The 144,179-nt window shown below is 41.6% G+C and overlaps 1 protein-coding gene across 2 annotated transcripts; it reads left to right on the top strand.

The window, feature by feature from the left end:
* Window positions 1-71,117: 71,117 nt before the first annotated feature.
* LOC148026793 (nodulin MtN21 /EamA-like transporter family protein) lies at window positions 71,118-119,004 on the top strand. Of its 2 annotated transcripts, XR_015692903.1 has the most exons (8): window positions 71,118-71,969; window positions 72,058-72,105; window positions 102,329-102,451; window positions 105,235-105,450; window positions 115,658-115,829; window positions 116,173-116,233; window positions 118,157-118,365; window positions 118,421-119,004. XR_015692903.1 is itself a non-coding variant. In XM_087691321.1 (7 exons), the coding sequence occupies exons 1-7, from the start codon at window positions 71,160-71,162 to the stop codon at window positions 118,269-118,271; spliced, it is 1,545 nt and encodes a 514-aa protein (XP_087547447.1). In that variant the 5' UTR covers window positions 71,118-71,159; the 3' UTR covers window positions 118,272-119,004. The 2 variants fall into 2 exon arrangements, 1 of the variants encoding a protein (XP_087547447.1); XM_087691321.1 differs by having other exon boundaries at window positions 118,157-119,004.
* Window positions 119,005-144,179: the final 25,175 nt, after the last annotated feature.

The following is a 144,179-nucleotide window of genomic DNA, read 5'->3' as shown; positions in this document are numbered from 1 at the left end:
ACCTTGCTATTCCCCTCTCCTCCAGCCCGACAGTCGGCTGGGGGGAAAAGGGGAATAATAAAAAAATTTGCCATTTATTCCTAAATTTTATCCTTTTGGCCTCCTAAGAGGAGGTTCATATAAAGAATGCGTGTTTTAGAAATCGGGAATGTTACATCCACCATGTGCTTCTCTCAATACATCGTGCATCTCGTGCTCACATACACATCTACGTAACAAATTGTCTTGTCCTAGCCTATAGAGTTGACTAGCGATCAGATGGTATGGCTGGACCTTTAAGATAAGTCTCCTTCGCGTGGCTTTCTCAATAGGTCTCTCAAGTAGACCGTTTGCTAGCACTTGAACTATATCATTGGCCCAATATGGTGTCAAATCGGCTCTAAACAAGTCTCTTTCGCTAGCCTGGCCAAAGAGATGAGCGTCTGGTAGGTTGTCAAGTATGCCTTGTCCAATAACTTCTCCTGTGGGTATGCGGGACATGTGATCAGCCATGTAGTGCTGCTTTTCCTTACGTACAACCATAGAGAAATCGAATTCCAACAAGAGAAGTAACCATCTAGCTATGCGACCTGTAGCGCACGGCTTGTTCAAGAGATAAAGCAAGGCTTGATGGTCAATGAAAAAGATGAAGGGGGTGGCCAACAGATAATCCCTAAATTTCTTTACAGCAAACACCATGGCAAAACTCACGGGGCAATCTAGGTTATGCTCACCAGGCTGGCATAGAACAACTCCAATAGCAAACTTAAAGGCATCTATGTGTATATGAAACATTATGCTCCAGTCTGGGGCTTGTAAGATTGGTGCAGTGGTGAGAGCCTTCTTCAACTCTTCATATGCACGTTGGCATTCCTCATTCCACTTGAATACGATTAGCAGCTTGTACAATGGTCTAGCAATCAGTGCGTAATTGAGTACAAAGCGTCGATAGTATCCTATATGGCCTAAGAAACACTGAACGCCCTTGTAGTTACTAGGTGGTGGTAGGTCGACAATGACCTTGACTTTTGAGATGTCAGTGGCAATGTCGTTCCTTGATACTACTGCCATAGAATACATTTGTGCTTCACCCAGAACTGGCACTTTAAGGGGTTCAACGAGAGGTTGTATAACCAACACCGTTCAAAGACAGCTCTCAACTTTTCTAAGTGTTCGACCCAATTAGAGTGTACACATAAGTCATCTACGAACACCTCTAGCTCGCGTCTAAGCATATTCTTGAAGATGGTGCATATTAATCATTGAAAGGTCGCGCGCATTCATTAGCCCAAAGGGCATAACGATGTAGGCAAATACACCCCACTCCGTGGAGAAGACAGTCTTGTGCCTGACGTCAGGGTGCACTTGCACTTGATTATAGCCAGAGAAGCCATCCAAAAAGCTGTAGGCTTCTTTGCCTACTACCCTCTCCAGCATGTGCTCGGTATACCGTAAGGGGTAGTTGTCCCTCTTTGTAGCGGCATTAACTTTCTTGTAATTCACACACACTCAAATTTTACCATTCTTTTTCATAAACATCACTATCGGTGATACCCAATCCGTGTGCTCAATCTTATATATAAATCCCGCCTTCATGAGCTTATCGATTTCCTCCTTCACTATATAGGCGTGTTTAGGATTCATATAAGGTCGTTGCTTTGTTGGCACCGCATCTGGAACCATTGGGATATTATGGGTCACAACCCTAGGATCGACTCCTTTAAGTTCCTCCAAGGACCAAGCAAACATGTCGACATACTCTCGTAGGAGAGCAACAAGTTTAGCCTCCTCATCCCTGGTCAAGTCGTCAGCAATGAACATAGGTCAAGGCTTCTCACCTTCCCCTGCTAAGTTGACTTCCTTGACCTTGGCGGGTCCCTCAATTAGCTCACTGGTTTGCCTTTGTCTCTTTGCTCCTAGCAGAATCACCACTCTATCACCCTTCTTAAGCTTTGTGAAGCGTTTGGGGGGATCATGCGGCTTCTTTTGCCTCTCTGCTTTCGAGTCCTTAGTTCACTTCCTGGTCTCCTCCTTTAGCCGTTTGCACCTTAGGTGGACTGGCAAGTCCCCTTTGGTGTGTCTGACCTTAGAGGGTTGGGGTATTTCGGGATCACTCTCCGTACTAACTTTTGACTCCGAGTTAAACTCACATCCCTCGCTTGAGGAAGGAGTTTAGCCAGGGGGTCGTAATTCAGTAGGTGTATCCGTCTTAAGCACTGGAATTACCAATGGTTGCGCCACTCCTGCTTGCTCGTAATCCATGGCTCCTATGTGCTCCAACCAGGATCTATCGCACTCCATCTGCATGACTCCTCTTTCATTCCAGCCTGCCCTTTCCCTTCTAGGCATAGAGTCTACCTTGATCTGTTTGATCGTTCTCCCTTCAATGTCATATTCTATCATGTCCAACTTTTCTTCACTCTCGTCTCCAATAGAGCGGCAGTCCTCATACTCCTCATCATCAGAGTCTTGCCCCTCTGACTGCTCCGTCATCCCCCAGGCTTTCCTCTCCAATCTCCTTTTTGTCAGTGACTAAACCCCAGTTGTATGATAGGTTCAGATCGTGAATTTTGGTCCATTTCCACTCAGGCTTAGCCAAAAGATCACTTAGGGGTTTTAGATTGGCAGCCATGTTGCCCTTCAGTTTATCGGTCAGGTACTCTATAATTTCCTGAAGCTCGAGCTTGTTGGTGGGGATATAGAACAAGACCAGTTTCCCTGGGTTACATGAGCTTCCTGCCATCATGTAGAGTGGCACAATGGGCTCCCTTGCTGGCATGCTTGGGGATTTAGCAACTTGCCCATATAGCTCTTCCTCATCTGAGAATGGTAGGTCAATGGTTGCCAAGACTTGCATCCAATACTGTTGGGGGTAAAGGCGCCTCCGCCGTGCCGCCCCGTGTATTACTACACTGACAGTACCCGCCACTGCACACTGCAGGTGGCGGGCGCCCGTCACGTCACTTTATTCTTTATTCTTTTAGTGACAGTTTGAATAAAGGAAGGCCCGGTCACACATTGTGACTGTTGGAGTTCCCATTTCTTGTCTCTCTCTTTCTTGCTCTTGCTCTCCCGCCATAGCTCGCGTGCAAGCTTCGATCCTTCTCACCTTTCAACTGGTATCAGAGCTTGGCATTCTCTTGCTCGAGCTCGACTCGGTGCTTCCCGACCTTCGCATCGACTCGCTTCACGCATTGGGTCTCCATCCCGGCAGCCATAGCCGACCTCTTGAGCTCCCGACTCTCCCCGGCTTCCCGAGCTCCATCCTGGCCTTCTTGAGCTTCATCAGGGCCTTGCCCTTGAGGTATTGCTTCAGCATTTGCAGGCATTTGAGTGTATTCTCAGATTGAAACAGGGCAGGAACAAAGGGCAACCACTCTTCTTGAGCTCCATAGCTCATATCTTCCCTCCCCTTTGCATTGGGCCTTCATGGCTTGGTATGTGCCTACCTTGGGCCATCATTGAGCCCCCCATTACCCCCTTTTCAGCCCATGTGGAGCAACAGCAAGTTCAGCACCAACAGGGCAGATTGCATCATTTTTTCCAGGCTGTGAGCACTCATCTACTTCAGCTCCACACTTGGCCATTGCTTCTTGCTCTCTACCTTGATCAAGAGGGCTATAGACTTCATGTTTGATGTCGTTCAAGCTTTGGGTATTGGTCTTGATCTTTCGGGGCTGATTTCTTCAGATTTGGGACTGTCATAAACTGTCATAACAGACTGAAAACAGGGCAGCACCATTGGCATTAGCATTTGTTGCTTATACTCCATTCCGGTTGTGCTATTTGATGCCCGTATGCGGTCTACATGATGCCTAGTGCCTTGGGAATGTATGCACATGATTATGCCATGATTTTGGCTTGAAATATTGGCTGATTTGGGACTGTTATTTACTGTTATATAGTGCTGGAAACAGGGCAGCCACACTTGGCATTGGCATTTAATGCTTATACTCTACTCCGGTTACCTTGTTTGATGCCCGTATGCGGTCTACTTCCTACCCGGATGTATTGGGGATGTATGCATTTGGTTTGACCATGATTTTGGCTTGAATTTGGGGCTGAAATCTACTGTTTAGAACAGTAAATACATGCTGGAATAACAGTGGGCTGAAGGTACTTTACATGCTTTGGCACTTACCTACCGATACCGGATGTATGCTTTGAGCTTTGGCATGATATCTCTGACATTTGGGGACGACTTGGAGCATATGTATGAGATTATGGGATGCTTTTGAGCTTCGCATTAGCTCCGTCTTCACTGGCATTTGGACCGACTCGGCATGCTCGTGGACCGCCTATGCCTCATGTCTGTGCTTGACAGTTAGGCTTTTGCATTACATGCTTTGGTTCGTGACATATGCTATTTGGTTCGTGTATGCCATACCGACATTTGGAGCTTGGATTTGGATGTATTTGAGCATTCCCGGCTTACTTGATCACTGATCTTGGTTGCTATTTGGATGTCATTGAGTTGACCGAGAGCTTATTTGGGCTTATGTATTGCTTCATGGTTAATACGACCGGTGCTTCATGTATGTCATGCTCTCTCGGATGCACTTGATGCATTGACAGGGTCACTTATCACTGGTGCTTTCTCTTGGGTTGTTTGAGCTTCTAAGCTCGCTTTGTACGCCTTTTGTGCCAGTGGGAGCATTTTACATGCTTTCTTGACCTTTGACAGTTGCATGCTATTGGAGCACTTACATGTATTTGGAGCAGTTTATGTCTTGAGCAGCTACATACACATTGAGACTTTGGGATCATACTCCGATCTTTATGGATATGCATTGATGTACTCTTGGTTCACAGGATGCTTATGAGCTGAGTCTCATATTTGGATCTTTCTCTTTGAGCAGATACCTATTTGTGTCAGGTTTTGGCAATTACAGGAACACTTTGCCTAGAGTGTCTGGGGGTGTGCCTTTCACTGGCAGATGTTATTTTGACATGCTTGGTGTTGAGCTCATGTTCTTTTCACTGTCATTGGCCTTGCTTATGTCCGTTTCATGCCGGCTTTGGACCTAGCATTGTTTGCTTGACATTGGATCCTATTTTGGGACAGTTTGCTCTCTAGACTGCATACCTGCAATTTATTACAGCAAGCAGTTATTGGTGGACTGAGGTGTACTTTTCATGCTGAAATATCCTGATTTGGTGTACCGCACCTAGTACTAAGTGGGCAGCAACTTTTGGCACACTTTGCTCACCCTTTGGACCCCGTTTTGGTCATTTTTGGGCAATTTCCGCAGTAAAACAGCAAGCAGTTTTGGACTGTTTGGGCATTTCCAGCCTGCATAATGGCGTCATCTTCGCATGATAGTGCCATCTTTAACATTACAAAGTTGGATGGTACCAACTACTCTTACTGGAAGAGTCAAATATGGCAGGTTTTGGTGCAGAAATCTCAGATTAAGCCACTTCGGTTGAGTGGGGAGCAGCCTGAAACTATGGACATTGACGACTGGCTTGAACTTGATGAGCTATGCAAGTCCACGATTGTATTGTCTCTCACTGAACAGGTACATTATAATGTATTTGAGGAAGCACAGAGTGCATGGGATCTATGGAATAAGATCAAGAATCTTTATGATAAGAAAAGTCCGGCGAGTCAGATGTACTGGTTGAAGCAGCTTATGGATCTGCGCATGAAGGATAATGCGACTATGTCTGCTCACTTGAGCCAGTTCCATGCTATACTGAAGAACCTGACTTCGCAGGATATCACCTTTGGAGAGGAAGTAACTCCTCTTTTCTTGCTTGGAACTCTGAATGAGTCATGGGATGTATTCCGCACTGCTCTTTGTGCCTCTAGTGCTACTCTAAAATTGGCAGATGTTGAGAGTACTCTTCTTCAGGAAGAGGTGAATCGCAAAAACTTGGATGCCTCTCGTGGTAGTCATGCTTTGACAATTAGAGGCAGGAATGACAGGTATGACCGTGGTAATGGCCGAGGCCGTGACTCGCAGAAGGGTCGGTCTAAATCTCGTGGTGGCAAGTCGCGTAGTAAGTCGCGTGGACGCAATGCAAATGTCACTTGTCATCATTGTGGGAAAAAGGGCCATATTAGACCACAGTGTCATGAGTTGCGCAATGAGAAGCGCAAGGATAAGGGGAAAGATAAAGTGCAGGAGAAGTCCTCTGATCGCAGCATAGTACCTACGAAGTCCAACGTCAAGATTGAGGAAATTAATGTCACGCAGACTGAAGAGTCCGATGGTGGTGATGAGTTTATACTTGCAGCTAGTTCTTTTGATGCTTCACACTTGACTGAGACACCTAGTATGTATGCACAGTGCTGGTTATTGGATTCAGGTGCGTCCTTCCATGTGACGCCTTACCGTGAGTGGTTTCACTCTTACCGTACTGTATCTGGATCAGTCAGACTTGGAGATGACAGGTCTCTTGATATTGTGGGATGTGGAGATATTCAGTTGCAGTTTTCCACTGGCAGTTCCTTTTTGCTCAGGGATGTACATCATGTACCTGCGCTTACGCGTAGTCTTATGTCTGCAGGACAGTTGGATGATGCAGGATTTCATGTCTGTTTTGGGGATTCTACCTGGAAGATTACCAAAGGCAGACTTGTGCTTGCTAGAGGCGCCAAGGCTGGCAGCCTCTATCCTCTTGTTGTATCTGGGTCTTCTGTAGACCATGTTTTGGCAGTGGGCTCTATCCCACATGTATCACTTTGGCATGCCCGTTTGGGGCATATGTCTTTGAAAGGAATGAAAATGTTATCTGGTTTGCAGTATCTTCCGCCTTTGGATTATGCATGTTTTGACTCGTGTGATCATTGTCTTTATGGTAAGCAGAATAGGTCTACGCATAAGAAATCGGGTAGGCCACGCATGAGTGAGCCCTTGGCATTGGTGCTTTCCGATGTTTGTGGGCCTATGCCTTGCATGTCTATGGGTGGCGCGAAGTACTTTGTTACCTTCATTGATGATTTTTCTAGGAAAGTGTGGGCTTATCCCATAAAGCAGAAGTCCGATGTCTTGGCAGTTTTTCAGAGATGGCTTGCTCTTGTTGAGAACCAGACTGGGTATAGGCTGAAATGCCTTAGGACAGATAATGGGGGAGAATATGTCTCGCATGCTTTTGAGCAGTTTTGTGATGACAGGGGTATTAAGCGTCAGTTGACCGCCCCTTACACCCCACCCCAGAATGGTTTGGCTGAGCGCATGAACAGGACTATTCAGGAGCGTGTGCGCTCTATGCTTAGCCATGCAGGCCTACCCCCGAGTTTTGGGGCTGAGGCAGTCAGTGCATGTCATAAACCGATCGCCTTCCAGTGGATTGGATTTCCAGGTTGCAGAGGAAGTTTGGGCTGGTAAGCCACCCTCTTATGCGCATCTCCGTGTCTTTGGATGTGAGGCATTCTGCCATGTGCCCAAGGACAAGAGGAGTAAATTGGATCCAAAGAGCATTAAATGCATATTCCTTGGCTATGGTGAGTCAGGAGAGATGGGCTATCGCCTATGGGATCCGCAGGCGCGGAAAATAGTACACAGCCATGATGTCGTCTTCCATGAAGACAAGATGCACAGGCAGCCTGAGAAGGTGGTTGAGATCCGCAGAGTGATCTTTCAGGAGGAGCCTAAAGCTCCAGCACAGCCAGTAGTACAGCCTGCAGCAGTTCCTCCACAGGGCCAAGATGTTGGACAGGTAGTTAGACAGGCAGCAGAGCCTGCGGTGAGACGGTCTGCTAGAGATAGACGTCCACCTGACAGATTTCAGCCCTCTATGCATTATGTTTTGGTTACAGATGCAGGAGAGCCTTTCACTTATGATGAGGCTATGCGCAGGGGTGACAGTCACTCCTGGGAGAGGGCTATGCAGTCTGAGATAGACTCCCTGCATAAGAATGAGACTTGGGATTTGGTTGCCTTGCCTAAGGGCAAGAAGGCTTTGCCATGCAAGTGGGTGTACAAGCTGAAAAGTACCCCTGGACACCCCAAGCCGGCATACAAGGCTAGATTGGTAGCAAAGGGTTTTAAGCAGGAACATGGTGTGGACTTTGATGAGGTCTTCTCTCCTGTGGTTAAGATGACCACCCTGCGCTTAGTCTTGGCTTTGGTTGCACAGCTTGACTTAGATCTATATCAGATGGATGTCAAGACGGCTTTTCTACATGGAGACTTGCATGATGAGATCTATATGGATCAGCCTAAGGGCTTTGCAGAACCTGGCAGGGAGCACCTAGTGTGCAAGTTGAAGAAGAGCTTGTATGGCTTGAAGCAGGCACCTAGGGAATGGTATCATAAGTTTGATGCCTTTATGCAGTCACAGGGCTACAGCAGGAGTGCTATGGATCCGTGTCTTTACACGAAGAAAGGCCGTGATGGCAGTTTGCTTATCTTGGTACTCTATGTTGATGATATGCTGATAGTAGGGAAAGCTCATGATGAGCTAGATGCTCTTAAATCTCAGCTAAAGAAGAGCTTTGAGATGAAGGATTTGGGACAGGCCTCACATATACTTGGGATGCGCATTAAGCGCGATAGGCATCAAGGACTTTTGTATCTCTCACAGCGGGAGTACATTCATAAAGTCCTTGAGCGCTTCCGCATGCAGGACGCAAAGCCTATTGGCTGTCCATTACCTTCTTATGTGAAGGTATCACAGGCCGATTGTCCGCAGACAGATGAGCAGAGGGCCGAGATGGCCGAGATCCCTTATGCATCAGCCGTGGGCAGTTTGATGTATGCCATGATAGCCACTTGTCCAGATATTGCACATGCAGTTGGTGTTGTGGCACGCTATATGGCTACACCTGGCAGCAGACATTGGGATGCCGTGAAGGGTATCATGAGGTACCTGAAGGGCACAACAGATATGTGTATTTGCTATGGCAGCCAGGATACAGGGGTCGTGGGGTACACTGACTCCGATTATGCAGGACATGCAGATAGTAGGAAGTCCACTTCTGGCTATGTATTCACCTATGCTAGAGGGGCTATCTCTTGGATGTCCAGGGTTCAGAAGTGTACGGCTTTGTCTACCACTGAGGCCGAGTATGTTGCAGCCACTGAGGCTTGCAAGGAGGCCATATGGTTAGGCCGTCTAGTTGCTGACCTTGGGATTGATGCTACACCTACACTGCATTCGGATTCTATGAGTGCCATTCAGTTGGCTAAGAATCCGGTCTTCCATGCGAAGACGAAACACATTGAGGTGAGGTATCACTTCATACGTGGTGTCGTGGAGGACAGGTCTGTTGACCTTGTCAAGATCTCCACTGACGAGAATCCTGCAGATTTGCTCACGAAGAGCCTCACTACTGAGCGCTTTGCCTTCCTCAGGAGGTTGATGGGCGTTGGATGAGATGTCACCTTTCCTCATCCCTTGTACCTATGTACATTTGTACTGTCTTTTCTTTTTCTTTTCTCTCTCACTAGGGCAGATTCGCCTTTAAGTGGGAGGTTGTTGGGGGTAAAGGCGCCTCCGCCGTGCCGCCCCGTGTATTACTACACTGACAGTACCCGCCACTGCACACTGCAGGTGGCGGGCGCCCGTCACGTCACTTTATTCTTTATTCTTTTAGTGACAGTTTGAATAAAGGAAGGCCCGATCACACATTGTGACTGTTGGAGTTCCCATTTCTTGTCTCTCTCTTTCTTGCTCTTGCTCTCCCGCCATAGCTCGCGTGCAAGCTTCGATCCTTCTCACCTTTCAAATACCGCTCGTCCTCAGGGCAAGGGATGTACTTGGTCAACGACCCATAGGGTTTGTTGCCTGTGCATCACCTTTTAGCATGGTTGAGATAGCATCAAGGTCGACTGGGGTAGTCTTCCAGGTATCCATCTCAACCCTTACCACTTTTGTTCTATTCCCCAAGAAGATGAGATTGTTACCCCAATCTTCAATAACTCGAGTGTTCCTCATCCAGGGTCAGCCTAGTAGTATGTCATAGTCCACTCCCTTCATGACTATGAAGTTCACGGAAAACTGCACCCCTGCGACCTTCAGGGGCCAGTTCTTTCGGACCTCGAATGGTCTGACCTTCATTCCATTGGCCAATGTGACATTGAACCTAGCCATTTCCACGGGTGGGTTTTCCCAGGCCTGTAGAACTGCATGGCTCAAGACACTGACACCGGCGCCTGTGTCTACGATTCCTTTTCGTGTTACATCCCCCAAGGCTATGATAGGTCAGACTGCATGCATCTCAGTGCCTTCCCAGAAAGCATTGACATGTAGTGACCTTGGAACTAAGTGTAGTGTTAGGCTTGGAATCTGCGTGACTGTGTCTTGCTCTTGCAAGTCAGTGGCAATATGCTCCTCTTTTTCCTCCACCCAATTCTTTAATTCTTGCCATAAGGAATTGGTGCTGCTGAAGCAGATCGCCTAGGCTCAAGGTTACTTGCATGGTTACTAAAGTTGTGAGGTTGCTGGGTGGTTGCCTTCCTCCTCGGTCAGCACTCTTTGGCCATATGTCTCAGTTAGCTTACTGACATGCTTCTTCCTGGTCTTGCCTCTGTGGCATCTCATGTGGTGTGGGTGCATTCCCCGATTGAGGTCACGACGGTGAAACGGGTGTACTCACACTAGAGAGGTCTTTAATTTGGTCTTCCATATGGGCTCAACATCCTTAAGGTATTCCTCAGCATCCTTGACCCACTCCTTGACTTTGGCTATAGCTTCGCGTTGCCATTTGGGGTGGGGGTATTTCCCTACCTTGGCACTCCCTAGTTCTACTGTCTTAGGAGCTGAGGTCTCTCCCTCTACATCAGTGACCCTCTTTCCTGTTACTAGCGTTGTAGCTCCCTCAATCTTAAGGGTAATCTTTGTGTCTGTTCTCTTCCTCCTTCTCCTTCAGCTTTTCTTTCCCAACGAGGCTGCATCCAGGTTACTTGGCCGAGGCAATGAGATGCTTGCATGTTTTGTTTATGCTCACGTCATGACATGTAGTGGGATGGCCGTATCCTCACTGTCAAAGGTCACATCAAACAGCCCCAAGGGTACTGAGGGCATGTTGGCAGAACTAGTTGATGGCTTCCATCTAGGACAGTCAGGAAATAGGTGTGTGATTCCACACTCGGTGCATCGAAGGTCAGCTTTGTCCTTGTTTGCACGTTCCCTTTCCGGGCAGCGCGATGAAATATGGCTTGGATGACCGCAAGTCTAGCATGAAATTGGATCTTGGCTTGGTCCTCCAAAGCCTCTGCCTCTTCCTCTACCTAGTGCCATCACCGGTATTGGTCGGTAGTCCATCAGGACTGGATTGCCTTCCTCATCATAGGATATGTATGGGTTCACATAGGTCTCCTCTTCATTAGGTTCTTCCACATAGTGAACAGGAGCATCACTCGATGGATGGGTTACATAAGGCCCTGATGGTCTAGGTATACCTGTTGGGTTCATCTCTAGCCTAGGAATGGCCGGTCTTGCGTCATTTGGTGTTGGAAGCACCAACTGGGCTCCCCTACCAAAGAGGTTAGGTGGCCTGTTGCCTAAGTATGGAGGGTTGTATTGATGCGCATATGGAAATCTCCTTGGCAGTCTGCAATTTAATGCATCATGATCGAACCTACCGCAATTCGAGCACAGCCTAGATCTAGGATCTTGGCACTTGGCTAGGAGGTGATACTGCCACAGTATATACACTACACATGCGACCACACAGGTTTCCTCATTTGGTCTTGCAATCATGCAAGCTCCATTCTCACCTCAGCCAGCTCCTGGCCTTGGTCAACACTCTTTCCCTTATCCCGTATGCTAGAGTTCTCTCTCTCTCCTGAAACTATTGACCGCTCTGGAGCTCTCTGACTTGTACTGTCCCGACTAGTGTTCCTCATGCTTCGCTTCCTAAGCTGATCGTCCACCCTTATTGCCTCTTCAAAGACTCTAGCTAACACGTCTCGATGTAGAGTGGAGTTACTAGCCAAAGCCTCGTAGAGCTCCTCACTTCAAATTCCATTTATAAATACGATATACACAGCCTTCTCATTGGGTCGCTCATTTGCAGGGATCCTCTTGAAGAGGCTACGCACATGAGTGACATAGTCCCTTATGTCTTCCTTTTCCCTCTGACTGACATTCATCAATCAGACATTGAGATTGTCAGAGTACCCTGCCTCAGAGAATCTCTTGCTAAAGAGGTCCTTAAGACGAGCAAGGTTCGTGCGCTTAGCTGCATCTAGACTACTGTACCAAATTCTCCCCTTATCACCTAAGCACAGACTGAAAGCTTGAGAGCGTTGTGCAAGGTCCGTGAGACTGTTAAATTGCTCCACAAATCTATATGGGTCATTGCTAGGTTCATACTTGTCTAGCTACTTTGCTATGATAGGGATTCTAGATTGCCCCTTTGCCCCTTGTGTGACCCCTAATCCCGAGAGTAATGCAGTGGCTAAGGCTATTGCACTCTGCTCAGCGGATGTATTTTCCATGAGCCGCTTGGCTACGAGTTCACTCAACAATAAATTAGCCTCTACTGCTCGTTCTCTCTCTGCATTGAGCCCTGCTTTGGCTGCACCGGCCAAGGCTAGCACATGCCAGGCCTCGTACATGTCTACATCTTGTTGGAGTTTCCTAGCCTTTTGCTTTGGTTGCACCGGCCAAGGCTAGCACACACCGGGCCTCGTACATGTCTACATCTTGTTGGAGTTTCCTAGCCTTCTGCTCGTGGTTATAGGCGATTATGCTCTCTAGCACCTTTCTAATCGCCTTTCTTTCCTCTTCTAGACTTGCTACCACTTCCTCTACTGGACTGCCTTGAACTACCATCCTAGTCAACAAGTCGTATTCATTGGCTAACTCCTGCACTAAGACTGGGAATTCTCCCAAGTCCAGTCGGTCCTCTCCTCGTCGCCTCGTGATCCTGACATTGCTCCCACTTCCAACTTCACAAGGTCGTCGATCAGTTTGAGTAGCTCCGATAGTGTCCGATCCTCTATGTTGTCGCCTTCTGGATCTTCGTGTCCTCGTAAGGTCCTATTGATGGGGCTCTCAGGCACCCAACTATGTTTTGGGATCTTCTCCTAATAGTGGGTTCCTTGATGTTATTGTATCTCCTGATGAGTTCCTTGTAATTGGAAGCAGTTGTCAATCTTATTCACAAGTTGTGCTTCATGTTTTCTAGTGCTCAGTGCAAAAACAAGCTTTTTCTTTCCTTGTAGTGCACCTTTGGTGATAAAATCAAAAGTGAGGTGCGGTTGCAGGAACTGCTCAATGCAAACTCCACTCTTCCCCTCACGTTTGTAGCCTAATATGGCTCTAAGTGCAGGTTGGCTGATCTAAGGTCTTACTGAAAGTTCATACTGTGTTCTCTATTCTGCTTTAGGGTTGGTTGGTTGGATACTGAAAGTCAAGTCAAGTCCTAAATTCGGTCCGCTTAGTGTCTAGCTGTTTGGGTGAATCCTCGGTTATCTTGTCTGGTCTCTGGCTTCTAAGGGCTAAATTGGGTTTCCAGGGGGCCCAGAGATGTGAATAGGGTGGCCAGGACTGTCAGGCAAGTTCCAAAACCCTCTATTTTAAGTTCTGGTGAAATGGTCCGATTTTGAGACTCGGACAGGGTTCTACTTTGGTGCGATTTTCCTAGTCGGACAAGGGGTCCGACTCCTGCGATAGGACGAGTGGTCCAATTGTGGTGCTAGAACCAAATGGTCTGATTTTCACACTAGGAAAAGTGGTACGATCCTTGCAGTTGGCCCGATTCTAGCAGTCGGCCGGGGTGGTCCAATTCTAGTAGTCGGACTGTCTAACTCCAGAAATCGGGTGGTCTGATTCTAGGACTCAAACAGGCTGGTCCAACTGCGCAGACGACGGCCCGCGAGTTGCGTGCGATGATTCAAGCTCAACACCTACTCCGTGGAATCATCCAGTGCCTACTCCGTGGATTCCACTACAAGGGAATGCCAGACATACCTAGAATCACTGTGGTGCTCGAATCGATCGGCACTCCAAGGATCTCCCTGCAGCTCTCTCTCTCTCTCTCTCTCTCTCTCTCTCTCTCTCTCTCTCTCTCTCTCTCTCTCTCTCTCTCTCTCTCTCTCTCTCTCTCTCTCTCTCTCTCTCTCTCTCTCTCTCTCTCTCTCTCTCTCTCTCTCTCTCTCTCTCTCAAGCTCACTCTCTTCTCACAAAGCAGAATGTCAAATGTGGTCTTTCCTAGTTCCCTGGGCCTCTTATTGCCCCATCCCAGCCTGTTGTAACCTCAGAAGCTAATCCCTCACTCTTCCAACCAGAAATTTGAAGTTATGCCCCTATTTTCCTGTTTCCAGCAATATTAGAACCCTTTCTGTTTTCCTTCTTTTTCCTATCCTAAACTTAAGCTAATGCAACAAAAATAAAAAACAAAGATGGAGACGGATGGTCCTACTCTAATATTCAACAACAAATCAAAATACTTACTTGCTCCAAGGATTAAAACCTCCTAAATCTCTTAACAATCTCGAGCACTGGTTCAGGCTACAAACCCTACTTCTATGCTTGATTGGATGTGCGCGGCGCTCAAGGCTCGATTTCGTCGGTCCCGGCAAAACGGAACCAAAATGAAGGGGAGCTATGAAGCTCTACCCCGAGACCTACGGACCACTTATTGATCAAGTGTTTCAAGCCGAGTGGCCATGGCTACCTCTCACATAGCCGACGTGCAATGCCTACCTTACGAGTGTAGTGAGCTTACCTTGATGCTCGATCAAGTTCCCTCCTCTCTCTTGCACTTCGGTAGCTCCACAATCCTGGCGACAAGTTCAAGCAACCTCAAGCCCTCTCCGTCAAGCTCCATCCTCCATAGCCATGCGAGAAAAGAGAAGAAAAAAGAAGAAGAGAAGATGAAGAGAGAAGATGGTGGGGAGCTTCTTCTCCACGATCCCTCACTCTCACACACTCACTCCCTCACACTCCCTTAATCCCTCACTCAAGCACAAACAAGAAGGCAAGAAACGGGAGAAGAATAAGAAGAAGCTTTGGCCACACACAAGAATGAGCTTCTCATTCACTTTTCAACTTTATATACAAAACCCTAAATCCCTTTTGGGCGGTCATCCCCTTATCCCCTTTTTTACATGTCCGGTCGTGGCCTAGGCCCTTTTTCCCATTGTCCTTCTATCTTCCTAGCTTCCTTTCCACCACTCATCTACATTTACAAATTGCACGTGTGAGAGCCTGACGCTCTTTAAATTAAATCATGATGCGCTTGTGCTCTTTTACAAAAGTATTGACTTGCACTTTTTCTTACGCACCTTTTTCCTTTATTTAGGACTTGTCTGCACTTCTTGTGTTTCTAGATTTTTCTTGGTGTGCCTTCGTCCTCCATTTCACTTTGCCTTGGCCTTTGTCTTATGCTTTAGCTTTTCCAGATTTTCCACCTTGTTCATCTGACGGTTAACAGTTTTCTATGAGTTGCTATATTGGATCCATTTACAGATCAACCATCTATTGAATCCCATGAACATTTTCAAGAATGTTGGTAGCTTATTTTGGGACCATATCACATAAAATAGAGATACTCTACGAGCAAGGATGGACTTGAATGAGATAGGTGTGCTTCAAAAAGAACATCCATTGGGTATGGACTGTTCCTACAATCTCCACTTCATCCATAAGATGTACTAAGAGGTGAGTCTGTATCATAAGAATGCTTGTGGGTAAATACTTCTCAAAGAAATAAATTGTCTCCACTGCTCCTTGCCTTGTAGATTCCATCAAGGATGTCCTTATCACCTTTTGCAATATCCATTGCACTAATTTTAACAACTTATAAATCACCGGACATATCTTTAGAGTGAGACAATTCATGATCACGTTTGATAGTATGAATTGCCAAAAATTTAATGCATTACGTGCTATAGATTGATGCAAAATAAAAAATATAGGTTGCACTTAATCAAGTCAAAAACTATCACAATCAGAACAAACCTAGTATATCTTGTGCCAATCATGGAATTTTAATCATTGTGGTGGTGGTTGGTCATCTTTAGGAAATGCAAACTTGAGAGAATGCATCATACTTATTGGCATGTGGATAGACATGATGATTTGCTCCACTATGTGCTCCTCTTTAGTGGAAAGGACCCAAAGTGCACAAGATAGTCACATAAGATCATCAAAGCTTGTATGTCATGGCCAATATGTCTCCATCTCTGATCCTAAAAGGTTTTGTGTGACAATGGGCTAGTCTACAGGGAAACATGGCTGAAGATTTTCCAATGTTGGAGGCATTGATACATGTTTTAGAGTAGTAGCTAATAGGGGACTCAAATAATAGAATGCTTTGTGCCACTAAAGGATGACGACAAACTAATTGGAGATGTGGTAGTTTGGAAATGGGATAGAGAAGAGGATGGATGGAACCATGGAGGAGAAGGTGAATCATTTTTGTATGTTGAACCATGCATCCATGGAGAAGTGGCTGAGTAGATAAGAACTTAGTAGAAGGCAATGAGAGGCAACATGATTAGAAATTCGATGTAGTATACATTTGCAGCTTGTTCAATACCCCAAGGACATGGAGAAGTTGCCACGATTCATGACTATGAGGTGATTGCATGATGCCTTGACAATAACTTCACACCAAGAAGAGGAAGTTACTAGGGAGGAGTGGGAGTTCTTGAGGGGATGCAATTCCAAAGGTAAATACATACTTTCATTGTTGTTATATCTAGTAACTATATTCGACAAGTTGACTAGGTGTTTCAATGTACAATACAAAGTCTACAGCACAATATGTGTATTGACAAATTGCACTCAATGACGGATGTAATGTCATGGCAAAGTTTGAGCAAGAAAGTCGATGATGGGCCACAAATCCAAATATTATAGTGGATGAGATGGAGTATGTTGGCAACTTGCAAAGTGTTATTTTGCACATTATTGTAGCTTCTCCATGATCATATTTGATGACAATGGTTTAAAGTGATGTTAGAAGGAGCAGGGGGACAACCATTCGACAAGGGCCATTCAAATACTTAGAAATAGATTCCAAGAAAAGATGGAATGATTTGTGCGACACATTTTTCTTGCCTGCTCATTGTAAATAAGTGGATGGCCACAACCTCATTGGTAGTATGCTATACTTGAACCACCTGGAATAGCTCAAGTGTATGATGAAAGCAATGTTCCTAGCATGGACATGGAGAGTATGTAGGTATAGGAGTTGCTGTTGTGGGGGATGGAGAATGAGGAGGGCTTGCAACATGTGGAGGAGACAAGCATGAGCAATCCAAGGAGACTTGAGTACAAGAGTTCTTTGAGAGTGATGTATATACACTCTTCTTTTTGTGGGTGGAAACCTCTACATAGACCTTCTAATGTATGCCAAGCTACGCTAAGAGCTTGTTATGGAGCCATAGGATCACTTGTATCTTCACCCACTTGTTGTCAGATTCATTGACTATTCACTTATATTGATACTTTATTATATACTTTTTAACTTACTTATTTATAAATATATGCTATCATGCTTCACTTTCATCCTTATATTGAAAGTGCTAACATTGATATTTTGTTGTGTAGGTCACTATAGATAGTTCAGAGAACAAGATGGGTTGATAGTACACAAATGAGGAGTTGTAGGAGATATTTACGCATATCTTTGTAGATCAAACAGCATGCTTTAAGGACATAACAAATGCAGAGTTGTCTAAATTGACATCTGGTCATTCTATGCATTTTGCCTCAGCATGCTCCAATGCATCAATCTTTAGTAAGCAGAGTCGATGCTCTAGGTTGTCTACAGAGGGAGAGGCTTAAGGATGCCTTGCTTAGCTAATGGAGGTACAAACTATGATGGATGCCTTGGGGAAGCATAGACTTCCTCTTCTCCCCATTCTAGGAATGTTTATAGGGGGTGTTGCGAATATACAAATATTATGACCCCACAATGGGTTGTTACTCACTCCCATCCCAATTCTAGAGAGAGTGCCTCTAGTGGATACTGCAAAGGCACTAATGCAGTGTTCCCCTCCCATCAGTCGAGTAGACACTTATCACATCCCAGATTTGCTATATCTATAGGCACTTCCACTCCTAAGATGCCATGGTTTGCTCAACCATCTGCACAGCAGGTGGCACTCTTACGAGTGCTACTCCAATAGGTGCTACCCTTATAGGTACACTAGATATATAGGAGCCTCCTAGCTATATCTAAGAGCATAATTGTAGGTGGTGGAAGAGGGCGCACCTTAGATGCACCCTACTAAGGTAGGGGTACTTAATGGATGAGAAAAACTATGCTATACACATGAATGATGAGGGAAAGAGGATTATACACATGCGTGAGTTGTGCTAATAAGTTTTTAGGCACAACATATTGGATCACTAGAAGAATATACTACAAGCTAGTAAGGACTACTGATAGCATCCTTGCATGAGGAGTTTATAGAACCTATATCGAGAGACTAATGGGTCCTCCACTAAATGGATGATAGACCTTATGTGTACCTACATATCACACAAATGGTTGGATGTGTAGTAGGCCATGAAGATTGGTGTACCTACATATCACACAAATGGTCAAATGCACAGAAGGCCATGAAGATTGGTGCAACAAAGTCCAAGTGGCTAGATGAAGAGGACTAGAGGAGGCCATGGAATCTCTAAGGCGACAGTGGCAGCAAAGAGAGATAGTGTTAGAGACAAGAGTCGTGCACCATCTTAGGAGTGGTGACCACAAGACCTACTTGGAGGACTTTGTAAGTTCTCTATTAGTAATTTTCACTTTTTAATTTTATATATTACTTGTAGTAAAATATCATTATTCTGATAATGCTACTTTGTCTTTTTTACTACAATACTTGATTATAAATCACAAACCCACAGGTTTGGAGACTCGACATGTAGAAAGATATGGTCTTATTGTACTTATCAAAACAAGTTATATGCAGCGGAAGTCTTGTAAGTCATGCCTCTTTCATGTTTTAGTTATTGTGATGCATTGTGTACTCTAGATTGATCTTTGGTTATGTTGTAGACTCGTTTTGAAAATCCTTTTCATCGAGATGAGCTATAGGATGGTGATGAGTTGTAGCAGTCACTTGGATTCATGGAGCATCCCTCTCTTTTTTGGCTTTGTGCTCCATATATACTCTTTTCATTAATTGTATGTAAGTCACTACAAGATATAGGCCTTATACCAATGTTAAAAGCGACAAAAATGTTAATAAAGAAATTTACCCCCGTCGTCGCAAAAAGCATCGTTATTGGTAACACCATAGAACAGTCTGTATTAGCGTCGTTATCAATGTCTTTGCATCAATAAATGCAACCCTGATACCGACACAAATAACGACGCTGATAATGATGCTTTGCGACGCTAATAACAATGCCAATAATGACATGTACAGTAAATTTGCGACGCTAATAGCGATGGTAATAGGAAAAAAAATTTGTGGCAGGGCAGCAAATAGTTTCTGCACTGTGTATGCACTGTGTACAATGCTCGTGTACATAAAGGCAAAGTGTACTTAAATCATAACATTGATACATGAGATAAATACATGACCGCATAATGAAAGCGACAGGTACAATCGTGGCAAGATATCACTACTACATAAAAAATGTCTACACAGATCACGTGACCAAAAAAGAAGGGTGTGTGAGCTCCAAGGATCCAAGGGCGATCTATAGATCCTCGCCATCCAAAAGCTCGTCCCGTCGCAAAGGAGCATCGAGCGGACTCTGTAAAAAAAGAAACAACTACACATCAGTCCACTATACAATAATTCATTCTAATTAAACATGGTAACTACATACAAGAAAGATGAGTGACTTACAAGGCTACCGCATCCATACAATCAGTCGATCAATGCACTGAGACCATGCCTCTCTGCATATCGAGTCTGACTGGTCGGCGGATCACGATTTGTACTGGAGTGTTGCAAAGAAAACAAAATACTAACTGTTAGAAACATGATTGTCAGTACAAATGATATTGCAAAAAAATAAGTAAGCAAAACAAAAGAAAAACTTACAAAGTCCTCTAGATATATTCTATGGCTGCCACTCCCGAGATGATGGACCACTCCGGCCTCTAGTTGTGCCCTCGCCGCCTCGCGCTACTGTCTCCAATATCGTGGAGAATCTGGAGCCTCCTCCCTAAGTCGGCGCCACTCGTCCATGTCTAGCCACTCAGGCTTTGCAGCCCCACTCTTGAGTGCCTTGCATGCGTCCAATCGTCTGTGTGACATATATGCACGCATGCACTCCATCATCCATCCCGTAGAAAACCTATCTCCTGCGGCTGGTACCGGAAACTCCTCATGCAAAGATGCTACTATGTAGTCCTTGCTCCCCTCCGGTATGTTTTTCCAATGATCCAAGACGTTGTGCCAAAAAACTTTTTGGCACAACTCTCTCATGTGAGCCATCACCCTCCTCCCCTCATCATTCATGATGATGGCTCCTGACCTATCATCTACAAGGTAGCATACCCCTCTGGGGTATGTCTAAGATGGGTCCTCTCCCAGCTGCAACCACGCTCTTGGGCATATCCAGGAGACCCTTGTACATCTGGTGTACCAACTGGGGTAGTATCTATCGAAGTAGCACCCATAGGGGTGCCACCTGGGGACGGCTGAGCAAAAGCCAGAGTGACAGGAGTAGACATCTCCACAGGTGTGACAAATCCCGGAGGTGACGCAACTCCAGTAGACCTGAGCCAGGCTCTCTAGAACCGCCACAAGAGCAAGGAGTACACATGTATTCCGAGCCGACCACGGGCTCACTGCATTTGGATCTCTGCAGCATCCCCTTGAAGCACTCCCTCCGTCTGGGCCAAGTCTGGAGCGTCGACCTTGTCTACTCAAAATAAAAGCATCAGATCGCGCTGAAATAGATCTAATAGAGCAGCCTACCGATGTCCAAGACAGCTCTTGGTCTGCCATGTCTCTGAATCTTGCCATCTGATTTGAAGATATGCACGTGAAGATCTCCTACAACTCCTCATCGCTCATCCCTCAACTCATCCTGATGATCTAAGTATCCACAAAGGTTACCTGCAAAAATAAAAAATGATTTTAGCATAATAAATTTAAATCATACAAAGCACAATAATATAAATCTTTAAAAAATTATCCTACTTAAAATGCATATCTTATGTACCCTTATAAGTGATTCGTCAATGAATTGAGTAGGTGGATGCTCCAAGTATGAAGTATCATATGGTTCCATATCAATCTCCTGACACAACTCGGCATAAACTAGAAGGTCAATAGACATGTCACCACAAAAGGATGAGTCCACCTCGTTCTCAAAGAATTCTTGGACTCCTGTATTTCCATCATTGTTACCCGATGTTGGCTCCTCTACATGCTCCAAGCTTTCGGTGGCCTACACCCCTTGCAATATCGACCCCTCTATTTGCATATTGTCCTCATCTATGCTCGGAACATCGCTTTGATCATATACTCTCACACTTCGGGGAGCTGAAGGTATAATATACCACCATCGAGGTTGTCGGGGGTTTGGATAGAAGATTACCTGTTCACAAACACGTACAAGAAAGATTTAACTAATGTGACATGTACCATGTAATACGATGAACAAACAAATGAGTTCATGCACCTGTTCACAATGGGCTGGAAACACAAAGGTGTCGCGCAAATCCGTCCATTTTTTTTCAGAATCTATTTCGAGAAATCTAGATGGACCTCGTCAAACTATTGCTCCAGCTCCTTCAAGTACCACTTTGAACCACTGCACATCGAATAGCATCATGGAGAAGCTACGATAATCCACCGTAACAATAGTTTGCAAGTTTCCAAAATACTCAATCTCATCTATAACCGTGTTTGGATCCGTTGCTCAACGTCGGCTCTCTTGCTCCAACCTTGCCCTGATACCACAGTCTATTGTGGAGCGCATTTTGTCAATATGCTCCACGCAGAAATGCCATCCATGCGACCACGCTGCACTATATATTTTGTACTGTACATTGAAACACGCAATAAGTTGTCACATATAAAATATAGATACGACAAACCCTAAACACGTCATCACCTTTGGACTATGTCCCCTCGAGAATTCCCACTCCTCGGTTGAGACCTCCACCCCTTCGCAAGACACTGCAGTCAAAGCTCCATGCAACCATCATGTTGACACAAACGGCGGCATCTCCTCCATGCCCTCGAGATATCGAATTGGTCGATGGCGCGTACTACGTCAAAATTCAGATCGCGCTTCGTCTCGATCTTGCCTAGCTTGCTGGTACTTGGCGAGCCACGTCTCCATAGAGATATGGTGCAACATACAAAAGCGATTCACTTTCTCCTCCATTGCAACATCCATTCTTTTTTCTACCCAATTTTCAACCACCACATCTCCGGTCAGTCTATTATCGTCCTTCGGCGAGGACCATAGCACATTGTTGTCTGGATCCACCGTTGGTAGCCATTATGAAATACGCACTAGCACCTCAGACACCAACCAACCTTCAGCCATGCTACCTTCTAGCCGAAATCGTTGTCACACAAAGCCTTTCAGGGTTTTCATGAAGCGCTCCAAGAAGAACATCCATCGCGTATGGACAGGTCCAGCAATCTCCACTTCATCTACAAGATGCACAAGAAGGTGGATTTGTATCGTGAGCATGCTGATATGCAAGTATTTCTCAAAGAGACAAACTGTCTCCACTGCTCCCCACCTTGCGGATTCAATAGAGGATGTCTTAATCTCCTTCTGTGAGATCCATTGCACTAAAGTCGACAACCTGTAAATGGCCCCGCGTATTTCTAGAGTAAGGTATCCTGCGATTGCGATCGGTAGTACAAACTCCCACAAATGAGAAAGCATTATGAACAATGACTATACTCCAAATAGCAAAATGTGCATGCCACTTACAATCCATTCATTGTACAAACCTGACATATCTTATGCGAATCATGGGATTTTACCCCTGATAATTTGTCGTCTTTAGAAAACACAGACCTGAGAGAACGCATCATACACGTCGGAGTGTAGATAGACTTGACTATTTACTTCACAATGCGCTCTTCTTTAATGGACAAAACCCAAGAAGTACGAGGTAGCTGCACGTGATCATTAGCACTCAACTGTAGCCAAAGCGCCTCCATCTTACCTATGTCCTTCAAATCCATTCGTGTCCCTATAGTGTCTCTCTTTCCTGTGATGTGATCCCATAGCAAGCTACCCACGTTCTTGAAAATATGCATGGGATCCAACAAGTGGTTGATTTGTAAGTGGGTCCAATATGGCAACTCGTAGAAAACTTAGAACCATCACATTCCGTTTGGATGTGACTCCGCATGGACCATTTTCAGCTCGTACCAGCTTTGGGCATTCATACGTGTTGGAGGTCGTCCAAGAAAACCTTCCCTGAGTTCATGACCCTCTGGCAAGAAAGCGGCGTGTCCTTGATATACCATTTTCTTCATGGTTCATGACTTTTGGGAGTCTAACTGTGGCCCACACAATGGACATGCACGATAACCTGAGCTAACCAAACATGTCCCAACACCTCTACCTAGTGAATACAAACTTGAATAAGCTATGATGGATATTACCATGAGAACGAAAACCTATTTACATGAGCACTCTCCGAATCCCAAAAATTCGTGCATCATCCACATGAGAATGGCTCGAATATTGGCGGACCATCAACCATCGCGCTTACTTATATCTTGCATGGTGACCCTCTCCTCCCACAAAATCTTAAGCTTATCGACTAATGGAGGAAGATACACGTCCATATTTTGGACTTTGTAGCGGCTAGAGTAAGCTAAGGATGAGATGTCCTTTCTTCATAGAAAGCCATAGAGGAATATTGTAGTTGACAAGGACTATAGGCCACACACTGTAAGAAGTTTAGCGTAGACCGAATGGGTTCAAGCCATCCATTGCAAGACTGAGCCCAAGATTCCTTCGCTCTCGGGCAAAGCCTGGGAAGGTAAAGTCAATGTGGCCCCATGCGCGTGAATCCATTGATATTCATTGAACTCCATTTTTGGATCTATTTTGCGCATGCCACGTTGTCAAGCTCGCCATGCCGGACGTAGGAAACATGTGGTTTATGTGGGGGATAAGCAAAAAGTGTCTAAGAACTTTTTGAGGGATGGTTTGCCCTTGCAAGTCCTGTGGATACCTATGAGAACCACACTTTGGACATATCTCCATAGTCTCGTATTCTCCTCGAAACAGTATGCAATCGTTGATACATGCATGGATGTTGTTGTAGTCCATGCCAAGCTTTCGTAAAACATGTCATGCATCATCACGAGACTCAGGCATAGTAGTTGCATGTGGTAATATATGATACTTCAATAACTTGAAAAAAAATCATAAAATACCTTGAAAAAGCACAAATGTTTTTAATGATAGTGCCAAAAAGAAATCAATGAAGCGTACGTACAAGGTATCTGAAGAACAACTCGGTCGCACTCGCATCGCTCCACTCGTATTTTTATTGCACACTTAGAAGTGCAAGCAATATCTTTAGGCAAGATAATCAGCACCCATCATATAATGGTATGGATGCTTCCTCTCTAAGCAGATCAGAAGTCTCGACATCCATGGGAATCAATGCATCGATCATTGCCTCCATCTCAGGCTCCAAGATTGTAGGTAAGTCTCGAAGGCTTTCTGTCTCCTCTGGTATTGATGGTATAGATTGGGTAGTACCTTCCAAGTGGTGGATTGGCTTAGGCACTCCATCCATCGCACACCCACGAACTCTTCTAATTGGCCGCAAAGGGTGCACTCCTCCTTGGGACGAGAGGTCACCTCCCTGGATAAAAAAATTTCCAACCACGCCCAATCTTTTTGTATATGGTTGTAACATGTATGCTTGTCCGCTTGTGGGACATGTCTTAGCAGCCCATCGGGAAGAGAGTTTAGAAGGCTCCACCTGGCACTCACAAGGAATGACACAGGGTTTGCGATCTAGGTCTTCCTAAGTCTGCCCCAATCGGAAGTGTCCGGCCATTCCCACTTGGGATCGACCTGAGGTCAGGGTTCCTTTCCTATCAGCAAGGTCTCTAGGAAGAAGCTAGCTTCGACCTCCAGTTATACCTCCTTTCGTAGGAACAACAAAGTCGAAGGGGTTTCATGCTGCACTTGGTTCATGGAGAATGGGAAACGAGAGGGATGCGAAGTGCAACCACTCTGCCATACGACGTAGTCCCATTCCTTTCCCCTAAAACAGAATAAACCAAGAATTCTACATCTACTGACACTAGGTCTTCATTGACTTATTATCTCATCATTTGAGAAAAGTTCCCAGCTAACCGGGACCACCCTTCCGTAGGACGGACCTAAGTCACGTCCACCTCACTTTTCTCAATTTACTTTAGTTATCTAATTACCTACCACATTATGTTTTGACATGCAAAAGCAGCTTCCTTAATTAATCAAATTAATCACGGGTTCCTTCACGTAACTTAGGCACTGACACAAAAACAATGCCAAGCAAGTTCCTTTTCCTCCAATAACTGCTCTTTATTTATAAAAATCCTGAAGTACATCCAATATCACGCCCAGGCTATCCCAGCAATCTACATGATTGCTGCTCCACCGTTGACTACTACACGGGCCTCGAGATCCTATCTCAAGTCACGTCGACCTCTTGTGTGGGATCCGAAGACAAGGGATTTACAACTAGAGCCTCCTCTGGCACCCAAGTGTCCTCCCGCTCCAAGAAGCACCCAGGGAGAGGCCTCTCGTGGCAGGTTAGGTCATATACCCGGCGCAGCTAACAACCCCCTTGGATAGGGCTAAGCTGACAATCGAAGGTAACTGTTCATGCCTCTCTCTCCATGCTTTCAACCTGAAGTATTAAGTGTTTCCCTTGAATTAGTTCCTTGAGCAAAGAGATCAAATAATGTACCTAAGTATAAGCACGAACATTTCAGAGGTCGTTTGCACGACCGACTACTAAGGTGTGACTCCTTTTTTTCCGGATACTCCCTGCATCCTATTTTAGGTCTTTTCATGACTTGGCGAGATCCCAATAATTTCAAACAAGATTACGCAAGCAAATGGTCTTGGTAAGTTAACTTATTTTTTACTTGCCCTTTTCCCTTGGGTTTTACCTTAGGGTATCTTAATCCCTAAATCAAACATTAGCTAGTCAATCAAGGCAACTGACATGCCTTATTCGCAACCCAACCAAGGGTCTTTTAATCTCTAATTCCAACCAAGCTCAGTTAACACACATGGCAACACATGATTCTTCATTTAGATCTTCAAGATGTAGTCTAGATGCATGCGATCCTTCCAATTCTCTTAGTGTGGTTCTATGCAGGATTTCCCAATGAACCTTAACCATCATGCACATTGTGTGTTTAGTATAGTTGTACCTCCTAAACGACTTTTATCTTTCTTTATTCCTGGCAATGAGTACTTATTTCTAATGCACCGGATCACATGTGACTTGCATCTATGAAAGTCTAAGGTTTTGTCTAACGATGCAAGTGTATCTCATGAATAGAAATTAACATTTCATGTGTTTCTTTTAACCATGATTGCGAAACGTGAATTATAAATGACTATTCATGCACTGAACTGGTTAAAAAGCTATCATTTTATGTGAAGTAAGGTGATAACCTTATCATTTTATGTATGTAAAAGCTATCATTTCATGCATAAAATCTTGTGCGAATTCCAGACTCTACCATTTCGCATCATTTGAGAAAAGTTCCCAGCTAACCGGGACCACCCTTCCATAGGACGGACCTAAGCCATGTCCACCGCACTTTTCTCAATTTACTTTACTTATCTAATTACCTACCACATTATGTTTTGACATGCAAAAGCAGCTTCCTTAATTAATCAAATTAATCACGTGTTCCTTCACGTAACTTAGGCATCGACACAAAAACAATGCCAAGCAAGTTCCTTTTTCTCCAATAACCGCTCTTTATTTATAAAAATCCTGAAGTACACCCAATATCACGCCCAAAGGCTATCCCAACAATCTACAAGATTGCTGCTCCAAGGTCCACTGCCCGTTGACTAGTATATGGGCCTCGAGATCCCATCTTAAGTCATGTCGACCTCTTGTGCTAGATCCGGAGACAAGGGATTTACAGCCAGAGCCTCCCCTAGCACCCAAGCGTCCTCCCCCTCCAAGCACCACCCACGGAGAGACCTCTCGCGACGGGTTAGGTCCATATACCCGACGGGGCTAACAACCCCCTTGGATAGGGCCAGGTAAATAGTCTGAGGTAACTGTTCCTGCCTCTCCCTCCAGGCTTTCAACCTGAAGCATTAAGTGTTTCCCTTGAATTAGTTCCTTGAGCAAAGAGATCAAATAATGTACCTAAGTACAAGCACAAACATTTCGGAGGTCGTTTGCACGACCGACTGCTAAGGTGACTCCTTTTTTTTCGAATGCTCCCAGCATCCGATCTTGGGTCTTTTCGCTGGGTCTTTTCGCAACTTGGCAAGATCCCAATAATTTCAAATAAGATTACGCAAGCAAATGGTCTTGGTAAGTTAACTTATTTTTTACTTGCCCTTTTCCCTTAGGTTTTACCTTAGGGTATCTTAATCCCTAACTCAAGCATTAGCTGGTCAGTCAAGGCAACCGACAAGCCTTATTTGCAACCCAACCAAGGGTCTTTTAATCTCTAATTCCAACCAAGCTCAGTTGACACACATGGCACCACATGATTCTTCATTTAGACCTTCAAGATGCAGTCTAGATGCATGTGATCCTTCCAATTCTCTTAGTGCGGTTCTATGCAGGATTTCCCAATCAACCTTAACTATCATGCACATTGTGCGTTTAGTATAGTTGTAAACAACTTTTATCTTTCTTTATTCCTGGCAACGAGTACTTATTTCTAATGCACCGGATCACATGTGACTTGCATCTATGAAAGTCTAAGGTTTTGTCTAACGATGCAAGTGTATCTCATGAACAGAAATTAACATTTCATGTGTTTCTTTTAACCATGATTGTGAAACGTGAATTATAAATGATTATTCATGCACTGAACTGGTTAAAAAGCTATCATTTTATGTGAAGTAAGGTGATAATCTTATTATTTTATGTGTGTAAAAGCTATCATTTCATGCATAAAATCTTGTGTGAATTCCAGACTCTACCGTTTCGTGTATGCAACTTAGTACTTAGAGTAAACAGAACCCTAAGACTCATTCTTGTTCCATACACGTCCCCAATCCTTTCATCTCTAGTACTTAATTAATTTTAAAGCTTAGAACGTGGGTTTGATTCGTGTTTGTTGCGTTGGTCGCTCCACTCGTCTCTCCAACATTTCGGTGGCTTTGGCTCCTACACTTACCGCAACCTTCTTCTTGGGAGCCATTCGCCTCGTAGAGATTTGACAATCTAGACCTTAACGGTTTTTGGGTCAACAGGTTCGGGTAGGAAATACCGCTAGATGGGGTCCTTCGCCAAGAGGGTAGTTTGGGTGTGGCTCCTTGTAGCTACTCACCAACTTTCACTTCCTCTCCTTCTTTCTCTCTCTCTCTCTCTTCCTCTTCTTTTCTCTTATCCTCCTACTCTTCTCTCTCTCCTCCACTTCTTTTTCTTTTCTCTTATTCTCCTACTCTCTCTCTCTCTCTCTCTTCTTCTTCTTCTTCTTCTTCTCCTCCTCTCCTTCTTCTCTTCCTCTCCTCTTCCTCTTCTTCTTCTTTTCTCTCTCTCTCTCTCTCTCTCTCTCTCTCTCTCTCTCTCTCTCTCTCTCTCTCTCTCTCTCTCTCTCTCTCTCTCTCTCTCTCTCTCTCTCTCTCTCCTTCTTCTCCTTCTCTCTCTCTCTCTCTTCTTCTCTTTCTCCCTCTCTCACTTCTTTTCTCCTTCTTCTCCTTCCCTCTCTTTCTCTCCCTCTTCTCTTCTTTTCTCCTTCTACTCTTCTTCTTCTTCTTCTTCTACTACTTCTCTCCTTTTTCCTTCTACTTCTTCTTCTTCCTCCTCTACCTATCTCCTTCTCCTTCCTCTTCTCCTCTCGTCTCTTCTACCCCTTTCATTTTTCCTCCTTCTTCTACTCCTCTCCTCTCCCCTTCCCTTCCCTTCCCTCCTTCTCCTTCTCTCTCTCTTCTTCTCTTCTCTCTCCCACTCCTCCTTCTCTCCCTCTTCTTCCCTTCTCTTCCCCACCCCTTCTTCTCTCTCCTCGCTCCTTCTCTCCCACTTCTTCCCTTCGCTCTCCCACTCCTTCTTCTTCTCTCCTTCTCCTTCTCTCTGCCTCTTCCTCCTCTTCTCTCTCTCCCTCCTTCTTTCTCTTCTCTCCTTCTCCTTCTCTCCCTCTTCCTCCTCTTCTCTCTCTCACTCCTACTTTCACTTCTCTCCTCATAGCCCGAACTGGATGGCAATCAGGGGGGAGGCGGCTTTGTTTGGAGGGCCCAGGGAGGGTCCCACAACGTCTAGTAAACAGGGGGTGACTATGGTCGAAGGCCCAAGGGCCCGTTTCAGCAGGACGGCAAGGGGAAAGGAGCCCCAATCGGAAGGCCCAGGGGAGGGGTGTGCAGTGCCACCAAGCGAGGAGGGGGGAAAGACTCGGAGGCCCAAAGGGCCCTGCACAGTAGCTAACAGGGGGGTGACGCAAGGAAGCAGGACGTAACCTCTGTCTACCTCAGGGGAGGGGAGAAGAGTCCCCTGTATATAGGGGAGGGAAGGAGGTAGGTGGCATGGCCACCCCTCCCACCTGGGGGGCTGCATGCCCCCCATCACCATCACTCCCTCTCTCTCTCTCCCCGATGTGCTGTTGGCGGGGAGAGAGAGGGGGGCTAAAAATTTTTGAACTGGTGAAAAGAAAAATTCCTTGAAATTAAAAAACAGGGGGGTTCGTATGGGATGTTACATCCTCTCCCCCTTAGAGGAATTGAGATATCCTCATCTCGAGAGGACCTGGGGGTATTGTTGGTTGAGAGTATCTTCGTCCATCCAGGTGGCATCCTCTTCGGGATAATCTTTCCACTGGATGAGGTATTCTCTCAAGGTCCTTGACATCAACTGCCTCTCCCTGACATCTAGGACTTTATCAGGCCGTAGCTCAATGACTCCTTAGCTAGGCATTACAATTTGTTGATCATCAAGTACATGATTCGGATTTGGCAAATACTTTTTCAATAGGCTAACGTGGAATACATTATGAACCTTTAGGGTTGCGGGCAGTTTGTAGTCTGTAAGCATTAGGTCCTAGGCACTTAGTGATCTTATAAGGTCCACAATACCTTGGACTTAGCTTCTTGTACTCTCCCAAGGACAGTGAACTCTTTTTAGGGCATATGTGGATGAAGACCATATCACCTTCAACGAACGATCTATCTTGTCGTTTCAAGTCCGCGTAAGCCTTCTCTCTATCCTTGGCAGCTTGGATGTCCTGTCTTATTGACTTGATTTGATCATCCATGTCTTCCAGCATCTGCCTTGAAGCTTCTACCCTCAAAGTTGGATCTGAGAAGCTCAAAGGAGTACGACAATCGTGCCATACAATGCTTGAAAAGGGGTCATCTGAATACTTTGTTGGTAAGAAGCATTGTAGGCAAACTCAACAAGTGGAAAATATTGAATCCACTTTTTAGGTTCGCGACAGCAGTATGCCCTAAGCATATCTTCAATGACTTGGTTGACTCGTTCTGTTTGACCATCAATTTGGGGATAGTAAGCTGTACTGAAGCATAGTTGAGTCCCAATAGCCTCGAAGATAGCCCTCCAGAAGTGTGATGTGAAGAGAGTCACGATCACTAATGGTTCTTCTGGGTAACCCATGCAATTTGAATATTTCCTTGATGAATAATCCTGTGATGTCTGAGGCTTTATAGTTTGTCTTGACAGGGATGAGATGTGCAACCTTGGTGAGCATATCTACTACAACCATAATAGAGTTGTATCCTCCATGAACTTGGGGTAGGCCAACCATGAAGTCCATACTAATGAATTCCCATTTCATTTGGGGAATGTCAAGTGGTTGCAATTTCCCTGGCATTTTGACATGTTCTGCCTTAATGCGTTGACAAGACAAAAATTCCGTGACATATTTAAGAACATCACCCTTGAGCCTATCCTAATAATAGCTCTTCCTGACCGCATTAAGGGTCTTGGCATAGCCAAGATGTCCTGAGAAAGGGGAGTCATGGGATTCCCAAAGTATCTTCTACTTGAGAGTTGACTTGCAAGGATACATAATCTTATCCTAAAGTAGACAAGTCCACTACTGACAGAGAATTCTTGATACTTCATCTTTAGCTTCGGGTCTTGATCCTTGATGGGGATCTCCCTTAGCAATTTTTGGTAGACTGGGTCATGACACGTCTTTTCTTTAGCTAGCTCAAGAATTGGGTTGTTTGGCATTGATACCTTTGTGGCTAGAGATCTTGCTATTGATGGATCTTGCAAAATAAGAGAGTTTAGAAATGCCTTGTGACGACTGAGTGCATAAGCAACTACATTCTCTTTTCCAAGCCTATATTTGATTTCAAAGTCATATTCTTCTAGCACTTCGATCCATCAACGTTGCCTCATATTAAGCTCATTCTGGGTGAAGATCCATTTAAGACTCTTGTGGTCCATCACTAGGGAAAATTTGTTACCTAGCAAGTAATGTCTCCAAAGTTTGAGAGCATGGATGGCAGCCAATAGCTCCAGATCGTGGGTAGCATAATTCCTTTCATGGCTCTTCAATTTCCTTGAAGAATACGCTACGGGATGACCTTCTTGCATAAGCACACATCCTAAGGCAAGTGAGCTAGCATCAATTTTACCACTTCAAACTCCTTACTAAGATCAGGAAGTTTCAGGATAGGTGTTGATACTAAGCTTTGCTTTAGCTTGTCAAAGCTGATCTGTTTGGCAAGTGACCATACAATTGCTACTTGCTTCTTTAGAAGATCAGTTAGAGGCACTGCAATCAAAGCATAATCTTTGATAAAAATCCTGTACCATCCTGTCAATCGAAGGAAACTACGTATTTCTTTGACAGAAGTTGGTGTTGGCCATTGCAGAACGTCTCTGACCTTAGCTGGGTCTACTGAAATCCCTTGGGCTAATACAATGAATCCCAAATATTCAATCTGTCACTTGAAAAAGGCACACTTCTTCTTCTTGGCATAAAGTTTGTGTGCTCTCATTGTTTCAAGAACAATGTGAAGCTGGGGTTCATAATCTTTTTCCTGTTTAGAGTAGACTAGGGTATCGTCAAAGAAGATGAGTACGAAGTCATCAAGGTAGAGCCTGAAGATATCCTGCATTAACCTGTTGAAGGTAGCAAGAGCATTTGTTAGCCCGAATGACATCGCTAGGAATTCAAAGTGTCCATACCTTGTGCTAAATGCACTCTTCGGGATATCTTTTTCCTTGATCCTTATCTGATAATATCCAGATCTGAGATCTATCTTAGAGAATATCTTTGCACCTTGAAAACGGTCAAGTAATTCATCTATTCTTGGAGAGGGGTATTTATTTTTTATGGTTGATTGATTCAACCCTCTGTAGTCAATGCATAGCCGAAGGGTTCCATCTTTCTTCTTTTGGAACAGTACTGGAGCTCCCCATGGTGAACTGCTAGGATGGATGTAGCCTTGGTCTAATAGTTGCTTGAGTTGCTCTTTCAGTTCAATAGCTTCCGAGATGGACGTCCTATATGGCCTCTTTGCACGACTGGTGCACCTCCTGGCACTAGATTGATTTCTAAGGTTTTATCTAACGATGCAAGTGTATCTCATGAACAGAAATTAACATTTCATGTGTTTCTTTTAAGTATGATTGCGAAACGTGAATTATAAATGACTATTCATGCACTGAACTAGTTAAAAAGCTATCATTTTATGTGAAGTAAGGTGATAACCTTATCATTTTATGTATGTAAAAGCTATCATTTCATACATAAAATCTTGTGCGAATTCCAGACTCTACCATTTCGCATCATTTGAGAAAAGTTCCCAGCTAACCGGGATCACCCTTCCATAGGACGGACCTAAGCCATGTCCATCGCACTTTTCTCAATTTACTTTACTTATCTAATTACCTACCACATTATGTTTTGACATGCAAAAGCAGCTTCCTTAATTAATCAAATTAATCACGCGTTCCTTCACGTAACGTAGGCACAGACACAAAAACAATGCCAAGCAAGTTCCTTTTTCTCCAATAACCGCTCTTTATTTATAAAAATCATGAAGTACACCCAATATCACGCCCAAAGGCTATCCCAGCAATCTACAAGATTGCTGCTCCAAGGTCCACCGCCCGTTGGCTAGTATATGGGCCTCGAGATCCCATTTTGAGTCACGTCGACCTCTTGTACTGGATCCAGAGACAAGGGATTTACAGCCAGAGCCTCCCCTAGCACCCAAGTGTCCTCCCCCTCCAAGCACCACCCACGGAGAGACCTCTCATGGCGGGTTAGGTCCATATACCCGGCGGGGCTAACAACCCCCTTGGATAGGGCCAGGCAAATAGTCGGAGGTAAATGTTCCTGCCTCTCCCTCTAGGCTTTCAACCTGAAGCATTAAGTGTTTCCCTTGAATTAGTTCCTTGAGCAAAGAGATCAAATAATGTACCTAAGTACAAGCACAAACATTTCGGAGGTCATTTGCACAACCGACTGCTAAGGTGTGACTCCTTTTTTTCCGGATGCTCCCAGCATCCGATCTTGGGTCTTTTCGCTGGGTCTTTTCGCAACTTGGCAAGATCCCAATAATTTCAAATAAGATTACGCAAGCAAATGGTCTTGGTAAGTTAACTTATTTTTTACTTGCCCTTTTCCCTTAGGTTTTACCTTAGGGTATCTTAATCCCTAACTCAAGCATTAGCTAGTCAGTCAAGGCAACCGACAAGCCTTATTTGCAACCCAACCAAGGGTCTTTTAATCTCTACTTCCAACCAAGCTCAGTTGACACACATGGCACCACATGATTCTTCATTTAGACCTTCAAGATGCAGTCTAGATGCATGTGATCCTTCCAATTCTCTTAGTACAGTTCTATGCAGGATTTCCCAATCAACCTTAACTATCATGCACATTGTGCGTTTAGTATAGTTGTAAACAACTTTTATCTTTCTTTATTCCTGGCAACGAGTACTTATTTCTAATGCACCGGATCACATGTGACTTGCATCTATGAAAGTCTAAGGTTTTGTCTAACGATGCAAGTGTATCTCATGAACAGAAATTAACATTTCATGTGTTTCTTTTAACCATGATTGCGAAACGTGAATTATAAATGACTATTCATGCACTGAACTAGTTAAAAAGCTATCATTTTATGTGAAGTAAGGCGATAACCTTATTATTTTATGTGTGTAAAAGCTATCATTTCATGCATAAAATCTTGTGTGAATTCTAGACTCTACCGTTTCGCGTATGCAACTTAGCACTTAGAGTAAACAGAATCCTAAGACTCGTTCTTGTTCCATACACATCCCCAATCCTTTCATCTCTAGTACTTAATTAATTTTAAAGCTTAGAACGTGGGTTTGATTCGTGTTTGTTGTGTTGGTTGCTCCACTGGCCTCTCCAACATTTCGATGGCTTTGGCTCCTACGCTTACCGCGACCTTCTTCTTGGGAGCCATTCGCCTCGCGGAGATTTGACAGTCCAGACCTTAACGGTTTTTGGGTCGACAGGTTCGAGTAGGAAAGACCGCTGGATGGGGTCCTTCGCCAAGAGGGTAGTTTGGGTGTGGCTCCTTGCAGCTACTCACCAACTCACTCCCTCTCCTTCTTTCTCTCTCTCTCTCTCTCTTCCTCTTCTTTTCTCTTATCCTCCTACTCTTCTCTCTCTCCTCCACTTCTTTTTCTTTTCTCTTATTCTCCTACTCTCTCTCTCTCTCTCTCTCTTCTTCTTCTTCTTCTTCTTTTTCTCCTCCTCTTCTTCTTCTCTTCCTCTCCTGTTCCTCTTTTCTCTTATTCTCCTACTCTCTCTCTCTCTCTCTCTCCTTCTCTTCTTCTCCTTCTCCCTCTCCCACTTCTTTTCTCCTTCTTCTCCTTCCCTCTCTTTCTCTTCCTCTTCTCTTCTTTTCTCCTTCTACTCTTCTTCTTCTTCTTCTACTACTACTTCTCTCCTCTTTCCTTCTACCTCTTCTTCTTCCTCCTCTAGCTCTCACCTTCTCCTTCCTCTTCTCCTCTCCTCTCTTCTACCCCTTTCCTTTTTCCTCCTTCTTCTACTCCTCTCCTCTCTCCTTCCCTTCCCTCCTTCTCCTTCTCTCTCTCTTCTTCTCTTCTCTCTAGCACTCCTTATCCTTCTCTCCCTCTTCTTCCCATCTCTTCCCCACCCCTTCTTCTTCTCTCTCCTCACTCCTTCTCTCCCACTTCTTCCCTTCTCTCTCCCACTCCTTCTTCTTCTCTCCTTCTTCTTCTCTCCTTCTCCTTCTCTCTCCCTCTTTCTCCTCTTATCTCTCTCCCTCCTTCTTTCTCTTCTCTCCTTCTCCTTCTCTCGCTCTTCCTCCTCTTCTCTCTCTCACTCCTACTTTCACGTCTCTCCTCACTGCCCGAACTGGATGGCAATCAGGGGGGAGGCGGCTTTGTTTGGAGGGCCCAGGGAGGGTCCCGCAGCGTCTAGTAAATACGGGGTGACTATGGTCGAAGGCCCAGGGGCCCGTTTCAGCAGGACGATGGGGGGAAAGGAGCCCCAATCGGAAGGCCCAGGGGAGGGGTGTGCAGCGCCCCCAAGCGAGGAGGGGGGATAGCCTTCAGTCAAAGGCCCAAAGGGCCCTACGCAGTAGCTGATCGGGGGGGTGACGTAAGGAAGGGGGTGTAGCCTCTGTCTGCCCCGAGGGAGGAGAGAAGCCTCCCCTTATATAGGGGAGGGGAGGAGCTAGGTGGCATGGCCACCCCTCCCACCTGGGGGGCTGCATGCCCCCCAGCACCATCACTCCCTCTCTCTCTCTCCCCAACGTGTTGTCGGTAGGGAGAGAGAGAGGGGCTAAAAATTTTTGAACTGGTGAAAAAGAAAATTTCCTTGAAAGTAAAAAAAAAGGGGGGTTCCTGGAATGTTACAATGGTATTTAATTAGCTTGCGAGTACAATGCATGATTGATATTAACTTTTCTTACCATTTGCTCAAAATCCAAGATCTCTTAATCAATGATCTCAGATTGAAATTCGCTGAAGCGTCGTACGTGTTCTATAGACAATCGACATTTTTGTCTAATTGCCAGCTTACATTGAGAGCAAGGACATGGGATATGCTGATTAAGATACGCCTCGCGATCTTGAACATCAAGACCTTCATCGTTTTCCATTTTGTCTATGTTACGACAAACAATTTGCTTTTGTTATCATTCTTTTTTTCTTTCTTAAATTGTTTGAGAAGGGATTTCTTCTCTTGTAACTCAGCAAAAATTAACGTATATAAAGTCTCCACCCATCCACCCACAAATCAACATATGTCGGAGTGTTTCTCGTCTCGTGGTGTTGCATCGGACCTCGCCACTACTCTCTTTGTTTTTTATCCATTCATTATCTCCTCTCCTTCCATCTCTCTCTTTCTTTCTCTTTCTTTATTATGTTGTATGTTTATTCCCTCTCTCTCGTTCCTTCTTCCTTTTGATCTTCCTCCCCCTCTCTCATTTCCTTTAACAAAACATATCTCTCTCTCTTCTTATTCTTCTACTACTACTACTGCTGCTGCTGCTGCTGCTGCTGCTGCCACTACTACTACAAACAAGAAAAGAAGAAAAAACTACTACTACTACCACTACTATAACAACAACAACAACAAATAAGAAAACTAGACAACAATAAATAAGAAAACAAAAAAAACTATTATTGCTACTACTACTACAAACAAGTAAACCACTACTACTATTACAATCACAACTACGACCACCACCACCACAACAAACTAGAAAAGAAGAAAAAACTACTACTACTACAACTGCTACAACAACAACAACAAATAAGAAAACTAGACAACAATAAACAAGAAAACAAAAAAAACTATTACTACTACTACTAGTACTACTACAACAAACAAGAAAACCACTACTACTACTACAACCACGACTACGACAACTACGATTATGTTTACGACCATGACTATGACTACGACTACGATCACGACCACGACCACGACTACCACGACCATGACCACTTCCACTACCACTATAATAAATAAGAAAAGAAGAAAAAAAAACTACTACTACTACAATAACAATAAATAAGAAAAGAAGAAAAAACTACTACTACAAAAAAAAAAAACAAGAAAACTAAACAACAATAAACAAGAAAAGAAAAAAAACTACTACTACTAGAATAACGACAAACAAGAAAACTACTATTACTACTACTAGTACTAGTACTACAATCATGACTACAACAACTATGACCACAACTAAGACCACCACAACAACTCTATCTCTCTCTCTACCACTACCACTACCACTACCACTACAATAAACAAGAATAGGAAAAAGATCAACAACAACAACAACTACTACTACTACAAACAAGAAAAGAAAAGAAAACTACTACTACCACTACTACAACAACAACAAACAAGAAAACTAAACAACAATAAACAAGAAAAGAAACAAAGCTACAACAACAACAAACAAGAAAACCACTACTACTACTACTACTACCACAACCACGACTACGACTACCACAACAACAAACCACTACCACTACAATAAACAAGAAAAGACGAAAAACCAATAACAACAACTACTACTACTACTACTACTACAATAACAAACAAGAAAAGAAGAAAAAACTACTACTACTACTACAACAAACAAGAAAACTAAACAACGATAAATAAGAAAAAAAAAACTACTACTACTACTACAAACAAGAAAACTACTATTACTACTACTACAATCACGACTATGACTACCATGCAACAACAACAAACTAAAAGAGAAGAAATTAAACAACAACTACTACTATCACTACCACTACCACTATTCCTACTATGACTACCGCAACAACAAACAAAAAAATAAGAAATTAAACAACAACTACCACTATCACTAACACAAAAATAACAAACAAGAAAATAAGAAATTAATATCCAACTACTGCTATCGCTACCACTACCATTACTATGACTACCACAACAACAACAAATAATTTTTTTTTTAAAAGAAGAAACAAAACAACAACAATCTCTCCCTCCTTCTCTCTCTCCCTCCCTCTCCCTCTCCCTCTCTTTCTCTCTTTCCCTACTATGTTTAATGTTTTCTCCCTCTCTCTCTCTCGTTCATCTGTCCTTTTATCTCTTCCTCTCCCTCTTTCATTTCCTCTCCCTCCCTCACCCTCTCCCTCTCTTTCTCTCTTTCCCTATTATGTTTAATGTTTTTTCTCTCTCCTCTCTCTCTCTCATTTCCTTTTCTCTCTTCCTCTCCCTCCCTCTCCCTCTCCCTCTCTTTGTCTCTTTCCCTATTATGTTTAATGTTTTTTTCCCTCTCTCTCTCGTTCCTTCTTTCCTTTTCTCTCTTCCTCTCCCTCTCTCATTTCCTCTCCCTCTCTTTCTCTCTTTTCCTATTATGTTTAGTGTTTTTTCTCTCTTCCTCTCCCTCTCTCATTTCCTTTTCTCTCTTCCTCTCCCTCTCTTTCTCCCTTTCCCTATTATGTTTAACGTTTTTTCCTTCTCTCTCTCCTTCCTTCTTTCCTTTTCTCTCTTTCTCTCCCTCTCTCATTTCCTCTCCCTCCCTCTCCCTCTCTTTCTCTCTTTCCCTATTATGTTTAATGTTTCCCTCTCTTTCCTCTCCCTCTCTTCTTCATTATTTACGGTTCATATTTAGTAACTTTTATAGATAGTTTTCTATGCTTTGCTTCCTCGTCCCTATCATTCAATGTAGTAGTATGAAATGTAATCTTATTATTGTACTTGTTTGAAAATTCAATCAATGGATTCCTTCTTCTTGATGAATCATGATGTATGATTTTTGGATAACAGTCATATATTCCATTTGTAAATGAATTATAGAATATTATTTAGCTCATGTGGCTAGAAGGATGGTAGGGCTGCATTGCTCGCCACCCATTTTTTCTCTCTATAACCGTCGATATTTGCATTAATAAATAACCTACAACCATCACTATTTGCATCAGTATCAACATTATATAGCGATGTTGATATATCGACGCATACACCAATGCAAATAGCAATGATTTTGTAAAGATCCATATACCAATGCTTTTAGCAATGACGGGGATAATTTTTTGCATGAATAATTTTGTATTTTTAAATGTTGGTATTGTGTGCCTATATATTGTAGTAATTCTAGTTCTATGTGATGACAATTAGTTTTGTGTGATGATGAGCCTATGTGTCAATGAGTTTCCTCTATTAAGAAGTTTCATGTAATGAAGAGTTGGTGAGTTTATGTGTTGGTGGGTTTCATGTACCAATAAGAGTGTTGAAAAGTTAGTGTGCTGATGAGTTGAGGACATAGGTTGTGATGAGAATTTCAAACATGTGTTCACTAGGGAATTGATAAGGATAGGGATAAAGGCGAGGATATGGTGTAAGAGAAGAGGGGAAGAGAGAGGCAATAGTGACTTGAGGAAGAGAGAATGGGAACATTTGGAGATATGGTGGTGAAGAAGAAGAGTATGTGGTAGGCGAGAAATGTGAAAATAAGAGTTATGGTGGTTGGGAGATAGATGGAGATGGAGGGAAGATTATGGGAGGGAAAAGATGGTAAAGGCGAGGGTCATAGATGGGTGATGAAGGAAGAAAACCTTATTTATGTCAAGGGAATGATGGTGGAGGAGGAGAATATGGAGTAGATTGCTCTAATAAATTTGCCTATAATGATGAATTGAAGTGCCCACACCCTCTTTGAAGGTTGTAATGTGTCTATTACTTCTCAAGTGCTGCTCTAATCCTCATGTGCTTTGCTACCATATTGATTCTAGCATGTCGCTATCATACCCAGTGACTATCACGATAATTCTTTCATGAAAATTCACAAGTCCACCAAAATTTTGAAAGACCAAAAATGATAAAAACAATGTCAATAAAATATTATGGTGACAATAATAAAACCATGAATATAAGGGGGTTTTGGCAGCAATAATCATTTAGTCCTCCCTATCATCCTATGATTGTAAAGAATCACAATTCATTGCCAGTGACCATGAAAGACCATCAATATCCTAGTTCCTTGAGGCTAATTCTAGGAAGGACCAAAGCATAGAAGGAGGCAATGATTGCTGCATTGTTAAGAAGGAGGTAGTGATGGCTACTACACCTAGGTGACGATGGCCTAGCATTAGTATTTGAGGCGACCCTATTGGACAGTGTGTAGGTGACATCATGAGCTACTAGGTGATGTCATGAGCTATTGACAATTGTGGCATGTGGCATACAAGTGGTGGTGCTTCTCTTATTACTAAAGTTGGTATGGTGAGGCTTCTTCAGTGGCAGACAATAACAAGTTGAATGTAAGAGTTTGATGGCGAACTGGAGGATGACAAGGGGGAGACCCTCCTAGGGTTCCTTTTTCACAAGAGTGACTCTTATTTTTTTATTTTAAATAAATATATGGTTGTAATTAACAAAAAGAAAAAGAGAACCTATCCTTATGGCACAAACCTTGTGATTCCAACATCCTCAAGGAAAAATCCTTGTCTCTACATGGGGATATGTTCCTCTCAATTCTTCTCTTACAACGCCTAAGTACCCTTTTCTCACATGCCAAAGGTGTTTCTAACCATCACAACTTATCAATCTTTAATGTGTTGTAAGGAAGAAATGCAAGGAATAAATCTTTTCTTTCCCATCTTGTTAGGAAAGAACTAGATAAACTTCTCAAGACAAGATTCATTTATGAAATCAAGCATACAGACATGGCATCACCCAATCATTGTGGTGCTCAAGAAAAGTAGAAAGATTCAAGTATGCATCAATTAAAAAAACGTAAATGTCACTACCAAGAGAGACTACTATTCTCTACCTTATATCAAGTACATGATAGCACGTGGTAAGCAAGGAGACATATTGCTTCCTCAACAAATTTTCAAACTACAACCAAGTGTAACACCATCCAAACAACTTGCAAAAAATAGCCTTGTTGGCTATTTTGTGCTACAGAATGGGGGAATATTTGTGTACATTATCATGCAACTTAATGTACACAATCTTCAAGAACGTATTATACCAATATTTTGAGGTGTTTGAGCATAATCTTTGTGTTTTTATGGATGGACCAAACATCTAAACAAGCTAAGTGTGTTTGAGCAATACATATAGTATCAACTCCCTCTAAACTTTGTGAAATTCTAGTGTTGGGTAAAACATGGAATAATTCTAGGCCATATGGTATCCAAAAATGGCATTGCAATGAACATAGTTAATGCTTCATGGGCTAAGTACTTTGTGCTCAAGTATGTTATAATTGCAAGACCCTTATATAAGTTCTTGGTAACCTAGGAATAGATTAATGAGAAGTGCCGAATTGTATATGAAACCCTTAAAAAGACTCTAATACTGTGCCCATCTTACAAGAAGCCACTAGACTAGAAGTTAGCATTCCATATGCATATGAATGCATCTAAGATTGCTATTGAAGCAATACTATGTTAGCCTTGCAAGCACAACATGGACTTGTGAGTTTTGCAAGAAAAAAACTCACAAAGACTAAAATGGACTACTCCACAATGGATGGTGAAGGGTTAGGAATGGTATACATAGTAAAGAATTTTCATTGCTATTTGCTCACCACCTCCTTCAACTCTTGTGTGAGCCATCAAGTGTTGTTATATTTAGTGAACAAAGTTTCAAGTAAAAAACAAGGGACCCCCATGATTTTTAGTTTGTAGGTGGAAAAATGTTTGGTTGATGAATAGTGAAGATTTTAATAAAATAGAGAAAACCTATTTTAAAGATGTTTTTGGACAAATTCTAGGCTAAAATGTGGAGGGGGACTAACTTTGAGTTTTCGAGCCTAAAAATTTAGCCTGATGATGAAGAAAACCTTCGAAAAATAGGATTTGGACTAAAATTTGCCCTAATTTTTACCCTAGAACGAACCTTGTGCCACTAGTTGAATAGTATGATGGCTTCTACAATTGTTGGAATTTGATTTCATGGTTATCTTGTGGAAGTGGAAACAACATTATATAGCCAATCACATGTCCCATGTATGAGTGGTGAAAAGGTGAATCGAATCATTCGAGAATGACCTTCCTAACTCCTACTTGTTCTAGTGTACATCAAGATGCCCAACTCTTTAAGGATATATCTTATAAATAATTGAAAAGGATTACCGAAACGCCCAATTGAGAAACCTAAATTCACATGCCTCATCCTTAAGACTCAAAAAGTGTTGCAATTGTTGATATGGTGGCCAACGCTTTTTAAGGATGTAGCTTGTTTTTTTAAGCATAGTGATGTGAGTATCAATGCATCAAGGTGCTAATAAAGAAAGACAAGATAGAGCTCACACATGTAAATAACCTATTAATCCTTTGAATTTATGGGACCAATTAGCCCCACAACACAGTGTTCATTGCAACTGAATGCATGACAAAACGAGTGAAAGCTAGAGCCATACATAAGAACAACACCAAAGCCACAACCGAATTCCTATGAGAGCAAGTTATCTCTAAATTTGATTATCCCATTATTGAGATTAGTAGTGACCAAGGGATACAGTTTGTGAACAAAGTCGTGAAACACATGCTCTCAACCTTTCTACTCATCCATATGAAATCATCTCTTTACAACTTGCAACAAGCAAATAGCCAAGCAGAGTCAACAAACAAAACTCTAATTCATGTTTTGACCTAGGCAAATTCTAAATCACTAGCGGAGTAGGATAATAAACTCATTGTAGCACTTTGGGCTTACAACATGGCATGCAAAATATCATAGGGTCAAACTCCATTTTGATTGACCTATGGAATTGATGGCATAATGAAAATTGAGTTCTTGATCCCAATCTAAAAAAACAAATCCATGCCCACTAGCTGGCTTGAAGCCCCATATAACTTGATGATGATCTATCAAATGGCAATAACACTTGCCAAGCAAACCAACCTTCCAACCATGGATTACTTTGCCTAGCTTGATACAATCTTTGAAACACTCATCGGGGCCTATAAATTTATTGATCTAGGAATTGCAAATGACCAAATACTTAAGGTTGTCTCTCACTAGAAAACCACATGAAAGGACCACTCACACATGTATTACAAAGGCATGTTGGTCCACTAGAACTTGCTAAAAACGTTACTTGAAAAGAATGCTAGAGCATTGAGGTTGAGCACCTATCACAAATATCCAAGATCAATAAGAAGTGATCAAACTCAAACAAAATTGTAACTCTCAAATCCCATTCATGAATAAATGGTATATGCATGAAGTTAACATTGTCTATAACAAAAGTTGGACCATAACCAACATAGAGCAATGATGGACCATCAAAACACTTCAATCTAATCCAACTCACTAAGATGGCATCTCTCTTCAATCCATCATTCACTCACAAAACTTGGCATATTCTCCAAAATTAGAATATCATCTCCTCTCTAACAAGTTGCACATAACTAGTTGTCTTGAGGGACCCAACCTTTTAACAAACATCATCATGTATCTTTATGTGCTAGCCACTCAAACTTTTGACTTGGATTATTTTTTCAAGCTACGATAGAACCCCTAGTTTTATGATTGGTGGCTTTCCAAAAAGGAACCCCAACAAATGTGTACATGAGTAAATTCACAGCTTTGTGTATATAACAATAATAAATAAACTTCACACGCCCAAACTTCCCTATAATCCCTATAACACCATAAAACCCTCCACATTGCAAGCTAGGAAGCATTGCATATCTTTTTGCAAGGGGGAGTCTCAACATGAATCATATGGTAACATTTTTTGAGTATAAGAGATCATCTTTGTCATTTTTTATTCCCTTGACTATTTGAAAGTTCTAATGCTGATATCTTTTGTGTTATGAAGATGGTATAATCTTTAATTCCCTAGGTATAAGCAATGGTACCCTATACACTAGTATCTATCAAGGACCCTAGAAATAATGAAAAAGTTATCTTTATAGTTACGCAGTGCAAGGAATATGATCTACAACCATTGGTGTGGGGTGTCGACAATCTAAAGTTTTGATTGGTAAAGAATTTTGGAAAGGTTGTTGATAAGGATAGCATCGCCAAAATGCTAGTGGATTAGTGTGGTGGTATGCAGCAAACTTGCCAAGTAGCTCACACCACTTGACGCCGTGGGATGAGGGAGCTAAGAGGTACTCCCTCATACACACCTCCCCTTGAAAAAAATTGATGCCCACATTGAGTGGGGAAGCACAACTTACTACCCATCTTAAAAAAATGGCTTTTAACTCAGATTCATACTTAGTATCAGGGGTCTTAACACACCTCACTATCAAGGTGGTTAGTGTCTACCCGCTAGGTGCCATGCCTACTGACTCTATTTGCGACTGTGGAACATGGAATTTTGAAGATTTCTTGTGTTCCACCTATTGACTCTATTTACAAATGTGGAATGGAATGGGACTCGGCAAGGTTGTGAAAGGGACTTTATTCTGCACATCAACTATCTACCTATCTATTGAACATATTTACAAGCATAGAGTGGAGAGTAACCTAGTTAGAGTACGTTGCACACCCATGCTCCAACATTGGGCTAGATAGCTTGAGTGTGCAGAACTGCCTGTGGACTAAGGGCTCAACACATAGCTTTACTCTAAATGCCAAGCCCAGAAAGCAAGGGCCTAGACAATGATACCTTGCTAGAGATGGCCCACTTTGGTCACATCTTTCAATGCTTTGCCTTTGAAAAAGACAACGTGTGACCACCTTGGGGTAGCCACACGTTGGGTAGTGTAAGAGGTGAGCTTTGCCTTGAACGCACCTCCCCTTGAAAAGAGTGGCCTTGGTTGCTGGAATCTTTCTTGATGCATGCCTGTTTGTCTTCCCACCCTTGGTTGCTAGAAACTTCATTGGCACACCCTTCCTTGCTTTTCTCTTAGTGCCCTTGGAGGCACAGATCTGACATGAAGCTCTTTGAGGTTGGGACCACTAGACCTATTGGGTTGTAGCATGCGGCTTGGCCCTTCATGTGAGGTCTATCTCACCTGTGTTAAGAATCCTCCCCTACTTTGCACCGCTCAACTTGGAAAAGATATAGGGGAGTCTTCTACTAGACTAAGCTACACAGGGAGCACGTGAAATAGGAGCGAACCATGTGACACACCTGGAAGCTACATGCTACTTGGCATGCTGCACAAGATCCATGTCTCTACATCAAGTACTCTCACCCTCTTTGAACCACAAACCTTTAGAAGTATAGGATGAGAGTACTGGGACTGGCGGGCTAGAGCAGCTAGACAGCTTGCAACAATGACTTGATGGGTTGCATCAAACTGCCGTGCCTATAAAGTGAGGACCATTTCCCTTGCTATAATTACCTTTGGGCCTCTATTGCCTAGATCAATCATTGTCATGTGTAAGAAAATAAGGCATGCTTCAGATAGATCCATACACACCTTGCTTGATAGAACAAGAAGGCACCCATCCTCTTGAGCAACTTTAGGTGAGGGGTCACCACACCTTGCTTTGCTTCATGAATGGGCATCCACATGCCTGGATTCATCTTAGTTGCCCCACTGAGAGTTAAGCCTTCACACCTTGCCCTCTCCTTCTTTGCTTGCTTCGTGACAAGCTAGAGCTTCTTGGAATGCTCTAGAGGGTGAAGCCTCCTTGCTTCCACCTTGGTGTGGTCTCATAGACATTTGACTACTTCAACTTCGCCAAGAAGGTTGCATCCCTTTGGCCTAGAGAGTAGAATGGGCTTGATTGCATAGGTGGGCTTTCCTTACTCTTGCACCTTCTTGAAGTTCACCTTCATGTCGTATGTGGGTCTGATCTCGTCCCCTAACTCCGCCACCTTCATGTCGTATGTGGGTCTGATCTCGTCCCCTAACTCCGCCACTTGGGTTCCATTCAAGAAGGTCCATTCACCACGGTCAAACACACACTTGGTATTAGAGCCATCCTCATGGGTGGCATGCACAAACCCTTGTGTTGGGGAGCCTGGGCTGAGGTGTGTTGAGAAAGCTTCAAGGAGGACCCTTTCTGAGTTGAGAATTGATATGGTAAAGGATCTTTATTAAAAAAAGAAGAAGCCTTCTGAATGTTTTCTTCGAGTTGGATGATGTTGTGTGAGGTTTGAAGAGTAAGTTGGAGTATATGTGTAGGAATGGGGCAAGTGCCCCAACCCCAAATGAAAAAAGAGTTAGAGGGAAGGGTGAAGTTGATTGAAGGGAGACAAGAAGAGTTGAAAATGAAGTTGAGAGGAGTGAATGAGTGGATTGAAGAGTGGGTTAGAGAGACGTTTGGGATGGGTGAGTGGAATGCACTTGATGTGGAAAGAGAGTTGAAAAGAAGAATTGCTTTGAATTTCGATTTGTCTATTGCTACTGGTGGGATGCGTGGGTAAAAAGAGAAGTTGGTGTTGTGAGGAGAAGTGTGCCGAGTGTTGAAGTGAGAGGAAAGGAGATGGAGAAAAGGAGAAATGATTCAGAAGTGAAGGCGCCAATAAGACAACCTGTGCCCAGACTTATGGATGCGCCGTCGAGGCGGCCTGAGCCTAAAAAGTGTAAAGAGCTGAGTTTGAGCTCAAGTTTGGACTGAAGAGAGTGAAGAGGAGTCCAGTGATGAAGAGTCAAGTGATGAAGAGGAAAAAGAGCCTAGTGCCAATGCTATGATGGGAAACGCCTTAAGAGCTTTAGCAAAAATTGAGCTAAATAAGGTGAAGGAAATGTTGAATGAGAAAAGTGAAGAGTTTGATGAAGAGAGTGATGAGTTGAAGATTCAGATGCTAAGCAAAGATGGGCCATGAGAGCCCAACTTAAAAGTTTGATGCAAGTAGTAGAAAAGGAAATGAAACAAAGTGCTATGGTGAAAAGTGCTAAGACTAAAAGAGCCTCCATTGCTTATATGCCCAAGAAGGACTCGTGCACCTAGGGCGAGTCTAAACAAACTGGGCAGTGTGCTCCCAAGAATGTAAGAAGCCAAGTGCCAAAGAGTGATGCCATGCATAATGTGGTGAAGTCACCAACTCCAAGGGCAAGTAAAGTTCATGTTGAGGCTACGGATGCCAAGGTGATGCGGAATGCAGATGTTGTGTTGGAGCCAAAAGAGAAACACGTGCTTAAGGTGGTTTGCAGGCCGAAATGTGTTTTTGATGGGGTTGTGATTGAAGATGTGGATGAGGTGAGTGAGGCCGAGTTCCAGCTGCTTAATCCAAGTGCGTCATTGCGGGGTTGTATGCCCCATGTGTTGGAGAGGATAGTAGTAGAGTGTGTTGGAGGGGAAGTAAGGGAAAGCTTGTCTGGCATAGTGAGCCTAAATGAACTGGGACCACTTGTAAATTCTTGTACTAATGAGGCCAATGAGCCAGACACTAAGTTAGAAAAGAAGGAAGAAATTTTGTGTGTTGATGTGGATGTTTTGAAGAGCTTGTCCGGCCCAGCGAGCCTAAATGAACTAGGACCACTTGTAAATTCTTGTGCCAATGCCGAGTTGAAGAAGAATGAAGAATTGAAGTGTGGTGATATAGATGTTTTGAAGAGCTCATCTAGCCCACTGAGCCTAAATGAATTGGGACCACTTGAAGATTTTTGTGCAATGCTAAGTTAGAAGAGAATGAAGAGTGTTTGTGTGTTGAGGTAGATGTGTTGGAGTGCTTGTCAGGACCATCAAGTTTAAATGAATCGGGACCTTTTTGCCTTCTAGTGATACCATAGTTGATGAGCCATGTAAAGAAGATGAAATAAACAGAGATGTCTATGTGGAGGACTCCTTGCACCAGGAGGATAAACGAATAGGCACAACACTATTGATGAAACTTGTGGTAACGTGAGTATAAATGAATGTGCCATGTATGATGAAGAGATGAATGATGATGTGTGTGTGGAAGACTCCTTGAGCCAGGAGGATAAAGGAACGACTGAATGTTTAGGTGAAGAGTATTGATTTGCAGAGGAAGATGATTATATATTAGTAGAAGAAGATGTTGAAGACTCCTTGAGCCGGGAGTATAAAGGAATGGCCATGTGTGATGAAGAGGTGAACGATGGTGGGTGTGTTAAGACTCGTGGTGTTGCGAGTATAAAGAACATGCCTTGTGTGTTGAATAACAACGTGTTGGTGAGGAAGGTAGAGTTGGGAAGATGGGAGCCAATGAGGGTTGCCCAAAGAGAAGTGGATCCACTTTCAACCATCTTGGACCACCATGGTGCCATGGGGGTGACAAAGTCAATCCCACATCTCCTCATAAGTCTCAACTCCTACGAGTTGTGTCGATTTGAACTTGGAGCAGGGGGGTCCGCCGGCTGCCTCACTCAAAATGAAAACCTTGCATGCTGAGAGGCAAAAATGATGGTTGCTCCATGAGGCATGCCCACCATGGAGGAGGGGGGGAGACATGGGGTTGCCCAAGTCGCACACTCCCTTCCCTTATACTACCTGAGAGAGAGAGAGAGAGAGAGAGAGAGAGAGAGAGAGAGAGAGAGAGAGAGAGAGAGAGAGAGAAGAGGAGGATTACATTTTATAAATTAGATTGCAACAATGTAAATGAATAGTGTCTGCTTTGTTTTCTACCCCCCGTTGCATAAAAGAACATGCCATTACTACTGATTAAGAAAACTCACAAAGTTGACATTCTTCTTACCATGTTCCCTCTATGTTTTCTTTGTTGTCTACTAACTGTAACTGATGTGACAAGTGTCGTTTTTTGTTCGCTTGCATGTCTACAAGAACAAAGTGTGGAGAATATATCATCTTTGATTGGTGTTTGGTGTGTGCTCGTGTAAGTCCCAGGTTATTACACAAGTACGTATGTATATTCAAATATTATATGTATGAATATTATTTGCCTTGATGTTGCTCTGCTTGCAATTGGTGTGCAAACAACAAATTTGTGTTCCCATTGTCATTCTATTGGCAAGCAGTTCTATGGAGACATTGTATTTGATGCAAAAAGTTGGGGTGTTTTCCATTTCATGTGCTGAACTAAAAAGTGATTAAAAATGTCTATAATTGAAGAGGGACACCAATGTTTGTGAGTATTTTGAAATTGAATGTTTGGCATTCAGTTAAGGTAGAACAGAGTTTCAACCTTTATCTGAATCACATATGGTAATGTGCCTTCAGTCTAATGCTTATGCTCATAGTAAAATTAATACGAAAATTTGTGGCTGCCACGATCAACAGTTACATGTTACTAGCCTTTATCTCAATGTGCTATGGTGATTTGCCTTCAATCTAATGTATATGCTCATAGTAAAATTGGTATGAAAATTTGTGGATTGCTATGATCAGTAACATGTTACCAGCCTTTATCTCAATGTGCTATGGTAATGTGCCTTCAATCTAATGCATGTGCTCATAATTAAATTAGTACAAAACTTATTGTTGCCTTCGGTCTAATGCACATGCTCATACTTACATCAGTATGAAAATTTCAGGACTGCAATGACTGATCAACAGCATCTTAAGAGCCTTCACTTCAATGTGCTATGGTAATGTATCCTTAGTTTAATGAATATTCTTAGAGTTAAACCAATATGAAATTTATGGTGCCTTCAAATGCATGTGCTCATAATTAAATCAATATGAATATTATTGTTGCCTTTGGTCTAACACATATGCTCATACTTATATCAGTATCAAAATTCCTAGATTGCTATGACCAACAGCAGGTTATGAGCCTTTACCTCAATGTGCCATGGTAATGTGCATGCAGTCTAATGCATATGCTCACAGTAAAAATCAGTGTGGACTACCATAACCAGTAGTAGGTTAAGACCCTTAACCTCAATGTGCTATGTTAATGTGCCTTTAGTCTAATGAATATGCTCAAAGTTAAACCAATCTGAATTTATGATGCCTTCAGTCTAATGCACGTGGTCATAGTTTAACTGGTATGAAAATTTTTGGACTACCATGAACATCAGTTTATGAGCATTTACTTCAATGTGCTATGGTAATGTACCTTTAGTCTAATTCATATGCTCATTTGGGTAATAGTGATGCACATATTTCGATGATGAGTTCACAGCATTCGGCATTGGGTCTTGTTGATAGAAACCTTGCCATCATATTTATTGTCAATCCCTTTTACTTTACCTTCATGCATGTATCTTGATGTAATAGGATTGTATTCTTGCAAGGATGTGAAAACACATCTTTATATATTTGATACATATTATGAAAATGCGTGTGCATAGTCTAGGTTTTCTTTTTCAAAATGTGTTCGAATCCCCATTACGCCATCAATCAAGTATAGGTTTTGCCTTGATTGTCCAAGCCATTATAACTATGTTTCCTCGAATGCCATTTTTGTTGTCTGGTCCTCCTCCCTTTAAGGCCAATTCTTTTGCTAGATCTCCAATCACATCTCCTCCTTGCATGGATGTGGTTTTTGATAGCCAGGTTCAACATCCATCATCATCTATGCATGTTCCCCCTACCTTGGCAGACTAATACAATCCCATTTTTTATGATGAGAGTACAACATAAGTTCTCCACATATCCAACATTCAACAATGTAGCCACATGTTTCTCTGTCAGAGGTCAAAGGCATGTAGTCACAGATGCAACTACCAATTCCAACACCCGTGCCTTTGTCAAAGGTGTTTCACCCTCACCCTCACATGTAACCACCGACAAACCCCACACTAGTTTTGTTGTTTGAGGGAAATTGACCTCCCTATCAAAGTTCATTGCAACATCTCCTACTGATAATAGCACAACACAATCACCATCCCCCCTTTTTATTGCAAAGAAGAAGAAGAACCAACTTACACACAACCCCTTGCAAAAGGTCTTGAAGGATGAAGGATGCAAAAGAAAGGAAACAAGGATAACAACAAACAAGCAAAGAAGGTTGATGCTAGATGCTACCATTGAGACATGTGTAGCATAATCACTTTATTGCGTTGCAAGACACAATACGATGAAAAACATATGTTTGGGGATCTTTGCCATAAGATAAACACAACCGAGGAAGAGTGGATGGAAATTTCTAGTATTTGCACTGAAAATGGCCAAGTGGTTGATTGGAAGCGTGTGAGAAATTCAAACATCTTTCCTTATGCTACAAAGAGATAGCAGATTAGGAGTGTAACATTCATTTTGGAAAGGATAGCTATTAGACCATGACAATAGGTCAAATAATGAAGGAGGAAAAATTTAGGATAGCTATTGGACCATGACGACATGTCAAAGAATGGAGGAGGACAAATTTAGCCACAACAACTTTGATAAGGACATTTATGACTTGATGAAGGAGTTGTTTGACCAAGAAAGGATCGTGAACCCTGTAACCATTGTCATGGACACAACAAATGGTGCATAATTGTTGTGAATGCTTGTGTTTAAAATTTTGGAAAACTCCATAGTATGACAACTTTTCATGTAGACCTTCCCACGAGATCAATGACCACCTTTATCAATCAACAATCTGTAGAGTCATTGAAAGTAGGTACACTATTTGACCAATTGAGGGTGGAGAGAAAGGCTTACAAGTGCACATACACTTGTGATGTCGATCTTAATGAAACGACAAAGGACTTTTCACATGCAATATAGCTTGCTGAGACTTCAAAGAAGGATCAATACAATACCATGATGGATGCTCAAGCCCACCAGCACAAGGAGATGGTGGACTTGGAGCATAAGAAGTTAGAGATATCATTGAGGTTTGATGATGGGATGCAAGGAATGAAAATGACCCTTCAAATGATGATTGAGAAAATGTAGAATCGTGCATCATGTGATGCAAGAACTCAAGCAAGTAATAGGGAATCTACCATGTATGATGACCTACTTTGTTAATCATCCACTGTCTCTTGAATTTTCAATATCATGTAAAGCAATAACTAATTCAAGTTATTGAGAAGTTGCCATGCTACATTGTTCTTCTTTGTTGATGTTTTATCATCTCTTGGATTTAAAATATCATATATGAAACAACCTAAGAAAGTTTTGGAGATGTTGCCATGCTTTCTTAATCTCCTTTGTCGATCTTCTAGTGTCTATTTAATTGATAATGGTAGAATGTGACTACTTAGGAAAAGAACATCAATGCAATTGAGAGGCAAACATTGTACATTTTATTACTTGTTGATGCATCTTACAAGAGGAATCACAATTTTAATGGACCTAAGAACATGTTGTTATTTCATTGGATGAAAAAGGAGGGAAAAATTAATATAAACAATGTTTAATGGAACATGCAAAAAAAAATACAAATCATAATAAGTCTTTGCAAGACACACAACTAGGGCTACAAGCCAATAGTAGAGAGATAATGAAGGATATCCAAGTCAAAGGCCTTGCATGTACATGTACTCCATGATGTCATATTTGATGCATACACCAATCAAAGCATCCAGCAAGTGATCTAGTCCAACATTTGCAAAGGGATTGTCTACTAGAGAGTCATTGAGATCAATAGGTACATCATCAACTAGTAGTGGTTCATCATAAACATCTTTCAGAAGATTGTGCAAGATAACACAAGTAGTGAACAAGGGTGTAAGTGAATCAACATTGGGAGATGATAGCCTACCTTCCAATATCTTCTTTAGTCATCTCAAGGATTGCTCAACAAATGATGCAAGTGGAGAATTGTGGGAAGTTACCGAGTAATCTATAGATCACCCAACATTTCTCGAGGGAAGGGAGCCATCAACCATGGAAGAAGTAAGAAGCCTCCATTGCTCATTATGCATTCAATAATGACAAGCCCCAGATAATTCATAGGTGCCTGTGTGAGGTGCTAGTACACTTCACAAAGGCAGTAAAAGCTAGAGTTGTGAAGAACTTGCTTATCATTTGCAGAACTTGGCCATCCAACATTGACATCCAAGAACTTCATGCATGCATTGCTCCAGAACAATTTGGCAAGCCACAAAAATCTTTAAAGCCATCTTTCACATATGCAAGATCATTTTTTATGGAGGACTAATGAATGCAAGAATTCTATGGACCATCACTATGGAGTAGCCACTTCCAAAAGTATTGACCACATGTGCATGGGTGTTCCTTGAAGCCAACATCACAACAATGGCTACTTTCTGCTTGACAGTGAAAATATGGCCAAGCATAGTGCAAAGAGGTGCAAGAATGTCTCCTTGCTACAAATCTGCAAGTAAGAGGTCACACAATTATGTGAAAAGGGGATATGGAAGCCTGAACAACTCTCTTCAATACTCATTGTCCTCCCGAGAATAGAAGAGGAAGTGTTTCTGCCAATGGATAATAGATGACCTTGGTTTTATGTACCAACATGGAACATGGCCTCCAAAGTCTCTTTCAAATCTTGGCTGTCATTGAAGGGAAGAAGCTACATCCCATAAACAATGTCAACATTGGTTGAATGAACTACTATATGACGTCTTCCTTGTCATTTGTCCATCAAAGTAAGGAAGGATGTGAGGACAAGGCCTAAAGGCTTTCCCATGATGTGACAATCTCGATGATAGATGACTATACAATGGGCAAGATCAGTCTCAAGGACCTGCATTCTTTTCTATAAGATGCTGTTGAAATTCGTGTGGTTGAAGAGGCATGTGCAACACAAGATGGTCCATAGTCTACAATGACCAGCAATGAACAAATACATTTCAAAAAAATTTAACAATTAGAGTTTGAAATTCATGCAATACTATAGTAGGCTTTCACATAAGTTTAATTTTCATCATTTATGTTTGTTCTAGACAAAAACCAAAAATGTAATTGTAGAATTTTTGTGTCTTGCCATGAATGGTATTTAGATCATATATGTTTTTCTTGATAGTCTAGGGCTTGCAGGTCTATTCCAAATAGGATCCCCTTTCCATTTGATTGAAATGTGGCCATAGGTTTTATACATTACAAATGGTAGATGGCATGCAAAAGACAGTAGAAAGGAATTAGGATTTGTGTGAAGCTAAATAGTTCATAGGTCTATTGCACTTTTCAATGCGGGTTTGTTGTGTTTTTTAATGATGCAAGGTGCTTCGATGTGGGGATTTTTAGTTTTGATTTATGCTTGCAATGATGCTTGTGAGGAGTTTTGTTAAAGGGCATAGCTATATGGAATTTTCAATTAGTTGATTATAGGATATTATTCCAAATGCAAAAGAAAATTGTGGAATACTAGTTTTTGAAATCCATTTTCCAAGTCACTCTAAATGAAATAATTTTTTTTAAATGTTCATAAGTGAAAGCACTAGAAGATGTCATTGTGGAAGCAAAGAAATAAACTCATATATGGGAAGATGTCATATGTATATGTGTGCACGCACGCACATGCACACGCACACACACATGCATGCATGCATGCATGCATGCATGCATGCATGCATGTATGTATGTATGTATGTATGTATGTATGTATGTATGTATGTATGTATGTATGTATGTATGTATGTATGTATGTATGTATGTATGTGGAGAGAGAGAGAGAGAGAGAGAGATGGTGGTACTAGAGTAGAAGTATGAGATGTAGGTTGGTGGTGGTGGAGGAGGAGATAGTAGTCATGCTAGTAGTAGTACTGGAGGCAGTGGCTGTGGTGCTAGTGGAGGAGGTGGTAGCCTTGGTGAGAGAGAGAGAGAGAGAGAGAGAGAGAGAGAGAGAGAGAGAGAGAGAGAGAGAGAGAGAGAGAGAGAGAGAGAGAGAGAGAGAGAGAGAGAGAGAGAGAGAGAGAGAGAGATACTAAAGCAAAACTGAATGATAGATGAGAAGTCATGCTCAATACATGAAGTACATAAGCATCCGAAAACTAAGATGCATCAAGACCATACAGCTAGAAGCAATAGATATAGTCAATCTTCAAGCCCGTAAGAAGAATCATTGAAGCACCCAAAGCATAAGGCCAATGCTCCAATATATGTAACCAAGCTCAACATCAATTGCTAAGGAAAAACATAAGCACATCCAAGCATATCTCAATGCTAAATATCACTTGAGCCAAGGAGTAGAGCCAAATGACATCAAGACATAAGAGGCATAGAGCTTTGCCTATCAAAGTAACATGTTCGTTACTACCTTACAACATTAAAAAATATCAAAAAACAAGCCAATGCAAGCTCAAAATAGTCAAAGCATCACCTCAATATATCCCACAATGGTCTAACATGACCATGAGAGCATCACTAGAGTTAAAGCATGAGTTGCAATATCTCATAGAACAATGTTATTGATGAATACCATAGGTCTGCTATAAATAGCAGCAAGTAACAAAAATATAGTCACTCTAGGAGGTGCCCAATCACAAGTATTTAGTGCATGGAAAGTAGCTAGGGGTTGTCAAAGTGTCCAAGGAGTGATGGCTAGTAACAACTGTTACTGCCCACCACTGATTGTCCAAGTGCTCCAAGGGCCAAAGAGTGGCCAAGGAGCTGCAAAAAGAATAGATACAGCATGTACTTAATCACATTACATGTATTTAGGGAGTGGAGAGCAATGTTTGCTGCAATAGACCTTATATAGCTCTTCTTCAAGGTCAATGTCACCCCTTGAAGGTCCTAAAGCAAGCTCAAATAACTTGGAAACAAGTTGAGGTTAAATGGTTACCTCGAATGGAAGAAACCATGGCATCCATTAAACCTTGAGCTGTAGGTATTCATGGGCTGAAGTAAAATTAAAGAAAAAGAAGCTCTTCAAATCAATCACTTTGATACCAATTGAAGGAAGAAGCTTGAGTGAGAGCAGAAGCAATGGAGATGTGAGCTATGGAGGATGGAGCAAGAGAGCAAGAGAGAGAGATTCAAGATGTGGGAACTCCAACAATCACTACGTGTGGCCTCTCTTATTCTATTAGTCACTAAAAAAATAAAGAATTTATAAGTGGCATTAATGGACACTCACCACTTGTAGTGTACATACATATGTGCATGTACTATTAGTGTAGTGAACATATGGGTAGTGTAGGCACATACACCTTTACTCCCAACACTGATGCCTTAGTGTGATTGATTCTTTGCTAACACTTATAACATCTAGAGATAGTTTTTTTAATTTGATCATGTGTTTTATGAAACAAAGCTGATATGGTGTTATTAGTTATCTAACAATACTACAAGATACAGGCCTTATACGACGTTCAAAGCAACGAAAATGTTCATAAAGAAATTTGCCCCTGTCATCACAAAAAACGTCGTTATTGGTGACACCATAGAACAATCAGTATCAGCGTCGTTATCAGTGTGTTTAGATACCGACGCAAAAACGTCGTTATTGGTGACACCATAGAACAATCAGTATCAGCGTCGTTATCAGTGTGTTTAGATACCGACGCAAATAGCGACGCTGATAACGACTCTTTGTGATGCATTTTGCAATGTTGATAGCGACGCATGCAGTAAATTTGCAACGCTAATAGCGACGGTAACATGGAAAAAAATTTGTGGTAGGGCAGTAAGCTGCCTTGCCACATATAGCACTATGTGCTTTATTTGGGCCATACAAAATAGTTCCAATAATGTGTACAATGCTTGTATAAATAAAGGCAAAGTGTACTTGAATCATAATACTAATACATGAAATAAATACATGATCGCGTAATGAAAGTGACCGGTACAATCATGGCAAGATACTACTACTACATAAAAAATGTCTACACAATCACATGACCAAAAAAGAAGAGTATGTGAGCTCCAGGGATCCAAGGGCGAGCTATAGATCCTCACCATCTGAAACCTCATCTCACCGCAAAGGAGCATCGAATGGACTCTGCAAAAAAAGAAACGACTACACATCAGTCCACCATACAATAATGCATTTTAATTAAACTTAGTAATTATGGACAAGAAAGATGAGTGACTCATAAGGCCGCCATGTCCATACAATCGGTCGATCAATGCAGTGAAACCGTGCCTCTCTACATATCGAGTTTCTAGACTTGTGGGATCGCGGTTTGTAATGGAGTGCTGCAAAGAAAACAAAATACAACTGTTACAAACATGATTGTCAATACAAGGGATATTGCAAAAAAATAAGCTAGCAGAACAAAAGAAAAACTTACAAAGCCCTCTAGATATGTCCTGTGGCCGCCACTCCCAAGATGATGGACCACTACGGCCTCCAGTCATGCCCTCACCGCCTCGCGCTACTGTCTCTGACATCCTGGAGACCATGTAACCTCCTCCTTGAGTCGGTGCCAGTCGTCCGCATCTAGCCACTCGAGCTTTGAAGCCCACTCTTGAGTGCCTTGCGTGCGTCTAATCGTCTATGTGACATGTACGCATGCATGCACTCCATTTTCCAGCCCGTGAAAAACCTATCTGCTACGGTTGGTACTGGAAACTGCTCATGCAAGGATGCTACTATGTAATCCTTGCTCCCCTCCGGTATGTTCTTCCAATGATCCAAGACATTGTGTCGAAAAACTTGTTGGCACAACTCTCTCATACGAGCCATCACCCTCCTCCCCTCATCATTCATGATGATGGCTCCTGTCCTATCAACTACAATGTATCCATACCTCTCTAGGGTATGCCTAAGATGTGTCCTCTCCCACTTATGACCACGCTCCTGAGCATATCCAAGAGACCCCTGTACATCTGGTGTACCTACGGGGATAGTATCTCTCGGAGTAGCACCCATAAGGGTGCCACCTATGGATGGCTCAACAAAAGCTGGAGTAACTGGAGTAGATGTCCCCACATGTGCGATAAATCCTACGGGTGACGCAACTCCAGTAGAACGACGAGACGCAAACACTACATCGATGCCTCCACAACAACCACTTGAGCCACGCTCTCTCGAATCGCCACGAGAGCGAGGAGTAGCACCTATATCCCGAGTCGACCGTGGGCTCACTACATCCAAGTCTCCGCAGCATCCCACTAAACCACTCCCTCCGTCTGGCCCAAGTCTGGATCGTTGATCTTATCAGTTGGAAATCGAAGCATCAGAGCGCACTGAAGTAGATCTAATAGAACGGCTTGATGTTGTCCGAGACAGCTCCTAGTCTGCCATATCTCTGAATCTCGCCATCTAATCTGGAGACATACACGTAAAGATCTCATGTAACTCCTCATCGCTCATCCCTTGACTCATCGTGATTATCTAAATATCCACAAAGGTCACCTGCACATACAAAATTTGATGTTAGCATAATCAATTTAAATCATACAAAGCACTGTAATATAAATCTTTAAAAAATAATCTTACTTAAAATGCATATCTTATGTACCCTTATAAGCGATTCATCAACGAATTGAGTAGGCGGATGCTCCAAGTGTAAAGTATCCCCTATGGTCCCATGTCACTCCGGACACAACTCCACATACACTAGAAGGTCGATAGACATGTCACCACAAAAGGATGAGTCCACCTCGTTCTCAAAGAATTTTTGAACTCATGTATTTCAATCATTGTTACCCGATACTGGCTCCTCTACATGCTCTAAGCTTTCAGTGGCCTCCACCCCTTGCAATATCGACCCCTCTATTTGCATACTATCCTCATCTATACTCGGAACATTGCTTTGATCATATACTCTTGCACTTCAGGGAGCTGAAGGTATAACGTATCACCATTGGGGTTGTTGGGGGTTTGGATAGAAAATTACATGTTCACAATCACGTACAAGAGAGATTTAACTATTGTGACATGTACCATGTCGTAATATAATTTAAAAAAACATGAGTTCATACACCTGTTCACAATGGGCCAACAACACAAACGTGTCGTGCAAATCCGTTCATTTTTTTTCGGAATCTATTTCGAGAAATCCAAATGGACCTCGTTAAACTATTGCTCCAGCTCCTTTAAGTACCACTTTGAACCACTGCACATCGAATAGCATCATGGAGAAGCTACGATAATCCACCGTGACAATACTTTGCAAGTTCCCAAAATACTCCATCTCATCTATAACCATGTTTGGATATGTTGCTCATTGTCGGCTCTCTTGTTCGACCTTTGCCATGATACCACAATCTGTTGTGGAGCACATTTGGTCAATACGCTCTATGCACAAATGCTGTCCGTGCGACCACGCCGCACTTTATATTTTGTACTATACATTAAAACACTCAATTAGTTATCGCATATAAAATATAGATACGACAAACCTTAAAGACGTCATCACCTTTGGACTACATCCCTATGAGAATTTCCACTCCTTGGTTGAGATCTCCGCCCCTTCGCAAGACGCTGTGGTCAAAGCTCAATGCAACCATCGCGTTGACATAAATCCCGACATCTCCTCCATGCCCTCGGGATATCGAATCGATCGATGGTGCATACTACGTTGAAATTTAGATCACGCTTCCTCCCAATCTTTCCTAGCTTGCTGGTACCTAGCGAGCCACGTCTCCATAGAGGCATGGTGCAACATACAAAAGCAATTCACTTTCTCCTCCATAGCATCCATTCTTTTTTTACCCCATTTTCAACTGCCACATCTCTGGTTAGTCTATCATCGTCCTTCAACGACCATAGCATATTGTTGTCTAAATCCACCATTGGTAGCCATTGTGAAATATGCACTAATGCCTCAGACACCAACCAACCTTCAGCCATGCTACCTTTTGGCCGAGCTCGTTGTCGCACAAAGCCTTTTAGGGTTTTCATGAAGCACTCCAAGAAGAACATCCATTGCGTATGGATAGGTCTAGCAATCTCCACTTCATCTACAAGATGCACAATAAGGTGGATTTGTATCATGAGCATGCTGGTAGGCACGTATTTCTCAAAGAGACAGACTGTCTCCACTGCTCCCCGTCTTGCGGATTCAATAGAGGATGTCTTAATCTCCTTCTATGAGATCCATTGCACTAAAGTTGACAACTTGTAAATCGCTCCGCGTATTTCTGGAGTAAGTCATCCTACGATCGCGATTGGTAGTACAAACTGCCACAAACGAGGAAGCATTATGAACAACGACTACACTCCAAATAGCAAAATACGCAGGCCACTTACAATCCATTCGTAGTACAAATCTAACATATCTTATGCCAATCATGGGATTTTAGCCTTAATAATTGGTCGTCTTTAGAAAATGCGGACCTAAGAGAACGCATCATACCCGTCAGAGTGCGGATAGACTTGACTATTTGCTTCACAATGCGCTCTTCTTTAGTGGACAAAACCCAAGGAGCTTGAGGTAGCTGCAAGTGACCATCAACACTCGATTACGACCAAAGCGCCTCCATCTTGCCTACCTCCTTCAAATCCATTTTTTTTGGTCCCATAATAAACTGCCCGCATTCTTTAAAATATACATGGGATCCAACAAGTGGTTGATTTGTAAGTGGATCCAATACGGCAACTCGTACAAAACTTAGAACCGTTGCATTCCATTTGGATGTGACTCCGTGTGGACCATTTTCAGCTCTCGTACCAGCTTTGGGCATTCATATGTACTGGAGGTCGTCCAAGAAAACCTTCCCTGAGTTCATGACCCTCTGGCAAGAAAGCAGTGTGCCCTTGATATACCATCTTCTTCATGGTTCGTGACCTTCAGGAGTCTAACTATGGCCCCCACAATGGACATGCATGATAACCTGAGGTAACCAAGCATGTCCCAACACCTCTATCCAACGAATACAAACTTGAACGAGCTATGATAGATATTTCCAATGAGAACGAAAGCCTACTTACCTAAGCACTCTCTGAATCCCAAAAAGTCATGCATGGTCAACATGAGAATGGCTTGAATATTGCCAGACCGTCGAACATCGCTCTTGCTTATATCTTGCACGATAACCCCCTCCTCCCACAAAATCTTAAGCTTATCGACTAATGGATGAAGATACATGTCCATATTTTTTACTTTGTAGTGGCCGGGAATGAGTAAGCTAAGGATGAGATATCCTTTCTTCATAGAAAGCCATGGAGGGATATTGTAGTTGACAAGGACTATAGGCCACACACTGTAAGAAGTTGAGCGCAGACCGAATGGATTCCAAGGATCTGATTCCACCTTGGTAACAGGTAACAATAAAAAATAAGTATCTGATTCCAAGGATCGACGAAATACTTGATCGACTACAAGGAACGAAGATTTTCTCCAAGATTGATCTCAAATCAAGTATTACCATATTAGAATCAAGCAAGAAGATATCCCAAAAACCGCTTTTAGCACAAGGTACGGTCATTATGAGTTTATCGTAATGTCATTTGGATTAACCAACACCCCTGCTACCTTCAACAGATTAATCCAAGATATATTCAGACCTTATCTTGATGATTTCATCCTTGTATTCTTTGATGACATCTTAACATATTCCAAGGATGAAGGAAGTCACGCGTCACAACTGTGGACAGTTCTTGAGACAATGCAGTCTCACAAGTTGTATGCTAAGAAGAAGAAGTGTGCATTTTTCAAGAAGCAAATCGAGTATTTAGGGTTTATAGTCTCAACAGAGGGAATTTTAGTAGATCCCGGCCAAGGTTAAGGACGTATAAGACTGGCCACCTCCAACCACTGTAAGCGAAGTTCATAGCTTTTTGGGTTTAACAGGATGGTATCAGGTCTTTATCAAGAATTATGCCTTGATTGCTACACCCCTCACCAACCTACTCAAGAAGCAGGTTGCCATTAAATGGACCCAAGTTGAACAGTTTAGTTTTGATAGGCTTAAGCTAAGTTTAGTCACAGCCCCGATCCTCAAACTACCTGATCTTAGCAAAGAATTTGAAGTGGTGACCGATGTGAGCTCTCTTGCTTTGGGATGCGTACTCATGTAGGAAGGACATCCAGTAGCATATTCCTCTAGAAAATTGAAGGCTCACAAAAGAAATTATGCTACTCATGACTTGGAATTACTTGTAATTATCCACGCTCTTAAGTTATTGAGACATTATCTACTTGGAAAGAAATTCTCACTGGTAACCGACCATAAAAGTCTTAAATGGATCTTCACTCAACTAGATCTAAATATGAGGCAACATCAGTGGATCGAAGTCTTGTAAGAGTATGATTTTGAGATTAAATAAAGATTGGGCAAGAGAATATAATTGTAGATGCTTTAAGCCACAAATCATTTGTCAATGTATTTATCTCATAAGATCTTAGAGCTCAATACTAACTACAATGATATCAATGCCTAGTAATCCCATCATCGAGCTAGCCAAGGAGAAGGAAAATAATGATCCCAAATATCAGCAATGCTGAAGGAAATTCAGAATAAAAAACAAAATTCTAAGCTTAAGACAAAGTATCTTAACTTCTCTATTGACAAAGGGCTTGTCTACTTCAGGACAAGATTATGTATTCCTTCAAGTCAAGATCTTAAGAAGAAGATATTATGGGAAGCTCATGATTCCCCATTTTCACAACATCTTGGCTATGCCAAAACTCTCAATGCAATTAGGAAAAGCTATCATTGGGAAAAGCTAAAAAGTGATGTACTTAAATACGTAATCAAATGCTTGAGTTGCCAACGAATAAAAGCCAAACGAGTTAAGCTACCAGGAAAGCTACAACCACTTGATATTCCTCAGATGAAATGAGAATTCATTAGTATGGATTTTGTATTTGGATTACCCTCATTTCAAGGAGGATACAACTCGATCATGGTAATTGTGGACATGTTGACTAAGGTTACCCACCTTACTCTGATCAAAACTAGCTACAAAGCCTTAGATATTGCTAGGTTATTTGTCAAAGAAATCTTTCAACTTCATGGACTACCAAAGAGAATTATTAGCGATCATGATTCTCTATTCACTTTGCCTTTTTGGAAGGGATTATTTGAAGCTCTCGGTACATAGCTTTGTTTTAGTGCAGCTTATTACCCTCAAACTAATGGGTAGATAGAGCGTGTAAATTAGGTCATTGAAGACATACTTAGGGCATATTGTTGCAAAGAACCTAGATGGTGGATACAATATCTACCTTTCGTGGAATTTGCTTATAATGTGTCCTATCATCAGAGCATTCAAATGACCCCATTTCAAGCTCTATATGGACAAGAATGCCTAACCCCATTAAACTTCTCTGACCCTACCTTGAAGGTTGAAGCTTCTAAGAAGATGCTTGAAGAGATAGACGAACAAGTCAAAACCATCAAGCAAGGTATACAAGCTGCCAAGGATCAGCAGAAAGTCAAGTTCTTTATCATTGGGAAAATTCAAAAAGCTAAGCCAAAGATATTGTGGACCTTACAAAGTCACAAAGGCTCTTGGACCTAATTCTTATAAGCTACAACTTCATGAAACCTTAAAAGGTCATGATCTATTCCATGTCAGTCTCTTGAAGCCCTATATACCTAATCCTTACCATATTCTTGATGATTAGCAAGTTGTAATGCCGAGCCAAGGTTTCCTTGAACTTCAACTTGATGGAATCTTGGATGTAAAAGAAAAAATCCTTAAGAGTAGGACCCTTAGAGAATATCTCATCCAATGGAAGGATTATCTTGAAGAGGATGCCACTTGGGTCGATGAGGTAACCCTTATGAAAGAATACCCCTAGTTTCTCTCGAGATGGGGACATCTCGATTTCTCTAAGGAGGGAAGAATGTAATGTCCCCATTACTTAGTTTATTTTAATAAACAATGTGCGTGTACATTCCAAATAAAATTGATTTATGTTGCACATCCACACATGGAAAAAAAACTTTGTCATTGATGATGTCATCAAAAATGCAAAAAAGCAGGTGCCCTCTCATTTACCCCCCCTCTCAGTACTATATAAACAGGGTTAGAGCGTCATGTAACAGACACACAACGACCCATGCAGAAGTCTCTCTACTGCTATTGATGCGATGAAGCTCTATTGTAATTAGCCTCTCTCTCTCTCTCTCTCTCTCTCTCTCTCTCTCTCTCTCTCTCTCTCTCTCTCTCTCTCTCTCTCTCTCTCTCTCTCTCTCTCTCTCTCTCTCTCTCTCTCTCTCTCCAACCCTACATGGAAGCGCTGCCCGAACCCATCAAGCTTCTTCCATGGCTCCCACAAGACAAGGAGCGACAAAAGCAATCTTGACGAGGACAAGACACTAATCGAGAAGGAAGAGCGACAACGTGCAATCTTGATGAGGACGAGACGCTGATCAAGAAGGAAGAGTGACAACGTGCAATCTTTACGAGGACGAGATGCTGATCAAGAAGGAAGAGCAACAACGTGCAATCTTGACGAGGACGAGATGCTGATTAAGAAGGAAGAGTGACAACGTGCAATCTTGATGAGGATGAGATACTGATCGAGAAGATGTGCAATCTTGATGAGGACGAGACATTGATTATCGAGAAGGAAGAGCGACAACGTGCAATCTTGATGAGGACGAGATGTTGATCGAGAAGGAGAAGAGACTGTTCCACGAGACAAAGAGACATCATCCCGTTCAACCCAAGGAAAGGGATACGTTGAAGGTCTCTCATCCTCTTCTACTCTAATCTGAGAATAGAAGACACTGAAGAACTCTATTCTACTCTATCATACCTCCATTCCGTCATGGCCTCGAAAAGAAAGAATTCAAAAGCATAAATCGCGAATGACCCTACTAACATGGAAGCAATAGTTGGAGTTGCGAGCACGGGGGTCACTAATGGAGTCACAAGCATGGATAACAACCCTTTACCAATCGTGATACCATAGTTTTTTCTAAAAAAGTTCTATCCAAATTCAATAGAAATAAGATAATCTCTTGAGAAATACTAACTTAAGGCCAAGAAACTTGGTTACAAGAACTGGGAAGTTATAAAAGAGATCCCAAAATCTAGATGCCCTGGTTAAATTCCAAGGGGAAGATTTCATTTTGTGAAACTCAAGTGTCGATTACCACTAGAATTAAGCATCACTTGCAAGTTGCATGATTGATTGAAGTCATAACTGCTTGTAGACATCAATCTTATTTGTGATATTCTAGATTAAATCCTGATTGAATTAAGAATTGGAAGAAATAAGAATTGAGGAGGCGTATACCTCCCCCAAGGATAGGTGTTGAATCTCCATACCAAGAGGGGATGTTTTTACCGCCCGCAGAAGCATGGACCGGCTCCGATGGTGAGAGGTCTCTTAGGAGGGATTGTATTAAGTAGAAGGTGGATAGGGTGCCATGGGGGCTCTGGCTAGTAAATCCCTTTCACACCTAGGAACTACTTGGTCCCTTGTATGGCCTGAGTTTTACTTGGGACACCTATGAACGCTAGCTATATGTGGATTTGATCTTGGTGACGTGCAAATGCGCCAAATGAGGCAACACATGATGTGCAGATGCGTCGGATGAGGCAGCACATGAAATTGTAATTTTTCTCCTATATGGGCGGGAGAACACACATTATGGAATATAATCAATGAACTTGTTTTATTCTAATTATATGTCCGTGAGTAAATTACGTAAACGAACAACTATACATAAAGGATTTTAATTAATGAAGTTGTTTTTATATCTTTCACGTAATGTGGTAGGTAATTAGATAACTAAGAACTTCCATAGAGGGAAGAAGGTGGATGGATTCCCGACAAATCCAGTCCTATGGCAGGGTGGTCTCGGTTAGCCGAGAAATTTTCCCAAAAACAAACATTAGAAAGAAACTCTAGGAAGGGCCCATTCGCTGACTTACTTAGGGTTTTGTCTCAGAATCAGAACTGTAAATTATCTTAGGGGAAAGGTACGACGGTTGTGCCACCAGAGCACTGCAAGGGATTTTATAAATCCTTAGTCTGCTACTGGAAAAAAGCGTTGTACTCCATGAACCAAGGGTAATGGCAGTTGCTTCTTTTAGACAAGAAGCCTCTCAAAGGGCACCTCTAGGTGTGAGTTAGTGTTGATAGGTGACTGTTAGGTCAATTAGGAACCTTTAGGTCAGTCCTTTGTGGGTAACGGCAGGAAGCTTCCCTTGCGGGGTAGACCTAGAGTTAGCTAGCCGAACAAAATTCCATCATTCTGGTTAGAGTACAGATGGCAACAACTGGAAGATAAACTCTAGACGACTACTGAAACGTTACTCGTCACATAATCAAAGGCGGGTACGTTACATTAATTGACCCTTGTTGGTTGACTCATCATAGGTTTCGCCCTTCTTTGCCATGCATCCCAAACTTGATAATAGGATTGTGTTATCATATCCATACACACATCAAAGTTCTATTTTAAGGAGATAGATCTCCATAAATCGAAATACACAACATCCATGTGCTAAACATGTATAAAGAGATAGAGTGATGTCATTCATTTAGGTGAGATATAGAATGATGGTTCTACAATTCAAGAGATGATATCCATCCCTACCTCGAGGTAGCCTCAAGCTATTACTATCATCGCCTTGAACTATCCTCAACCTGAAATGCCTCTAGGTCTAAGAATATACATGCACAATGGAGAGAGAGAGAGAGAGAGAGAGAGAGAGAGAGAGAGAGAGAGAGAGAGAGAGAGAGAGAGAGATCACCCATACATGTAGATTGGTGTCAAGCCTTAATATCAATCTTGGTATTATCTTGCCACTCAATGCTTCATTTGCCCCTACATATTATACATGTGGATTGGTGGTGCCAATCCACATGTATAATAGATGCTTTGTATCTCCTTGCATATCCACTATATCAACCATGCAAGTGGCCATCAAATTGATACTCTTTAAATTTGAAAATATATTTGTAACAAGGAAAACCTTTGCAACCTCAACATGGTAAGCGTGAAGATATGTGTGTGTGTGTGTGTGTGTGTGTGTGTGTGTGCACGCGCGCGCGCGCGTGTGTGTGTGTGTGTGTGTGAGAGAGAGAGATTAGCATCAACCTTCAAAACCTGCTTTGCAAGATTTTGGGCTTCTATGCAGCTAGTGCTGCCTTTACAAGTGTTATTGTTGCCTACATAGCGAGAGGATTTGTGTGCAACTACTACTATCCTAGAATGTCAAGATATTGTGCCAAGTATTGAATATTTCTAGGTATTGAATACTTCCATATCAATTCATGGCCTATCATGTAGTGATGATGAAAGGGAAGGACAATATGTGGTTTTGACATTGTTTTTGTGTTTGTAAGAAAGAGCATTGATCTTGTGAGCAACGCTTTTAGAGGGAAGAGAGTCCTCTAACATAGAGCACACCATCATCAATTACTTGAAAGGTACTCATACTTGACCTCTCCGATGTTGGGGATCTAACTACATTGACAATGCATGGACCTACAAATATCATGGCCTAAAATGGCCAGTTGCATGGTGGTAGAAAGTGATAGTACGTCACTTGTTTTGAACAACAAGAACGTCTTTTGTTGTGTAAGGATTATGTGGGTTGGTTTGAACTCATTTAGGGTAAAAGTTCCCTTCCAAATATAACATGCTTTATAGGCTCACTAGTAATAGAATCTAAGTATTATCTTTGGCAGACATATGCATGTTTTTAATCTAGATTGATAACTAGGTGCCACCCTCTCTAATAATGAATTTTTTCTTGGCTTGCCATCTATATGAAAACTAATGTCCATATTATGTGAAGTTCTTTTGTTTTTAACAAGAATAATGTCATTTGTATGGTGAAATTGAATCCAAATACACAATTATTTAAAATGCTTGTTTAAAAGCTTGTAGGATCATAGAAAGCAATAGTAAGTCTTCTATTTTGAATAGCATGAGTGTCTTCTCTACAATGTGTTGTTGTCCAAAAAACAACTATTTTGAAGGCCCGCTTGAAAGCTTGTGTATGGTCAAAAGCAATGACAATACATCTTTTGTTTTGAACAACATCGTTTGTATGTTGCGATTGAATCCAAATAGACAACAATTTAAAATGCATACTTGAAAGCTTGTAGGATCGTAAAAAGCAATAATATGTCTTTTGTTGCATAGAGCACAAGTGACTCTTCTATGTTGTTATGTTCTCCAAATAAGTAACTATTTCAAAGGCTTGCTTGAAAGCTTGCATGATGGTATAAAGCAATAGTACATCTCTTATTTTGAAGAACATGAACATACCTTGCATGTTGCAATTCAATCCAAATAATAAACAACTATTTGAAAGGCACGATGTTATGAAACAATACTATGTCTTTTGCAATGAACAACATGGTGATACATCTTCTTTATGTTGTAATGCAATCCAAGGCCACAACTATTTGAAAGATTTGCTTGAAAGCTTGCATGATGATGTGAAGTGGTAATATGTCTCTTGTTTTGAAGAACATGAACATGCATTGTAAGTTTCAATTGAATCCAAACAATAAGTAACTATTTGAAAGGCATGATGTTATAAAGCGCTATGTCTTTTGCAATGAACAAGATGGTGTAAAGCAATTGTATGTCTCTTGTTTTGAATAACATGAGCATGCATTGTATGTTGCAATTGAATCCAATTTGAAGAAATGAACATGCATTGTATGTTGCAATCCAATCCTAATAATAAGAAACTCTTTGAAAGGCATGAAGTTATAAAGCGATACTATGTTTTCATATTGAAAAAAATGGTAATATGTCTTTTTTATGTTACAAAGTACTCCAAATAAGCAATTATTTTAGAGGCTTGCTTGAAGCTATTGACAACGTGATGAATTGGACCCCCAATACGAATTATGTGAAAGGCGCCATGATATGCCTAATAATTTCTCAATGGCAACGTCAACAACTTGGTGAAAAATGGGATTGATGCATGGCATAATGTTTTCAAAGTGTTAAATATGAAGTTGTTTTGCTAACATTTGTATTGATACCATGATCTATTCTTTTCAAAGGCTATTCTGTTACATGTTCATGCATGTTAACGTTGTTTGTGAAATTGATGAGGACACACAATTTTCACATGCATGTTAACTCTGTTTGTGGAATTGATGAGGGGACACAGTCTTGACATTCACATGCAATCCAAGGCATTGGATATTGCTTTGTGTGCACTTGTACTTTCAAGGGTTGTAATAATTTCAAGGTGGATGTCACTTAACATGTTGTATGGTTTTGGTAGGTCATAATGTATTCATACTATGATCTACTCACTAACTCCATGACAAGGACCGGGAACATCATGAAGGCGTAGGTTGGTCTTAACTAACCCAAGTTCCATTGATATCTCCACATAGATTGCTAACACCACATTTCTCCCACTCCTCCTTTAGACCCTATGCTTCATTGCAATTCAATGCCACACTGTCCTTCATATCGCCGCCTTCTAGATCTTTTGGCATGGTTCCTCCTCTTTTGCTAAGTCAACAAACCCACAACAACAACAAACAAGGTCTACACCACCCCATGTAGATCCTACACCCCCTCCCCTGGATGTTGTGTAGGTGACCCCACCTGCTAGTACTCATTCAAGTATGCCTATTGCCTCCAAGTTCCCAAACACCAACCACAAGTTCAAAAAGCAAGCAACTAGGAAAGCTAGATGGTAGAAGTTGGTAGGATCAGAGACCTCTAGTAGGAGCAGGGATTGTTGGATGGTGGAGTAGTTTGTAGTGCTTATTGATGCAAATGGACATCATAGAGAGGGAGGAGAATGGTCTTCCAAAGACTTTCGATGATGACCTCTTCAATATCATCCAAGAAAGTCCTTGTAGACCTTAGTCCAAGAGCCATAGCTTCTTCTTTCCCAAAGATTGGTATGTACTTCTGCGGTGGGCTTTTACTTCAGATTATTTTGTATTATCATTTCTATAAATATGAATTTGAGGCTGATAACATTAACTATTCCTTTGTAAACACCCTCAATGGCAATGGAAAGGAAAAGGTAACTTTAGTGTTGGACACTTCTGGTGCAAGAGCTATTGTGGTAGTGTAGTAAATCATGTGAACTACATTGTAAAGAAAAGGACTTGCTAGGAGACTAGGAACAACTTGATAAAGAAGGACTTCCATGAGATCAATAGAAAACTTATCGAGACCATTGATTGGAGAGAATTGTAGCATTCGAGGATCAATGACCGCAGGTGCAAGAGTCGGTTGCCATGCAAGATAAGAAAGGAGCAAGTGCAAGGTGTGTAGAGGGCATTGGAACAGATGACATGATTCATGGAGTAGTTCCTAGTGTGAGACCCTTGAGCGGCATATGGATGGGGGCAAGTAATGGGAGATGATTTATTTTTCATGCATTTTGCATGTTTTGTGGTTTTCACATTTTAGCTTAGGTAGTTCACGCATGGGTGTACTTGTCACCTAGACCCATCTTACCATGCTACTATTTTACAATATGAAGCTTATTGTGCAATAGTACATGCTTACAAGGATGATAGAGGTACTTGAAAAGGAATGAGCAACCACATCAGCTGATAGTATCCACCATCCCCTATAATGTACTCCTTGATGATGTAGCCTAGACCAGTAAAGCAAGGTCCATTAAGCCACCATGCAAGGTGGAAGAACATCGAGTTTTACATAACACGCTTATCATTTACGGATCTTGGAAACCTGATGCATATATTTGTGAATCGCAGGTTGAAATCCAGAATGCCATGCAATATTGTGGAGTACTTTCCCTTGTGATAGAAACAAGTGGTCAACAACTCACGAGCAGGCTTATCCATACAAATATGGGTGCAATCAATTGCACCACAATAATTAGGCAATCCCTATTGTTGTTGCATGCTTGCTTTCAAAACAACCATCTTGTTGGGTGTGGAAGGCCACATGACAAATTGATTTTGAAATGGAAGTAAGGCTTCGATGAAGGTATTCGTAATTTTTGAGACTGTGGACATGCCACATCCAAACTCCTTAGAAACCACCCTAAAGGAGCATTGAGTGGCAAGGAACATCAAAGCAATTGTGGCTTTTCGACCCATTGAGAATCGATGACCACAAACCTAGAGCAAAGAAGCAAGAACATTTCCTTGGGCCAAAAATGGGCGAAGTAGTTGAGACAAATGGGAAAACAATGCGGGGGCCAATTCCTGTAGTTGGGCCAACTCTATACATAAGCATAGTTGGGAAGGATAAATAGTGAGGTTGTCTTGCAAAGGAGAGAGTTGAAGCTGGGGAGGAATGGAAGCAATCTATAGTTTGCACTGTGTACGTGAAGGTGGATGAGCAATGTTTTTTATAATATTTTGTTGTTGTTGGGTGGATTGAACTGGTGGGAAGTCTCACCAAGATTGGTGTAATTTGGTACTGTTGAATAAGATAGGGTGTCATTACAAAAAAGGAATGGAGTTTCCCATTATAGTGGGATTCCTTTCCAACTCACCATGGGAAAGCCCTCTATACACACGTTACATGCACATAACAAGGGAGAAGTCATATAATGATATTATCTTTATTATTGATTGTCCAAGAAGAGTTAGCCTCTTTTTGAGAGAATTTTTGGAAGCTGCCGTGTCGCGCGACAATAGCATGGATGTACGAGTGTTAGGTTCAATGCTTTCGTCTTACCTAATATATGTAAAAAGATAAAAAATATTATAAAACAATTTATGTATGTGTACACGACTCGCGCGCGAGAGAGAGAGAGAGAGCGCAAAGAAGGAGATGGCTTGCGCCGAACGCGCATACATCTCGATTTCATTGTCAACCTCATGTCCCTACTACTACCATTGCGACTCTCCCGCACGCCCTGTCGATTTTGTACTCCCAGCACGGCGACTGCGGGGGCCTTATGTGGATCGCATTGTTCACCTTGCCTTGCACAGTAGTACCGGAAGTTCCTTCATCCGGTCCAGAAGCAGGGGAAGACGAAGACGAAGCCGAGTCGAAGTGCGAGCAGAAGAGGAAGGTCCATCCCCCCCCTCCTCTTCTGCTACCTCAGACGCCACCGGTCCGGTATCGTTAGCCACGCAATTGCCTAACGGCATGCCAGCCAGAGGAGGAAATGGAGTCGGGCCGTTGGAGGGAGGGGGACAAGCAATGGCAAATAGTATCGAGTGCATCGGAACAGGCACGGATGTGGAATGTGTCATCCCTGATAGTAATCAATCCATTGCCACGAGAGCTATCAATCGGCAGGAGATGCGCATTGAACTGGCTGCATCATCATCAGAAAAGGAACCTCTTGTCAAGGAAGCTGCCATCGCTGACACGATAGAGCCGGGCTCCATTGTGAAAGATATCTGGGAATACCTGTTTCTCATTTCCCCTTTCTTCTTCTGGGGCACTGCCATGGTTGCTATGAAGGGAGTGCTACTAAAGGCTGGCCCCCTTTTTGTTGCATCAGTACGGCTTATTCCATCAGGCCTCCTCGTTGTTGCATTTGCAAGTTATCAGAAACGAAAACAACCGTCGGGCATCAATGCATGGCTAGCCATTGGACTCTTTGCCCTTGTGGATGCATCTTGTTTCCAGGTGGATCTGCCTTATACAATCAGCCAGTCGCATCCTCAAAGTTTTGCAGCCAAAAGCGAACTCATTGGTTAAAAAATTTGACTTGCAGGGTTTTCTTGCAGAAGGCTTGAGGAGAACGAGTGCTGGCCTAGGCAGTGTGAGTATCGAGTTTTGTGGTTGGTGTATCCACTCAAGCATGACAGAAGTTTTTCAATTTAACAGGAATCTCAAATCTTGTGCATTGATCTCTAATTTTGCCTAAATAGTGCTAGTTAGGAGAGCAGTCTGTACACGAACATTAAGTGCTAAGCAACATGCTCACTAATGATGACACTTGATCAGGTAGGGTGGCATCGAAAGTCCTAGATTTATACTTGACAATGGAAAGGGATGAATTGTATTGCTCATGTATCACTTAGTGTAAGGATCGGCATAGTACACTGAGCATTTAAGACCTAGCAGATGTTGTCACTAATATTAGCGTTTGCACACTGCCATAATTATGGTGCATTAGCCACTAATTTATCTCCTTAAAACAGCCCCAAAAAGAAATTAATGCTAAATTACCAAAAACAGGTGGCTTTATTTTTGACAGTAGGACAAATGTACCCCCCAATCCTCTATAAATTGGAGTCTTGTATTTGTGCATCCTTATTCCATCATTTCAGGCAGCCACATCTTCAGCTCTCTCATCACCCATTGCTGCCCACATCCTTCTGGAGGACATTGTCGGTTTATGCAGTTCGAGTGCTGCCTCCGCTGTGAGAGTTACGGAGGCTATCAATCGTCCTTCTTCGTGAGACGAGTCCATACTCTCTTCTAGTGAGAAGGCAGAGTTGGCAAAGGCTCAGGCACATTGGGATAAACTCAATGCTCGCATTTGCTTGTTTTTATTTCTTTCATGTACTACAATTGTTATCTCTTATATAGAGCATTTGATGGTGGCTAGGGAGATATGGCTGGAGTTGGAACAGATGTATAATCAGATGACCATTGTGAAGCGAGTTTCTTTGGAAGTGCAAATAAGGGCTATGAGTGCCAACAAGTCATCATCCATGCAGGAGCATATCAACAAGCTAAGGCAGCTTCAGATGTAGGTTCAAAATGCAAGGAAGGTGATCACTTCTGAAGACATGGCGATAACTCTTCTTTCACAGTTACCGCCTCACTTCAGTGGTTTTTATTCCGCCTTAATTGCTTCAGGGCAGTTTGAGACTCTTCAGTGGGAATAGTTGGTTTCTACGGTCTTGGACCAAGAGGAGTAACTGAAAGGAACCAATGCTTCAAAATCTGAAGCTTTGGTTGGTCAATCCTCTCAGAAGAAGGGGAAGGACCAAAAGAAGAAGAAGGAAGACAAATCTAAGAAGCACAAAGACAAGGAGTCTACTTGTCACATTTGTGGCAAACCAGGTCACTAGAAGAAGGATTACCTCGACAAGAAGAAGAAGGAGAAGGAGAAGAAGCAGAAATTTTCAAAGAATTCCGGAGCGGTGGTTGCTCCCTCAACAGCTGCTTTCCTCCATTTGGAGGTGGTTGAGGATTCGACCTTGCCGGCATCTGATGCTGCGTTGACGGCCCCATTTACTCGGGAGTGGATTGTTGACAGTGGTGCCTCCAGGCACATGACTCCTTCTGCAGATGTTACTCATTTGCAGCATTTTCATGGTTAGATTCTTATTGGAGATAGTTCGTCTATTCCTATTCAGGGACGGGGCAACATGTGTCTCATTCCAGATGGGCGAGGTGGTGCCCATGCATGTGAGATACTCTATGTGCCAGATTTGGGGTATCATCTGCTATCAGTGCACAAGATTTGTGTCCTCGGCCTCTTGATCGAATTTGATGTGAATTCTTTTCAGATTCTTGATCGAGGATCGAGAGTGGTTCTTTCTTCAAGTTATGAGGAGAATGGAGTCTACAAGTTGCGGTCTTCTTGACTTCTCTTCTTCTTACCTTCCAAACTCAGTTCGAGCTTTGTCATACTCGGTTTGGTCACCTCAATTATAAATATCTTTGGAAGGCGTCTAAGAACCAGTTTGTTTGAGGTTTGTTGGATATTGTGGTGAGTCAATAGCCTTGTGTATCCTGCATCCGTGGGAAGCAAACTCCTGATGTTGTTCCCAACAAGGCTTCGAGGTGGTCTTTAGTACCATTGGAGCTTGTTTCTACAGATCTTTGTGGACCGATGAGGATGCAATCCCTTCGAGAGAGTTTGTAGTTTATGCTCATTGTAGATGATTATAGCAGGATGACATGGGCCTATTTCTTAAAGTTGAAGTTTGAGGCTTTCTCCAACTTCAAGGATTGGTTGTTCTTTGAGGAGAACTGATCGAGGCGGAAGCTGAAGACCTTACGATTGGATAAGGGCGGAGAATTTGTTTCTAATGAGTTTACTTGGTTTTGTGCAGATCGTGGCATATACTAGGAGTTTGCTAATACAAACACCCCTTAGGAGAATGGCATTTTGGGGCGGGAGAATTGCAGTGTGATCGAGATGGCCCGTATCATGATGGAGCATCGTCAGACACCTCAGTGTCTATGGGTTGAGCCTATGGCTACTTCAGTTCACATCCTTAATCGCTCCCCTACTTCCGTTGTTGTTGGTATGACTCCTTTTGAGGCGTACTTTGGCTCAAAGCCCGATGTTTCTTATTTCAGGGTTTTTGGGTGTGATGCTTATGTTCACATCCCGAAGACATAATGTGACAAATTTGAAGCAGCTTCCAGAAGACAGTTGTTTGTGGGCTATAGCTCGCAATCTCAAGGCTACCGATTGTATAATCTAGTTAAGCGGGATGTCTACACGAGCTGTGATGTCTGGTTTGTAGAGGTTCCAACCCCAGAGGGGGGTGAGGATCACCCTGTACTTGGAGATCATGGTGATAGCTGGGCTCTAGCGACTGTTCCTCTGGAGTCTATGTCTCTCGAGGGCTCTTCTTCAGATGAGGAGCGTACTTTTCAGCCATTGGATTCACCGATTGGTCCTTCATTGACAGTGGACCTTCTAGACACTTCAGCAGATGGAGAGTGCCGAGGTGAGATTCGGCCTCCTCCTTGTTGGGCCCATGACACGCTCCAAGATTAGGGATGGAGGGGGTCCCTGAGGAGTGGCAACTGCAGGATGGACTGCGGAGGTCACGGCGGCACCAGGCACATACTATGGAGCTTGTTTGCTTTAACTACTGTTTGATGTTCTGTGTTATGCAGGATAGAGAGCCTACATCAGTGAAGGAGGCTTTACAGTCTGATCATTGGTGGAAAGATGGCTGAAACCTCTGTGGTTGCCTTCTAATATATGTAGACTTTCTTACCCAATGATCTATATGGATAGGCAATGGGTCTACATCCTCAGGTATAAGCACACTGTCACAACTCTATAGAAACAGAATTTGTATCCTTTTTCATTAATTTGTCTATATAATGATTTATTAAATTTATTTACTTTGCACTAATTAGATATAAAGAAAAGTGCATTGGAGCTGGCCACTGATGAGTGGTCACAGGTTATGGTGGACCCACGCGGTGGGTTAGAGAAAAGATAGTTCACACTTCCACCTATATGGCCCGATTGGGCGCCTGTGACTAGAACTCACGCATATCAGGGTTAGACTCGCACACAGAAAGGATTGATGCCTTGAAGTGTGGGCTAGATCCACCAGAACAGACAGTTACAATCAACAAGATGGCATGATCATGAAATGCTTGTATAATGTGCATGTGTGGGTTGAAAGCTTGAAATGCACATTTCTTTGCATAGGAAAGTCACATGAAGATTCGGATACCATTTTTGCGGTGTACACGGGAAAAGCTTTCATATGACATCCATATTGGGGGGGTCCCTAAATTTTAGGAGCCTCGAATTAGCCTAAAAATGCTAGTCCTAAAAAATAGGGATGTCATTCTAAAAATAGTAAGTTCTATACTCTGACTGTGCTTACTAAATTTGGTTGTTTCTATTCTTGACAGTATTCAACCCAAAAAGGAAGGCCATAGAGAAGAGACAAGTGTCAAGACACTTGTCACACAAGTTTCCAAGTGTCCCACCACTTGTCACATCTCATGACAAGTGGCTGGACACTTGTCTTGTGCTACTCCACTTTCTCCTTTTGTACTAGCTCTTCCCTCTCCTATAAATAAGAGCTCGTTTTTCTTCATTCAGCATCATTTTTCTTTGCTGTAAACTCATGTACAGCACCCACAGATAGCCAGAAACTGGCCCCATCCATCCCCATCATCATCCCCCACTTTTCCATTATCAAATTCCTCCATATTCCCTCTTCTATCATTGCTGTTTTACAGGACAGCAAGCCTGTAAATTCATTACAGCACCTCCTTTTCAAGCTCTTTCTTCCATTTTAGCAACAAGAAGCAAGCCCTATCCATGTACTACTGTTCAACGATGGAGAAGGCTGATTTTTCCTTTTTCTTCTCTCATACTGTAAAAAAATCAGTTCTTATCATTGCATAATAGATAATGCATGTGTGTTTGTACATCTTTGCATGATCTTGTGAGAGTGGGAATTACTTCTTCTCACTCTCAGGTTGATTGTAACTGAGCTCTTCCCCAAGGGACTTGGGTTGAGCAGAAATACATTCCTTCAGGGGGGGGTTGCCCATCTTCAACCCTCAATCTTGTCTCCATTACTTTTACATTTTCATGGCTGTAATTTTGTGAGTAATTTTCATTTTCAGCTTTAAGTGTTCATTCTCTTTTATATTAAATCTCGAAAACAAGCGAATATCATAATTGTTAAGCATACTACGTTGTTCGGGGCGTTTACACACACCATCACCTAGTGGCTGATTTTCAGCATTTTCTTGCTGCTGTAACCTGTTTTCAGCATGTTCTTCTTGCTGTCCTATTCCATCATGTGGATCAATTTGCTATCCATTATCTTCTGGCTGTAGCACAATAGGTTGCTGCTCATTTTCAGCATCAAAAGGGATAGAATCTTCAGCTAATGTTTGTTGAACGGCTGGCTGTTCATGCTGAAATTTGACCTTCCTTTTGTCAAGGTCACCATGGGTAGCATTTTTCGGCAACTTTGCCTCATTAAATACTACGTCTCGATTGCGTACTATCTTCCTATCTTGAGGAAGCCAAACTTTATATCCCATCTCTCCCTCATCTCCATATCCCATGAAGATACCCTTGATGGATTTCATGTCTAGTTTAGTTCTCTGATTTACAGGAATATACACAAAGGCATCACAACCAAAGACATGCAAATTATCATATGAAGTAGATTTGCCAGACCAAACCTCTTCATGAATGCCACTTTCCAATACACGATTGGGAGAGCGATTGCACACATGAACTATAGTTTTAAGAGCCTCTCCCGAGAATTGCTGTGGGAGATTAGTTGTGGACAGCATGCATTTGACTCTCTCACAAAGTGTGCAATTATATCTTTTAGCCATGCCATTTGATGTAGGATTGTAAGGGGCTTTCAACTCCCTCTTAATGCCATGCATTTCACAAAATTTTTTGAATTCATTTGAAACATACTCGCCCACATTATTTGTTCTTATAGCTTTTAACTTAAGCCCTTTCTGTGTGGTAATAAAAGTATGAAACCTTTTAAAAGCGGTCAACACTTCCTTTTTGCTCTTTTATACATATACCCATGACTTTCTATTGAAATCATTAATAAAAGTGACAAAGTACTGTGCACCCCCATGTGAATTAACAGGCATAGTACACACATTAGAATGTACTAAGTCAAGAGCATTGAGCATTGGACTTCTTAACGACACCAAAGTAATAAGGAGACTTCACATGTTTTCCATATATGCAATCATTACAAAAGTCGAAATCAAAGCCTTTTACATCAAATCTCCCTAAAGAGGAGATAATCTGAAGGCCTTTTTGGCTCATATGGCTAAGTCTTTTGTGCCAAAGTTCCATCTGTGAATGAACTTCAGCCACAACCAAAAACTTGCCAGGTAATGCTTTACAATGCAAATAATACATAGTTCCCCTTTTGCTGCCTTAACATTCAGCATAGAGCCCTTGTGGACCTTCCAAGATCCACCACCAAAGGTAGTAAAGTACCCTCTTGCATTAAGCTGCCCAATTGATAGTAGACTTTTCTTTATGCTAGGTACATATTTGACATCTTGCAAAATCAGCTCTTGGCCATTTTCAAGGGCCAAGTGAATGGTGCTTACACCCTCTATTTCACATGCATAATTGTTGCCCAAGTAAACCTTGCCTAGGCAATCTACATTGTATTCAGAAAATGACTCCAAAGAGGGAGTAACATGAAAAGAGGCATTGCTGTCCACTATCCATGATTGAGACAGCCCATTATGAGCTGAAAGTAAGGCATCAATTACCTCCTTTTTAGTGATGTACATATCACTTGTTGCTGCCATAACATCTACATCATTACATGAGGCTGCAACAAGAATCTCTCTAGTGTCAGAGAGCTCTTCAATGTCCACACTAGATGCAACATTTGCCTTTGCAACTTCTTTTGAGAGAGAGCTGTCATCCTTCTTTTTCTTTCCCTGTCGTTTCTTTCTTTCTTGCTCTTTCTTGTAGTAGCGACAATCGGGCTTTTTATGCCCTTTACGTCCACATTGATAGCAAGTAACATCCTGTTGTTTGCCCTTGTTTTACTCCTGCTTTTGCCTTTATTTCTTGCATTACCCCTCTTTTCTGACCTGCCTCTAAAATGATAGACTGAATCAGTGTTTTCTCCATTGGACTTTCTTCTAATCTCCTCATTGGGAATAGAGCCCCTAACACCATCGAAGGTTAAAGCAGGGTTGTTGTTCAATGAAACAACTAGAGACTCCCAGCTATCAGGCAAAGTCATCAACAAGAAAATAGCCTTCAATTTATCATTGAAGGGTTGCAAACCATAGTCCTGCACAACTGGCTCAAAATCCCTGTGAAAGCACTCAAATGCTCTAATGCTGGCTTAGACTCCTCCAACTCCATGTTTACAAGCTTGTGTATGAGATGCACTTGATTTACTAGAGTTGTATTTTCATAAGTGTCCATCAACTTTTTTCATATGGCATAAGCTGTAGCAAGACGTTTAATGTCTGTAAGTATATCATTAGATACAACCATTTTAATGTATGCAACGGCCTTCTTTTTGAGTCTAGCCCAATCCTCATTTGTCATAGTTGCAGGCTTGACTTCCAAAAGGGCATCATCACAATTCTTGAGAAACAAAATGCCTTGCATCCTGTCCTTCCACAAGTCAAAGCCAGTGCTATCAAACCTCTTGATTTCGTGAAGGGATTTAGTGTTACTGCTGCTAGAAGCATTTGCAGCCATTTTTCAGCAATGCACCCAAAGATTAATGCTGCAATTTATGACAGCAAACAATGAGCTGAATATTCGGCTAATATCAGCCCAAATTTTCAAACAATAAGAGCAAGATTCAGTCCAAGTACATGTAAAGCAGTAGAATGCATGACTTTCAGCAGTATAACTAAAATTTCAGCATATAATCCAAGCATACATAAGTGCTAGGTGACTCCCACTTCAGCAATATCACCAAAAAATACATCTGCAACAATCATAGATCTGCAAGTGATCACTAAGACTGCTGCAACATGACTATTCAGCAATACGTCAACTCAATGGGAGCTGCCCAACATGTGTAATGCATACATATGTGACCAAGTCAACTTCTGGTACACAAAAACACCAATATTCTCTGCAATTTCTTCAAAATCTCACAAGTGGGGGAATCTCACTGCTTACAGCACCAAGATTGCTTTAGCAATGTTCCCAATGTACATTTTAGGCATCAATTTTGCCAAAGTTCTCAAATTTCAGCAAAAGCCCTAAAATTTTACCGACCAATCTGCCCTGATTGCATTAGTACATGATCCCAGGAGCAAAAAAGGGGGAAAAATTAGCAGCATTTGCCAAAATCTTGCAAAAGCCCCAAATTTCTCAGGTCGAAATGTGCATTAATATCAGCAAATTCGACTTAGCTAAGCAAAATTTCATTGATATAAGAAAAGCCCCAAAATTTTTAGAGCCAATGTGCACAATTTCTGCAATTTCCTGGTCAGATTGTCTTGTTTTGGATCATGGTTCTTAAATCCGGGAAAAGCCCCAAAATTTTCGGCCAAAAAGGCACACTGTGCTTGTGCACATGAACACCCGACAGAGAAAGAAGAGAAAAATTGTAGATTAAAAAAAATAGGCTTGTCAAATCATTGACCAGCCATGTCTGCCTAGTTGGTGTCTACCTGGCCCGTTGCCCGTCAGCAATTGTCCACCTGGTTGTCTATGGTTAGCCCCATTGACCTAGCCCATCTGTCACACGTGACTTGCGTTAGTTGTTGGGCCCGTTTGTCTGGATCTCGCCCATTGGCTAGCTGCCGTCGACTTGGTCCGTCTGCTGCACGTGACTTGTACTAGTCATCTTCTTCTTGACTCTGTCTGTTGCCTATCCCATGACTATACTGGTCGACTGCTACATGTCCTGTGACATGGCACACTCTTGGGAAGTGCAAACGTTGTAATCAGTGCTCTGATACCAATTTGTTGTGCAAGAGTGCTATGGAGTCCGAGATAGGAATGAGCATGAATAGAGCTAAGAGCTGAGAGTGAGTGAATGGAATGTAAGTGTACCAGTGTGTTATGGTACACAAAGAATAAAAATGTATTCATATGTTAGGGTACAATAAAGGGTGTGTTCACACCCGTAAGTTTATACACACAAGGGTTGATGGGAGTTTACACCCGAAGGGACTTTACACCCCCAATAGTAAGCACAACTTGCAGAATTGTGCAAATTTATGCTTGAAAATTTGGGGCTTTTCCTGGATTTGATGCTAGTCATGCAAAATAGTGACATTTGACCTAGAAGTTGCAGACATTCTGCGCATTTGCTCTGGAAATTTTGAGGTTTTGCAGAATTAGTGAAATTTCTGTAACATTTGTCCGCATTTGGCACTCAGGATGAAGTATTGATGCAATTGGGGCAGATTCACTACAAAAATTTTGGGGCTTTTCTCATCGGTGGTGCATTTTGAGCCGATTTGTGCTTTGAGAGTGAAATTATAGCAGATTCATTGTTGAGTAGGAGAAATTTGGACTTGGGATGTTTCAAATGTTATAAAAGGGCAGCTTCTCTTAGTACATGTATTGTTGAATGCTTATTATGTAGTGATACAATGGTATATACAGCACTTGGGTTATCGCATTTGGGCATTATGGTGATGTATTATTGAAGTGGGAGCTGTCATTTATGTAAATTTGATTCATGTACATGTTGTAATCAGTACTTGAGACTGAAATTGCAACAAAACGTTTGCTTCTTGGATACCTTTGGAAGTACAAGTGTGTGTACTTGCTGTTATATTCAGCAACCTTGCCACTGGCTAAAAGTATTCAACGTTTTATTGCAGTCTTTTATTGCTGAAGATGGTTGGCAGTGTATCTATGTCTGACACAAAGAATGTCTTTGAGATTCGTAAATTTGATGGCAATGGCTTTGATCTTTGGAAGATCGTATGCAAGGTATACTTTTTCTAAAGGATTGCTATGATGCTTTGGGAGAATATAAGCTTATTGCATTGTCAGATGAGGATTGGGCTAAAATGAATAAAAAGGCCATTACTTACATTAAAATGGCTGTCACAGATGATATCTTGGTTTTTTTCTTCTTATGTAGAAGGTAACCCTGGGAAGGTCTATTTAGGCAACAACCATACGTGTGATATTGAAGGAATGGGCACCATACACTTGGTTCTTGAAAATGGTCAGAAATCGATCCTTCATGATGTTAGGTATGTACTTGGCATTCAGCTCCATTTGATGTTGGTTATGATAATCAGCGTATCATCATTGAGCCAGATGAAAATGGGCAGCAAAGGGATGCTGAAAATTAGTTTGGGCAACAAAATCAACATTGCAAATGAATTACAGCAGCGTGAAAATGTATTACGGCAACTTGAACATGCAGTTCAGCAGCCAAATAATGAGGTCATTGACATTCCTTTGGATGTGGATCCATTCAGGCTTGAACTTGATCAGATGGATGTTAGAAGTGTATTCGTGCATGGTGACTTGGAAGAAGAGCTATACATGAGGCAACCAGAAGGCTTTGTTATGCCAAGAAAGGAGCACTTGGTGCGTAAGCTTAAGAGAAGCTTGCATGGTTTGAAACATGCTCCTAGACAATGGTATAAAAAGTTTGATAACTTCATGCTCTCACATGGGTTTTAAAGGAGCAATGTAGATCACTGCTTATATATAAAGAAGGTTGATGAAGAAAGCCTTATTATACTTGTGCTTTATGTAGATGATATGCTTATTGCTGATAAGCATAAAAACGAGGTTAATGCATTGAAAAAACAAGTGAATTCAACCTTTTCCTTGAAGGATTTAGGTGCAGCTGAACACATTTTGGGCATGCAAGTGACAATAGATAGAGAGCAATAACTCTTACTTCTCTCACAAGAAAAGTACATCAGCAAAGTACTTGATCGTTTTTCTATGGCAGATGCTAAGCCACTTGGTGTTCCTTTATCACCATACCTTCAGCTTAGCAATGCAGATTGCCCAAAAGATGATAAGGCAGCCAGCTCTATGAAGAGTGTTCCTTATTCTTCATCTTGTGGTTCACTCATGTATGCTATGGTTGCCACTAGACGTGATAGTGCTCATGTAGTGGAAACCGTGAGTAGGTTTATGTCAAATCGTAGCAAAGCACATTGGGAGGTAGTGAAATGCATCTTACGGTACCTAAAGGACACACAAAGAAAATGTATTTGCTATGGAAAGGGTATGTTAGATTTGCAAGGGTATTGTGATGTACGTTTGGTCAAGGATTTTGGGCTGCCCACCAAAACACTTGTACATGGATGTGAGAGCCAAAATAGCGCTGTATGCCTGGCTAAGAGTGCCATGTTTCATGCATGTACTAAACATATTGATGTGTGGTATCACTTTATTAGATAGGTTTTGGACGATGGTCTAGTCACATTAACTAAGATCAAAAGACAGGATAACCCTGCAGATGTTTTTACTAAAAGTCTTGCAAAGGCTCAATACGAGCATTACATTCGACTAGTGGGAGTTGATTAAAGATTCTCTTAAGACCTTTAAGTGGGAGGTTGTTGGGTCTTTAGCCTTTATGTTACTCCCGTGTATATATTACTTTAGACATGTGAATACACCCTTACGGGTGTAATTGTACCGTACCCTAAGTATAAATACATTATTTTATTCTTTGTGTGTACCACTGTGGTACACACCCATCCCTTGACTTTTCACTCTCACTGTACTGAACAGCTACACACACCTCGATTGACGTGCACGTTTACTGGAGTGCTTTCTCTTGCACTCTTCATGGGCTGTGCATATATCTGCTCAGGGTTGAAACTGCAAACTGAATATTTGGCCTTGTATTGCATAAATAAATGAGACATCCAAGTGTTGGAGCATATGTATGAATGTCAAACAAATCACCGTCATCATGCAAAGACAACTTGAGTCCAGTTTCCATTGGTGTGCAAACTAGCTTGCAATTTTGTAAGCCAAACCTCTCAAGGAGTCTACCAATATATCTGGACGGTGACAATCCAATGCCTCTAGCATCATGAATGAAGTGAATGCCTAAATAGTAGTGCAAAGGTCCTAAGTCTGACATCTCAAAAGTTTGCTGTAAAATTTTCTTGAATGCTGAAATCTGATCTGCATGTGTCCCTATGAGTAGGAGATCATCTACATAAAGACATATGACCAGCAAGGATCCCCCCTCTTTACATACATAAAGGGTAGACTCTGATGAGCTGTTAATGAACGCTTGGTTGTGTAAAAAGGCATCAATTTTTACATACCAAGCTCGGGGAGCTTGCTTCAAACCATAAAAAGCGTTTTTCAGCTCACATATCAAGTGTTCGGACCCCTCAACTACAAAACCAATGGGCTGCTGTACATACACTTCTTTTTGAAGTCCCCCATGTAAAAATGCAGTCTTAATATCAAGTTGGTGCACAGTCCAATGTAGGAGCAAATGTCTCCTCATATTGCCTTGGTTGACTCGTTCGGTCTGTCAATCTGTCTCCGGGTGGAAGGATGATGAGAATCTCAGTTGGGTTTCCAGAGTCTTGAAGAGTTCCTTCCACATGTCGCTCATGAATCTTCCATCTCTATTTGATACAATGGCCAATGGTAATCCATGCAGTTTGAATACATGTGTGAAGAAGAGGCGTGCTATCTCCTTGGTTTTCAGTGGTGGTTTGGCCGGGATGAAGTGGGCTTGTTTGGAGAAATAGTCCACCACTACAAAGATGATTGTGTATCCATGGGATTCCGGTAGCTCCACAATGAAGTCCATGCTGATGACATCCCATGGGCGGTTAGGTACTGGTAATGGTTGTAGTAGTCCGGTTGGTCTTGATCTTGGTGCTTTGACCATTTGACAAGTGGGGCAAGTTTTGATGTAGTCTATCACTTCTTCCTTCATGTTCGGCCAAATGAACTGCTTCCTAAGGGCCTCCAAGGTTTTGCTTTGCCCTTTGTGGCCTCCAATCTTGCCGTCGTGTATCTCATGCAGGATGAGTTTCTTTAATTCCACATTATTGGGGATATACAATCTCTTGTCTAAAAATAGGATACCCTCTTCTAAGGTGTACATTCCATGTGGTGTCTTCTCTGCTTCCACATCTTTGATTATCTTGTGCATTTCTTGATCTTGTTCTAGGGCCTCTTTGACAAGTTCTATGAAGTTGCTGCTGACCACACTGACAGCTTTCAGGTCAGCTTTCCGGCTCAAGGCATCTGCTATTTTATTAGTAGAGCCGGGTTTGTGCTTAATCTCCAGGTCAAATTCGGCTAGGAAGTCTAGCCAGCGGGCTTGCTTTGCTAATAACTTGGGTTGGGATTGGAAGTATTTGAGGGAGATATTGTCGGTGAAGACTATTGTATACTTGTCTTGAACATAGTGCTTCCATTTTCTAAGGCAGTGGATGACTGCCAACATTTCCTTCTCATGTGTGCTCCACCTTGTTTCAGCATGGTAAATTTCTTTGACTCATACGCAATGGGGTGACCCTCTTGGACCAGTACACCCCCTATGCCATAGTCAGATGCATCTGTAGAGATTTCAAAGGGTTTGGTGAAGTTCGACACCCTTAGGACGGGAGTTTGGCTCATGCACTTCTTCATCTGCTCAAAGGCTTCCTGTTGCGCGTTCCCCCATGTAAAAGAGTGGTCTTCTTTGGTGAGGTGGGAGAGGGGGGCAGTGATAAGGCTGTAATCTTTGATGAATCTTCGACAAAATACTGTGAAGCCTAGGAACTCCCGCACTTCTCTTACAGTTTTCAGTACAGGCCATCTTTGGACAGCTTCCACTTTCTTAGGGTCCACTTTGATTCCATCTGCTCCTACAATAAAGCCTAAGAATTCCAATTCTTTCACTGCGAACTCACATTTTTCCGGCTTGGCATATAACTGATGCTGCCGCAATTTCTCAAAAACTTGGCGTAAGTGTTGCTTGTGCTCTTCTAAGGTCTTGCTGTAGACTAGGAGGTCATCTATGTAGATAATGACAAAGATATCTATCTCCGGTCTAAAAATTCCATCCATGAGGCCACAAAATGTGCCTGGCCCATTGCTTAGGCCGAACCCTAATACTAACCACTCAAAACTACCATATCGGGTACGGAAGGCTGTTTTTGGGATATCTTCTTCGGCTATGCGGATTTGGTGGTATCCTGATCTAAGATCAATCTGACTGAAGTGCTTGGCTCCATGTAGTCTATCTAAGAGGTCTTCCACTAGGGGCATCGGGTATTTGTTTTTTATGGTGATTTTGTTAAGAGCCCTATAATCTACATAGAGTCTAAGTCCCCCATCCTTTTTCTTTACAAACAACACTGGAGCACCAAAGGGGGATTTGCTAGGGCGGATGAATTCTTGTTCTTCTAGTTTATGTAGTTGCTTCTTCAATTCCATGAGCTCGGTGTGGTTCATGCGATAGGGAGCTCGGGCCGGTGGGGCAGACCCTGGAATCAGCTCAATCTTGTGATCCACATCTCGTCTGGGTGGTAGACCCTTGGGTAGTTCGGCTGGCATTACATCTTTGAATTCTTCAAGTATTTCTGCCACTTCTGTGTTCCTCTTCTGTTGTTTGGGTTTCTTGCCATTTTCTTCTTCTTCAATTGGTCGGATCATACATAGATAGACCATATCTCCTTGCTTGACTGATTTCTCGACTTGCTTTGCACTGCATGTCATGATACGTGGCGTGATAACGGTCCCTTGGACCGGTGCTTTTTGGGTCTGGCCCTTTGGTTGGTTTGTAGTTGGTTTTACTGTTTGGCATGATACTCCTGGCTTATTCTCCTTCATTTGCACCTTGATTGGGGTTCTACCAGGTAGCTGCATTCTCTCGCATGGTACTCTGACGCCTTCTCCTTGCATATCTAGCATCATTTCATTCACACCCTTACCAAACATTGCAATGACATACTTGTCATAGAATTCTAAGCCTAATATCACTTCAAAATCATCCATGGGGATTACTAAGAAGTTGAGTTTCGCTTTCCACTTGTCGGCTTCCACTTGGACTGCAAAGACTTGTTTTACTTTCTTGGCTTCTCCTTGTGCGAATGTTACTGTTAATCCTTCTGGGGCTTTTGATAGCTTCAATCCATGTTTTGCTGCACACTGTGGTGTCATGAAGTTGTGTGTTGCTCCTGTGTCCACCATGATAGGTTGGTTTCCTTCGCCCATTCGGCCTTTGATGTATAGATGGTGGACTGCCGCTACTCTGGCTGCCATGCATTGGGGTCGGGCACTAACTGACCCTACCCTTGGGTGGTCCATGCTCTCTTCACTCCCATTTGGAATTTCCTGGATACGCGGTGGTAGTGGTTCTTCTCCTCCATATGCACAAGTTGCATTCACCCTTGATCCACTCGATGAAGGTGTGTCTTCTATTGGGCATCTGTTTTGGTAGTGTGGGCCCCCGCATTTGAAGCATCTGATGCCGGTGGAGGGGCCTGGGGGTCTCCACCATGATATGTTTGATCCTGCGGGCCCATATGATGTGCTAGGGGTTGGCTTGTAGTGATTGTTTCCCCATCTCCCTGCTGCTCCTCTTGGTACTAATGCGGTTTGGGATACGGCCGTGGTGTTAGTGGTGTTTTGACTCCTTGTATCTGTGAATGCCCCTCTAGGAGCATTGGGCCTCTGGTTCCAGGAGTTGTTATTGTTGAAGGTGTTGTTGAAGTTGTTGTTGAACCTGTTTTGATTCCCTTGTGCTGTTCTTCTGCCTTCCAGGTCCACCAGTCGTTCGGCCATTCTCATGGCTTCTGCTAAGCTTGTGGGCTCCTGTCTCTCCACATCTCTTCTAGCCCATTCTTGCATCCCAAACAAAAATCCATGTAGCTTAGTGTCTGTATCTATGTTTGGTAGCTGCAACATGATTTGCCTATACTTGCTGACATACTCTTTCATCTTTCCCTGTGCTTGCTTGAGGTTCCTCCATTCATCTCTCACTTTGAATTTTTCCAGCTTTGGAATAAAGTAGTCCTTCAGTTCTTCCTGGAGTTCTTCCCACGAACAGATTGTGTGGCCCTGCTCCTGTTCTAACAGGTACCAACTGGCAGCGTCTTCCTCCAAGTAAATGGCTGCCACCTCCGCCTTTCTGTCTTCGGTAATTCTTGAATACTTTAAGTACCTATCCACCTCTGCGATCCATTTCTTCAGAACCAACCCATCTCTCTCTCCCTTGTACTTGGCGGGTTGGGGCATCTTGAATTTTCCATAATCGTCTTCTGAATTACTGCTATCTTCCTCTTCTTTGCGATGGTGCTTCTTCTCCTTCTTCTTGTCTTTCTTTTTGCTTCCTAATTCTACTACTTTCTCCTTCTCCTTCCTTGTATCTTGCGCCCTCCTAGATGACTCCTCTCTACCCTTTCTATCCATTTCCTCTTGCATTCGGTGTCTCTTCTCCTCTTCTTGTTGTTGACTCACCCATTCTCTATAGCCCTGCTCTACTTCTAGTTTTTTCCTCATTTCTTCCTCTTCCTCTTTCATCTGCATGTTCCTCCATATTGATTCTAGCATGCCTGACATACCATCTAATTGTCTTTCTAGTCCGGCCACCTTCTCCTCTTGGGCCACTCTCCATTCTTGTCCCCTACTCTTCTTCCTCTCCTCCAGTGTCGGGAGGGTGATGTTCTCCCTTTCTTCCTCCATGTGGTTGGTGGTGGTGTCGACGCGGGGAAGCCGCATTTCGCCTGTGGTGGTGTGGGTCGTGCCGCGGGGAAGCCGCGTCACGTCTTCAGACGGTGGGATGTCGAGGTTGGGGCGTCACGCCGGGGCGACGCGTCGGGGGGATCGTGACGTGGGTCGACGCGACGTGGGGCGATGTGACGTGGGGCGACACGACGTGGGGCGTCGTGCTGTGGGTCGTTACGACTTCGATCTCTTCGGGGCACTGGATCTTTCCTCCTGCTTCCGTGAGCACTCCTTCACTCCGAGCAAGAGTTGCTCTGATACCAAGTGTGATAAACCTGCACTCGTTACGCACTCAACACGGCACAGAAAGGTAACACGATATGAGCTCAAGGTATACTCTTGTATTATTCAATCCAAAAGCAGGACAACATAGACACATCCGAGGACTACACCCTCGTGATGCCGCACATGAGAGGGTTCACCACTGGGCATAGGGAATCACACGTAGAGTGGAAACAAGGCAGGGCTTTGAGTCACTACTACTCCCTATATAGGTGCAATCGGTAGCAACGGCATGGTATAGCTACAAAGCCCTTACACCCCCCCCCCCCCCCGTTTCTTGCTCCTCTGTGAGGTACCTGAACTTTCAGAACTCAAGCAAAGCATTTTCAGATTGGCTACCCTTGCCCTTTTGTCTTGCCATAAAAGCCTATTTAGAGGCTATTACATCCACCCCACTATTCTTTCTTGTTTGCTCTTCTTCTAGGAGCTAACTAACCAATTGAAGAAAAGTAATTGATTGCGAAGAAATTCTCGTGGTGAGATTTAGGGCCGTATAAAAGGCCAAATAAGAGGACGGCAAAGAATTTAGAGTAGTAGAGATCAATCGTGCACTCGAATAATGCTCATCTACATGCATTAGCTGCTCACACAAGTTGTGAATTTTGTTAAGATGATCCTGCATGGAATCACCTTCAACTATCTTCACATTCTCAAGCTCTTTCTTCAAGAAAGGGATGTGTGTCTCATTTTTTCCAGCAAACATCTGCTCAAGTGTAAGCCATGCTTCACATGAAGAAGCTGTAGACTGTATGTGTGGAATTATAGACTGTTGAACTGCCAATGCAATCAGTGACAATGCTTGAGCATCCAGTGTGTCCCAAGCCTTTTGTGCTGCTAATCTTTGGGGAAGTGGTTGAGTTGGAGCGGGCCTTTGACCACATCCTCTTGGAGGAGGTATTGTAGGAGCTACAACCCCAACACGAATTTTCTCACTACTAACATAATCCCAAAGATTGTTCACAATCAGCACATTCTTCATCATGAAAGACTAGAGAGAATAATTATTACCATCCAATTCATCCTCCTTGTATATATATGTGAATACATTACTTTGTCCCTAATTGGCCATAGCAAATGTCACTGTTTCAAAGAGCACAAGAGCAAGAGCTAAATTGGAACAACTTGGAAATTTCTAGAAATTACAATGTGCACCACGGTGTAATTAATAGATTTGTGTCACTCAGTCAAAGTTGTCCAATGTGCGCGCTGTCCAATGCACAAACAATGCTTGGCAACACAATTAATGCAAAAGCTCCAAAATTTTATAGTCCAAAATGCACAATTTCAGTCTATTTCAGACCAAACCTGTAGTACATGTGCCAATGCTTGCAATAAACCAAAAATCCCCAAATTTCTTGGCTCACTTTCCAAGAAATCACTGCCAGACGCGTGTCCAAGACACGAGACTGCCAGGGCAAGAAGCCCCTCTCTAAAATTCAAAGTTTTGAATTTAAAAAAAGTCTCTTTTACCTTCTATGTAAGCCGAGGATGCTGGCAGCAATAGCGAGCTGCAGGAGGAGACGTTGGTGGGCCTGGCACTGATGGCGGAGCTGCCAGCTGGAGTTGGAGTAGGCGGTGCTTCAGAGTTGGAGTAGGTGGTGCTTCAGAGGGAGTAGGTGGTAGTGCAGAGGAGCGGGCGACTAGGGCAATGCGCTAGTGCAGAAGCTAAAGCAGGCGGCGCTAGTGGGCCTGCAATTGGTAGTGAGGAAGAGGAAGCAGGCGATGGTGCGTTGGGGGCTGTAGACGAGGCAGCGTTGCAGGTGGTAGCTGGGGGTAGACCGGGTGCCGCTCAGGAGGCAGGTGGCGGCACTGGAGTTGTTGCTACTGGACCAAGGCATGGGCTGCAAAATGTAGACCATGGGGCTGAGTTGAACAAGGTGGTTACAGCTGTTATGAGGGGCAGTTGAGCGGTTGCGGGGCTCCGAGCTGATTGGGACCGGGCGAAGCTATGCTTTGATACCAAATGTGAGATGAGGGTGATCAAAGCTCAGCAAAGAGTACATAGTTGATAGTGAAGAGAGTGAGAGTGTGAAGACATGACTCCCAATGCAATCACCAAATAGTATAATGAAAGTACAAAGTACAACCCTTAAACCTTAGGGTTGTTAATGTGTGTTCACATCCAAAAGGTGTAAAACACGATAAGTGCATGAACTATATAATATAAGCACCAAAATAAAAGATAATATAATTGGGGGAAAAAACCTCTCATAAGGAGAGTAAAAAGTGTCCCAGTGTCCTACTGCGGATCACCGATACTCCTCTGTGAGCGTAGGCATGAGTCATATCCAACATCCAAGACGATGCTGAAAGCTTTAATTACAACACTGCTGAAATAAAGACAGTAGTCTATGTCAATCCAACTATGGGCAAATAGCCAAGAAAGCAAGTTCCCATTGTGAGGGATATTCGAGTAGCAATTGGGATACAAAGAATGCAACTAGTAGTGACTAAGCATAGACCATTGGTACCAAAGACTTTCATGAACTAAAAGTGTCAGTAAATCATACATTCCATAATCATATATATCATTGGCAAAGTGCTGAGAGAGATAAGTGCCAGTGTCCAAAGCATACGGAATCAAATCAGCCCATGGGAGTAACTGCATCCAATAGCTTACAAGAGAGCATGTACATGAATCAAGAGTTCCACTATCTCAAAGAACCAAGCTCCACCAAGTAAGTACAAGCGTCTCCCATTGGAATCAAACCTGGAATGCAAAGTGAGCAAGCAAGGCTCAAGACATATACATCAAAGCATCATTCGAGAAGCCCAAGCGCATCATAAATGCATATGGGAGTATAAGTGTCCAATGAAGCTTCAATACTCGTAAGTGAGTAAGCACGAAAGCTCAAAGCAATTGACCAAAGCCCAAGTACATCAAATGTAGCTCAAATCCAAGTGCTAAAGTATGTCATAACCATATCTTGCTCATATATCAATGCTAGACATCACATTAGATATGTAGCATGCCCGAAATACCATGTAGGCACAATAGGTATTCAAAGCATGAAGCTCACTGTTGTATGCTTGTTGTCCAAACAATTATGACAATAATAAAACTTTGCAAAACTAAGCTAATCAAGCTCTAAACAATCCAAATAGCATCCCAAAGCATAACCATATCATCTAGGCACTAAAATACATCCGGAAACATCAAACAATCATTATAGAATTTACTGTTTGCTATCCAAACTAGAGCTGTTATATTCTGTGTTAAATAGAGAACTGAAAACTGCACACAATCGACTTTGTGAGTGCTTAGATTTGTAGCTCTAGTTGTGTCTTTGTTTCTAGGCATAGAACATCTTAATTTAATATCGTCTGTAAAAGTTATGTCCAAAATAAGAAAGTGTTGTCAAGCTATCATGGTTGTCCATGGCTTCGGTAGTATGCTTTGTATCCACTCAAAATGGATAGAATGGCTGCTTCTTAGCTTAATAAGCACTCAACAAGGCTTAGCTAAGCCTTGGGAAGCTTCTCGACAAGCCGAGAGCAAGCTAGAACAAGCCGAGAGAAGGGAAGACTCAATGCATACCTTGGGATGAAGAAACAATGGTTGGCATGATACCTTGAGCTGAAGCTTTGAATCCGGGTTGATGCAAAGGATGCAGAAGCTCCTCGAATGGTTGGCTTTGATACCAATTGAAAGGTAGAGCACGAGTGGAAGCACACAAGCAGAAGCAAGAGCAAAGCAAGATCCATGGCGGAGGGAGCAAGAGAGTAAGAGAGAGAGACACAAGATGTGGGAACTCCAACAATCACAATGTGTGACGAGCCTTCTCTTATTTAATAGTCACTAAAAGAATATAGAATAAAGTGGCAGTGATGGGCACCCACTGTCATGAGGACATGTATTTTTGAAACCTCACTTTATATATGGATTAATTTTTAATCACATGGTTAAGTAAATGTTGCACATGTGAACTCTAATTGGGGTTAGAGTAAATTTACAAGCCTGGAATCCGAGGAAATCATGAGATGTCAAAGGCAAAAGTTGCTTTGCCGCACAGGTACTTGGTGGTATCTGGTGCCAGTTGGTGGCCTAGGTCATTCATTTGGCCATAAGTGTTAGTTGGTGACACTAGAGAAGTGACATTTAATGGTATCTAACGCCAATCTGATGATCAAAGATGGTGCAGAGACACTTAGAATGGAGGTTTCTAGCCAATTTAATTATTGGCCAGTCAGATTATTTTTTAGGGCACCGAAATAATTATTAGATTAATTTTTCGTATTTAAAGACTGAAAATTAATATTTAATTATTGATAATGTTGAAAAAACCATTTGGAAAGACTGCCACTTGTGAAAAATGCCCATGCAAGATTGAAAAACGTCTTTAGAGGTTGGAGAGATGCATTTTTAGTGTTTTGAGCTTGCAAGAGAGAGGGAGGAGATGCTGCTAGTCTGATTTGCAGCCATTGGAGAACCTTCTGAGGCAGCCAGGGTTATGAGAAGATGAATCAATAGCAGGTGACAGCAGGCTGTTAAGACAGGGCAGCAGCAGTAAATGATTGATTTTCTTTAGTTCTTTCCATCTACAAGCTGTTGAGACAAGGTAGCAGCAGTAAATGACTGATTTTCTTCAGTTCTTCGCGAAGAAAGTCTGAATTTTCTCTCTCCTCAGCATTCTCTCTCATCTCCTAGCCTTTCTACAGCCTTGCTCCAAAGATTGTAGCATTGAGATCACGAGAGGCTGAGAAATTTCAGATTTCTCTGCTGTAAACTCTAATTTGCAGCCAAATTAGGGTTTAGCAGCAGCCTCGAGAAGCGTGCCAGAAATTGGAAGCCCCAAGACTTGGATTCAACAGGCTGAAGCTGTTTTTAGCCTATTCAAGTGGAGGGACGAGCAAATAATTGAATTTGGGGCATTTTCCATCTCTATTAAAGCAGGTGAAGGCCAATTGATTGCCCGAATCAAGGGGCAAATTAGATTAAAGACTTGTTGGTCATTTTGAACAGCAAGGGGAGTTGGAATACGAAAAGGGATTGGGAGAATCCCATTGTACATCAACTTCTTCTTCAATTAACGTTAAATAAATACCGAAAGGGGTGCTAGTTTTGGGGCCAACAGGTGTTCAATGTCCAAGATTATATGGTAAAGTGTACTTTTCAGTTTTGTGAATTTGTTAATTGTTGTAAATAGTGCTTAATTAGGTTATTTATCACCCTATCCAAGGAGGAAGGCTGATTACATGGTTCCATTGCCGGGATACCACTCAATCCCTTGATTTGGTGGGCCCAAGGCACCTGATTGCAAGCAAAAGCTTTGTGCTAGTGCAGATTTTTACTCTCAGCTGAGAAATTACAACAATATGTCTTCATATAGTGAGATGGACTCAAGCAATGATGATGCCTCTCAGTATGAATATTCACATGGGAATGAAGGAAATGCAATGCTTGACCTTGGACAAGGCTCAGACCATGGACAACAAGCTGCAAATGTTGCTGTTGGGCAAGATGCACGGCCTTCAAGGCATAAGGAGGTTGATAACCAGCAAAGTGAAGAGAAATTTGATGACCAGTTCAAGAATTGGATGAGGACGGTAGCAAATCTCTTTGTTGAATTGGCAAAGGATCCTCAATTGACCCGATTTTTGAATGCTTCAAAAAGAAAGACAGCAAAGGCAAGAAGAAGAAGACGTCTTCTACACCTTCGGGACAACAAGATGAACCGAAGATAATACCAAACCCTTTATTTGAAGCTCCCAAAGATGCTAATGAAATAAAATAGTTGGTACCTACGGGGCAAGGAATGCAATTGTAAGGCCATTACGAAAGTGCCAATCCAATGGATTTTGGACAGCCGGGCATGTATGCTATGATGGGGCAGCTAGGATATTTTGGTGGAAGTACGATTTTTCATGCTATGGTTGGACAAGGACCGCATACGGGAATGCATGGCACAAATTCCTATGGTATGCAACAACCAATGCATGGTGCGCAAGGCCCAATGTTTTCGCGTATGACTGGAAATATGCAAAACCCTATGTATGGCAGCATTGGCTTGATGCTTGGGGCACAATGTAGCATGTTTGGTATTGCATTTGCACCCCCAAATGCTTATGGGGCTCAAGGAATGAATGTTGGTTATGCAAATGCTCCATTTGGTATTGATTTTGATGTAAATTCAGCAAATGCACCCTTTTTGCAACAACCAGTGTATGACAACTTGACACCCAAAGGGGCAGCAAAAGACTATGATGAGGGTGGAAAAGGAGCGAAGTTTGAGTCCTTCAGCGGTATACAAGATAGGCTGAAAACTTTGACTTTCATTCTGCAATTTGATGTAGCCTATTCAGGGGGGAACTTCACGGAGTTCTCAAAGTTTTGAAAGGCAGCCACTTTCTTGAAAGAGAAGTGGTGGTCCACTCTTTTGATGCAAGGTAGAGCACTATCAACGTGGGTATAATTCAAGCAAATGTTTGCATCGAATTGGTTGACAAGTACATTTGAGGTGGACATCATGACAGGTTGGAATAAGGTGGATGCTAAGGAATGTAAGAATTTGGAGCAATATAATAAGAAATTTTTGGATGCATTGTTGCCTATTACTTCTTATCGTCCCGTACCCCTTCACAAGCAAGTGGAAAAATATGTTTGTGGGCTGCCCAAAGGAATCAAGGATTTTTGCATTAAATCCACCGTGTCTAGCATGTCTCAGCTTATAGAGATTGTTGCTACGGTCGATGCTTTGTTGTGTGGGAAGGATTTGGTCTTCCTAGAGAGTGGGGAGAAGCCGAATAAAAAGTTGTTTAAGACTGAGAAAAGGGACAAATCTAAAAATTAGCTTGAAAAGAGACTAAAACAACAAAGAAAGGGCTCGAAAACATTGGCACAACGTAGGGAATTGATGGCTGCAAATAAATGTTTTATTTGTGAATAGGAGGGTCATATTGCAAGGGACTGTCCCAATAGGCAGCAAGTTGGAAAATCGAAAAATCAGGGAGATTCTAAACGAAAGAAGCCCAAAACATCAGTGGGATTGTTGCTTGATGTTGTTAATGATTAGCCCAATGATGATGCTACTGAGTTGTGCAAAGCATGGGGAAAAATTAGGGATCAGCATACATTGATTTTCTTTGATAATGGTGCACGAGCCAACTTCATCTCTGTTGACATGGCCGCCTATCTAGGCATCAGAGAGGATGAGATGGGACCTACGAGAGAACTTGGAATGGCATGTAAAGGCCATGCAAAGCCCATCACACCGTTCATTGGAAAGCTTCAATTGCATATACAAGGATATGTGGACAACAAAGAGTTCTTTATTGCTCCACTTGAGGGTTGTGATGTATTGCTTGGTATGCCATGGTGTCACCGTATGCATGCAGTGATTGATTCTCGTGCAAAAAAGATCACTATTCAGTATAAGGAAAATATACTTACACTTGATGTAAAGTTGAAAGGTGAATTTGTTCATGTTGTATTTGCAGCTGCCATTTCTAAAGTAATGAAAATCATCTTTCAACGTATTTGCTTTTTACTAAGGATAAAGATTATAGTGAGAATGTTGGGAACATGTCTAAGTTAGAGAAGGATCGCATGTTATTTCTGAAAATGTATGTTGATTGCTTTTCTCAGTCACTTCTAGAGCAGTTATCGCTGGAAAGGCCAGAAGATCATGGCATAGATCTTATCCTTGGAAGTAGTCCACCTAATAAGCCACTCTATAGAGTCAGTGCAACCCAATAGGAGGAGATTATGACTCAGGTAAATGAGCTGTTAGAAAAAGAATTGATTCAGCCCAACTCATCCCCTTTCTGTCCTCTAGTGCTTTTGGTGCAAAAAAAGGATGGTTAATGGTGTATGTGCATTGACTATCGCGCTCTGAACAAGATTATAATAAATAATCTTTCCGATTCCTTAGATCGATGATGTTATGGATAGATTGCAAGGGGCAGTATATTTAGCCGTATAGATTTGAAAAGTGGGTATTATCAGATATACATTAGACCCAAAGATGTGCCTAAGACAGCTTTTAGGACATCTTTTGGATTGTATGAGTTTCTTGTTATGCCTTTTGGACTTACAAATACTCCTGTCACTTTTAATCGGATGATGGATCGTATCTTCAGGCCACATAGAGGATTTGTGGGTACTTTCTTTGATGACATGATTGTCTATTCAAAGAATGAGGCAGAGCATAGAAAACACTTGGACATTGTGTTCAATGAATTACGTGACCATAGGCTAGTTATCAATGATAAGAAAAGTGAATTCTTCTTGCATGAAATCCACTTTTTGGGGCATATTGTATCGATTGATGGTATTCGCATGGACCCTGCAAGGGTTGAAGCAATACGATCATGGCCACCTTTGAGGAATGTGCATGAGATCCGCAGCTTCTTGGGTTTATGTTCTTACTACAGGAAGTATGTACGTGGGTTTGCTGAAATTACATCTCCATTGCATGCCTTGTAGAAGAAGGATGTGCCATTTAGATGGATAATAATAGAAATTTCAGCATATGAAAAGTTGAAGGAAAAGATGACTTTAAATCTTGTGCTTGTGTTGGTCGATCTAAGGGAGTCATTCATAGTTCAATGTGATGCATGTGGTAACAACATTGGGGCTGTTTTTATGCAAGACGGTCGAGTTGTGGCTTATGAGAGTTGAATTCTCTATGGTGCAGAAAAGAATTTGTAGGTCTATGAGAAAGAGCTCTTGGTTGTAATTCATGCACTGTCTACGTGGAAACATTATTTGTAAGGGACTGATTTTACAGTGCAGACAAACCATCAAACTTTGAGGTACTTTCTGATGCAGACAAAGTTGTCAGAGAAGCATACGAGATGGGTAAGTTTTCTCTCTATGTTTCCTTTTCAGATTGTACATATTGATGGTAAAAAGAATGTTGTGGCTAATGCACTGTCATATAAGCCATAAGTTTCAGTTGTCAGCATGGTTTATCACACTGAGTTGGATGCCATGAAAGAGCAATATGTTGCCGATTCGGACTTTGCTAATGTTTAAGCTTTGCAATGGCCAAAGGCATGGACACTTTGTGCTAAGAGATGGATTTCTGATGATGCATAGACGACTGTGTGTCATAAAGCAGTTAAGGCCTAGAGTTATCACTGAAAGTCATGCTTCTCTGTATGCAAGACATAGAGGTATTGATGCCATGGTCAAGGCAATGGAGCATTTCTTTTATTGGCTAGCTTTGAGGCATGATGTAGAACAGTTTGTTAAGACATGCATCGTATGCTAGAAGGTAAAGCATGATAGACAAAAGATGTCGGGTTTGTTGCAGCCCTTGCCTATTCCAAATAGGCCTTGGCAGAGCATTGCAATGGGCTTTATTTTTTAGCTTCCTAAGACACCTACAGGGAATGATGGGATATGGACTATCATTTGCAGGTTTAGCAAACAAGCCCATTTCATTTTGGTGAGGAAGAAAATAAATGTTGATCATATGACACGATTGTTTTTGCAGCACATCTTCAAGTATCATGGTATGTCAGAGTCGATCATCGAGACCCTTGGATGACCAGTTTATTTTGGAAGGGCTTGTTTGAGAATATGGATACCACGTTGAAATTCTCATCATCCTTCCATCTGCAGACAGATGGTCAATTTGAGAAAGCTAATTCCACAGTGTTAGATCTTTTGAGGTGCTATGTTTCAGACCACAAGACACAGTGGGAGCAGTATTTGCCCTTGGTTAAGCTTGCTTACAACAACACAGTGCATAGTTCCATGGGCAAAGCTCCATTTGAGGTGGTTGAGGGTAGCAATAAGGTACCACCTATTCAGCAAACTAAGGATAAGATCTTTGAGGTTGATTGTTATGTGAAAAACTTTCGATGGAGCCTATGCAAAGATAAAATATGCACTTTAGAGATTGCAAGAAAGGCAAAAAAGGACAGCTGATCGCCACATACGTGCTTTGCAGTTTGCAAAGGGTGTTTATGTATTGCTGCATTTTGAAAAGGCAAGGCTGAAGAAGATGACAAGAAGAGAAAGATTGCATCCGAAGTTGAGTATGAGATACTATGGGCCCTTCTAGGTGCTGGAGAAGATCAGCGATGTGGCATATTGGCTGAAATTACCTCCATATTGGCGGATACCCAATGCCTTTCATGTTAGTTTGTTGAGGCCTTTTCATGATGATGTGCCAGAGGATATGTCTGCTGAGGTTCAACTTGAGGTTGAGGAGCTAGATGAGATTTTGGTACCTGAGCAGATTTTGGCACATAAGGAAAGAAATGTCAAAGGTAAAGTTTCCAAGAGATACTTGGTGAAATTTCAGAATTATTCATCAATGGATGCCAAATGGATGGAAGAGGATGACTTGCTAGACCATTCTGAATTGTTGCAGCTTTACCTAGATACCTTTCAGTTAGAGCTGACTTTAGTTCGGGCTCCGTCAGGTTCAGCAGAGCAAGAGTCCGGAGTATTGCTTGATACTCAAGGGGGAGGTAGCACTTCCCCTCCTCCAGTTATGGACAACTCTCGTATGTAGTGAATCTCGGATGTATTCAGCATGCATCCAAGGTATTGCGCTGACAGTATGTTTGCCATGAGGTCACTACTTAGTGTACTAGTCACTATGAGATGTATGTAGATGAGTATGAGTTTCACACGGGCACTAGAACTATACTTTTGCATCAGCTTATGATCAATTTGGTATGAATTTTGCCTCAATTTTGAGACAAATTCTGATGAGTTTTAGCTCAGTTTTTGATCAGCTTGAGAACCGTTTATGGTTACTTTTTTGATTAGTTTTGCATCAGTTTTTGCATTGATTGCTGGTCAGTTTTTGCAATGGGTGTGTGATCACTTTGGGTCACATTTGCAGCAGCAATTTGTGATCAGTTCTCAAATTGGCAAGTGATCAGTTTATGATTAGATTATGCTCAATTTTTAATGGTTTACATCTAGTTTCATGGATAACAACATATGTTATGATGCCATTGATATTTTAGCCATGGTTTATGCTTGGTTATGCTATGCTATGGTTTGGTTTTGCCAGATGAGTTGAGCTCATGAGAAATAGACATGTCACATGATAATCTGGCAATGTTTTCTTTATAAGATTCTTTGTGAGTCTTATGGTATGTTATGATTGGCTGGTAATTTTCAGCATGTGTTGGGCATATGGAATGGTTGAGCAACAATGTACAATGTTGTGTTAACTATGATTCCTTATGGAAATTTCAATCCACTATTTTGCTTTTGATGCATTTGGCAATGCAATCGTGGACGATTGCAAGGATTTTAAGGGGAAGAGCATGTATTTTTTAAACCTCACTTAATATATGGATTAATTTTTAATCACATGATTAAGTAAATGTTGCACATGTGAGTTGTAATTGGGGTTAGAGTAAATTTACGAGCCTAGGATCCGAGGAAATCACGGAATGTCGAAGGCAAAAGTTGCTATGAGTTATGTCGCATAGGTACTTAGTGGTATTTGGTGCCTAGGTCATTCATTTGGCCATAAGTGTCAGTTGGTGACACTAGAGAAGTGGCGTTTAATGATACCTAACACAAATATGATGGTCAAAGATGGTGCAGAGACACTCGGGAATGGAAGTTGCCTAGCCAATTTAATTATTGGCCAGCTAGATTATTTTTTAGGGCTTCGAAATGATTATTAGACTAATTTTCAATATTTAAAGATTGACAATTAATATTTAATTATGGATAATGCTGGAAAAACCGTTTGGGAAGGCTGCCATTTGTCAAAAATGCCCATGCAAGATTGAAAAACGTCTTTAGAGGCTAGAGAGAGGCATTTTTAGTGTTTTCAGCTTGCAAGAGAGGGAGGAGATGCTGCTGGTCTGATTTGCAGCCATTGGAGGACCTTCTGAGGCAGCCAGGGGTAGGAGAAGACCAATCAATAGTAGGTGACAGCATCTACAGGCTGTTGAGACAGGGTAGTAGCGTAAATGACTGATTTTCTTCAATTCTTTCCATCTACAAGCTGTTGAGATATGGCAGTAGTAGTAAATAACAGATTTTCTTCAGATCTTCGTGAAGAAAATTTGAATTTTCTCTCTGAGCATTCTCTCTTATCTCCCAGACTTTCTGCAGCCTTGCTCCAAAGATTGTAGCATTGAGATCACCAGAGGTTGAGAAATTTCAAATTTCTCCATAGCAACCTCAGGAAGCGTGCCAGAAATTGGAAGCTCCAAAACTTGGATTCAGCAAGGCTGAAGCTGTTTTTGGCCTATTCAAGTGGAGGGACCAGCATATAATTGAATTTGGGGCATTTTCCATCTCCATCAAAGCGGGTGAAGGCCAATTGATTGCCCGAATGAAGGGGCAAATCAGATTAAAGACTTGTTGGTCATTTTGAACAAGGGGAGTTGGAATACCGAAAGGGATTGGGAGAAACCCATTGTACATCAACTTCTTCTTCAATTAAGTTAAATAAATACCGAAAGGGGTACCTGTTTTGGGGCCAACAGGGTGTTCAATGTCCAAGATTATATGGTAAAGTGTACTTTTCAGTTTTGTGACTTTGTTAATTGCTGTAAATAGTGCTTACTTAGGTTATTTACCACCCTATCCGAGGAGGAAGGCTGGTTACACCCGCCACTTGGAGTGTACAACTATGTGGTTAGGGTGTGTGAAGTAAATACAGGGTAGTGTAGGCATAAGCGCCTTTACCTCCAACAATAATCACAATTGTACAACAAAGCATGGATTGATAAAAGAACTTAGTAGAGTTAGGGTAACTCAGAGACAATCAACATTGAAGAGTGAATGAATAATGAAGAAATACAATGCTTAATGCAGTCAATATTGAACCTTGAACTCCCATGTCTCCAAGACTAGGGTAGAGAGTATGAGCTAGAGAGTGTGTCATTCTCTGATGGACCCTGAAATGCAGCAGACAGCCTCCGAATGTGTTTAATAGTAGCAAACACAGATCAACAAAGTTTGGATCAGCTGGACAGCTTGGAAGAGTGTCAGACTGATGAGTATGGCAGCAAATCTGAAAACACAGCCTGCTGTGATGATGTGGCAGCTTGTCGACTGCAGGAAACTGCAAAATGCAGGATGCAAATGCTGTCATGGCAGGCTGGACAGCAAACACAGGTGCTGGTGATGACATGGTACGTTGGTGACAGGCTGGAGAAGAACACCATGGTCAGTGTGGCCAATGTTGCAAGCACTCATCTTGGATGCCTAAGAATGTAATAGTGTCATCGATAGGCTTCTTTGCTACACCATGCTCAAAATATAAAACTTTTGTCTAGTGGATTCTTCATGAAGATCTCATCCCAAACATTAGTGGCTTTCATGGGTGTCATTACATCTTTGACATGAAGTCATTCCACAATAAGAACTTGATGGGCATGGATCTAGATATCTTAATCTAATACATTTGTCAGAGGATCTTCTTTTTTTAGTATTAGAATTTGGAACGGTTAATGACTCGGTTGATTTGGTTGTTGTTAGAAGTTACTATTGATTGTAATTTAAGAATATTTTGTATTTGTATCAAACTTGAAATTCACAAATCTCAAGATGTCATTTGTATGTTCTTGAAGTACTAATGGTTGTAATGTAACTTTCCAGAATGTTCTCAGCAATTAAGTGGCTCTTTTAAAAAATGCGCACGATTGCTTTGGTTGGGATATCTTTAAAACGAGATTTCCTCTCTAGGTTGGTTACTAGGTGCTTAAAGAGAATTTTGAGAAGTAGACACATTGTTTTGGTACTTAGAATGCATAAAGTAGAAATGTTTGTGTTTTCTCTTCTAAGAAACAAAGTGTTTTAACCATTTGTACCGCTTAATAGGTCTATCACATGGCACATGTCCTTGCAAATCTCTTAGAGGTGGATGTACCATGTTAATTTGTGTGCCTCACCTATTTAACACTTTCTTGTCCTTTATCTTGGCAGGTGATTATTGACTCTCAACCACTCACAGTGGCTGTGTTAGCATCTCTCTTGTTTGGGGAAGCCATTGGAGTGCTAGGGATTGTGGGGCTTGCAACAGGTGTCATCGGTCTTCTTTTGCTGGAGGTTCTTTCTTCTCACTTGGGTTACCTATCAGGCCTAGGCATGAGATGGTGTAAGCTGTAACTGACAGCTGATATAACTATGAAAAAGTATGCATGAACACCTCTTTTGTTCAATTTGCATGCGAAAACAGAAGCCATTGACTAGATCTTAGCTGAAGTGTTGTTGACTTGGCCATAGCATGAAGCTGCATTACATAATGAGTAGGTTGAGTTGGAAGTCTACATACATATCCCACATCTTTTATGCAAAACACATTTGGTCATATTCACGAAAGAAAGAACACTCATAAAAAATTCTTAAATGAAACTGGTTATCATAACAATGTAATTTTGAGATTATTTTTTTCCATTGTATATGTATTTCTTAAGTGAAACTGGTTTTCACAACAATGTATTTTGAGTTTCTTATTCTCCATTGTATATGTCTTGACAAGGCCTTGCAACAATTGCTTTGTGTTATGCTATCTTTGATAGTTTTCTTCACAGGCTCCATAGAATTCATAGTTTAGGAGTCGAACTCCTACCATTGTAGTACTTGAAGCACCTGGCTGAAAGATAGGGATGATACCTATGGATTGTGCACCTAAAGGAAAGGAACCCTTGAATGCATAGGTGCAGAAGACAAACGAAGGGAAGGATTGTGAAGAGGTTTAACAAAAGATGAAATGGTAGGAAGAAGAGGGTATAGGATGGGTGGTTTTGGAGTGTGAGATGGTGATGCACCAAAAGCAAACTCATCAATAAAAGCTGTGAATTTGGGCATTGCTAAAGTGAAAGACCATTGCACAAGCATTCTTCTCCCTCGTATTAGCATTGCATTTTTGTAGTTTTGACTTTTGGAAGGGTGAAAAGCCAATTGGGCAGCCTTCCAGCTGAAAACCCATGCATTTTGTAAGCATGTATTCTTTTGACTTGACTGAGCGGAGATTTGTGGGCTATCTTGATCACACTGTCTTCCCAAGTAGGCACTGTACACATGGCATCATTACCAACACCATTGGGAGGGTTTTGCACCATGGTTCCCTTTGTCTGAACTTAAGAAAAGCATGACACAAATGAAGAAAAAGGAAATGGACAAAAAAATCAATAGCAAAGTGCTTTGCTTCTCATCCCCTCGGGCTCCCTTTTTGGGCCTGAGAGCGGGTATTAAGCTACCTAACACTAAGTCACATATCGGCTAAATTTGAGTGGCCAAAATTATCCACATCTCTAACAATCCCAAAAGTATCTAATATAAAGAATTAAATCAATTACTTCATTTTGGGTAGGACAACTGGCTGAAAACATTCTATCAAAGGGGATAAGCAGGCCATTTTCATCCTTCATTCTATCTCTTTCCCTGGCAGTCTGTCATTGGCCCTCATTGCCCAACTTGCTGATGCTTGTGTTCCATTAGCTTACCTGATGACTGCCCCCAGAGTGAGGAAATTGTTGCTGCTGCCTTGATATTTACCCCCGATCTGCTATACCCACTGTAAATGCAAGGATAGCAGCTGATTCAACTTTTCCAAAGGCCTTCTGTTGTGATGTGTGGCAGCTGCGCTTATATTCTTTTGCCTTGACACACATGGATGATCCCCTTATGGCTTCTGCATCAAAATACAGCCCTGCTTCACCATCACACCTGGTGGAGATACTTCTATGATCTGATTCAAGGGACATCCAGAAGTGACAGTAAAAGTGAATCTTTGCACCACTTGTTACTGTCCTAGAGGTGCTGCTGCTGGGCATTATCAAAACAGAGCCTTTTGCATTAACTGGTGCTTCCTGTTTGCTGTTGGAATCTGTCGGAGTATGACACATTCCTTCAGCACCCCAGAAGTGTAACTGTGCCCAAGAAATTGGCATAACTCTCTTTCCATTCTCAGTCTTCATTCCAATGTATGCATTTGAGGTTTTCAGCTAGAATGTGAACCATGCGACATGGACTGGAGTTTACATAATAGGGCAATTCTTGGGTGCTGATGATGACAAAAACAAAGCTGGCAGGCCAAATGTGATATTAGGTTGCAACAAAAATGATGAAGTGGATGGCAAGCTTGTAGAGGCAACAAGCTGCAAATAAGGACCAGGATTGATAGAGATAACCGAAAAACCTGGATAGTTAAAGAGTCGGATGGAGTTGACTGACTCACTTGCCAGTCTTAAAGGACACTGGTTGATTGAATGGATCTTATATATGTGCTTCTTTAACATCTTGATGCAATGCAGCTTCCAAAATTGAGGAACTTATGTTACAGATGATTTGTATAGTCTATATATGTTTGTATTGCTGCACCCTATAAAATAGCATCAAGAAGCTTATGTTACAAATGATATTTATAGACTATGCGTGGTTTTATTGTTGCCCCCTGTTTATAGCAAAATTCCATATGAAGTTCCTGCAGCACTTGGCTGATCTACCTTGTCAGTCTCGAAAGTCTGGTTGAAAAAAAAAAAAGATTGATTAGTTAACTGGGCACCTGTGATGGATCTCAATTTTAACAAATTCTATCATCTCCCTTCTAATGTATTGGTCTTCTTGATTACCCTGGCCAAGGTGGTTTTATCTTTTGTTCATAGGGAGCCCATCCAGCACTTTCTCGTGCAAATCTTCCTTCTCTATTTCTGCCTTGCACCCAGCTGTATAACATCAGTTTACCTGTATGTATTTCTTGGAGGGAGGGAAGGAGGGGTTGATTGTGTCAAACATTCAGGTGAGGGGAGGAGGAAGAGAGGGTGGGAGCCAGTTGAGTTTTGTTCCGCCTTCAGATGAAACTAATACGAATCTATCCTGTTGTGCAGGTTCCTGTGCAAGTTTTAAAGGACTTGATAGAAGGGCATGGGCTAATCCATTTATCAAACTCAACTCATTTAGATTCTGAGTTGCAACAAAATAATTGGAGCATTTGGGACAGTGGAGAGTGGTGGATGCTTTTGGCTGCTCAAAGTATGGCTGTAGGAACAGTAATGGTGCGCTGGCTTTGTCAATTCTCAGATCCTATCATGGCTACCGGATGGGTAAGCTGAGAGGTTTCCTGGATTCAATTCTTAGTTTCAAGTTCCCTTTCAAAAAATTCATTTTGAGAATTGGATTGGTGATTTGGTGGTGCCACTTTATCACATCCTTGCGCATAAGCACACTTCTTTGTGCGAACTTTTGCTTCTTCTTTTTATAAACACAAGCTGGTGCAAATGAAGAGAGACTGGCCAAAAAGAGAGTGCTAATTTTTTAGATGTAGTGTAACTTAACGTGCCAGTGCACTTGGTAGCATGTAAACCCTTGTAAACAGAGATTCTGCCTCTTCTCCTTCAGTAGTCCTCCAGTTCAACTGAAATCCATTCTTCTAGAATTGTTTCAAGTGTGAAGAATAATTGGTTCTAGGCATTTGCAGAAAATTTTTCAATATAATGAATGGTAGATGCTGATGTTAATGATATACTCTTTCAGGTCTTCCCAACTCTATCTCTTCTTGGAAATTCAAGAAGGCGTGCCTCTTACTTGGTGCATTTTGTAAAATAATGAAGGAAAGTGTGAACTGACCTGTAAATCACAGCATGCTTGAGTATAATTCTATGCTGATGCATTATGTGACAAATATGCTAATGTGCATATCTGCACATAAGCACTCAAAATATCACAATACAAGAGTATGAGGCAAGGACTCTAACACAATAACTTGTTTCTAGGTGTGCTATATAGAACGATATCAAGATTTACAAGGCTAGTAGTCATGACAACAAGAAAAATGGTAAAATGAACTTCTGAGAGAGAGAGAGAGAGAGAAGGGGAGGGGGGGGGGGGATGGAGAAAATAGATAGAGAGGACGAAGGGTCTTGCTTTGGCCCTCTGTAGAAGGCATATTTCTGATGGCACATGCTTCTTTTGCACTACCAGTGTGTAGTCTTCCCGGCACAGGCTTATCTCCTATCCATTGGCCAGAAAGATCTGGTCTCTTTGGTGAAAAGAGGTGGGAACTCTTATGTATCCCTCTGATTGGGTGTTTGGCAAGGTGAAATTTCGTACTCCTGCACAACCGCACATGAAGATAATGTTCCACTTTCTCAGATTCTGGGGATGTTGGCATGACTGAATTATGAGGAATTCCTTCATTTTCAATTCCAGTTCTGGTGTACAGTCTCACGTTGCTGGATTGAAAGGTCTTCTCCACTGGCAATTGGATCCTGTTCAGCATGCAGACCTTCTCTGTCGGGAGGAATTGCTCTCCTGGCATACAGTAGTTTCCTTCGTTATTCTGCGGTCTCTTTAGATTTTTGTGACTCTTGTACTCTTGTACTTTTGCTGTAATTAATTACTAATGCAATTACTTTGCACAGAGAGAGAGAGAGAGAGAGAGAGAGAGAGAGAGAGAGAGAGGAGCTCTGAACCCTAGAGAGATGGTGCTGCCTGCTCGTGCCGCTCTGCCGACGGTCGTCTGACCTGTCGGCCCGTTGCTTCTGCGCCCGTCTGGCCCGTCGCACGACCTATCGTCGGTCGTCTGGCCCGTTTGGCCCGCCATCGCCTCCGTTGCCTGACCTGTCTGCGCCTTTTCGCGCCCGTTCGGACCTGTCTGCCCTGGTCCGCGCCCGTTTGCGCCCGTCTGCCCTGGTTCGCGCCTGTCCGCCCTGCTTCGCGCCCGTCCGCTTGCACTGCGGGCCCTGTTGAACGTCGCCTCATCCCTGCCCTGCTCCGTCGACTGTCCAGCCCTGCCGTTGTCTGCCGGCCCTGTGGTTCGCCCTCTTGCACCTGCACTTTCAGGGTTGTGCCCTATCACTGGCGTTGTTGGGATAGGCCACGACTGAAGCCGCTCGTCCAGTGCAGGGCCTGCTTTGCCTGACAGAGAGAGAGAGAGGCCTGTACGTTTCTGCCTCCCGGGAGCTCTTCACTCGGCCTCTGACCGGCATACGCAGTGGTACAATATGGCTGGTCTGGATCTGGCTTTTATAGACCAAACGATGGCCGCTCTTGGTCCGGATTCTGACACCGAGGAACTAGAGGATATGGTTCCGTGCACAGAAGAGATGCCCCCTGGTCCTGACTTCCAGCCTGCGGGCAAACGCACCAAGCATACTTCGGAAGAGACAATGGATGGTCAGGATCGTTCCTATGCTCAGGTTGCTTCTGATTCTGTGGACTCTCAGGATGTTGACTGGGAGCATTTGCTGGATTTTGCCAACACTTTGCTTGGCGATTATGTTCAACATAATCAGGAAGTCTTTTCTGACTTTGCAACTGAAGATGTTCTGGAAGCCACTGTGGACCCGAAAAATGTCTTGTGCTCCTTTTCAGTGTTCTATGAACGCGCTGTGATATTCTTCTTCACTGGCAGGATCCCACAGCTTTTCTGTATTCGCCAGTGGCTGCACAGTCTGCTTCAAGGGGAATGTGTTGAAGAGGTTTTTGTTGGGCCCCGAGGCTTTTTTGAGGTGCTGCTGAAATGTGAGGCGCACCGTACTGCTCTCCTGTCCAAACTGCCTTTGTTCTTTGATCGCCGTTTGGTCCATGTTGTGCCATGGTGCCCAATGGCAGATTTTCAGCGCTTGCTGCAACGTGAATGCCCTGTGTGGGTTGAAGTGGAAAACTGTCCGGCTGTCTATTGGCCACTGTTAAAGGATGCCATGGCCGCTGTGGGCACTGTTCTGGTCCCCCCAAGCCTAGGGGGCCGTGAATCGCAACCGTTTATGTATGTTATGGGACACTGCTAGGAAAAGGCCTGCTTGGTTACGTCTTAATTGCTCTGGCATGCATCCTTTACACTTCCGTTTGAAATGGGGCAACTTTGCAGGACATTGCTTTTCCTGTGGAAAATTTGGGGATTTTATGGCCGAATGCCCAAAGAAGCACCACACTTCAGAAGCTGAGCATGTTCCGCTGCCCATGGAAGATATATGGTGTGTGATGCTCTGTTGCAGGATGCCACCCAGCCACCTCAAGGTTTGGATAAAGGTAAACAACAGGTTTCGGGTTTGGATTCCCATGGCAATGACTGGGTATGTTTCTGGAGACTGGTCCTCCGGAAGGCTCAGTGGCATCCAGCTGAGGATCACTTGGCTACTAATTCTTTTCAATTGGAATTGTTGGCAGTATCGCGGTTACTTTCGTGGGAAGGTAAACATGAGCTTCGACCAAAATTCAACCGCATGGCACGTTTGGGCTTAACTTCAGTCGCGGATGCCACCCTTACCAGTCGCAATGTGTTGATATCCTTTCGTACAGCCAGGAGGCTTTTCAGGATCCCTCGTGGTTACAGGCATTTATGGGAACAGCTTTTGATGGTGCTCCAGAGTAGACAACCCTTTCCTGCCTCTGCTTCGGATTGTCCTTGGCAGGATTGGGACTTTGCAGGCAGGCTGCTTTTAGATAAGGCTTGAGCTAACCAGGTGTATCATCTTCTGATTAAAGATCATCAATGGCTGGTTACTAAAGCTAATACTCTATGGGGATTGCAGAAATCCCGGTCATGGTGGAGGGCAACTGTGATGGAGGGCTGGTTGAACAAGACACCCTTCAAATATAAGGTCTTTCTTTGGAGGGTGTTGATTGGTGGTCTTCCGCTTGCTTTAGCTCTTTCCAAGCATTGAATCTCCAACGGCAACTGTTTCTTTTGCACCACCAGTGTGGAATTTGCCCGTCACCGATTTATTTCTTGCCCCATTGCTAAGAAAATCTGGTCATTCTTGTCAGCCGTTTGGCGAGCGGTGATTGGCTTCTCGCTACGCCCGTTTGATTGGGTTTTTGTGCAGCCCAAATATCCCACACTGGCACAGCCACATATGAAGATCGTGTTTCACTTTCTTCGATATTAGGGCTGTTGGCATAGCTGGACCATTCGGAATGCTTTTCTTTTTTATTCTGCCTATAATGTTCAGCGGCATATTGCTAGGCTTAAGGGTCTCTTGTATTGGCAGATGGATCTTCTCCGACACTCTGATATGCTCTCTCGGGAGGACTTACGTCCCTAGCATATGGCAATTTCCTCTGTGTCTTTGCCATGACTTTGTAACACTTAGGTCGCCTGGTTATTGTAGAGAGACAGTGTGTTCTTTACACACGATGGAGTAGAGCCATCGTGTATCTTGTAATCATGTAAACCTGTACTTTTTCGTAATTAATACAATTACCTTTTACGAAAAAAGAAAGAAAGATATATTAACGTCTACATAAGGCCAATGTGGCCTATGAGACAAAATCCAGAGTACATCTATGTCTAATGTCATCTCATCAGTAAGGTAAAGATAGCATTACAAATAAGTGGGTGGCCTATGAAACAATACTGAAAATAACTATACGATGGGACTATACTAGGGTTGAACCATGTGTAGTGTTGTTCCATCAATAGAAAAGAAAAGGAAAGGAAAGGAGAACCGGATTTTATAGAACCATGTACAAAAGTGTGGTGGAGACTATGGGATGTAGTTGATCTCAAGATCTGCACATGATCTCAGCTATGATGCGGTCCCTAGCTACTTCACTGGTAATGCATGGTGGTGAGTCTTTGGTGTCTCGTGATAATGGCTCTAATCCGACTGTGGTGTGGCCTCCTTGGACATGGTCCTAGTAGACGGGGTCGTCGTGCTCGATGAAGGGAAATGGCTCTATCCAATGTGACTCCACGGTGTGTCCTGTAAGGTGTCTGGCAGGGTGGCTCTATCTCTGTTAGGCTGGTAGTGTGAGTAGGGTCGGCTCTGTAGAAGAAGTTTGTCACTACTCTCTGTGTGTGTCCCTCTGGGTGAGCTTGCCTCCTATCTTGCAGTAGTGTAGTTCGGCGCCTCTCGAGCTCTAGGAGGAAAAGACCTAGGCATCTTTGGTCCTCGTACTCCATGAAGCGACGAAGGGGTCCAAATCCATCACGGAAGAGGCAATGGTACCGTCCTCGTATGTCATAGTATACTGTGTATCTGCATATGTAGTGCTCTTCCATCTTAGGCTCTCGTCCACAGAGCTGGCAAGTCCTATCCTCTGCTAGGGTATTTTTTCATTTGCCTGTCTCCATCTGAAGCCTATGTGAGGAGGTGCGAATCTGTCCGATAGCAACCGGTACACTATGGGAGAGATGGGTGTCCATATATGCTGGCCGAATAGTGAAACCATCATCAGAGAGACACAAGAAATGACTCCTGTAGAAATCCATCCTCAATCCTAGAGGGAGTGGTGGATGGATTCATGTCCTTGCTGTTTCAATCCTCAAGATATCAGCTCTGATCACTTGGTTTAACTCTGGTCAGCTGAGAGAAAGTGTAGGGCAGTCAAGGCTATAATCCAAAGGTGGAAGACGGTCAATATCCAAACCATATAGGCTCATCCAAATAGCCATCTGTGAAAATCAACAGTTCTTCTCGCCTCCTGCTGCTAGTTGTCTAGATGAGGTTAGTGCCAATCTAGAGAGAGAGAGAGAGAGAGAGAGAGAGAGATTCCTGTGATGGCAGAATTGCTAGGTTTCATCGGGTGTGCTTGCAGAATACGTCCCTGGACAGCGCCTCTATACAGGAGAGAGAGAGAGAGAGAGAGAGAGAGAGAGAGAGAGAGAGAGAGAGAGAGAGGCCTGCGTCGTTTCTGCCTCCCGTGAGCTCCTGGCTTTGCATCTGACCTGCATAAGTGGGGATACAACATGGTTGGTCTGGATATGGCTTTTATCGACCAAACGGTGGCAGCCCTTGGTCCGGATTCTGATACAGAGGAACCAGAGGATATGGTTCCTTGCACAGAGGAGATGCCTCCTCGTCCTGACTTCCAGCCTGCGGGCAAACGCACCAAGCATACTTCGGAAGAGACAATGGATCATCAGGAACGTTCTTATGCTCAGGTTGCCTCTGATTCTGTGGATTCTCAGGATGTTGACTGGGAGCATTTGCTGGAGTTTGCCAACACTCTGCTTGGCGATTATGTCCAACATAATCATGAAGCTTTTTCTGACTCAGGAACTGAAGATGTTCTGGAAGCCACTGTGGACCCGAAAAATGTCTTGCGCTCATTTTTGGTGTTTTATGACCGTGCTGTTATACTCTTCTTCACTGGCGGGATCCCAGTGCTTTCCCATATTCGCCAGTGGCTGCACAATCTACTACAAGGGGAGTGTGTTGAGGAAATTTTTGTTGGGCCTCGAGGCTTCTATGAGGTGCTGTTGAAATCTGAGAAGCATCGTGCTGATCTCCTGTCTAAACTGCCATTGTTCTTTGATCGCCGTTTGGTCCATGTTGTGCCATGGCGCCCAATGGCAGATTTTCAGCGCCTGCTTCAACGTGAATGCCCGGTGTGGGTTGAAGTGGAAAATTATCCAGCTCTTTATTGGCCACTGTTAAAGGATGCAATGGCCATTGTGGGCACTGTTCTGGTCCCCCCAAGCCTAAGGGCCATGAATCGTAACCGTTTGTGTATGTTATGGGACACTGCTAGGAAAAGGCCTGCTTGGTTACGTCTTAATTGCTCTGGCATGCATCCTTTGCACTTTCGTTTGAAATGGGGCAACTTTGCAGGGCATTGCTTTTCGTGCGGAAAATTGGGGCATTTTATGACCGAATGCCTAGAGAAGCAACCGACTTCAGATGCTGAGTATGTTGTGCTCCCCATGGAAGATATGGTGCTTGATGTGCCGTCGCAGGATGCAACCTAGCCACCTAAAGTTTTGGATAAAGGTAAACAACAGGTTTCGGGTTTGGATTCCCGTGGCAATGACTGGGTAGATGTACGTGCCAAAAAAGGTAAAAGGTTTTATGCTGGCCTGGCGGATAATGCTTCACAAGATTCCATGCGCACTTATATGCGCAGGAAAGAAATGTTGTCTTCAGAGCACACTGCTCATACTATGGTTTCTTCTGCTCCCCGTAATCAGTTTACTAGGAAAGTATATACGGACGGTCCAAAGGGCCCACTTGCTAAGTTGGCTTTTGATACTAGAGGTAATGAATGTGATTACCCCATGGGATCGTCGTTATCCCCGTTCCATCCCCAAGACAGTGGATATACCGTCTACCTCTAAAGCTGGCCGTTAGAACTCTTTTGCCGTGTTAGCTGATTTTTTGGATGAGGGAGTCCTTGACATTCTAGCAGAAAAGGTTAAATCGAGGCAAGCTGTGCCTCGTTCCTGAGTTTCTTTTTTGAATACACATGAAGATAGCCACGTGGAATGTGCGAGACATTTGTTCTTGCCATAAGCAACATGCCATGTGGACTGTATTGCATGAGAATCAGTGGGATGTCTTGTGTGCTGTCAAGCACAAGAGTCACGGTGAAGTACGAAAAGTTGTGGATTGCCATGGATTTCGCTTGTTTTATGCAGAGACACATGCCATGCATTATTCTGGTGTGCTTATGATTGTACATGAGAAATATCAGCCTGTTCTTATTAAAAATGATGTACATGGCCGTTTTGTGGTGATTGAAGTTTTATTTGAAGGAGAGATCTTATGGTTGTTAGGCCTCTATGCTCCGAATGACCCTTTATCCCGCCGGGATCTTTGGAATACTTTGCAGACCTCCTTGTCACTTGGCAGACGGGGTTTTTTTATGGGGGATTTTAATATGTGTGTCCATTCCTTCCTCAGGGGATGTGTGCATCTGGCCTCATTGTGGTGGTGGATACGTGTAATGTGTTCTGCTGTGAGTCTTGTATTTCTCATGTGATTAATACAATCATTCATTACTAAAAAAAGAGAGATTGATATCTACATAAGGCCAATGTGGCCTATGATTCATGAGACACTCAAGAATAGATCCATGTCTAATATTAGTAAAATGAAGATAACTGTAAAATAAGTGGCCTATGAAAATGTTGAAGATAGGTGTACAATGAGATAATGCTAGAGTACAAACATGCCCCCCCCCCCCCCCCACACACACACACACACACACAGAGTTCATTAGTGCGATCAGCCTTAAGGAACATAAAAGAATCATTTGCCAGAGATTGACCCACAAGTTGAGTATCACTGGGAAGAGACAAGCCAACTATCTCACCTTGATCAGCCAACTTGTCCAACAATGAGAGCATCGGGTGGGTGACCAAAGCGAATAGCAAAGGGCTGAGAGGGCAGCCTTGCCTAAGAGATCGGGATAAGGCAATTCCTCTGTGATCCCTCCATTAAGAGCAATACGAGCCATAACACCCTGACTAATAGTATCAATAAGAGAAACCATGCAAGGATCAGATCCCATTGTAGACAATAATTGCCGCAAAAAAGACCAGCTAACATAATCAAATGCCTTCTCAATATCAAGGTGAAGAATAACTACGTGCTGGCCTGAAGCTTTGGCATAGTCAATTCCCAATTGAACATTCAAAATGTTATACATTATATTCCAACCTTTAATGAAACCATATTGACGTGGATGAACCAAGTGTGGAAAAACTTCTTGATTTGGCATCGGGTCTTCATATTAATACTCAGAAATCTATACTACTCTCCTACGAAGAATGATCTACAGGCCTTGGGCTGGCATGGAATTGTGATCTCAAAGGGAAATATAACCAAACACTTGGGATATCCTATCGGGGTGGAGGTAGCTCCCCGTGCCTTACTGGATTGGATGGCCTGCCGGATTCATGACAGGTTCATGTACTGGAAATCTCAAGGTTGGCCTTTACATGTCAGACTTAAAGTTGCTCAATGTATTATGATCAGTATGATATCGTTCTTTCTGCCATTGCTTCCCTGGACTAAGAAGTCCCTTTTGGAATTGGTTCAGCGTATCAGATTCATCTTGTGGAAAAAGAAAGACAATCGTTTGGGACAGGTGTGGATTTCGTGGCAGCATGTGACTACATCTAAACGGATAGGGGTGCAACTTTGTTGGATGTTAATTTGCATATGACAGCCTTGAGGTTGGCCCTTTTGCAGGCTCTGTGTGTATAGAGTCATCGTTGGTTAAATATTGCAAAATTTTTCATTGAAAAGACTGGCATTTCTCATGGTAGCATGGTTATTCAAGCTTCTTGGTGGCATGTGCTTAATTCCTCGAGGCCTATTAAGGTCTCCTGGTCTTTTCTCCTTTCTCATTTGATTGCATCTTGGCAAGAGATCTTACGTTTTTCAGTTTGGCGTCCCCCTAATATTCGTAAAGAGGTGAATTCGTTGCAAGGAGAAGTACTGGCATCCTCCAAGTTTTTGGATTGGCCGGACAAAGATTTGCAAAGAGTCAAGTTTAATTGGATGGCTCATTTGGGGTTGCAGATAGTTCTTGATGGTGTTATTCTTGGGCAGTCACATCTTTATTCTTTTCGGCGTATTCTTCAGCACTTTTGTGTGCCCCGTGGATATTGTGGCATTTGGTCATCCATACAGATCAGACTTCAGAGGTTCTCTCCTTTGCCGATGCTACAGCCATTGTATCCATGGCGTGATTGGATGTTTGTGCTCCGGATGATTTCGAGAAGAGGTGTGCTAACCAGATATATCATCAGATGGTGGAGGCCAAGAGATGGGTCACTACAAAGGCTAATAAATTTTGGCACATTCGGGATAGTGGTAGGAAAGATTCATTCAGCTTTAGAAGTCTAAGGTTCCGTATTAGGGTAAAGTCTTCATGTGGAAATTGCTGATTGGTGGTCTTCCAACTGGAGAGGTGCTGCGTGCTCAAAAGATCTCTGCTGGTCGTTGTGTATTCTGCACTACATGTGATGAAACATTGCTTCATCTTTTTGTCTCTTGCCCCGTTGCTCGACAGATCTGGAGTTTTATTTTCCATGTGTGGTTCTTGGTGACTCAGCACCGGATAACAGCCCGTCCGTGGATTATGGAAAAGATGCCCTCTGAGTCTTTTTTGCATTCTGATTATTCTTGTCTTTTCCATTTCCTTAGATGGATTGCCCCTGTGGCATATTTGGCATACTCGGAATGCCTTTATTTTTAATTCAGTTTCGGGCATCCATGGTCATGTGGCCCGTGGTCGAGGTTTAGTGCTATGGCAGATTTCTTCTATGATATCAGCTGATGTGGTTCTTCCTGACATTGCTGCTCCCTAGCTGGCTATTGTTCACTCTACTCCAGCTGTCCTTTCTGTGTGATTTCTTTGTGTTTTCTTTGTGTTGAAGTCCTGATAGTCTTTCGTCAGTTTCTCTGATGACCTGATGGTCTGATGTAACAGAGAGAGAGAGAGAGAGAGAGAGAGAGAGAGAACACTGACCTGATGGTCTGATGTAAATATTTACTACTTAATTCAATTATCTTCACGAAAAAAAGAGAGAGAGACAAAGAGTTCTATGGAGTTATAAAAAGAGACTCTTCTATGCAGCACATGGTTCTGGGCGGACTTCCTTTGCTCCTCCTAGCATATATTCAGCATGACCCGGCTGTGGCAGGTCATATTCAGGATTTGGAAATTGGAGATTGGATGGCACTAGCATATACTTCTGTTTTTGGCAGTGCAATAAGCTATGGTGTTTTCTTCTACAATGCGTCTAGAGGTATGTCTCCCTCCTGGGGTACCTTGCTTGTATATTTCTGATTTTATGGTTCCATTTTGCTGCATCAAGGTGTGTTCATGATCGTCTCTACAAGCAAAGCTTAAAAGTTCACAGTTCATTAACATAGTTCCTGGTGCTTGTACATGTCTGTGTATGTTTTTGCAGATACTTTCAGGCATGTTTGATAGTTTAATTTGATTGGTCCACCTCTGCATGGAAAACTTTAAATCCTCTCATATGGCAAAGCATCCTTTGTGGTTTCGGTGTTTTAATTTTCTAGAAAGACAAGGATACTCTGTCTAAATTGATAACTTACTGTTTTATGGCCATTTCTTGATTCCAGGTAGTCTAACGAGACTGAGTTCTTTGACTTTTCTTACCCCCATGTTTGCTGCATTATTTGGGTAAGTGTTGTTATTTACTTGGAAATGCATGGATTATTTTGCTAATAATCTTTACTGTATTCAGCGACTTTGTCTCATGTATATCTACACATGTTGGAAGTATTCAAAATCCATTCACAATGTGGATAGTTGTAAAAGTGGTGATTAGCCAGTCTCTGAAGCAATGGCTGAGCCGTCTCTGCAGAAAATAAGATTGTGGAAGGGTCACTTACAACTTTTGGGGTGAGATCTGACCGTGGTAGATGTCCCTTATGGCTTAAGCAATTGCATTTTAAAAGTTTATCCTTCTGTTTGATCATAGCTTGAAGAAATACTAGCTTTGGGGTCTGCCCTATGGGACCTTACGCATTGTCTTACAGGCTATCAGAATAGATTTTGTTTATTGTGGGGGCGGGGGGCGCAGTCCAGCTGATTGTTGTGGAATTAGACCCCCATTGGTGGGAGGCAGGGGGAGCAATTCAATGAGGTCTACAATGTTTGCAGCTGCTTATCTGATGTCATGAATTTGAGAATGCCTATTGTCCCTTGTCATCCAGCTCGCAACGTAATCTTCGTATGCAGTTAGATTGACTTGATTTGTGGAAGCATCTAATGCCAAACGTGGTGGGTTTCAATTCCCATCATAATGGAGTCACAAAAGGTTTGAAAGTAAACAAGACATAACTCTTGTTACTCTCAAAATCTGCACTAAAGGATCGCAACAAACATAGAACTTGAATGATTGCAAGTGTTAATGCTAATCTCATCCTGGGATAGATGGAGGGGAACTTCTGGGAGCCAAATATTTAGGTAATATCAAGTGAGTCACCAGTTATTCACATTGCCCATTGATATAAGCTATATGAGACACTTGATGGGCATATGCAGGCTTAAGAATATCCATAGCTCACGGCTATATCTTATTTCAAATGATCTTACAAGCTTGGAATTGACAAGTACCTGAAAGTGAGTGCAGCCAAGAAAACTCAAAAACACTCCTGAAAAATATGATACTGAGTTCCATCCAATCCTTGAGTGCAAGGTTGAGAGATTGGTGCAAAGATATTCTGACCTGTACCCATAAGAAATCCAGTTAGCTACAGTGTCTAGAAGTGCATCCAGGAAAAGAAAGTAATTTAAGTCTTCACTCTGACATGAAAAGATCCAAAAGTCCATAAGAACTTGCCGAAGGCAAAGGAGGATAACTTCAAAAACTGTGGGAAGTGTTCTCATTGAAAAAATGTGGAGAGTGGTCTTATCCAGAGCACCACGTCTATGAAGTAACAAGAGCACCAAGCATGCATCTTCACCAAAAAGGCCCCTCCATAAGTGGAGCATTCTCAGCCCAATTTTCTAAAGGTCTAATGTGCCATTTTTAAACAGAATCTGTGCTATGCCGAAGGGAGTTAGCATGATGAGTCAGTCTTGAAGGCTTAGGCTGCAGGTCCCAAGACAACATACGTTTTTGTGCTGGTCATGTCTTAAGAGGATAATGTGTCGCATTAAATGAAATGCTCCAAATTTGAATCCATCTTCATATGTACATGTAGGAAGGTGTCGAAATTGTTCAATCATAGTCCAAATCGAGTTCCATGGAGGCCTTTAGTGATTTTTACCAAGGCATATGCCCTTTGAGCTTTGAGCTCAAGGAAAACTCATAACCATTCCATAAGGAGAGAGTTGGCATTCACTCTAGAAATGAAAGCACACACACACACACACACACACAATCGCAACCCTCCAGCAAAAGAAGAAAAAGAACAACAAGATTTTGTATTTCAAACTCCCAATTTATTTATTTTGTTAAAACATTCTGTGTGGCTGTAATTTACTGTGTCTTGCCATAGGCATGAATTGATTAGTATAGGCATGATTTCAGCAATAAAATGGCTGGTAGCACGGTATGCGAGAATGCTTAAATATTTTTCCCGATCATCATTACAGGTATCTTGTACTTGACGAAACTTTGAGCTCAATACAAATTGTGGGTGCTGTTGTGACTTTGGCATCGATATACTTGATAAATACTCGTCCTGACCAGAAACAGGAAGAGCTCTGAACTTTTATTAGGGGCTGTGGCATTTGTATTCTCAGCAGCCCAACCAGACACAGAAAGAGCTGTAAGCTTTTACCAGAGGCTGTGGCATTTGTATACTAGAACAATGTTTATTAGCAAAACATGTGTACAGTACGTAGCTAGGTTTGCCTGCCATTCTTTCAAATCACCAAAGTTGGCAGAATATGAAGTCCTCTGCCACTCACATGCCATGTAGGTTGGTAAGAATTAAGGCTGGAGCAGTTTGCCACGGTTCATCTCCATTTATAGTGACTTCTTTCATGTAAATGGTATTAAGAGGATGGGGGTTGGAGATGGGAGGTTGCTTCTATGCACAAATGAAGCTCCCTATTCTGGGCCTTCTAAGTCCAAAAGAACTTATTTATCTCAGTCCAAGCCTTTTTGGTTGTGCCTTTAATATTGATATAATGAATTAAGGCCTGATGCTAAAAAGAGATGTATGAAGGATAGGTCTTCCTTCCAAAGGTATGCACATTTGTTTTTGGTGTATTTTTTGTGACGACATCCCACAATTTTGAATACATATAAGTAATCTAGGTGGGCCATGTAGTGAAACATTTGGACAGTAAACTTTTTATTTTGCGCATTCAGACTGGAATTTGCCATGGTCAGCAAAGAGGCCTTACTAGTTGTATATGCATCCATCTTTTTTACAAGATGATCAGACAAGTACTGATTTGAAAAGCTACACACAAATTCTTTAGAAAACAATACACAGGCCCTTTTCATAATGAATATTTTTATTCTCATATATTTCATTACGAAGAGTTTGAATATAGCTAAAAGCATTCTATAGCTCAAATGGTTGACCATATACAGGTAGGATACCCATGAAGCTTTTGAGCTTCTTGTTGAGTATTCTTTTTCACCTTCAAATTAAGTCTCAATGTCATCTAAGCTTCCTCATTATGCTTGCGACTATTAATTAGTATGAGCCTATGCATATTCTCCAAGCAAATAGAAGACGTTGATGAAGATGCAATGGAAATAATGATGGGATAACACCATACTAGGGAATATGGGAATTTTCCATAAGTTTGGGACATGTGATCAAATCTTTGGATTTGTCATAACTTAAACATTATAACTCCAAATCGAGCGCTCTATAGCTCAATAGATTCCATTTTTTAAGTGCTTTCCAATGATAAGTCACATCATATGGTTTTGAGAAACTTATAGGCATGTTATCCGGGTGTCACCTTTTTAGTATTTAAAAAATGGGAATTGGGAGATTCCCAAACTCACTAATATTGTGTTGGATCTCTTTGTGTTGGCATACTTTTGAATAAGTTCAGGTAATTTTGAAAGCCAAACAATGATGGGATCTCTTTGTATTGGCATATTTTTGAACAAGTTTAAGTAATTATGAAGACCAAACACAAGGTCTATCCAAAAATCAAGAAAACTTAATGTTTAAGTAAGTTGTGGCCATGGAATTTTATTTTAGATTAGAAAAGTGTTGGTGATGTCAAACAAAGTTGGTTTCTTTGAGAGTGCATTAGACTACTCTTTAATTGTAGCTATCATGTGTTGGAAATAATCAACTATGGAGCAAGATATTGCTAATCTAGTAGGATATCAATTTTAGTCTTCTCATAAGCAAACCCTACTTGGTCTTATTGAAGCTTGAGTCCTAGGCTAAAGTACAAGCATAACAAGTTAGACCAAGTGAAATGGAACCTCAATCTTGGGATTAAAACCTATGTCTTGATACCTAGCTATGGTGGATGAATGTGAAATCCTAAATGAGAACGATGGTGAAATTAGAGGCAAGAGTGTGAAGAAGGATGTGAAAAAAAGTCATGAGTTGTATATATAGAAGAAAGGCATGATAAAAATGAGACGTAGCATTAACCAGATGCTTTTATACTTGCTTCAAGCTACAATTCATATGGGTGTCAACAGGGCATCCCTAAATCATTTGCACCTCTGTTAAAGATCAAGATGCACCCTTGTATTCACTCAACCTCTCGTGATTGATAGACTATGTGTTGGTAAATTTATCTATGCACATAATTGAGAGTGTTAGCATGCTAATTTATAAGGTTATAACAAACTTGAAGTAATTGATGATTTGAAATCTACCCTTTGGTTAATACAATCTTTGAAATCAAAGTCAAGTTTCTTCTTGTTGGAGAAGTTTGTGTTTAGGAAGAATCTAGGAGGTATTGTCTTATCAAAGACTTCTTATTATGAGGTGCTTTAAGTTGAGTCTTGGTAACTTGAGGTATCCAATTTAGGTTCTAGTAGCATCTCCAAATAGATTAGATCAGATAGTGGGGCAAGATTGTCAATAGATGTGATATTGGACTTAAAATCTTAAAAAGGTTTGAGTATTAGGAAGTCATCAATTGAGAATTTTCTTGTGGTATATATTGTGGAGAAAGGGTGAAAGAATCTAGTTGAGTAGCTAACTAGAATGAAATATGTTCGAGGAAATACTCATAACAATACAAGTGTGGTGTTAGATGTGAAAGTATTTATGAATGTAGAAGAGCAAAAGGAAATCAAACAATGGTTAAATAGACCCAAGCATTGCAAAATGATACTTCATGGATGTTAGATGTGAAAGTATCTATGAATGTTGAACAACAAAAGGAAATCAAACAAAGGGTAAATAGACTCAAGCATTGCAAAGTGATACTACATGGAGAAGAGTTCAAAGGTTGAACAATTCGATGGAAGATGAGAGAGAGAGAGAGAGAGAGAGAGAGAGAGAGAGTTCAACCAAAGAGATCAATAGTGGCAACAAGGTAAATAGTGTGCATTTCTACCAAAACTTGAGAGATTTGAAACCATCACGCTAGAACTTGTTCTTGCCACTATTGTGACCACAAGTTGAGAGGGTGTACTTAGAGTAGGTAACTTTTAGGTCTTAGATTACCTGCCTCATATGATAAACTTTCTCAAGTTGAAGGGAATTAGAGGGTTGGAAATGTTTGCATGACTCAATGTAAAGTGGTAGGTTATAGACCTTGTGGTTTAAAAGAAAGGTTTAGGTGAGTTTTGGGTGTGATTTGAACTTAGAAAGGGTTTCTAGATAGCATTGAGGTGCTAGGATAGATGTTTAACAAGCACAAAAGTAAGCTAAATGCTAACTTTTACAATGAGTCTTTAACTTTGGTTGGTACATATAGAAGCTTAGTATGTACAAGGTTTGGCTCAAAGCTTATATCACTCATTTCTTTTTCATCTCTATGCCTTTGGTTATCATAGGTTTTCCTTTGGGTTGTCCTAGTTGTGCTAATCTCAGAACAGACATTAGTACAAGCCTTTTTAGTACTCCTAGTCTTGTATGCATCATTTGTAAGAATGTACATATCATAATTCAAGTGGAGGAGAAGCTTGTTATTATCTACCTTGGCATGAGACTAATAGTACTCTTGTTCTCCTACTGTATTATGCACTATAATGAGGATTATAACAATTTTCTTTTATACATCTAGTATAAAAGGCTTTGGAGCGAAGTTTGACATCCTTAACCCATCTATTAGAACTAGAGCTTTGCACTTTTTTAAAAAAATTGGACTCCCTAGCATGGGTCTTCAATGTAGTCACGGACAAAGAACATCATATTGAAATGCATGCTTTTAATCTCGAAAGTAGGTTTTCTTAGCATGCTAAATGGGTCTATTTGCATCCAACTTAGTGGCCATTTGGTACAACACTTTTGGGTTACATCTCATGTTGACAAAATTATCATGTGTGATGTTCAAGCTCTTTGAACATATTTGGAACTCTTCTTCCATTATTAAGCTTGCATCGTATATTAGTATTTTGATAGATTATAGATTATAGATAGTTTCTACGTTGTTGATTGATAATCAGAACTTTCATACTTTTGTTGACCACAAGGTACTTGTCCAAACATATGCTTGTGAAATTATCATTCTCTTCTATATGTTATGTTAGAATACTAAGGCAACAATTCCTAGATACTTGAAAGGACATATAGCATGTCTTCTATTTAGAACATGTGGAGGATGGTGGTAGGAGTTAAATATTCCACATAATCTTCAATTACATCATTATAAATTGTTGGCACTTAGATACCCTCAATTTAAAATTTGATTGGGTACTTAATAACTTTTATATTGCAAGGTTTACTTCCTCATTGAGCTTTGTCAGTACACTCAGGAACTATACCTACAAGAAACAAATCTTTTGCTTTTCCAATTGGTTCATCCTTATGCATCCACATGGATATATTCTTCTTATAGGTTTTGTAGGCAAAATGCCATTTCTCTTGCAAAAGGCTATGGTGCTAATAAACAAAGCCCAATAGTAGCCAATAGCTTTTATGTTAAGGTGACACCTTGCAAAATTTCCTATCCAATTTGTAAGTTAGTGAACAAGGTCATTGCAAGAGAGGCAATTGTCATTTGTTAGGTCAGTGCTCACTATTTGTGGTGATATGTCACTATATTTGAGATCAAACGCCTTAAGGATCTCATCATGTCAATACTATTAATCATCGTGCTATGAGAAATGCATCACTGAGATCGTGCCCCTTTGAAAGGGATGGGGGGGGTATTAGGGAACCATTGAATGAGAGGGTGGGGGATGGGAAGGAACATGTGGAAGATGATGCACAAGTGGAAATGGGTGTAGAAATAGACATTGCCTAAGAGGACCTTGCATAAGAGAAGGGGAATTGAGCTCGAAGAGCTCGCTCTCTTGCCAATGTGTCGCTAAAACAACCCTTGAAATCAATAAACACAATCGATTGCTAGCCACCTGCGATAGTGCACTAGCTCCCCTTCCAAACCACAAGAAACTCTTGAAAAGCTACTCAACCTACTTCCATGAGCTCTTAGCTGAATGCGAAGAGTGAAGCTCAGTATGTTGTAGTTGAAGTTCGGACCACCAACCTTTAGTATAATGAACTTGCATGATGCTAGGGATAGTGGGTACAACAACCACTTGCTAACTCTTGATTTGATCTAAGTGCCATACAAACCTTTTCTTGTTGGTGAGGCCTACCGCTTAACTAGCTTGAAGCCGTATTGGAGTAGCCAATTTTGGGGCTCTCTCCAAGACAAATGGATGAGCTCTGTTTTGGCTTGACTAATCCCGCGGAGGCAGAAAGCTCAGAGAATTCTCGGTAGGTGTCCATGAGAGCATCCATAGACTCCTTTTGCATAGCCAGAATCGTTGTATTGTCGTTAGTAAGGAATTGGGTTGATGTCGCGCTTCCATTTGGCAGGGGTAGAGCCTTGATGGGCCCGTCCCTGATCCTGTAGTCTATCCTCCTTGGTAGGGGATTAGTAATCAAGGCAAATCAGAGTGGCACGAGTGAGCGACCTTGCCTGAGCAGTGCCAAGATGATGCATTCCTTGATCTGGATGGCATTGTTGGAGCCGGATCTCCTCCCAGCAGATGTTCTCTTGCCATACTTCTTCGCCACCCGCAAGGCATTTTATATCTTTGACACAAGCCCAAATATTTGTAATTAACTTCCCCACTACATTATCATAAACACTATGAACAACAATTTATATTTTTGACATAAGCCCAAATCTTTGTAATACCCTTTCCTGCTCTATTAGTTCTGTGCACCATCATGTAATGAATGCCCACCTTCGATGGTGCAAAATCCAATGTTAATCTAACAGTAAGATCGCCTCAATCTCCTTGAAACATGCTTGCACCATCACAAACCAGACAAACAAACAAGCTTTGACACAAGAGCTTCACTCTCCAAAATGTACTTATCTAAGTTCGAAGTAACTAGATCAAGTAAAACTTCTGCAATAGATGATCCTTCTATATTTTGTCACACATAAATATCTAACTAAGAGGAAAGCATTGGTGGAATGCAAGGTAGAAGCTATGTAGTGCAAGAGGGTTGAGAGACAGAGGAACACAAGAGAGTTATGTGGACACAAAATGAATGGTACTTTTATTCTTTGTTATCTTCCTTTATATCTCTTTGTTCTCTTTTTGACACACATGTACAGCCTTTGCTTAAGGCCCTAGCTTGAGCCCCCTACTTAAACCCTCTGCTTGCAACATAAAGGCATTGTTTTTGATACACACAACTAGATCCTCTGCTTAAGGCCCCAACATGAGCCCCTTGCTTAAAACCATCTGCATTGCAAAACAAGTAGGCCCCTTGCTTTTAAGACACAAGCTAATCCCTTGCTTAAGCAAGCCTAAGCATCCAAAGCCAAGCTATTTTGCTTCAATCCCATCCAAAAATGGCTACCCAAACCAATGCCAAGATGAGCTATCGCAACCCCAAATTGAGCCTCAATGGCTCAAGCACCTATTTGACTTAGATCTAGATCCTGGTGAGAAAAATAATACCTCTACCAATGTGTAGAGAGCAAGCACCAATGTGAAAAAAGAAGCTTGAATCCTTGACCTTTATGGAACATTTTGAGCTCAAGATGCTCGTTCCAATTGTTGTAATTATAAGCATGACCCCATTTTGAGCTATAGAGTGAAAGTTGTGCTAGTGCAATCTAGCCAAACCATATGTTGTGCTCAAGTTCAATCCAAACAAGCATTATGAGTTCATACCGTAGGGTTTGACTAGATGAACCTTAAAAAAAGGTCATAATTTTCACACTAGAGCTTAGAATAAAGTCATGTCTATACTCAAATGATTGAAACGAGCATTCTTAGCCCATTTATGGTCTTAAAATGAGAAAATTTTCCTCATTAAAATATTTTTCCATTGAGAACTTTCATATTTCTATTAGTGTTAGTTGTGTGTCTCAAATTTTTGGCTTTGAAAACTATTTTTTTCTCCATGTGATTACTACTATCATTTTCTTATAAAATTGTTGTGCTTAATCAAATAATTACGAGTTTCTCCAAAGTAACTAATATCATAGTTTGGGCTAGACCTTGAATCAACACAAGCAATGAAATTGCTAAAACTCCTTTCGAAAAATGCTTCAATTTTTAGTTAAGCATCCATAAGTTATGTAGTTCTTGAGTTTGCATCAACCATATAGATATCTCATGAATCCATGTATCTAAGTTAAACTTTATTCATCTCAATACTTTTCCTGAAGAGGGAAAACCTTGCCCTGGGAGACTAGTTAGACAAATGGGCTAAAAGTGGCAAATTATAGGAACCTCACAGTCGGATTGCTATAACTCCAGCTTCTGCCCATAATAGAAGTTGAGGTATATCCAAAATGTATAATGTATTAGTATCTTGAACATATATGCAATGAGACCATTGTCATTTTCCTCAAAAGCTTAGTGATAAAGTGGTGGATTGAGGGAAAGGTGAAAATAATCCCCATTAGAAAGGGAGTGAACTAGAACATCAAACCATGAGATTCCAAATAGTAGGAGGAGACTATGTTCTCAAAAGATCTGGACATTGTGGAGATCACAATTGTTGATATAAAAGTCTCAAAGGGCCTTGACATCAGCCAAAAGTGTGTTAAAAGCATAGATACATTAGTAGAACAAGGATATTAAAGAAGAGATTATTGTTAGTGGTGGAAAGAAATACCCAATCTAAAGGCTATATTCTCTCCTTTATAAAGTTGGATAGACTCAATGGTTTGACAACGTAAGGGAATGTTGAGAAGTTTGTCAAACATGCTTTACTTCCAAGGGGAGTTACTAAGCAAAGGGTTGAGGATAAAAGAGTGGTTATAGAGTCTAGATATTTACCTACTATCCATCTAGGTTGCATTCATAGGAATACGAGATTCATATTATATGGAAAAAATGGAACTATCATATGATGACTACAAAAATACAAATGATAATATGGAGACACTTCTATAAATACATGGGTTACCATATTGAATTAAGGAGAAGATCATTGGAAAATTTCTTTCATACAAAGTATACTTTGTACAAAGAGTATTTCATACAAAAAGCTAGAATGGTTCGATGTGATTCCTTTATGATTTCTTGTATAATGGCTATTAGCATAGCCCCTAACCCTACTAGAGTGGTCTTGGTTACTGGCTTCTTCCTTTTTGCCTCTCGATTTGCTACTACTCTACTAACATGGGTCATGATTTCTCGGGATTTTATGCTCCAAATCTCAATGCCTTTACTACATCATGGATGGTTTTTATGATGTAGGAATTGAGGTTTTTGTTGTCCATCACTCGAGCAGCCACAATTTCTAGCACTTCTACCTAGATCCTACTCATCAAGACTTGTAGTATTTCTAGAGAATAGAGCATGTAGCAATTTAGCTTGAATTTTAATTGAGGGATCTAGGATGTCTTTCAAGCTAATTCCATCATTAGTGAAAACCTTCTATTTATCCATCCCTAGCATTGCATAGACATCTCTCTTTAGTTGCTTCTTCTGCATGTGTTGTAGGCCCAAGGCTTCATGCACCACTTTTGGATTAAGAGGAACCTCCAACCATGGTTGTTGCTTAATGTTGTCTAACTTACCCACTATGCCTTTTGAAATTCGAGGTCATGAGATATTGTGTGCACTACTCGTAATTTATTTCCCCCTTAGACTTTTCCATATACTCGGTCGATCCACACTAGTATACTAATTCTCTAGCATCTAGATTTTTGGCTGCCACCTCTTTTAGATCGTCGATTTATTTATATCATAAGTGGCAATATTCCTTAAGCTCCATACTGTGTTGCAGTCTACCTGTTCTTTTTTGAAAAATGATGTCTAGGACTTGGTCATCTTTTCTCATGTGGCTTTTTCTCCTTGTCGTGCTATATTCAAAGTCTAACTACATCCCATGGCAAGATTTCGAGAAGTATTGAATTTGTTAAGAATGAATAAATATATGTACATCCTGCCATGAAAAACTAAAATTTCATAGCAAAACAAGGAAATTTCTATATGTTATATAAAGTTTATGCAAGTTGCAAGCCCCTCCTCCCCCATGGATTGCAATACTTAGGATTGCGCAAGGGGTCTAGGTAAGGATTTGATTTTGAGTTTCTAGCCCACTGGATTACATATAGGAGACTCAACTATTTTTGCAACCACCAATCATATGAGTGGGGATTGTATTCCATGGTAGTGTAACAGTCCATACCATGTGATTGAATGTCGATATGGGTAATATAGATTAGAATATCAATGAGAAGGTCCCCTGAATTTATTCGGCTAGCAATATGAAGCTCTTATTCACTAATGAATCGATCCAAGTATGGATGTAGCATCACATTATCTTGTCATGGACATTTATGGGTTAAATTAAGTACCCAAAATGAAGTGGGGGCAACATAAGTAGAATCATACTCTGATGTCTTAATAGCACATCATTGCTTTGCATTGGTCATGATCTGATATCCCACTCTTTCCCGTTACCCTTATAAAGTAAACTGGTGTTGTAAGAGTGAGGACTAGGTTTGTGCAAGATGATCAAGGTTTAGCCAGTTCTGTTAGAAAGAAGAATCTAGAGCATAGCAGGAGCTATGGAGGTTGGAATATGAATACAAGACTCCTTGATGACATAGACAATGGATTGACTATTACACAAGTGATTTAGGTTCCAAGATGGAAGCTTGGACCCATAAACACAATCTTATATAAAAGACCGACAATGACAATGACACTAACTAAAAGAGGAAAGCATCATGATATATTGCATTCAACTCTTGAAAGTGATAGTCAAGTACAATGCTTTATAGTAGGTGGATAGTAGCATTTTGCCTCACTGTGCATATGGGATTCAAGACATCTCTTCCTAGAGCATACATCATTTTTCATATCTTTCAACAAGTTCATCAGGTGTGGTCTCAACACAACTACATTTGAAGGAGGTGATTAATCATCCCTTTAGGCCCGTTCTCTCTTGTGAGCTTGAGTTTCAATGAGCTCCTTGGTGATTGAGGCAATCTTAATGAAGATGGATTCATATTCCTCCCGTGAGCATGGTAGAGACTTCACATCATTTGCGATATTTTCATCGAGGAGGCCTAGGTCTAGTCATTCATAGTTGCATGCAAATAGAGGGAAGGTGTTATCTAGTAGTTGAATACATGTGACTATGTTGTTAGTAGTATCCATAGCCGTGTGGGCAAATAGTTTTAAGAGAGACTACCTCTGATAAGAAGTTCGGAGACCTAGGGGAAATTTTGGCTTTTGATTGCTGCTTTGATCAAGTAACATGATTGCTTGATTTTGGCTTGGAGGCCATTGAGTTGAAGGTGTGACTTTTTGTAAGATTGACTTGTGGTGATTCTAGTTCTTTTGTTTCGTAGGCTTATTGGGTACAACACAGGGTGTCGGTGGTCATGGCACTTGTCTCCTTGGTTGTGGAGACTCAGTGTCCCAACATTCCTACTGTGGGGATATTAAGGTAGCCTTGTGTGTGAGCATTGGCAACCAAATGTGCTTGTTACTAGTGTAGTAGCCTCGTGCCCAAGTAGAGCTTTAGTAACCCATCAAGTTGGGTTTAGGGCATAAATTTTGTGTTTGTTGCATACTTGGTTCGGGGTCAATTTTCTTGGTGACAAGTGCGTGAGTAAACATGTCGATTTTTTCTATTTAGTATTAGAACCCACTCTTGATGGTTTGTTTTGGACTGAGCTACATGACTGACTAGTTTGCTATGGTCTGCCCTCATCTTTAGGGTTAAGCTCAGTGATTCTCACCACTCATATGGCAATAAGCAGTAGTGCCATTGGATGTGTAGGTATGAAATAACATTTTTTAATTGGGCTTTTGTTGAAGAAACATGTGCCTTCCTCCCTACTGAATGTTTTAAGCTTGACATTACTGGTTTGACTAATCGGATGCACTCGAAAATGACCTAGCCTCGAAATTTTATTTTTTGCTTATTACATTTGATGGAGTAGATCAACACAAGGTTGCTCTTTTCAAAATCCTATTGCTTGACATGCTTGTCAAACCAAACCTTTCATCATGTTTTTTCGCAAAGATAAGAGCATGATTCGCCTTGATAATTGTTCTGATTCTGTTAAATGGTTGGGCCAAGCTTTTTTGCCTTCCTAATGCCCTTCCACATCCACTCTCAAGCTAGCAACAAAGACATCGATTGGCACCATGAGTCAATTTAAAGGGGATTTGGTCAATCATGGTCTTGTAGGCTATGCAATAAGCTCATAGTGCTCCCATCATCTTGTTGTCCCTATCACATTAAGAGGTAGAAACTATTTTGGTCAAGACATTAATCAAGATTTTATTTGTGGTTTCAGCTTGACCATTTTCTTGCAAATAGTATGGGGAGGATTTTTTATGTATGATCATGAATGTGGATAGCAAGTGTGAAATTCCCTCATTACTGAAGTGTGTGCCTTGATCACTCATAATCTCAATGGGGCAACCAAAGTGTGAGGTCTCCCACATCGTGAGATCACCTGCTCCCAATAAGAATTTTGAAGTCATTTTTACAATTGTTTTTCCACATGGTGGTAGCCTCAACCCGCTTGGTTAGGTAATGGTAGCAATAATAATGTATTTACTCTAAGAATATTGAGTTACAAGACTTGTAGGCCCTACAAAGTCTATCCCCCACTTTTCAAATGGTTGTCATGCGATCACTAGTATTAGCTCCATCTTGCCCTCCTAGACTAGAACTTTCGTACATTGGCATTCATCATACTACTTGAAAAACCTTTTAGCATTATAGAATAGAGTTGGCCACCATAGATGAGACTACAATATTTTTTTAGCCCCGGAGTCTCCATCTAAGTGACCCCTTACAATTGTTGCGTGTGCTTCAGTCAAAACATCATGCATCTCATGCTCACAATCACAATGCCTTAGGAGGCCATCTTGGCCTAACCGATATAACTGTCTATACTGATTAGCTTATAGGATTTTTCTTTGATTATGAGTCAGTGAAGTCAATCTTTTTATATTGGCCAATCAGGTATTTCATTTTCCAACACCTCAACATTGTCATCAATAGTGAGGCATGAGATCAGCTTTAAATAGATTTTTTACTTTAGACATTTTGAACAAATATGCATTTCAATAGGTCATCTAGGATGCCTTATTCTGTTGTCTCTCCATTGGGTATTCAAGAAACATGGTCAGCCATGTAATGTTACTTTCCCTTTTTTACTATGATAGAGAAGTTGAATTCAAGAAGAAGAAGCAACCATCAACCTATGCAATCGATAGTGCATAGCTTATTAACGAGATACAACAGATCCCGATGGTCCACAAAGAAAGCAAAGGGTGTCTCTTGTAAATAATTATGGTGGAAAACACCATCACCACTCCTCTTTTAGTGGTGGAATAATTCATATTGGTGTCTATGAGCTACAACTCATTGGGCAATCTAGTTCATGTTCTCCAAGTTGGCATAGCACTGCTCCCATGGCAGACTTTGAGGTGTCAATATGCACATGGAAGATTATGTTCCAATCTAGGGCTCGTAAAATTAGTGTTGTGATTAGAACCTTTTTCAATGTTTCATAGGTGTATTGGCATTCTTCAATCCATTCAAAAACTATCAATAACTTATATAGCGGTCGAGCAATCAATGCATAGTTTAGCACAAACTATCCATAATACCATGTACGGTCGAGAAAGCATTAAACTTCCTTGTAGTTCATTGGTGGTGGAAATTTGACAATGAGTCTAACTTTCAAGAAATTTGTTGCAATGTTATTCTTAGACACCATGTGCCCTAGAATGCATCAATGTTTCACCTAGAATTTGAACTTGAAGGGATCCAAGGAAACATCATATTGCCTACACCGTTCAAAAACTGCTCGTACTTTCTTGATATGGTTACCCAGTTGATGTGTACACAGAGATCATCTACAAAAGCTTCCAATCATTTAAGAGCATATCTTTGAAAATTGTGCACATTAGTTGTTGGAAAGTGGTAGCGATGTTGGTTAGGCCAAGGGCAGTACAATATATGCAAATATGCCCCATTCGGTGGCAAAAGTTATTTTGTGCCTATCATTCGAATGAACTTGCACTTGATTTTATATCTTGAGAATCCATCGAGAAAGTTATAGGCTTTCTTTCCTACAACTCTTTCCAACGTGTGCTTGGTATAAGGCAACAGATAGTAATCTCTTTCCATGGCTACATTGAATTTCTTGTAATTTATGCACACTCTAATTTATTTGTCTTTCTTCAACACAATGGTAATGGGCGAACCCAATTTGTATGCTTGATTTTGTAGATAAATCACAATTTATAAGAGCTTCTTGATTTCCTCCTTAACTATATTGGCACGTTTTGGATTCATTGCGTAAGGGCATTGCTTAACTAGCACTGCATCAAGCACCATGGGAATATTATGGGTTACAATGCTAGGGTCTATCCCTTTAAGTTCCTAGAGTGACTAAACGAACACATCCTTGAACTCTTGCAAGAGATGCACAAGATTAGTTGCCTCATCCTTAGTAAGGACATTACCAATGAAGATAGGTCTAGGCTTGTCATCCTTAGTAGCTACGTTGATCTCTTTGACTTTCACCATACCTTCAATAAGCTTGATTATTTGTCCCTCTCGTTTAGCCCCAAGCAACACCACCATCAGATTGTCATTTTTGAATTTAGTAAGGTGATTTGGGAGATCTTGAGGTTTCTTTTGTTTCTCAGCATCAGTACTTTTTACAGTTTTTCCATTTCTCCTTCAATCATTTGCACTACAAGTGGACTAGTAAATCCCTCTCAGTCCATCAAATCTTTAGCAATGAACAAGGGATTTCTAGGTCATTGTATAAGATGACTTCTAACTTGGAGTTAAAGTCATAGTCTTCACTAGCCGAGGGTGTTTCACCTAGCGGTCATAGCTTAGAAGCAGTCTCAATTTCAAATACAGTCCACTGGATTTGCTTGATTAAGTCCCACTTACTAATACTCTAGTACTTCTAGGTACTCTAGCCAAATTCCATCACAATCCATTTTGATTGCTCTATTGATAAAGCAACAATTGCATTTCTTTAGGTTTTGAGTCAACAATGATTTGTTCAATTGCATGCCCATCAATATAATAGTTGATTGTCTCAAGTCCCATGGTTGAGGCTTCATCCCTTGATTCACAATTTGTGTAGGTACTTTCCATGTCTCCTTCATTAGAAAGCTCATCATCCATCATCACGTCTTGTACCAACTCAATGTTCTCCTCTAGAAGGGCCTAGTTGTAGAGGAGGTTTAGATCATGCACCTTGGTCCGCTTCCATCTTTGAGCTTCTAAAAGCTCTTTGAGTGGTCTTAGGTTAGCAATAGGATTACTGCATAGTTTCTTTTTCAAAAAGTCCAAGATATTAACCAACTCTATCTTGTTTGCAGGTACTTGATAAGTCATGCTAGGAGCTATTTTGACACTTCTTGCCATCATGCATATTAGGACTGATGGCATGTGTTTGTTTATCACTTTCATTATTTTTGCTTGCTTCTTGATTGTAGAGGCTACTTTCTTGTAATCATCCTCGCCGTCTGGGAAAGGAAATTCAATGAAGGATATGCATCCAATCTCGCTCATCATAAGGCAAGGGGTGTATTTTGTGAGTGGACCATAGTTTGGTATGGATTTGATGTTGCCCTTCAACAAGTGAAGATGGTATCTAGGTCGACGGGTGAGGTCTTTCAAGTGTCCATCTCAATCCCTAACTGCTTTTGTGCAATTTCCAAAGAATATCAAACTATTACCCCAATCCTTGATCAATGGACACTTCTCATCCAAGGTTGGCCCAACAAGTTATCTTAGTCAACTCCTTTCATGACAATAAGGTTCATTAAAAAATTGACATCTAAAATTTTGATAGACTAATCCTTCAACACACCAAATGGTCTGCTTTGTTCCATTGGCCAATGTAACATTAAATTGTGCAATTTTCATAGGTGGGTTGCCCCAACTTGCAATACTACATAGTTAAGGATGCTACCCCTACTCCTCTACCTACAATTGCCTTTCTAGTGGAGTTTTCCAATGCAACAATATGAAATATGTGCATCTCGGATCCTTTTGAGAAGGCATTTACTTGCAAGTTCCCCATTGTGGAATTTAGAGTTAAACCAGGTATGTGTGTGTCACCACTTCTTTCAACAATAGACAATCCCTTTCTTGCCCAATATAGTTAATAGTAAACAGTGCACAACTAGGCTTTCAATTCTTTCTCAAGCAAAGTGAATGGATGCAATCCATATTTTCATGTAAGGGATGCTCAATCAATTTTTGTGCAATTTGCATTTTTATTCAAAACTTAACACAATCATCAAATCTCAAAAAATGTGTAAAGCAACACTCCAAAATTAATGTCGACTTCCACCATCGAGGTGCTTGAGCTTATGACATGTCTAGGAATTGTAAACCCCTTTTAGTTTATACATTAATTTTACACCCTTGAGGATTGGCTCTGTAGTTTGCTTTCCTTGACTCTCAATTCAAGTCTTCACAACTTCTCAAACAGTGATTCAATGTGTTTGGTCGAGTGTAATTTGGCCTATACTCAAGACTTTCCCGAGTGATCTTTGGTTGTTTTTCTCTTTGTCATGTGTAGGTCACTTCCAATCTAGCACTCTAGGGTTCTCTCAAGGTGGTGCAAGTGATACCCTTGCTAGTTTGGTCAATCATGTTCCTAGGTTATATGATGATTGCACTCATATGGCAAATGTTGCTTCCAAGGCTTTGGTCATTCTTCCTATGATTGGCCCCTCTAGTGTATAAAATAGATTTTTGCAATGCCACTTGGCTATTCCTCCTATGATTGGCCCCTCTAGTGCATAGAATAGATTTCTACAGTGCTACTCTCAGCCAAAGTGTTGCGCCTTGAGAGCCTTGATCACATTTATCTCAAGTTCCATGTAACTCATAAACACAAGATTATGTGGTTGCAATTACTCATGGCCTTGTTGGTATCCCAATCTCTTTATCCTACCATAATCTAAGCTTACTACTTTGTAAACAAATTCCGCTTCCCTAGAATCTTTTAGGGCATCCACTCAGATCTCATCCACTCAATATTTGCCAATCTATTTCCCTTTGTTGTAAACCTCAATGCCTATTCTAGGGCAAGGATTCGATCCTATCCCAAAGTGTTCTCACCTTCCAAATTTGTAAATTTGATGAGTATATACCTTGTCAAAGTTGATTCCTCTTAGTGCCACAAATTTGCACAACATTCAAAGGTGGTGGCCTCTTCTTTGCTATGAAATCTCATGGACTTATTGGTGTTGCAAGGCAACTCTTCTAGATCAAGGATGCAAATTCTTGCCCCACTTGCAGTGCAACTTTGCCTTGCCACCTTTAACAAAAATGCAATTTCCATCAAGTGTGGGTTGGAGTCAACGATGAACCCTTGACACAATACCTTAAGTCTTTTGAGTAGATTTGTATGGTAGCCTTGCAAAAGCGCACTTCAAGACTACTATTGGCTTGAAATTGTTACTTCATTTGAACCATCCCCTTTACTATTGCTAGTGTCAATGCATCATGATTAAGGTAATCTTGTCACCTATCTCACGGGGGTTTTGAAGGTTGAGCATCGTGAGGCAAGTCAATATATCATAGCCTTAATGTTCCCAATCCTATAGCATTTGTCTTACTAAGATTGAATTGCGATTACATTTGTTCTTTAACCTATGAACCCAATAGTTTGTAGATTATTGGACTTGTAACCTAGGTTACCCTATCAACCTATCATGTAATTGCACATTGATCTCTTGGGCACTCTCCTACCTCTTGGCAAGCTCTAATTTGTTGACCACACTCATGGTGTGAGTGACAAGAAGTTGTCCTTATCTAGGCTTCCACAAAGACCTTACATTGGTGTACAATGAGCAAGATTCACATTAGGCCACTTAACAAGGCGGTTCTAATTTGAACTCAAGAGGTAAGGCACCTGGTGGGTCCTGTCATGTCAATATGGGCTCCAAGAAATTGGTTGAATAGCTCGGCATTTTTACAAGTAGGTCTTGAATGTATTCATCAAGACAAGTAGAAACTCAAGTTTAAAACTTGTGAGCCTATTGAGACTAGCCTCTTGGCTTCTAGTCACAAGGCAAATTGCATTTAAGGCTGATGGATTTGGTCAAATTAGGTCAGAATGTCCCAAGAGGTGATTGGTTGTGGCTTATAGAGTTATGGTATAGAATTTCCCTTGAGTTTGCTCTGAAGTTAAAACCTCTAGGGGTGCCCTTAGCTGGAATTACAAGACACCTAGAGTTTGTAACCTAACATAGGGCCTAGCATGGCTCTATCTAGATCATGTGCATGATATAACAAGATTTTCCCTTGGGATACACGGTCCAAGAATTAGGTTTCCACTACTTATTTTGCCAATGTGATGATGTCCTTCTATGCCCTCCATGGACTTGAATTCATCTCACGAGGTTGTTATTTCTTTGCTAAAGGCTCATGCAACCAAGGTTCTTTACCAAGCAGCCATCCCATGTTCATATGGTCCAGTGTTGCCTTTCAAACTTCGGGTGGCCTCCTTAGCAAAGGGATGACCAACCTTTGCAACCCAAAGGGCCCAAATGGCCATTTACCCAAAGAAAAATTGAGGTGGAGTGGTACCACGGCTTGTCCTAAGCTACCCACACTAAGGTATTTGTGCCTTTTCTTTTTGCTTCTTTGATAAGCCTTAGTAGCTTTTTTTTTTTTTTTTTTTTTTTTACTAAGCCTTAGTGGCTTTTTGGAATGTTTCTACTCCTTAATAGCTTAGATGGGTTGTGAGCAGCCAATTGTGAGGCCATAAGCCTTAGAGCCTTATTATATTGATTGTAAGTGGCCGAATTTAAGGCGAATAGCCTTAATGATATGTTTTAACGACCATGAACAGTTGATTTTGAGGCTATAAGCTTAACTTTAAGGCTATAAGTCTAAAAGGCTTATTATGGACTGTGAGTAGTCATTTCGAAGCATTAGGCCTTAGTGACCTATCTCTGGCCGTCGTCCAATTCTTTACCATGGCAACTCATCCGATTTCCTTCTTCTTCCTCACATCCCATTTATGACCATCCGTCGATTTTCAAATAGCCCAATGGCTTATGGAAATTTTGAGGAGACATCTAATTATTCCCTTTGACTTGCCATCCCATCACCATGTTGCCTTCTGGATTTCAAAGCCTAATCATGTCTTGCTTATGCGGTAGAGGAGGCGTTGTTACGCGAGCGGTGATCGAGAGTAAGCCTGACTCACAACTCAATAACGAGATGATAAGGAGTGCTGATTGGGGTAATTGACTTTATCGAATGCACAACACAAAAATTTAAATATTTTGAAAGACAGCACACGAACCACACACGAAAAACAAAACAATAAACAACACCTCTTATAGCTTAAAATAATTTAAAACCCGTATGTGGGTAGAGCATCACACAACCACAACACAATAAAAATACCAATAATTCGAAAACAAACCAAGTGAAATATATTCTCATACCTTAACAACCTTGAGCCGACACTCGGCGCTTTGACATCCAAAAGCTCCGACTTTCAAATTTGCATGACAATAGCTCACTCTAGCATGCGACCCTCCTCTCTCTTCTTTCACAAAATATAATTATACAAGAGGGGGAAGGCCCCTAACTCTTCAATCTTCTCTCCTTATATAGTTTTCTATCCACACTCACATACATTAGGCTTTTTGCTTTCAGATTTTGGCTTTTGCTTTTCTATTGCTTTTCACTATTTTCCTTTTTTCTACTCTATGCTTGTTTGCAACTTGTTTGGATCATAACTTCGTCATTTGAACTTTGAATATAGTCATTCGGTACTCAAAACAATTGGAATGCATCTGGTCGACAAAGCCTACGTGGGCAGAATTACGAAAAATATTGATTTTTGTAAATCGCATCATTTTTCTCCATCTTTTATCTTGGACAACTTATTCCCTTCCTTGGCCTATTGTTCTTGTAATTGCACATACTTTCACCACACATGTCCTCTTTTCCTTCAAGAAATACTCGCTGACGATGTAAAACGTACGATCTTTTCCTTTGATCCTTGAGTCTTCAAAATAAATATTCTCTAGATATGAACCTTTTTTTTTTAATGCAGTGTGCCCTGGTGGCAGGAATATGCTATGAAAGAGAACTCCATGCACAACCATACATGATTTGAGAAAAGTGTGTCATGCAAAATGCAAACATAGTTACTTGATTAATTAAATCCTTATCCTCACCTCTCAACGCTCTTCTAAAATATATGGCGTACTCCACTCCTTCCGAATTCTCACAATCTCTAAAGAAAATGATGGTCCTCAAGATGTTGACCAGATAAGAACAACCCATCTCACAATTGGCAGCATCCTTCATGACCCTCTAAACTCACCCAACCTCCTTACACTCTCAACCAGAGGTTCCTAATTTTGTGATGAGCATTCCAAATATCGTGCGTGCAAGAAATGTGCATTCTCAATGATAGGTGCTCTCTCATGTGCGCGTGCATCTAAAAGTTACTGCATATAGCTACAGTGGACCTCATGCCGTGCTAGTGCTCAATGATGGTGCAAAACATGCATAACCCCAACCCATGGCATGGAAGTATTTGATAAGAACAGGAGACGAACCCCGAGTGCAGTGCATCAAAAAGTGCAACATGAAGTGCTCGTGAACTCATTATCCCTGTGATGTGCAAAAGTCTCAATAAGAATACAAACCTTGTTCCACAATGTTTGGTAGCTATTAGCAAACACAAGCTTCATCTTGTCCAAAAAAATAACAAGCTCGACCAAGGCTATTAAGTTTCACACTCAACAAATCAAACAAAATGACAGAAGCAAATCCTAAGCTAGACAAACACAAGAAATCCGATTACGAAACAACAAAACAAACAGTCACGCAGACAACTAAGCTAGCAGAAATCAAACCTAACTACAATTTGACTAGGGGTTTTCACTTTCAAAAAAAACTCTTGACAGCATCTAATTTCCTTCCTAGGATCCCATTATCGCATCCGATTCTTATCATGGATGCCTAATGGCACATCCATCATCCGCCTTGTCATGTTGCAGCAAACATCCCTAATTTCATTATGAGACTAATGCCACAAAATAAGACACTAATGATTCCATGATCAAACAATTAGAGTCATGGATATTGTACGTGGAGCTTCATAGATGATGATGGACTTGAGTCAATCAGCCCCCCTCTCTTTGCTTCCCTTCCCTCTCCTCTATAAGTTGCAAGTCCTCTCCTACCTTTGCAAACTCAAATAGACATGTTCACAAAGACCACCCAAAAAAAAAAACCAAATGCAAAAAGCTCAATGTGAATTCCTAAACCAGCAAGCTTTTGAACTGCCACGATTCTTCTCAAGCCCCTAACTTGCAAACCTCCTACCTTTGTATCTCCCTATCTGACGACTACAAAGATTTTTTCTTTTTTAAGACCTCTAAAATTCAATCTTTACTCTTTTACCTTCCTATGAATATCACAATCTACCTATAATCTATGACAATCAAACACATACAAGAATGAATCGATTGCCTCTTAACTCACCTGCTAATCTGTACAATATTTCAAAGTACAAGCTCATATTTGGTCACTCATTATAGAGTGCATATGCCTAGTTGCTCAAATCCATTGGTCCTGGTAGTAATGGAACCAAAAAGTCATCACTCTTGCAAGCTAAACAGTTGAGCTTACAGGCTGCTTATTGTTTCAAGCATTCTCGGCAACGCAACTATGGCTACCTCTTACATAACCATTGCAAGATCTTCAAACAAATGTAGCAAACTCATCAATTTACCTTCTAGTCTTAGTCTACCCATGGAAGGCTCTCAATGACTCCACAATCCTTGCAACATGCCCCAAGCAAGCTCCACCTCTTTTTCTTTGATCATTTCACAAGCTCCACAAAGAAGAAGAAGTAGAAGTAAGAGCTTCTCTAATTAGTCCCTCACTCTACCTCACTCACACACACACACACACACACACACACACTCTCTCTCTCTCTCTCTCTCTCTCTCTCTCTCTCTCTCTCTCTCTCTCTCTCTCTCTCTCTCTCTCTCTCTCTCTCTCTCTCTCTCTCTCTCTCTCTCTCTCTCTCATATAAGCAAGAAGTAAATAAAAAAACAAGAGAACCCTCAAGATTGCACATCACAAAAGTAAGCTTATCCATTCATTTTTCAATTTTTATACATGGCCTCAATTATTGGGCACCCTCCTTTTGTACTTGCCTCTAGACTAGCCTTTTCTCACTTACATACCATTTACATTCTTTCACTTGTTTACCAAAAAATCTAGGTGAGATTCGTCATTACAATTTATAGGGGAGTGAACTCGACACTCTTTTACAAAAATAATAAAGTAATTTTCTAATTTCAAAAATTGCACGCACTAAGCTATTTTTCTATTTTCACTTTTCTTACATCTTTGTAAATTTTCGTTTTTTCTTTTTCCTTCTTCTACCACGCTCCTTGCTTGCACGTTTATAGAAGAGGTTAACACCAATCTTCACCTTGCCTTTCCTTAACACTTGTGATGTACTTGATGGAGTGACCTATGACCATAATCTACCAATCCAGGGTCTATCAACAACAAACCCATGACTAGGAGACTTGTGTGGCCCCCAACCAATGTCTATGATTGTTGGCCTATTTTTTGCATAAACATACTCTCATGCATATCAATCCTAATTGTATCTTGTAGATTGATATACCAAGTACTCATTTCATCAAAGACAACATCCTTGCTAACTCTCAACTCATTTGTAATAGGGTTATTATATCTATATCCCTTTTTCTCAAAATAATATTCCACAAATATACATTTTTCCGCTTTGTGACCTAATTTACTATGCAACTCATCATTAGGAATATGCACATAAGTAATATATCCAAATACTTTCAAGTGGCATAGATTTGGATTTTTACCTACATATTTCTCTTCAAGTGTCATACCATGTACAAAAGCCATAGGTGTCCTATTCATAATGTATATAGCAGTAGCAACTACTTTAGCCCAATAGTGGGGCAAGTTTTTTAATGTGACTGTGTCTCTTTCTCAACCAAAGCTTTAAGGTTATAAAGCTTTTAAAGTGAGTGAATACCTCACTTTTCTTACGCATAAAATAATCCATACTTTTTGAGTATGATCATCAATGAAAGAGACATAATACTTGCAACCACACATTGACACAATCTTTATAGGAGCCCACATATAAAAATGTATCAACTCAAGTGGCTTCTTGCATAGGTGCTTTTCGTATGGAAATGCATGCATTAACTACTTTCCAAATTGACATATTGTACAAAATATATGCATCCCATCAACTCTAAACTTTGGGAAGCCCTCTACAATCTATTTTGACTGCATGTTTTTTAAACATTGCACATTTACATAACCAATCCACTTATGCCAAATTTCAATATCAGCCACAATACCTGAACCTTGTGTAAACGTAATAGTATCCATTTCAGGCAAGCCTACATTAAGAGTAAACAATCAGCATGCTTACCTTTTGCAATCAACGTACAACCATTTCAAGGGTCCTCTACATACCAACCATCATATGTGAATCAAACCTACAATCCATGTTCCACCATCTGACCAACAAAAACCAAGTTCTTGGTTATGTTTGCTACACCATATCATCCAAGTACTTTATTTTACCATCATGCATACTCAAGGGAACATTTCCGATGTGAATAATGTGATGGGCTATTTCATCCCCTATTTTCACATAGTGTGGAGACTCTGAACTATGCATCTCTCTAAACCACTCTCTGTGAGAAGTCATGTGATTAGAGGCACATGAGTCTACATACCATACATCATTCTTAGACAAACCATCAACAATCATAGTATTCATAAAATATTGCATTACAAAAAGCTATTTACTTCTCCCATTATTATTTTTACTAGTGAAAGCATAATTGCTTGATGTTTTTTCAATTTCTACTAGAAATATGGCCTTTCTCACCACAATGCTAGTATTTTCTATTATCATCAAAATTCTATTCTTATCAATGAAAACTTGCAACTTACCCTCTTTGGCTCCCTCTTCCTTGGGATTGTCCTCCCCTATTTTGTTATACACCCTAACTTTCACCATGGTCACCACCTTGGCCTCAACCACAACCTTTACCTCTACTGGTAGAGTCAACTTGCTCTTACTTCAAGACAAAGAGGAAACCAAACCAAGGTTCTTCTCCTCAAGCATCAACATAGACATCAAATCTACAAAGTTAGGGATATCATCCCCGGTATTCATAAATGATATAAATCTCTTATACTCACCTCCAAGTCCATCTAAACATACTCACACAACAACATCAGCATCATCATCAACTACTACATTGATAGATACAAGAGCTTCCACAATGCTCTTAACCTTTAAGTGTAGTCATCAATGGATACATTCTCTTTTTTAACTTGAGTCAACTTTGATTTGTTTGAGCTACAACCTTTTAGCCTTTGTGTTTATCTCTAACAACATTTCCAACTTCCTCCAAGTAATAGCAAGGATTTCATATTCTTGCAAATAGCCCATCATACTATCTACAATAGTCATAGTTATCCAATGCATCATTTTACTCTGTGTCTACTTCCAATCCTTCTTAACCTTCATTTGTTCTATAGTAGCATTTTGTTTAGAGAGTTTGGATGCTGCTGCCATGTCTCCTTCAATGTAGTTCCAAACACCTTTGCCCTTCAAGAAATTTGTCATCCTAAACTTTCACACATGATAATTATTCTTATCAAGATTTTCTCACTAACAATCTTGTTCAAATTGTCAAACATTTTGACAAGACAAGCAACCTTGCAAAAATTGCAATCTACAACCAAGTTGATACTACCTATACTATAATCAAAACACCTAGCCTTTTTCACTAACTGCACAATAATAACTATAATCTATAATCTGTATATAGATGACCTCTATGTCTATGACGTAGCAAATACTTTGAACCTTACAAATTCAAAATCTGTAACCTCTATGTCTATAAATGGTAAACACAATCAAATCTACGATATACCCAAAATTTGCTTTCAACTAACTTATAGAACTAAAATGAGGCCAAAACAAGCTCAAATGTCAAAAATCACTACAAGAGAGCCTTGAAGGGCCAATCTCTACTATACATTGCTACTCGCGCTCAACAAGTTTCATTGCAATCAAAGATCGCAGCAGCCTTACAAGCCTTGGGAGCCTCTTATGGCTATATTCCAAGGTAAATCAAACAAGAGAGAAGAGCTTCTTACCTAATGCTTGCTTGGTTTCTTTCATATTCTGTCACCTTTACCTTAGTCTTTAATTAAGCTGCATGTAGCTATGGGATTGCTATGGTACCATGCAAACAAACAAGAGGAGAGGGAGATGAATCAAGTAAGAGCACACATACGCAATGAAGACTTGAGCACACAAAGAAGTAGGGCTGAAATCTTCTTCTTCTTGTTTCTTATACTTCCACACACAAAAAAACTTAGCCTAAAACATGATAAATGACTAATATGAAAGTACCAGAACACATATATATATATGTGTGGTCACTAAGTGTAAACCTACTAAGGATAGAGGAGGTGGCACAATGAATGTGCCATAACCAAGAGTGTGGACTACATGATAGGTATAGTTTAATTGTAGAATCATTTGCATATCCTCCATGTTGATCACCTAACGTGCTACTGGGGGTAAAGTCTTACAATATCACGAAGGCATGTAATGAATGCTAGCTCATGTGGAGCTCAACATCTCAACAAGAAGCAATCCATTATACTTGGAGAGGCAAACTCCATGAAGTTAAAAGCAAAAACATAGCAATGAAATGGGTGAGTATTCCCTTTCCAATTCTAAAAGTTTTAATTTTCTTTACATTGAGAATTGAATTTTGGATACAATGGTCCCCCTTCAAGTGGCTACCTTTGGCCCACAAACTCATGACAAACTAGGTATTGAAATTCATTTTATTTTCTTAGAAACACAACAAAATTATGACAGAGTGGCATCAAATGATAAAAGCTATGATTTGTAAAACAATAATGATGTTGCATAAGCAAATCATTATCCCTACACTCGGACCTTGGACAATGATCCTTAGTAGAGCTAGAGAAAACAATAAGGACTAAATTCATAGTTGCAATCCTATGATGCACTAGTGAGTATATCTTTTGGCCTAGTAAATGCTCCTACTAGCCAATAGTGGAGATATTAGCATCTAATGAAGAGTCATGACCCTCTTTTCAATATCCTTCCTCAATAGGATTATGAGCATTGGCCATGTCAACAAGCATCCACTAATGGAATCGATGATATAGTTTATGCCACATCTTATTGTGTCTTTCGAGAATTCTAATAAGGATGATGAGTTAGGTGAACTGGTGAGGATTTTTATTAAACAACAAAAAATGGCAATCATCTTCTTCCAATCTCACACAATGACAACACAGAGACAACTTCATTGATGAATTCCATCATGTATCAAAAGAAAAATCTAAATGTGTTTCCTTGGTCCTATAAAGATCGTAAGTGGATTGAGCCAACTATATGCTAGCATCACATTGATCTGGAGCTTGATTCCAAGCCAATTTATTATTGCCAACATAGAATGAATGCCAATTACTCCTCTCGTCAAGATAAAACTATCTCGTTGTGCCTCTGGCTAAAAATAATAGCCTAGAATTCAATGAGAATTTGACCTTAATCTCAAAGTCAAAGGTGTGACTCAAACATCTTGAAGATTACCTCATTTATATAGTTGCAAATATTGAATATATTTTTCATAATGTCATGGTGTGGAAGGAAAATGGAAAGTTCAATAGCTATGTGGACATGAATTAGGTTCCTTATTGGATGGAGTCAATGGTGGCTTATAACTAAGTGCATGTTGTAGAGTGAACCAATCTCAAACAACCTTCACAATCAAATCGGAGACTTATGCCTACTGCGAACCTATGTTACTTGGATTGTGTAGTGCATCATGCTACCTTTCAATGTGAGTGATGATGGTGGCATTCTAGAACCACCTACATGCAAAATCTATCTAGAGGACATTTCTATATTTAGCTTTTGTGTGGAGCTAGAAGAACTGGCA

The sequence above is a fragment of the Lygodium microphyllum genome, chromosome 13, assembly GCF_053477565.2.
Source record: "Lygodium microphyllum isolate KBCC chromosome 13, Lygodium_microphyllum_v1.1.10, whole genome shotgun sequence".
Taxonomy (NCBI): Eukaryota; Viridiplantae; Streptophyta; class Polypodiopsida; order Schizaeales; family Lygodiaceae; genus Lygodium; species Lygodium microphyllum.
Note: the sequence above shows the minus strand (reverse complement) of the source record. Positions and strands in the feature narration are given on the sequence as shown.

Coding starts and splice junctions, on each gene's coding strand:
- LOC148026793 (XM_087691321.1), top strand. CDS start 71,160: ATGGCTTGCGCCGAACGCGCATACATCTCGATTTCATTGTCAACCTCA. Junction 71,970..72,057: donor TGGATGCATCTTGTTTCCAG/GTGGATCTGCCT, acceptor TTTGACTTGCAG/GGTTTTCTTGCAGAAGGCTT. Junction 102,452..105,234: donor TCGGTCTTCTTTTGCTGGAG/GTTCTTTCTTCT, acceptor CCTGTTGTGCAG/GTTCCTGTGCAAGTTTTAAA.